The sequence below is a fragment of the Pan troglodytes genome, chromosome 4, assembly GCF_028858775.2.
Source record: "Pan troglodytes isolate AG18354 chromosome 4, NHGRI_mPanTro3-v2.0_pri, whole genome shotgun sequence".
Taxonomy (NCBI): Eukaryota; Metazoa; Chordata; class Mammalia; order Primates; family Hominidae; genus Pan; species Pan troglodytes.
In genome coordinates, this window is record NC_072402.2 from 17,846,360 (window position 1) to 17,968,255 (window position 121,896).

The following is a 121,896-nucleotide window of genomic DNA, read 5'->3' on the forward strand; positions in this document are numbered from 1 at the left end:
GTGAGTGTATAAACTTATCCCCGCTCCCGTCATGCACACCACCTTGGGATAGATTCATACACTCACTGACCATCTTACATATAGGCTGAATGAAGATATAATGTCAATTGCTATAATTAATGTTGACAAAACAGAAGGCCCAACGTGCTCGTGCTGTCTGTCATTTTGTGCACCTTCAGTGTGGACCTGCATCTCTTTGGGGAACACTCAAAAACTTTTTAACCTGACTTCTAAGACCTTTTGGAGCCTGGACTCCATCGACCCTTCCTGGTTGGATGGTTGAACAGCTCCTGTAGGACCCAAATTGGACAAAAGCAATTAGCAATTCAGTCCAAACGGATTGCTCACTGTCCTCCCTCTCAGCATGTCTTGTGTTTGCGTCTAAGAATTCTTTGGCCTGACTTTGCCTTGTGTAAGTAAAGTTCCGCCTTCCCAAGGAAACCCAGGGCAGATCTTCCCGCTCCACAAAGTCTTCCCCTGTAACCTCAAGGCAGCAACGAGCTCTTCTCTCTCTGAATCTGGAATTATTTTTTTTGGCAATTAGTCAAACTGCCTGGTGAATTGTGTTCTTTTTTTGTCCTTAAAAGTTAAACTTGTATTATTCTTATTCTCTTTTTACATGCTGGTGTCTTATCTCCCCAGCTAGACTGGTAATTCCTTGATGATGAACCTATGTTTTCTCTTTCTTTTTTAAAAAATTAACTTAAAAAATCAAGGTAATATGTATATGTAATTTAAAACGTTATCAGTACAAAAGAGCTTATAATGGAAAACACCATTCCCTACTCATTCTTTCCCATCTTTCTTTTTGCTTTCCTTAGGGGTATGGCCTTCCAATACTTAGTTGGTTTTCCTAGCAAGTTCCTCTATATTTTACTGCTCTTTTTCTAATTTTTGATTTGTCACATGTAGACATTGTTTACTGAATTTCTGTTATGCGATATAAGCATAGGGTGTTCTGATAGCTCTCCCTCTCATCTCCCCTTCCCTGCTTTTTCAGCCTTGCATTTTCCCAATATGTTGTAATTTGTTGTTAAATTACTAGTCAGGATTTACATTGTTATGACTATATAAATATGGTTTACCACTGAGCCAAGTAAGGTATATGAGCTGATTCCTTTTTACAAACTTTTGTTTTTCCTGAAGTTGCCACCTTTTCTCATGTGTTGTGTTGTCTCTGAAAGTGTAATTACTTCTTATTTCCAAGTGTCTTATCAGTATTAGTTTCCAAATTCTCAAATGCATCATAATCTTTTGGTTTAATTGATCTGACCTGGACCAGCTCTTGTCTGGATTGGCTGTGCTGTTGTTATGCTGGGACTTCCTTCTGATGCTCCCTTGTGTTGGACACCCTCCTTTTTGATTCTATGTCTCTCTTCTCCTTGGCTTTGACCCTCATTCTGACAGTCTTTAAAAGTCTGATTATGTCTATTCTATCCTTTCTTTGGATGGATAGATTGGTTGGGTATAAAATACTAGACTGGCCAGGTGCAATGGCTTATCCCTGTAATCCTAGCACTTTGGGAGACTGAAGTGGGCAGATTGTTTGAGTGTAAGAGTTTGAGACCAGCATGGGCAACATAGCAAAACCCCATCTCTACAAAAAGTACAAAATATTATCCAGGCATGGTGGTATGCTATGGTCCCAGCTACTCAGGAGGCTGAGGGGGGAGGATCACCTAAGCCTGGGAGAGTCGAGGCTGCAGTGAGCCATGATCATGCCACTGCTCTCCAGGCTGGGTGGCAGAGCAAGACCCTGTATCCAAAAAAAAAAAAATCTAGATTGAGAGCAATTTTCCTTTAGAATTTTGAAAGTCTTTATCTTTTTACATCTAGTACGGCCATTCTGATTCCTGATTCCATTTGTTTGTTTCCTCTCTGGAAGTCTTCTGCATCTTTTCTTTATCTCCAGGGTCCTGAGATTTCAAGATGGTGTGCTTTCTTATGATCTTTTTATCTATTCATTGGGCTTGGCACAGAGTGTGCCTTTTTAATTCAGAGACTTGTGATCCTCAGTTCTGGGAAAAGTTTGCTACAATCTCTTTGATAATTTCTTCTCTTCTGTTCTTTTTCTGGAATTTCAGAAATGTTGGACCTCTTGTTTTGAATCTCTGCCTCTTCTTTTCACTCCTGTTTTCTATTTCTTGATATTTCCATTTTCCTTTCTAGCATTTCTTCCATATTATATTCTAATCCTCTACTGAAATTTATATCTTGGTTATCACATTGTTAATTTACAAGGAATTTCTCTTGCTTTCTGAACTTGTTTCATGTTTTCCTGTTCTTATTTTATGAGGATACTTTCTTCTTTAATAGCTCTGAGGGTATTGATATTATGTATATATATCTCCAGTTCCTGTATCGTTTATTTCCTTTGGAGTCCTTCCCGCCAGACTTCTCTAGCTCAGGTTACAAGTTTTCCTTTCTTTTTTTTTTTTTTTGAGATGGAGTTTCACTCTTGTTGCCCAGGCTGGAGTGCAATGGTGCAATCTTGGCTCACTGCAACCTCCACCTCTTGGGTTCAAGCCATTTTCCTGCCTCAGCCTTATAGGCGCCTGCCACCATGCCCGGCTAATTTTGTGTGTGTGTGTGTGTGTGTGTGTGTGTGTGTGTGTGTGTGTGTGTGTTTAGTAGAGACGGGGTTTTGCCATATTGGTCAGGTTGGTTTCGAACTCCTGACCTCAAGTGGTCCACCTGCCTTGGCCTCCCAAAGTACTAGGATTACAGGCGTGAGTCCCCGCACCCAACTGCAAGTTTTCTTAAATACCTGGCAATCCTTGGCTGTCCTTTTATAATTAAGACTAAAATACATAAAAGCAATTTGCAAGTTTGGGTAGAGCTTGTGAAAAAGTGGGTTTCCCAGTAGGTGCAAAACTCATTTTGGCTAGAGAGCCAGCTGGCCTCTTCATTAGGGAACCTGGTCTCCAGAGAAGCCTCCAGTATCCTATTGGTGGGTATTTTCCTGGTTACAGACTTCTGGGATCAGATTGTGGAAAATGGAATAGGCACGCTCGCATCAATTGGCTGACTAAGGTTAATTTCCCCATTTTCAGGTCTGCGCCTCAATCTCCCTCCTCTGTGCTTATCAGTAACAAACAAATGGACTGGCGCCACTTGGAGTCAGTTTCTCCAGACATGTTTCCAGACAAGGGTGGGAGTCAGGGAGCTTGGAGGTGCTTGCCTCTTGAACGATTTGGAGGGAACCCCTGCCTCTAAGTCCTGGGCCTTGGAGGATTTCTGTAGGTGGCAGGCTTTCAGACCCTCCAGTGAAAGAATTACAGTGTAAACTGCTTTCTTCTTCACTCAAGGGCCCAAATGAAGGAATATTGCTGTGAATTATCTGAATGGGTGGAGTCTGTGGTGCTTGATCTGGGTGGAAAGAATCGGTGGGAACTGCAGCTCAGAATCGACATCACTCAGGACGTTTTTGTTAACATGCAAATATTCAAAACTGTATGAAAAGCACTAAGTTGACATCAATTTGAAAGTACATTTGCATTCTTTGGGACCTTAGAATGCATCTGCATTCTTGACATTCAGCTATGTCAAGGAGATATCAAAATAATTCTAATTTGGCACCAAATAGGCCTGGCTCTGTTACCCTTCCCTAGCACAGATAGGGGAGTGTGCATTTGCCTTTCCTAGGTGCCAAGAACTCACTATCATAAGTGGAAGAAGACAATCATTCAATATAATTGAATCAAAATTTAAGAGTATCTTAGGTTGAGTAATTTCTTCTTACTGGTTGTATTGAGCAGTCAAAGAAATGTGTGCCTTCTGAACTATAAAACGCCACGAAGGCAGAGTTGCAGTGCCAGGGAAATTACTGCTAGTGGCCCGAGAAATATTCTGGAGCACATGCGTCCCATGAATTGGCACTTTGTCCTCTGCACTTCTCACTGCTTTCCATGGAGAGGATATCGTAACCTCTTTATTGGACTCTAAATCTCATTTTAAACCTCTGAATTATGCCAACACCTTGTAAGGGAAATTAGATAGTTCTACATGGGCTTTTATCCTCAATATGGCAGGTAAATTGAATGAATGAATAGTGATCAAGGATATTAATAACTTAATATGTATTCGTTGCTTAAGATATACCACACATGGGGCTAAGGATTTTACAGATTCGAGCTCACTTATTCTCACAGCCACCATATATTGTATCAGTTAACTTGGACTAAGTAATGCCTCAGTTAAAAAATAGTCCCCAGATCTCAGAGGCTCACAGCCATTCATGTTTACTTCTCGCCCACATGCTGTGTCTGTCATGGGGCTGTGTCATGGAAGCAAGTGCAGTACGTGGGTGGAGACTGGTAGTCTCGAGGCAAAAGGAAAGGAGCAATGGCAAGCCAGGAGCTAGTTCTTGAACTTCTGTTCAGATGTGAAACACATCATATCTCCCCGCAATTCAATGGCCAAAGCAAGTCACAGGGTCCCTCCTGACCTCAATGGGCCAGGGAGGTTTTATCCTACTACTTGGAAGGGCATCTCAAATCCCATGGCCAGGTGCGACATCAGTGGATGGGGAAAGCACAGTCCTCCACCAGGGAGGGGCAACAAATGTTTTGGGTAATACAACCCCCCACAGATAGATACTGCTATTCTCCCACTCTACTGGTGAGGAAAATGAAGCAGGGTAAGGATGGCGTCCAATTCTCAAACTCTATAAAGGAAGCAATTGATTTGAACACCTAAAAGACTGTATAGATTTTATCTAATTCAAATGCAAGCAAAGCAAAACAGAACAAAAATACAGTGTCAGGGACATAATCACACAGAAGCATCAGAATCAAACCCTATATATCACTTTTTTTTTTGAGTCAGAGTCTAGCTCTGTCATCCAGGCTGCGGTGCAGTGGTGCAGTCTCAGCTCACTGCAACCTCCGCCTCCTGGGTTCAAGTGATTCTCATGCCTCAGCCTCCCGAGTAGCTGGGATTATAGGCGCCCACGACCACACCCAGCTGATTTTTGTATTTTTAGTAGAGATGGGGTTTCACCATATTGGCCAGTCTGGTCTTGAACTCCTGACCTCAGGTGATCCATCCGCCTCAGCCTTTGAAAGTGCTGAGCCACTTTGGGAGCCCGGCATATAGGCGTGAGCCACCACCCCCCGGCCTATATGCCAATTTTAAAAAAAGAACAAAAATTAATTTTCACCTGAATTTTCAATATCCCAGGGTATAGTTAGGGGAAAAATATTAAGAAATTCTCTATAAGGAAAAACACCAAGAGATTTCTTTTCAAAAGAGCCAATCTAAGGCTGGGTGCGGTGGCTCACGCCTGTAATCCCAGCACTTTGGGAGGCTGAGGCTGGCGGATTGGTTGAGGTCAGGAGACCTGCCTGGACAACATGGTGAAACCCTGTCTCTACCAAAAATTACAAAAGTTAGCCAGGCGTGGTGGCGCATGCCTGTAGTCTCAGCTACTCAGGAGGCTGAGGCAGGAGAGTCACTTGAACTCTGGGAGGCGGAGGTTGCAGTGAGCCGAGATCGCGCCACTGCACTCCAGCCTGGCAACAGAGTGAGACCGTGTCTAAAAAAACAAAAACAAAACAAAAAAAAAAACAAAAAGCAAAACAAAAACAGCCAATGGAATCTTATCTGACTTATAAAAATGAAATTCAGATTCTAAAATCAAGAGTCCAGACACCTTAGGTGATCTCAGAGAAGATCCTGTTTCATATGGGGGATTCTCTAGTGTTTTACATTTCTCATGTGACTTTGAAATTTGCCAAATGTAAGAAATAGCTGAGAGGCAGTAAGTATTGTTATTTTCAGGGGAAATCATTTCTACGAGAAAATAGGAACCCGGAATGAAAAGCTCGTGGAGTTTGGCAGGAAGAACAACCAAGAGGAAGGTGAAGATGCTGAGCTGGAACCCGGATAACTATGTCTGTGAAAGCAAGTTGGATTTACAGACTTCCCAGAAACTATGATCCTACCCTACATCCTTCTGCGGTCCCACGAGAATACTTAAGAGCTTTAAATGCTGTCAAACTGGAAAGAGTATTTGCAAAACCACTCCTTTTTCCCTGAATGGTCACTGAGACGGAGTCAATTGCTTGGCAAAGCATCCAAGGAGCCTGGCTCCTGTCCTTTCTGGGCCATGTGATGGAGAGGTTAGAATTTGGAACCTGACTCAACGGAAATGTGTCCGTACAATACAAGCACATGAAGGCTTTGTACGAGGAATATGTCCTCACTTTTGTGGGACTTTTCTTATTTTTTAATTTTTTTTATTTTTATTTTTTGAGGTGGAGTCTCGCTCTGTCGCCCAGGCTGGAGTGCAGTGGCGCGATCTCCACTCACTGCAAGCTCCGCCTCCTGGGTTCACGCCATTCTCCTGCCTCACCATCCCGAGTAGCTGGGACTACAGGCGCCCGCCACCACGCCCGGCTAATTTTTTGTATTTTTAGCACAGATGGGGTTTAACCGTGTTAGCCAGGATGGTCTCGATCTTCTGAGCTCGTGATCTGCCTGCCTCCGCCTCCCAAAGTGCTGGGATTACAGGCGTGAGCCACCGCGCCCGGCTGGGAGTTCTTTTTTTTCACTGTTGGTGATGACAGGACTGTGAAGCAGTGGGAATTGGAGGGATCAGGCTATGGAGAAGGGGAAGACCTTTTGCATATGGTATTAGGAAGGTGGCGGACAGTGGGATTGATCATCACTGGAAAGAAGCTGTTTTTGCCACATGTGGACAGCAAGTAAACATTTGGGATGAACAAAGAACTAATCCTGGCCGGGCGCAGTGGCTCACACCTGTAATCCCAGCACTTTAGGAGACCAAGGCGGGTGGATCACAAGGTCAAGAGATCAAGACCATCCTGGCCAACTTGGTGAAACCCCGTCTCTACTAAAAATACAAAAATGAGCTGGGCGTGGTGGCACGCGCCTGTAGTCCCAGATACTCGGGAGGCTGAGGCAGGAGAATCGCTTGAACCCAGGAGGCAGAGGTTTCAGTGAGCCGAGATTGCGCCACTGCAATCCAGCCTGGCGGCAGAGCGAGATTCCATCTAGAAAAAAAAAAAAAATTCACTTAAAAGTCATACTGGGCTTATTACTTATTACACAGTAGAAATTAGCCAAGCAAGCGATACTGTGTTTTTTTGAACAAGCCTGCCACCTTGTGGTTATTTGGAAAACCAGACTGGCAAAACCAGGGCTCTGCAGTGCCTTTGCTTCCACACATACTTATTGAGTGTCTAATGTCACAGTCACCACGCCCTGTTCTAGGCTCTGAGCTTACAGCAGTGAATGAAATGGACTAGGAGCCACACTATTCTGGAGTTTATGTCTCATAGCATAAGAACATGTGTATCTAAGTTAGTATTTGGAAACGTATCCCACCTTCATCAACCTCTTAACCTAATAGCCTACCTACATGGGAGCCCCTCTTCCCTATCATTCTTCATCCTGTAGGTAGGCAAAATACCCCTGTTCCTATAAAGCCCATCCCTTCCCTGTTTCTATTCCCTGCACCCAAACACACCTTGCCTTTTCAGGGACTCAAGGACTCAAGGACTTTGCATCTGTATCTGGCTCCTCTTCCTCCAACATTCAGCTCCCTGGCCCTTGTATACCCATCAGCATATACACACGCTCTCAAAGCCTTCATTACAAAACCTTTCCCTTAATCCAAAATTCTCTCTAGCTAATGCTGCATTTCTCTGCTTCCTGTCACAATCAATAAAACTTCTGGAAAGTTTCCTCTGTGTTCACTGTCTCCATTCCCCTCCACTCACCTTAGCCCAGGGCGTCTGTTATCACCACTCCCCTGGAACCTGTCCAGCCGGTGCCACACACCACTGCCATCCCCAAAGCACCCCTGGGTCCTCACCCCACTCTATCCCTCAGCACTGAACACAGCAGACTGCTGCCCTTGCCTCCCTCCAGCAAGCCTTTGTGGCTCTCAACTAGCGGCACCCTGTACCCACTACCATCCTCTCCTCATGATCGCAGGGCTGGCTCTCATGGTTCAGCTCTCCTCCTCCTACACACCTTCCACAAGCGTTCATTAGAAAGCGGCCCCTCCTGAGAGGAAGCACTATCTGGAGTGACCTTATTCTTTTTACCCCGTATGCCTGCAAGCCCTGCGTCTGCCCTGTTTGTTGCTGAATTCCCAGCACTCAGGAATCGTTTCCAGTGTTTAGTAGGTGACCCAAATTATGTTTAGTTTGCATATGTTTAAAATTCATGTTGCCATAGTGGCCACCCCATCCCATCCTGGTGTAGGGGTAATCTGGTATTTCAAAAACAGAAGCAGAAAGGCGTTGAACTGACTGGAGCAGCATCTTTGGCACTGAGAAGATCCTTTAACCTCAATGTGTCTTAGATTTTCAATTTATAACATGAAGAAATTGGACTACAGTGCAGATGACAATGACATATCAGCTTTGGGGTGAGATCAGATTAACTGGCAGTAGAATCTGGGGCATAGTATTACGAAAAACTTTTTAGCCACAGAAAGAATGCTTTGATTGATTGATATTGATTGGTTATCAATACCTACCCCGAATGTGGGAGGGGACTTGGCTGTGTATTTTTGGACATGGTTTCTTTCAGTTCTAAATTTTAAAGAGTGTTTTAAAAAGCTTTTCAAAACATCGTTGTTTCAACTGAATTTAATTTAATTTAATTTTTTTTGAGATGGAATCTCGCTCTGTCACCCAGGCTTCAGTGCAGTGGTGCGATCTCTGCTCACTGCAACTTCTGCCCCTGGATTCCAGTGATTCTCCTGCCTCAGCCTCTCAAGTAGCTGGGACTACAAGTATGCACTACCACGCCTGGCTAATTTTTGTATTTTTAGTACAGACAGGGTATCACCATGTTGATCAGGCTGGTCTCGATCTCCTGATCTCAGGTGATCTGCCCGCCTCGGTCTCCCAAAGTGCTGAGATTACAGGCATGAGCCACTGTGCCCAGCCTCAGTTGAATTTTAGAATTGAACTAGACAAACTTTTGAAGGGTTCTCAACATGTAGTGATATAATAAAAATGAAATTCAGACTCAGAATTATTAAACTGCAGTCTTCAGGAATTAATCTAAGATAACTGAAAATACATCTGCATCTATTCATTTAGCCAGGATTCATCTGCTATCCTATATCATGAGGTAAAAGTATTATATTGTAGAATGTTAAAAAATGTCCCATTCAGAAAAATGTCGTGCACTAAACCTGGCATTTATTCTGCTTCCTATTTCATTTCCTTTTATCTCTATGCCTTTTAGTTGACTGACATTACTTGCTTTCTTTCCCCCATTTTGCTTCTCTACAAGGAGATAATTCCAGATTACATTGGCAGATATTTCAAGCTATATTTCAATTACTAGGATATTGTGAAATTCATGAGATTAAAATAAAATAAACCTCAGAAGGGAGTATAAGCCTCTCCTAATGGAAATCGGGATTAAATTCAAATGTCATCACCTTATGTCATAAATGTTTTGAGTGGATGAAAAAAACAATGAAATGTATTTAAATACATGAAAGAATGTACAGAGTTAACCTTAGTGAAAAGAAAAAATAATGATTTGAGAATGTGGAAATATTCACATGAAATTCTGTATATGACATGTTAAAAAATTAGAGAACTCTTTTTTCTCCATTTATTTGTTGCTCCCAGATGATTTCCTAAGGTAGATAAGATAATACATATTAAAGCAATTTGAGTTATTTGAAAGGAACCTTCAAACTCACGTTATGATAGCTTAGGAGTGATTTTAGCAGAAGCAAATTATTAATGATACAGATCAGGAATGGGCAAACTGCTTCCCTTGTGTCAAGAGTGACCTGCTAGGTGTTATGTAAATAAAGTTTTATTGGAACATAGCCATGTCCATTTGTTGACACACTGTCTGTGGCTGCATCCTGATACAGTGGCAGTGGTGGGTAGTGTCAACAGAAATCTCATGGCTTTCAAAGCAAAATATATTCACTATTTGACCCTTTATGAAAAATTTTGCTGACTTCTGCTCTAGATTATCAGCATCTCTATCAGACTCTGTATTTCTGAAGGCATGGACTCTGTGCTTAAACTTAGTTTTCAACTGTTCTTAAAAAAATATGTTGGCCGGGTGCCGTGGCTCATGCCTGTAATCCCAGCACTTTGGGAGCCCAAGGCAGGAGGATCACCTGAGGAGTTTGAGACCAGCCTGGGCAACACAGTGAAACCCCGCCTCTACTAAAATACAAAAAATTAGCTGGGCGTGGTAGCAGACGCCTGTAATCCTAGCTACTCGGGAGGCTGAGGCAGGAGAATTGCTGGAACCCGGGAGGCAGAAGTTGCAGTGAGCCGAGATCCATCACTGCACTCCAGCCTGGGCGACAGAGCAAGACTCCGTCTGAAAAAAAAAAAAGTTAGGGTCGGGCGTGGTGGCGACTCACACCTGTAATCCCAGCACTTTGGGAGGCCAAGGCGGGTGGATCACCTGAGGTCAGGAGTTTGAGACCAGCCTGGCCAACATGGCGAAACCGTGTCTCTACTAAAAATGATTCCAGTTACTTGGGAGACTGAGGCATGAGACTCGATTGAACCTGGGAGGTGGAGGTTGCAGTGAGACAAGATCGAGCAACTGCACTCCAACCTGGGCAACAGAGAGAGACTCTGACCAAAAAAAAAAAGTCAGTACTTTTGAGATTATCAGTTAATGACAACATTAAGAAATATAATGACATGGCTGGGCCTGGTGGCTCACACCTGTAATCCCAGCACTTTGGGAAGCTGAGGTGAGTGGATCACCGGAGGTCAAGAGTTTGAGACCAGCCTGGCCAACACAGCGAAACCCCGTCTCTACTAAAAATACAAAAAAATCAGCCGGGCGTGGTGGTGGGCGCCTGTAATCCCAGCTGCTCCAGAGGCTGAGGCAGGAGGGTCGCTGAAACCCAGGAGGCGGAGACTGCAGTGAGCCAAGATTGCACCACTGCACTCCAGCCTGGGCAACAGAGTGAGGCTCTGTCCCCCGCCAACCCACCAAAAGAAAAAAAATATATAGTGACAAACACAAGTTTATGCAGTGGGTGGCATTTTTTATACCAGTAGTTACATATGTCCTTTAGGCTCATTCCACTTCCCCACCCTCAGGTGGGGTCTTCAGCATCCCCATCCAAGAAGGAGCTCGGGAGGCTGAGGCAGGAGAATTGCTACAACCTGGGAGGTGGAGGTTGCAGTGAGCTGAGATCACGCCACTGCACTCCAGCCTGGGCTACAGAGCGAGACTCTGTCTCAAAAAAAAAAAAAAAAAAAAAAAAAAAGTCAGGGCCCGGCGTGGTGGCTCATACCTGTAATCCCAGCACTTTGGGAGGCCAAGGCGGGTGGATCACCTGAGGTCAGGTGCAGGTGTCAGGTCCCTGGTCTTCCAGTTCGGATCTCCTCCCGGTGTTCCCCAGGAGCCACTTAGGGTGCTTCTGTGTGGATCCAGGGGGTTGCTGAGGAACAACTGCCCTCCTCCTGGCGCAGGTTGCCTCTTCCTTTCTCTGTGCTTCCTGCCTCTTGCGCTTCCCCCCAGCAATTTGCAGGCCCTTGAACAGGTTTTTTAAATAGGATTTTTAATTTTATTATTGATCAATTTTTAAAATTGAAAAGTAAAATTATATATATTTATGATGTATACAACATGATGTTTTGATAGATGTATACAGAAAATGTGAAATGGCTACATCAAACTATTTAACATAGGCATGGCCTCATATAGTGACTACAGTTAGTAACAATATATTGCATACTTGAAAATTGCTAAGAGAATAGATTTTAAGTCTTCTCATCCTTCAGAAGATTTGAAACAGCTACTAACAAGACGTGGGGTGTCCATTGTTAGAGTCCCACCGTGCCCTTCCAGGCAGAAATGGTGGCCATAATGCTGTGGTTCATGCCTGTAATTCCAGCACTTTAGGAGGCTGATGGGGGTGGATCACCTGAGGTCAGGGGTTTGTGACCAGTCTGGCCAACATGGCGAAACCCTGTCTCTACTGAAAATACAAAAATTAGCCAGGCATAGTGATGCCTGTAGTCCCAGCTACTTGGGAGGCTGAGGCAGAAGAATTGCTTGAACGCAGGAGGTGGAGGTTGCAGTGAGCCAAGATCGCACCACTGCACTCCAGCCTGGGTGACAGAGAGAGAGAGAGAGACTCTGTCTCAAAAAAAAAAAAAAAAAAAAAAAGAAAGAAAGAAAGAAAGAAAAATGGTGGCCAAATATAAACCAAGGTCTTAAACTCAGAAGCTGGAGGAGGAAGAGGAGGAGGCCCTTAAAATACAAATATTTCTTATTGTTTTTCTGCCAACACAATACTTGAAAAGTCAATTTTTGTTCTTCAGTATTTGTTTAAAGTTCAACCCAAAATGTCTGGCATTTAGTGAAAGAAATCTGGGTGGAGGGGGGCAAGAACTCCCTAATATCTGTCCAAAATCCCCCAGGAGACTGGGGTCCCCAGGTTGAAAAGCTCGGCTTGAGACGCAAGAAGGGAGGCAGAATGAGAAACTGAGATGTGTATGTTTTGAAGAGACCTTCCTTCCCCAGTGGAAATCCTGACACCGACCAAGGACAAGCTTCCAGCTCCTTCCCTCCACCCTCCACCCCATGGAGGGAGAATCTCACTGTCAACTCCAGCACAAAGTTGCCTGTCTGGACAACATTATTTTTACCTTCTTAGAAAAATGCTTTAGAAGAATTATATGATGGTCTCTGCCCTTTGGAGGTTGATATATTTATTAGTTCATTTTCACACTGCTATAAAGAACTTCCCTGAGACTGGGTAATTTATAAAAAGAGGTTTAATTGACTCACAGTACGGCATGGCTGGGGAGGCCTCAGGAAACGTATTATCATGATGGAAGGGGAAGCAGGCACATCTTCCATGGCAGCAGTGGAGAGAGAGAGAGCAAGAGAGGAACTGCCAAACACTTATAAAACCATCAGATCGCATGAGAACTCACTCACTATCACAAGAACAGCATGGGGGAAACCGCCCCATGATTCAGTCACCTCCCACCATGTCCCTCCCTCAACACCTGGGGATTACAATTCGAGATGACATTTCGATGAGGACACAAAGCCAAACCGCATCAATATAATATGTGGCCTGACGAGAAAATTTATTTATCTCTAGTAAAAATATACATGAAAAAATTGACTTTAAGAAATTTAGGCTGGGTATGGTGGCTCACGCCTGTAATCCCAGCATTTTGGGAGGCGGAGGCAGGTGGATCACCTGAGGTCAGGAGTTCGAGACCAGCCTGACCAACGTGGTGAAACCCCATCTCTACTAAAAATACAAAAAATTAGCCAGGTGTGGTGGTAGACGCCTATAATCCCAGCTACTTGGGAGGCTGAGGCAGGAGAATGGCGTGAACCCAGGAGATGGAGGTTGCAGTGAGCTGAGATCGCGCCACTGCACTCCAGCCTGGCGACAGAGAGAGACTTTGTCTCAAAAAAAAAAAAAAAAAAAAAAAAAAAAGTTGTAATGGTCAGGCATGGTGGCTCAAGCCTGCAATCTCAGCACCTTGGGAGGCTGAGGCAGGGGGGTTGCTTGAAGCCAGGAGTTTGAGACCATCCTGTGCAATAAAGTGAGACCCCATTTCTACCAAAAAAAAAAAAAAAAAGTTTTAGGATGCCTTGGTGTTGAGGCTCTTGGTTGCACTGAATTTGTTTAATTTTATTGAAGAGCAAAAGTCATAAAAATCAGCATAGCCCTGATTCAGCAGCAATGCTGTGTCATAGAAGATCATTCAGAGATACTGAGAAGAACACAAAAAACAATGTCATATGAAAAACAGAACTTTGTATTAGTGTTATGGGCTCATCAATACAAAAAGGTTAATGTATGAACGGAGAAGGTAGGGGCTAACTATAGGCTAAAACGTTCTTTTCCTGTAAGCGCTAGTCATTTGATCAATGACCTCAACATGAATAAAGCTAGAGAGGAGTTTCCTTTGCACTAGAAGTGAACTGGAGACCTGCACCAGGAGTGGAGTATCTTTCTATTTGCTCTGAGGTCAGAATGAGTGGAAATAATGCAACGAAGTCAAAGGAGAAGTGCTAGGGTTTTGGCCCCATTCTTGACTCACATGGCGTCACTCGTTGTAAGATGAAGAAGCAGAAAGACGCAGAAAGCAGATGTATGGTGTTAAAAAGAGTCCAGGGGGGCCGGGCTTGGTGGCTCACGCCCGTAATCCTAGCACTTTGAGAGGCCGAGGCAGGCGGATCACCTGAGGTCAGGAGTTTGAGACCAGCCTGGCCAATATAATGAAACCCAGTCTCTACTAAAAACACAAATATTAGCCGGGTGTGGTGAGTGCCTGTAATCCTAGCTACTCAGGAGGCTGAGGCAGGAGAATTGTTTAACCAGGGAGGCGGAGGTTGCGGTGAGCCAAGATAGTGCCATTGCACTCCAGCCTGAGTTACAGAGTGAGACTCCATCTCAAAACAAAACAAGACAAAACAAACAAACAAACAAACAAACACGAAGCCCAAAAAACAGCCCAGGGAAAGTTGATAAGAAGGCAGGGATTTCTTAGCCCTGAACAGGAATCCTGAGCAACTCCTAAAATTGTATATTCTGATTACCAAAGTAACAAATGGTCATTGCAAAAACATTTGTTCAACATAAAATGTTATAACATGGAATTAAAGCTAAGCTGTCCTCTATCCCACCTCTGAAATGACACCAGTGCCCAGCGAGATCCACTCTTAGCAGTCTGGGGTATTTTCCCATGTTTTTGTTTATAACATCAATGGGACAGTCTCTACATACTGTTCAGCAACTTGCTAGAGGCATCTAAGAAGTTGTTTTTGACAACTTCCCTTGTGTTTGATTTTGATAAAACTAATACCTTAATTACCATGAAATTGCTTTTCTTTTTCTGTCCAAGTTTTTCCAGGAACACTGAGGCTTCAAGACGGTGACCATGATTTCCTTGTCGCATCAAGTACCTTGCTACGTCATGTGTTCATCTGCCACATTTTCATACATGCCCTTCCGTTTCCCTTAAAACTACTGACACAGTAGTTGGGTTTTGCTTGTTTGTTCAAACCCGGCTCTCTTATTTCTTATCATTTACTTTCTTCCTGTGGAAAGAAATCATTCTGACACTGAGTTGAACTTATCTGAGTAGGAGATTCCTAGGCTTGAAATGCAAGAGGGTTATGGTATCTGTTTGGGAGTCTTAGGGAGTTTATCAAAAGAGCAGAGTTAGGTAGACACTGGAATTTGGTCCGTATTTGCACTTTAGAGAAGTAGGCAAAGCAGCATCCCTTAATTTATTTACTTATAGTAAAAATGTGCATCGTTTGCATTCTGGTTAGCAACTTGCTTTTGCACTTACCAATTTATTTCAGGCACCATTCCTTGCACTGAAGTTAAAGTAGAAATATTCTAATTATGGTAAGGGCTGATCTGAGAGTAGAAGCAGGTGGTGCTGAGGAGTGGACGCAGCACACACTATTTAACACTAGGACCTCTACAGTCTCCATTATTCAAAGGTGGAGCCATGTGATTAATTGTTCTACAACATTCTTTATGCCATTGTAAGGTAACTTGTTCTCTGACTGGTTTAACGGGTGACAATGGGGGAAGGGTAGCCAAGGAATCGAGGACTGTTTTCCCAAGACTGAGCTTGCTATGCCATAATCCCCTCCCTGGTGTCTGTAGGAACAGGTAGGCACTGCATGGAAATAGCCCTCGCTGCTTAGGAGGCTATCACCTTTTTACCATTGGTTTGTTACAGGAAAGGGTCCCAATCCAGACCCCAAGGGAGGGTTCTTGGATCTCATGCAAGAAAGAATTCAGGGTGAGTCCATATAGCACATTGAAAGCAAGTTTATTAAAGTAAAGAAATAAAGATGAGTACTCCGTAGGCAGAGCAGCGGCATGGGCTGCTTGGCTGAGGATACTTATAGTTATTTTTTGATCATATTTTAAACAAGAGGTGGATTATTCATGACTTTTCTGGGAAAAATGTGGGCAAGTCCCAGAACTGAGGATTTTTCCCCTTTTTTGACCATATAGGGTAACTTCCTGATGTTGCCATGGCATTTGTAAACGGTCATGGCACTGGTGGGAGCAATGAGGACAATCAGAGGTCACTTTCGTTGTCATCTTGGTTTTGGTGGGCTTTGGCCAGCTCCTGTACCACAACCTGTTTTATCAGCAAGGTCTCCAAGACCTTGCTGTATCTTATCTTCTGACTTGGAATGCTTAGTCTCCTGGGAACGCAGCCCAGTGGGTCTCAGCCTTACTTTACCCAGCCCCTATTCAAGATAGAGTTGCAACGGTTTAAATGCCTCTGACAATTTTATGTATTTTCTTAATAGAAAATGCTGGGCCAGGCGCGGTGGCTCACACCTGTAATCCCAGCACTTTGGGAGGCCGAGGCGGGCGGATCACAAGGTCAGGAGGTCGAGACCATCCTGGCTAACACGGTGAAACCCCATCTCTACTTAAAAAAAAAAAAAAATTAGCTGGGTATGGTAGCACGCACCTGTAGTCCCAGCTACTTGGGAGGCTGAGGCATGAGAATCTCTTGAACCTGGGAGGTTGCAGTGAGCCAAGATCGCACCACTGCGCTCCAGCCTTGGCAACAGAGTGAGACTCTGTCTCCAAAAAAAAAAAAAAAAAGAAAATGCCGGTGACTAGAAATGTACTTTGGGACTGAAAGGATAGGTGGAGGAATTACAGTCTATGAAAGGGAGAAGGGGGTTGGGAATGAGAGCTATTCAGGTAGACAGGCTTGTTTTTATCTGCCTCTCATCTTGGGCAAATGTTCCTAATGTAGCACCAAGGCCAGGCTGTCCCCTCCATTTCAAGTCCGATGCTTCGTTGTAAACAAATGTTTGCTCAGGTTTCCCAGCTATCCTTTTACAGTACATGAAGAGGAAATTAAATAGGGAAGCAAGGTTAAGTCATTTTCTTCCAGTTACTCGGTGTGCAGTAACAGGGAATGCAATTCAAAATCATTGCTTTTAATCTTTGACATACCTCTTGAAACTATTGCCTCAATTTGTGTTATAGTGGAGAATGGTGGTTAATGAAGGGCTTAGCGCACATTGTGCATTGCAGGCCCTTGTTAAAATTTCTCCATTAAATTTTGTGCCTCCAAGCCTTTTGCCCTGCTGAAGATACCTTAAGCCACAGGAAGAGGCAGCTTCCCTCTGCAGCATGCACTCTTAGAAAAAAAAAAAAAAAAAAGATCAGGTATTTTCCAACTGGGCAGCAACTTGATGCTCATTTAAACCTGGGTTTCTCAACCTTGCCATTATTGACATTTTGGGCCAGAATGACTGTCGTGGGGTTGTCCTGTGTGCATTGTGGGATAGCAGCATCCCTGGCTTCTACCCACTGGATGCCAGTAACACTTTTTCCTCCTCACCCTTTCACCTACCGTAGTGAAAACCAAAAATACCTCCAGATATTGCCAATTGTCCTCTGGATGGCAAAATAGCCGCTGATTGGGAACCACTGATTTAAACAAAGGAAGTCCTTTCACTTGGCTGTGTGAAAGGTGAGATTGTAATAATGGGTAGGGTTGGGGTAGGAAGGAAGACAGACGAATATATAGATTTCAATATTTTCTTTTGGTTAAAAAATTATAAATATATTTAAGAGAAAAAAAGCCGTACACTTTCATCTGTAATACTGTCTGGCCTTTTGCTTGCAATTTGCAGATAAGATTTTGTAAACAAATTGCAGCAAGTTGGTCCTCCACCGAAAACTTACCAGTAGAGCTGAATTTACTTTCAAATTCTCTAAATGGGTTTCTGAGGGTTTGGATTAATGCAGTGGCCTTGAACAGGAACTATCCAGAAAGATGTCAAGCAAAGGTGGCTAGAGTCACACTCGGGTGACACTACTGTCACCATGCTTCTGCTTCATTCTTGTTCTACATCTTTTATTTGAGATTTTAATCCTCTTTTTACTATTTAAGAGGAAAGGATGGGGAACTGAGAAAGACGCTAGGCCTTGGTGGGTGATGTGGGAGGTGGGGAGAGGGAAGATAAGAGTGAGGTTTTGAGGCTTGATGAGATCTGTATAATTATCTATTGTAGGTGTCTTAGTTGACACAATAGATATGATTTGAAAAGCTGAACGCACATGGAAATTTTTGTAAACTGACTAGTAATTTAAGTGACAATGAGACCATTATATTGCAAGCAAAGACAAATCTTTTAGAAAAAAATTAGTAATCATTGAATAATTTATCTTTTGGATAATGATTTTCATAATGCAGGTTATGCTTCCCTGGAGCAAGTTATGCAGGCAATTAAAAATGACAATGGAATTCAGTTTATAACCAATGAAATCCAGCTTTGTTTGTCAAAAACAAATGCATTCATTCCATTTGGAGAGTAAAACAGTGTTTTTTTCATGAGCATAATGGTGAAAGCTAATTAAATTTATCATAAATTACACCCTTAATATTTGTTCTCAAGATCATTAGTCTATAATCTAAACAGACACATTCACAATAGTTAATGTTAACAGTTTTCTAAAATTCAGAACTTTAAAGGTTTATTCATTTATTCCCTAAGCATCAGTTTAAAAAAATGTTTTAAAGAGCATACACATTAAAAATGTATGATATTAGATGAACAACTAAAAATTAGACTAAAAACATCGCCAAATTGGATTTTATATAGTAATATTGTTACATTGAGAGGTAACATTTTGGCAACCATTTGCTGCAAACCTACAAATTCTGTAAAAGCTTCTAAAGATTAATAGCACTATCAGTCAGTTGCATCATTATCTCATTGAAAATGAATTCTCACCCTCCTTTAAAAAAATTAAAAAAAATGTTTTAAGAGAACAACTAAATCTGATGGAAGACAAAATTAAGGAGACCTGCAGTTCTCCTTGTTGGTGTAAGCTTTTGCCTCCGGTTTCCATGGTAACCCATGATCTGTATTCCAATCACACCTTTGAAAGGTTTGTTTTCTCCATCATGAAAATTTAGCTGGAAGCACTGAAGGTACTGAACATTAATTTTTATGCTGTCTTTTTTTTTTGGAAAAATTGGAAAAAGAGAATAGAGAGGGAAGATAATACCCACAGGCTTAGACTGCAAATACAATGAGGAAATGTATTTGCTAATTTTTAGATGATTTACATGCCTGGAAGATCACAAGGATAAAAACCCTGAATGCTAAATGAACAAGTACGCAGCTCCTCTAACAAACTCAGGAAATGTCTTGAGCAGAACATTGCAAATATTCATCTAATTCGATAGGGTAAAAACCTAGAGACTTGCTCATAGAGGTTGAAAGAAAACGTAGCTCAGTGGTTTTCAGCCTGGAGTGATTTTGCCTCCCAGGAGACATTTGGCGATATCTGGGGACATTTTTGGTTGTCACAACTGGTGCTGGTGGTGTGTGTGGAGGGTGGTACTGGCTGCTAGTAGAGGCCAGCAATGAATGCCAGACATCCTACAGTGCATAGGACAGCCTTCCACAACAAAGAAATATCTGGCTCCAAAAGGAGGTGGGAAAACCTGCATCCTCCATTTAGCTTTATAGATGGTGTACTGGTGTGAGGGAAATAAATATTCAAAAGAATAAAATGCTTTGGAGGCAACCTCATTTGTAATTTGCTTCCCTGGTATTTTACTACACTAACTTTTTATTTCACTTTAAATGGCAGAAAGAGAAACAGGAAAAAACAAACAGTTCCCGCTTTTTTCTTACCTTTGGTTTAAATTTGAACATTTCCAGCTGGCATGCATTAATCTAATTTGGTGCTGCCTCCTATGACCTGTAAATGTGTACAGTAGGGTCGTCAAGTGTTTCCACTGCAAAATCGCTAGTGCAGTTGAGTAAATATTGCCACTTTGCTTAATTCAAATATGTAAGTTAAAGTTACGATAAGTTAATTTTCCTGTTAAGTGAAAATGCACTTACCTTTACCCAGTTGAATACAGATGTACTTGCCTTTGACGTCTGCCTCCCTAAGTATGGTTACAGTTTGTCACTCCGGTTCTGGAGGGCCACCTTGTCCCTGAATTCGCGCCCAGGTCATGAGGGCAGAACCATCCTGAGGACAACCTGCAACTCCATCGATTTTTTCTTGGCTGGGACTCAGGCGAGCATGAAAGCGATCCAAACACAGCCAGAGGGCGCCAAAATGCCGCAAATAAAAGTTCCAAAGGCGTCAACTGGCGTTTGCGGGAAGGTAAAATTGGCTTTTGTGTAATCAAAGAGCTACCGTTGTCAACGATGTCACGTTACGTTATTTTTGTATGTCCCTCTTGCCAACAGGTAAGCAAAGTGAACGCATCTTCCTACCCCGGTGGCTATTCTGTGTCCCGGTGCTAAACCAAGTGTCCGCCCCCCAGGGCACCGGACAAGCCGCGGTTGGCCCTAGCTTTGACTCGAGCGCTCGCGAGTAGCAGCGTGCGGGTTGCCTCGGCCAACCCTGTCTTCTCAATATTGGTGGCCTCCATTAAAGCACAGACATCAAAAACATCGACGGCCCCTTTCCCCTCTTCTTTTCCCTCCTTCCTCTCCCAAGTTCCGAGAGCATCCTCCGAGGGGCGACGTCTCTCGCCCGACCAGCTGGACCTCGGCGACCGCGCCTCCCCCGAAGCTGCAGCCTTCGGGGCTCAGCCCCGCGGGTGCGGGTGCAGGTGCGGAGCCGCCCAAGGTGCGCAGCCGCCCAAGGTGCGCAACTCGTTTGCAGCGGCGCAGCCCAGACGCGCCTGCAGCTGGGGCTCACCCCAACCTCGCTGCCCGCCGAGGTAGCGGAATCGTAGTCGACGTCGGGAGCGGGCTGGACTGGGGTCTGAGAAGGGTAGCTGGTGCCAGGGGGTGTCATTCATCACCTCGAGACAGCTCCCTAAGTCTGAGCGACAGCCCGAGCCCTTCTTATCCAACGGTTCCAAATAAATGAGGGGGAGAGAGAGAGACAGAGAGAGAGAGTGAGAGAGAGAGAGAGAGAGAGAGAAGCCCACGGACAGCCCAGGCGGCGCGGCGGGGGAAGGGGGACGCAGGAATGGAGGAGAGGAGAGGGGAGGCGGAGGGGGGATCTGAATAGAGGGCATTTAGGAAACGTTGGCGGGGCACAGAGTTGGGAGGTGGGGGGAAGGGAGGAACCAGGATGGAGGATAGGAGAGAAATGGGGGTGACTGTGCTGGAGGGGAGGGGAGGTGGGGGCCTAGAGCTGGGGGGAGTCAAGGGGAGGCGGGCGTGTCCAGGCTAGAGGGGAGAGGGGAGGGTCTGCGCCGGAGGGAGGGGAGGGGAGCAGAGGGAGTGCAGGGGGTGGGGAGCACGGAGCTGGAGGGGGTGGAGAGGAGACGGGCGGGGCGCCGGGCTGGAGGGAGGGGAGAGAGGCGGGCGGGGAGCGCGGGAGGAGGGAGGCTGGGCGGGCGGACGCGCGGGGGGAGGGCACTGGGCAGGAAGGGGAGGGGGAGCGAGCGCGAGAAATGCAGAGGCTGCAGCGGCGGCGGCGGCGGCAGTAGCGGCAGCGGCGACGACGGCGGCGGCAGCGCTCCAACTGGCTCCTCGCTCCGGGCTCCGCCGTCGAGCCGGGAGAGAGCCTCCGCCAGCGGCCAGGCACCAGCCAGACGACGCCAGCGACCCCGGCCTCTTGGCGGCACCGCGCTAACCCAGGGGCTGCACAGGCACCCAGAGCCGGTAAGGAGGCGCGCCCGGTGGCCCCGCGCCGCCGCGGACCCGGGGGCCTCCGTCCCCCACCGCGCCGCGCCCCGCCCCGCAGCCCCCAGGCTCTCCCTTCGTGCAGCGGGCAGCGGGGATGTGGGCCCGGATTGGACGGCAAGGGCCTGGGGTCCCTCTGTGAGGGCTCCGTCGCACTTCGGGGATCCCGGGTGATGGGGGGCCCAGAAGTGGGAGGCTTCAGCCGCTCGCATGGTGGAGGGGTGAGGGGGGCGGCGAGGTTGGTAAACGGAGCTGGGGGGAGGGGGCTGTCGGGGAGAGGAGCTGCGGGTGACGGGAGGAATTGCCGAATGCGAAACCCCCTCAGTGCGTTGAGTCCCGGGGAGACGGTTCTGTGGGCTGAAGGGAGCGCTTCCGTCATTGGAGCCCTTACCAGCCTGGGAGAAAGCGCTCGGGGCGAGGGGCGCAGCAGCCAAAGATGGAGGGTGGGGGTGGGGTGGGGCGGGAGTCCGGGGAGAAAGAAGATGGGGAATCTGGCCCGATCAGAAGGAAGTGGGTGGCTTTTTGCTTTGGCAAACGGGTTTTCTCGACCCATGGGACTCCTGGATCTTGGTTCTGGGGCCAAGGAATACGAGGTTCACACGGCGACGTGCACTCAGAAGCACCTCCCGAGCAGATCGGAGCCCCAGCCTCGTCCGTGGCGGAATTGCCTTCCCACGAACCCGTGGGCTGCCTCGGAGCAGTTTGTTTTTTCGAGCCTTTGGTTCCAAGAATGCGCCAGGCGCCTCCGCCCTGGGTCCCGGCCCCGGCCCGGGCCCGGGGGGTGTGGGCTTGAACCTGACAGCGCGCGGCCCTAACTGGGCTCAGCCCCGCTGGGTGCGTAGGGTTGGGGTTGAGCAGCTTTTGCCCAAAGCGCTAAAGCTGAAACCCGGCGCCCGGTTCCTGCTCCCGCCGCCCCCGTCTCCCCTCCATTTCCAGAAAAATAAAAATTGCGGAATCCTGGATCCGATCGCACGCACAATGCGCGGCTGCAAACCGCATTCTTTTCATGAATATTCATCGAACGCTTGGCCAGGCTCCTTATCTGCGTCCCCAGAGACATTTCCGCCTTGAAACGAACTCGGTGGACAGCCCTTGCCCATGTAATTCTCACTCTGCTGAAATTAGCACAGCGCACATGGGTGCATTTTTTAGTACCTTGTACAGGGTTGACAACACCTCTGTCTCCCCCGCGGCCACTCGCACTGTGGGGCGGGCTAAAACCCAACACTAGCATCGAAATGGCCTTCTGCTATAGGGTTGTGGACCGACCCCCCACCCCCACCTCCCGGGATTACAGCCCGGGCCAACAGACCCCCAGTATACTGCAGGCAAAATGAATGAATCGGGACTGTAATTACCTATTCCTTTGTCTTGGCCTCGCGCATGCGCCGGAGAGCAGGGTGTGGAGGGCCCGGCAGCCCCATCCCATCTCCATCATCCAGCCACCCACTCCCCTCCCGAGCCGAGGAACAAAGGCGTTTGCCCTAAATGTTGCGGGAAACCCTTGGACACCAGTGACAGTTTTTCCCGCCTGTGTGTGTGTTTCTTCTTTTCCAGGCTGTCTCTCATCTTTTGCTTTCTTGCTGATTTCAGTTGACCAAAATTAAGATTTGCCTTGATGAGGATGAAGGCAAATTGTGGATTAAATATTTTGTACCCGCACACTGTTATTTTCCTTTCTAGTTCTGTTCATTGTTCTTTTTCCTGTAACATATCTTACTGCAGTGAGGGTGGCTTTCTTAATTTGCATCAATTAACCGTTTGACAGATCTTTTTTGGTCATTTGATTAAGGGAAGGTGGCCTCAAAACTGTCAGTGGGCGTTGCCTCCAGTGACACCACCTGGGGAAAATTAAGACATCTTGGCGTTTATTCGAACAAGATGGCCTACAAAAACCGGAGAGAAGAAAATGATTACCTTGTCGGGATCCTAACCCTTTCTGTTTTCTCTGGACTCCGAACTCATTGTTTCATTAAGGATTCCAAAAGGCGAACGGCGTCCAGATGGAAATCTACTGATGGGGGGAGAAAGAAGGCAGTCGTTGGGGTGAAGCTGGTCGATTAGGTTCGCAATGATTCCTTTTTCCCCATTACCTAACAGAAGCCATGATATACCTTTGATGGCTGATTTTCTTTCAGATGATCTATTTTCCAGGTTATGGCCATTTAGATTTATTTTCAGGTAGTTTGTTTTTACCACACAAAAAGGGACTTATTGTGTATATCAAATAGGAGCCAAATATGATATTTTTTGCAGTGGTAGGTTATGTTTAATAGGGTTTTATGCTTAAGTACTGTCAGTACATCCTGGTGGAATAACGCGTGGCAGCAATGGAAATCATCTCTTTTGTCCTTTTTGATGAGAACTTGATATTGACTACGTTTAATATATCAGGGCCCATCTACTGGCTACGGTGGCTGTCTAGCTGTCTTCTAGGTGGCATGGATTGTACCCTCTGTACTCCTTAGTATTGAGTAGGTTATTATGATTTAGAGAGCTACGTTTTTTCTTTTTTCTTTTCCTTTAGGTTGTGTTTTTGGCGAGGGGTATGTTGGAATATAGAACAAATTCAATAGCAAATATATACCAGCATGTCCCCAATTCAGTAAATCTTAGGTTTTTGAGTGAGATAATATTTAAATCGATTTTTAAAAATTATTACAGAATTAAAAAATTTCTATCAGTTCGCTTATTCTTTTAGCCAGCTAGCTTTTTTGCCAAGCTTTAGCAGGTAGAGAAATTGAGCCTTTTGATAAAAAGCACCAACAATGACAGTGGCATTTCTGTTCTTTAACTGGTACTCAGTCTGCCATTGTGACGTGTAGAAGAGAACCTTATCTCCCCACATCACCCTAGTTTAAAGGTCCAATGGGAGAGCCCTAAACATTTAGGCTGTCTATCCTTGGAGGCCTCTTCATAATCCTGGATTTACTAGGATCCATAATCCTCCTGGATCTTATGGTGCAAGAGGTGATGCGTTCTGTTTTTTAATTTCACAATTAAGAGCAATTTGAAGCCATTTTCATTTCATGGTCAAGCGGAGTATGACATCAGAGAGAAACTTTCATTTGGGGGAGATTTGATCACTCTAAAATGGATGTCTGTGTTATTTACGGTAGTTTTGTAAAAATTGCAAAATCCACATCCATTTTTAAAAACAAGGTGTCATGTATATACACATGCACACATACACATACTTGTTTATACACACTCTAAAATCTTATGAATAACTTGAAATCAAACTGGTTGGTATAGAATATTATTTTATAGTGCTTTGATACTGGTCTTTGGAACATAATCAATTTCCGTCTTTCTAAATATGTGTTTGAAAGGGAAAGCCTAGCAAGTCTGTTAATAAGCTCACTTCCCATTTATCCCAGTGTACCTGGAGCATTAAGCTAAGACGTTCATCCACAGGCTTAAAAACTTACATCAAGCACTACTGAACTTTACAAGCTGGAATAAACAATGCCTACTAAATAAAAGATTTATAAAATTGTTCTGTCTTATTTTTGTGATCTCTTGTAAATGTTTTTTTTTTTTTTTTTTTTTTTTAAATATCCAAAGAAGACCTGTGAACTATTATTTGTCAGAAGCAATTGCCCTTGGTATCTGATTCTGTTGAAAGAAATGCTTTGATTTGTCCAGACCTTCATCTTAATGTAGTTTGTACCTACTTATTTCACATCTTCTTTCTCTTCTTAATGATGGTCTTAGCTGGTACCCTGGAAACCAGGTAACTGTTGGGGAAAAACACTGAGTAGATATATAGACAACTTGAATATTCTCTGAAAATGGGCATGGAATCTTTATTGTTATATCAAATTTTCTCTAATTATGTCTAATCCTTTAAATTTATTGTATCTCTTAAGACATTAGATAAGCCAGTGAACATGAGCTTTTTTCTTTGGCTTAATTATAGTGGACAACTATTAGGAAGGAACTGTGAGGTTGCAAATGGAATATTTTGAAAGATAAAGTACTCTTTATGTGTTTTGGGGTAATGTTTTTGGAGTGGTTTCTCAGGAAATCGTGTAAAGACACTGGATTTGAAGACTCTAATAATTCCTATTTTGGAGTTGTAATAAGAACTACATATGATATCTAAAAATGACTAAGTGTGGAATGGCTGGCTCTGAAGGGCTCCTCAACCTCTCAGTCTCAATTAGTGATATCAATTACACTGAAAGTGTTTTCAACAACTGAAAGTGTCAATCAACACTTTCAGTGTAATTGACATCACTAATTTCAGTATATTCAGCTGTATTTTTGTTCCAGCTTGATTAATGAAGCCCGGGGGACCCCAGGAGTATTAAGTTAGAAGTAGGATGTCTCAATCCTAAAGGGGACCAAATATCATGGTTCCTATTTTCTGTCCTTGTGTTTGTAGATATTTGAAATTCTGTATTATATGAGAATTAGACTGAAAGTGGATTTCATGATATCAAGATGGCCACCTTCCTTGAATTCCCCAGGTCTGCTTATACTTATACTTATGTAACTTAAGAAGTGGCATTTAAGTTCTCTTGAGAAAATACAAGGGTAGTCTTGAAACCACAGCAGTGCCCAGCCTGCCAAAGGAAGGCTTTTGTGAAACGCCTTTCCAGCCACAGCCTTTGAGGCAGACGTCTAGGTAAGTGTCACATGAGAACAGATGTCTGGTAAATGCTCTCAAGAGTAAAAATCAACCATACAGAGTCCATTTCTCACCAGAATATAGTTCAATTGTAATTTTGAGGAGCCACAAGCCTAAGAAGGAAGCAGTGTGATTAAAACAGCATTCTCCTTTTCCCTCTAGAAGTCAGAAATGGGATGAAATGGGAGGCAGAGAGAATGAAATAGTGTGTTTTTCTTCTGCACCCTAAGGATTTAAATAACATAAAAAATTATTTCTTAATGTTTTACAGACTTTCCATACTCAGTACATTTTTGAACAAAAACAGGGAAAGCTGAGATTTTTTGACTCAACAAGGCCGTCAGTGCTGAGAGGTGGTGATTGAGCAGGCTTGGAAGTCTAGGAATACATTCCTGAAAGCTTTAGAGATTTAGATATAGAAACCATCTGCAAGCACCACAGGGGCCCAGGGCATAAGGAAACACTTCAGGATAATATAGGAAAATGGTGTGCAGTGGAGAAAGCAAAGCATTTACACAATATTTTCCCCTTATCACTTAAGCATTTTATAAACTCTTTTTTTTTTGGTTCGTTTTGAAGGAGGCAGGACTGGACTTCATTGGTTTGTGTTTTGAACTTCTGTTTGAAGTAGATATTTGAGCAATTTGTACGTTCTGTAGGGAGTATAATATTTAGAAAGCATGATTTGGAGGGTTAGGCATGGTGGGGATGGACTTTGGAGCCACAGCACCGGGTTCGAATCTTCTCTCAGCCATTTACTGGTTGTATGATCTTTGGTAAATTGCTTACCTTCTCTGTGCCTCAATTTTATTTAGAAAATGGGAATTGTGATACACGGTTACTGTAAGTATTAAACAAAATTGTCATGCACTTAGGACAATGCCTCCTTATATTCAGTGCATCTTTTTAAAGGAGTATGAATATCAGTTTTCTTTACTGCATCCTTCATCTATAGCTATTCATATGTTTGTTTCAAAGAGACCATTATTGCAAGACAGGCTAATGGTGGTGCCTTGCTCAGTAGGTAGAATATAGAAGTCTGTGGTTTAGAAAAGTCCTCCAGGTGTGGTTAAGAATACCCTAAATACGTCAGTAGTTCATGTGGACTAAGTTTCAAAAGTGTGTAGGTTAATACAACCCAGCCTCCATACTGAATTTGTACTTTTTTTAATTGAAGGAAAAAAATGAAAGTCCTTGGAACTTCAGAGACAGGATTACTGCTTTGATATGTTGAGACCTGGACTCACCCTGATTAGCTGTATGACCTTGGGTATAGATGTAACTCATTCAGATTCCTGAAAATCCTTAGCTTTGTTGTGTCTTGAATCAGATGTATCATTAGCATTTGAAAGCAGTCTAAGTCATTAGTACTAAGGTTGATAAGCCAACTTAGGTATTTTACATTCCATATTATTCCCACTACCTCCACCCCGCCCCTGCCAAACAGGCATCACATGCCCACCGCCTCCATACCTGGAGTAAAACTGAAAGTTGTATTATGTAGGAATGTAAAGATGTTGTGATCTATTGACAAATCTTTGGAAGGAATTATCCCCGTGGGGACCTTAGAAATCAGGAACTCTGAACAACAAAACAAAAAAGTCTTTGGAATTTCAGATATTTGGGGTGGATCAATTCTGGAACTGGTCTTAACATTTCAGACATTTACTTCAGGGATATGCCCAAGGATTTGCTTTTGTCCTTCTGGACACTTTGTTGTTGAGCAAAGGTGAATTCACTCTCATTTTGGGTAAATTGTTGTTTAACAGCTTCCTTAAATAGGTTTTTGTATCTTACGGATTCTGGAGGGAAGTCATATATTTTACTCTGTCAGGTGTTCACTGTAAGGAAGGCGATTTTAGATATAGTGGTTATGTCTTTTAAAAAGTTTCCTAGGATTTCAATCCATGTAGATGGAGCTACACGGTACTTCTCCTAAGCCTTGGCCATTTTATCTTAGGTAATATGGACTCTTCAGGGGGGGGGAAAAAAGGGGAAGGGGGGCTCTTGAATAAAATGGGTAACCTTTTCACATATTGACATCTTCAGTGTTAATTTAGAGAGAGCGATACTAACTTCCTCAATGAAAAATTACTTATGGAAGAGATCCAGTGTATACTTCTAATATTTCATCAGTATTATGTTAAATTGCTTGTAGATTAGAGGTGCTTCTTGTCATAGTGAACGGAGGCTAATACCTTAAGTCATTCCTTTCTAGTATGATGATTGTGGTTGCTCTTACTAAGGACTATAAATGTAGATTTGGTTGATACCTTCACGTTTCTCCTTGGACATTGCAGATGGAAGTCATAACCCCAAATGTCTTACTTATCTGCAATTTTGCTCTGAGATATGGACCAGGTTCTAGTAGACCCTCTGCCACTGTGTAGTTAGTGTTGCCTGATTAGAAATAAACCAAGTCCTGCCTAAATTTGTCAATCTGTTTTGTTCCGCGTCCACGCAGGATCCATTTACAGAAAGCCAGTGGCTGCTTTTAACCACTATCGAAACCTCAGTCCTTTGTAAGTACTTTCCTTGGAGCAGAAGGTTTAAAAGCTCATGACTAAACACTCATTTTGGAACTCAAAAGAATCTTAGAGAAGTTAGTGGGTTGCTCAGAGTCCCACGAGCTGCTTATGGGCTGCGTGGAAACCCAGGTTATTTCCCCATAAAGCCTCACTCCTGCTGCCCCTCTCTTCTGAGAGAGAAGCAGAGAATGTCTGATTGAGTCACTCTTACTCACTGTCTGCAACGTAAAAATTTTTTTTCTACCATTTTTTTTTTGTACCCTAGAACCATTAAAAAAAAAAAACCAGTCTGGATCCTATATCCGTCTCATGATCTCCCCCAGAGGAGACCTCTTCAGCCTTTTAATGCACCACACATGCCCCAGGGGGACGGTGCAGTCACTACCTGCTGCCACTTAATCCACAGGCCATCTTCCCCTCAACTTACCCTTCTCTGCTTCTTACATTATGTGCACGTGGTTTCCTTTATATGCCAAAAAGTATATGGCATGCACTAAAATAACTTTCTTCATAAAACTAAACTTTAGTTTTTCTAAAATTTAAGTTAAATCCTTGTTTTTCTCCCAAAATGCACAGTGGTTGGGGGCTGGGGAGCTGGCGATGGTGGGTATGTGTTTGAAAAGAACGCCAGCTGGCTTTAGACTTATTTGGGGGCTATAGAGCAAGCGGAGCAGTCAGGCATCCCACCCACCCCTGAAATGCTCGGGGCCCTCTTGGCAGATCCAGTGTGCACGTTGTCGTGGCAGGTGGTGGATGGGGAGCTTTTATGCCGATTTCTAGCGTTATCTGGCTTATTGGTTTGAGAGCTGCATACAACGGGATGTTTAATCTTTTTTATTTAAAATTACCATTTATAGTATTTGGGGTGATTTAGAGGACTTAAAAAATCTGTTAGATTCTGAAGTAGTCCTTAAAATATGGAACATAAGTGCTTAAGATGCTAAAACACTTTCTAAAGCATACTATTGGGATGTTTGAAACTGATGTTAGTAAATGTAAACTGTGTGCATTTGTGTTTGGATAATCTGTGATAAGTTTAGTTTTTGATGAGACACAATTTTAATTTCACATTTAAAATAACATATTGAGGTCAATAAGAACAGCTTTGAATTTACATTTTCCAGAGAAACCCACAATTAATAGGTAACTTTTATTTTCATAATGCTTTTAATTATTACACTTACGTAGATTCAGAAATGGATATATTCCTAAAATAAACCAAAATTAAAACTTCTTTGTCTTTTTAAAGAAAAGCTGTGGTTCTATTAGAGAAAAATACTTCTTTTTTAAGTTTATGAAGAAATAGATGTTAGATAAAAACTTTTCCTGGTTGAGCTTTCTAAATTACAAATTTCCTGAATTGCTTGGCAAAGTGACTTTGAAAAGACCCACTTCATTTTTCCTTTGACAGTCTATTCAAAACACCATTGCCACGTAGACTAATACAATAACCAAGGTAAATAGTAACAAGATCTAATGGGGGAAATAGTGTATCAAAAGGGGGAAAACAGTATCCACTGACAGAGAGAACTAGCTGTTTCTTAAAGAGACAGAGAAGAAAGGTTTCCTCGGAGTTGTTGGGTCTTCATAGGATGCTCTCCTATCCTTCTCTGAGCTTGCCTTGGAAACTGTAGAGGCTGTAGGAATATTTGCTGTCTTTAACCCTTACTAATGTTCTCAGCTATTTCATTAGAGGATCACAGTGTCTGTATTTGCCTTAGGTGTAAGATGATTGGAGAAAAGGAAAATGTAGAGAAATCAGATTGACTTTAGATGGACAGGCAGAGAGTTCTGGAGTGACTTCCCACTCCTTAATTCTGCAATGCACCCAGAAGGCAGGGTGAGGTTAGGTGATCACCTGGGTATTTACTATAGCCATTATTACTGTGATTAGATAAAGTGTCCTGGAATCTTCTCTGAATAACTCATTTTACTTTTTTTTTTCTTTTTTCGTTTCGCTCTGTCGCCCAGGCTGGAGTGCAGTGGCGCAATCTCAGCTCACTGCAACCTCAGCCTCCTGGGTTCAAGCGATTCTCCTGCCTCAGCCTCCCGAGTAGCTGGGATTACTGGCACCCGCCACCATGCTCAGCTAATTTTTTCGTATTTTTAGTAGAGACGAGGTTTCACCATGTTGGTCAGGCTGGTCTTGAACTCCTGACTTCGTGATCCACCTGCCTTGGCCTCCCAAAGTGCTAGGATTACAGGTGTGAGCCACCGCACCCGTCCTTTTTTCTTTTTAGACAGTCTCACTCTGTCACCCAGGCTGGAGTGCAGTGGCACAATTTCTGCTCACCACAACCTCTGCCTTCTGGGTTCAAGCAATTCTCGTGCCTCAGCTTCCCTAGTAGCTGGGACTACAGGTGTACGCCACCAAGCTTGGCTAATTTATATATATATATATATAATATTTTTTTTTGACAGAGTCTCGCCGTGTCGCCCAGGCTGGAGTGCAGTGGCACGATCTCGGCTCACTGCAACCTCCGCCTCCTAGGTTCAAGCAATTCTTTTGCCCCAGCCTCCAAAGTAGCTGGGCCTACAGGTGCCGCCACTATGCCCGGCTAATTTTTTTGTATTATTTAGTAGAGACGGGGTTTCACTATATTGGCCAGGCTGGTCACAAACTCCTAACCTCAAGTGATCTGCTCTCCTTGGCCTCCCAAAGTGCTGGGATTACAGGTGTGAGCCACCATGCCCGGCCAATAACTCATTTTTCTAAGGAAGAAAGAATCTCGATTAACAATTGGTGATGACAGTGCCTCCCAAGGCTTCTCATAATCACCCAACCTCAGGTAAACAGGGTGAATGCCACCCTATTGACAGGAGGTTTATTGTGGCACTGGGTTTTGCTCAGTAGCCCTGGTGATCTGTTGTTGAGAACCCAAGCTCATATTTCCCAAGGCTCACCCAACTGGACTTTAGAAACCTGGTTCCAGAATTTTCAAATGTTTGGTTTTCAGGCAAATAGTAACAAGTGTTTGTACCAATGTTCTCCAGAAGGTTGTTAAGACAAGATTGATAATGCTTCCCAGGTATGTGTTCTTTTTCTGACTCACAGCTGCATGTTACTAGTTTTCCTCATCTGACCCAATGATTGACTGATGGAAAGTCTCATTGAAGGTTTGGTTATCCTTTCATTGGTAGAAGAGACAAAAACAGGACAGAAGTGGCTTATTCCATTCACCTCTACTTTTCTATTGTAACTGGATTTATTTCTGCCATCCAGACAGAGAGCCTGGGCTTTGATTTCATGCGTACCAAAGTTTTCTGGGTGGACAGGTACAGGGGGTCATCGTAAGAGAACTCAACTGACCACAATGCAGAGAGAGGTAACTATCCAATGGATTGGTAACATGGTTCCACTACGGTAAGAACTGTAGTGTTAAATGAAATGAATTCTTAATGGGAAAGGAGTCCTATGAATATTTCTAAGTTGTTATGTTTAACTTAACTAACTCTTAAATGCAGGGAATTTAACTAAAAAGTGAATTTAACAAAGAAGTGAATTTAAAAGCCAACAAGCTTCATATCTCTCCACCTCACCCCAAACCCGTGTTAATTAGCCCTTCTTGCTTAAATCAAATCGCCTTGTTGAAATTTAATGCTGTGACTAGCAATGTATTCTTTGACCATATCCTTGTTTCCAGCAACAAATACTGCCACGTTAAGGGGAGGAGGAAGTGATGGATAGAGGGACCAGTTGGCAGATTGGGACACACGTACAAACACTATTCCTTTAACTTGCTTTCTTTAGACCTGTAGTTCCTACCTGTGAGTCTCATTTCTGTATTGATCCGCATTGGCTAAGCACACGACTAAAGCGGGATTCTTTGTCTTTTCCTCAGTGAGCTAGCCAGGAATCTCAGAAAAAGGGCAAAGAAGTCCAGAATGATGTAATGCTGCAAAAAATGTTACTGCTGTTTCTAAGGGGAGTGGAAGAAACCCAAGCCAGTTTTGAGTTGAGTGTGCTTCCTGTTGGAAGGGGGTGAGAATTCAGAGATGTATACCTATTTAAAAAAAACAAAACTCTTAGGATATCACACAGCGTGGCAAACCAGCAAGCCCTGACCTGTTAGCAGTTGTTTGCATAGTTTACCAGGTAGAGAAAGCATCCACAGATAGAACCAAATGTTTTTTTTTTTTTTTTTTTTTTGAGACGGAGTCTCGCTCTGTCGCCCAGGCTGGAGTGCAGTGGCGTGATCTCGGCTCACTGCAAGCTCCGCCTCCCGGGTTCACGCCATTCTCCTGCCTCAGCCTCCCGAGTAGCTGGGACTACAGGCGCCCGCCACCACGCCCGGCTAATTTTTTGTATTTTTAGTAGAGACGGGGTTTCACCGTGTTAGCCAGGATGGTCTCGATCAGAACCAAATGTTTGAGGACACTAACATGCACTGTGGTTAGTGTGAGGTTTAATTGGCTGGGGACACATTTCCACTTAAATCTGATTCTGATAACACATTTAACTACTTCCCTAGCTAATTACACAGTTCCAGGCTTGAGAGAGGAAAAGGCACCTGTGAGCAGTGGCATGTCTTGTTAAATAAGGTTTGAAAACCCTTCCGAAAAGGAAGAAATGGCTGTACTTGGGGACGTTTGAGCATAGTAATTGTGCAGCCTTGCTCCTGGCTGAGGGGAGGGGAAAGAAAGCCCTTCGTTTCTGCTCCAAGAAGTGTTCAAATTCCCCTTATGTGGGCAGAATTTTTGGTAAGTACAATACAGGAAGCAAAACTGCATTGTTCTAGGTCAGCAGTCAATGACCTCTTGTTTCTGAGCCCCTCTGTTCCCTCCTCACTTTGTGTTCAGGGGACGAAAGCACAGAGCAGAAGGGGAAGGGAAGTCTGGGAGAGGCTGGGAAGATGCACCCGCATTAACACAAATTGGGGAGGCACCAATGCTCTCCTCCTGTGTCTACTCAGGCTGCCATAACAAAATAACAGATGGGATAACTTAACGAAAATATATTTTTTCATAGTTCTGCAGGCTGAAAGTCCAAGATCAACATGTTGGTAGGATTGGGTTTTTTTTTTTTTTTTTTTTTTGATGGAGTCTTGCTCTGTCACCCAGGCTGGAGTGCAGTGGCACTATCTTGGCTCACTGCAACCTCTGCCTCCCGGGTTCAAGCAGTTCTCTGCCTCAGCCTCCCAAGTAGCTGGGATTATAGGCATGTGTCACCACGCCCAGCTATTTTTTTTGTATTTTTAGTAGAGATAGGGTTTCACCATCTTGGCCAGGCTGGTCTTGAACTCCAAAGTGCTGGGATTACAGGCGTGAGCCACCGCACCTGGCCCAGACTTGAGTTTTCTAAATTAGTGGAATGATCCTGGGGAAGCTCATTTTAAAATCTCCTACCCAGAGTGGCAATGGTAGAGAGCCCTTCTTGTTCTGGACAGAAGAGTTGACCAGATGCCTAGGCCACTTTAAAATCGTATTCTAGCATCTGTGCTTTCTTTTAGGGACTCATTAGACAGACTCTTAACGGTGGAACAGATTTTACTGGATAGAGACTTGGGGTTGAAGACAGAAGGCAAGGGCTTGAATAGAAGCAAGTGCAGGAAGAGTGGTGGGGGTTTTGACAGAAAGTTTATGAATCAGTGGGACACCGAGGAAAGGGAAGTGTGTGTCGGGAATCATGGAAATCCTCCATGACTATAGAAACCAAGGCTAATGAATTTTGGGGACTTTCCAAGCAGTAAAACAAGTAGTGATACTTACAGGGATTCTTTTGAGGGGCATTCTCAACAAGTGTGGATGTGGGTAAGTCTACACTTAACCCTTTTGAGAGGGTCCTTTTTATTATTATTTTATTTTATTTTTTGAGACAGGGGCTCACTCTGTGATGCAGGCTGCAGTGGTGTGATCTCAGCTCACTGCAACCTCCGCCTCCTGAGTTCAAGTGATTCTCCTGCCTCAGCCTCCCAAGTAGCTGGCATTACAGGTGTGTGCCACCATGCCTGGCTAATTTTTGTCTTTTGTTTTAGGGGAGATGGGGTTTTGTCATGTTGGCCAGGCTGGTCTCCAACTCCTGACCTCAAATGATCCACCCGCCTTGGCCTCCCAAAGTGCTGGGATTACAGGCCACTGTGCCCAGCCCAAGAGGGTCTTTTTAAAACAGTTTACGACTTTTAGGCGTACCCTGTCAAGTAATTCAGTTATTGCTTTCCTGGCTCAAATTTAAGGTCACATTACGTTAACTCTGGCAATACAAATATTGCCTCATGAATCCCCAGTGAAATTGAGAATAACAATTTAATTTTACTACACTAGATAAACAAACCACTGGTCTTAAAAATAATTGAAACGATGCTGTTTAATGTCTTTTATAACAACTTTCACTGAATTGTTTTCTACATAAAACATAGGATGTAAGTTATTGTAGAATTTAAAATTTTTAACTTTTAAAATTTATGCAGTGTCTATTTTCAACGCAATGTCAGTGAGGACCTTTAGCACTCACTTTCCTGGTAGATAGCACCTTCTTCCAATCATGCCAGAAAACTAGGCTTGTCTCCTGGAATTCCCCATATGGCCTCCTTCCTGGGTAGTGAAACTCACATATGTCCATTTCCCTCTACTTGAAGCCATTAATCTAGTGGAAGCTTCTATCCTCTCCTGGATCACTGCCCTAATACTCTCCTAAATCCAAGCATGACATTCCTCTGCTTAAGATTTTAGACCTAACTCTCCATTAAACCTGGAATAAAACACCAGCTCTCAGCATGTTCACCTTCTATTTTCGTCTCTTACCTCCGTTCCTACACACTCTCTCACCCACCCTCTTCAGCCATACCAACAGGCTCCCAGGTCTCCCAGGGCTCCGAGCTCATGCCTACTGCTTTTTCTGCCTGGAATATTCTTTTCCCCACTGTTGAAGTTACTCCTAGTTCAGATCTCAGCTTAAATGTCACTCTTGCAAAGATGTTCCCACACCTCCTGGCACTGGGCATTTTTGTCCCTGCATTTGCCAGAATTGATGAGATTATGTAATGTCTCTGCTCCTCTAGATTAAAACATCCAGGAGGCAGGGATGTGTCTGTTTTGTGGACCCATAACAGTGCCCTATAACAATTTCTGATCCATACCAAGCACCCCATGTCTGTTCAGTGTTGAAGGTTGTCTACAGTACATTATGTTCATGGAGAGCACGTGTCTTCTGAACATCGCCTTTGGCAGCTGAGATGACTTCCATAAATGGGCCAAAATTTCACCTCATCAGTTGTGCTTACTATGAAGATGAATAGCTGATGAACTCCAATTACAGTAATTATTCTGTTTCCAGGCAATAACCTTAGCAGTAATTGTTCTAAAGCCCTGAGACATTACAAGTAATGAGTACTGATGGCTCATGCATCTGAGCGTCCTCCCAAGGTAGAGTCTGAAATGAAAAATGAAGCTGTGTATTATTTGAGGGAGACAAATAGTATTACATTGTGGGAACCTTTCAGAAACACAACACGATGAGTGAAAGCTGAGGATGATTGTGGTTACACTCCTCGCCTGTCCTTCCAGGTTATTGAATGCTTTTGGTCTGCTTTGGATCAATCATTATTGAATAACTTAACTGAATGCATTTTAGTAACAGCCTTTGTGAAGCTGCGAACATCAGGCCCCTAGAAAAGCAGGTGGCTTGAAATCTTTACACATTAGTCAATTATAAACCTAATGAAGTAAAAACGAATTTAGCTCTAATTCTGTGCTGTGACTACTTACTCTGCATCGTGAGTTCTACGAGGTTAGGACCTTGCTTTGTTCATCTTTGGATGTCAGTTTCTAGCACCTAACCGAACCTGTGGTCCAGTAAAGGGCTGGATACGTGGAAGGGCATGTTTCATGGTCATGTGACATCATGCTGTGCAAATAAGGCACATTTCAGAATGCTGTCCTTTTCTTTACTTTCACATCTAGGAACCAGCTTGTAATGAACCTTTGGCAAATATCACCGTGGATTTTTCTTTTTCTTTTTTTTTGGAGGAGGAGGTGGGGCACAACTAAGACATCATTTGTGATTTACTCCCCCTCCTCTTCCATGTCACATACCTCTTAGATGGTCAACATTCACCTTCTGCTGTCTCATTTCTGAGACACGAGACAGCCATCGGCCTTAGTTTTAACTAGGATTATTAGAAATATTTCTGTGTCCATCTTGAGATCTCTCATCAGATCAATGTCTAGTTTTCTTTTGCTGATTCTTATTGATGGAATTCTTATTAAATAAAAAAGTTTGTAGCTTTTCACAATGGTATGAAATTGATTTCTAAAGTAATCTGTAGTTAAATAATAATGCAAGATTCCAGTAAGCATGTCTAGTTCTAGCAATACGATTTACTCATTCCAAAACATTTCTGGATGTTGATCCTTTATTTGCAAAATTTTTATTTTCATAGGCTTCTGGTTTGAATATTAAAACTATAGTTGTAGTTGAGGTGATGGTAGGCGTCTTTATTGTCTATACCTGTGAGCTGGGTTGAAATATAAGATATTCTCATACCATCTCTATAATCTATGCCATAAACACTTGGCACTTTATTAAATCAATACTTGGTCTGAAGATTGTCTCATTTTAAATGAATTCAGCTCAGGAATTGGCCAGTGGCATCCTCTTCAGCTGAAACTCCTGTATCTCCTTCCCCTTCTTCGTGTTCCTCCCCTAACATACAGCTGATACTCCCTGGGTAAGATCTGAAGGAGCTGGCTGTGGGTCATCTAGTCCAGAAGGCCATGTCAGTGTTATTTAAGTCAGGTAGTAGAATGGGAAGGGCAGTTTGCAATTAATTTTTTATCTTAATGTTTCGAGTCTCTAGTGCACCATACTGCCTCCTGGTTTCTCACAGACCTACTGTATGTTTTGTTTGGAAGCCTTGGCTCATCTTGTGGGTTGTGTACTTAGCTGGAATGACATGGTATCGATGGTTGAGCAGCAATTTATGACACAGATGAGTAACTAGGTGACTGATACGCCTTTTGATGTGTGTTTCCAAGTAGATGATATTTTCTTTTCTTTGTTTTTTTTTTTTTTCAACATTCTGATATGATTTGCTAGTGATGGTGATGGTGTCATTTTGGTTTCAAAACTGGAAAATACAGGCCGGGCGCAGTGGCTCACGCCTGTAATGCCAGCACTTTGGGAGCCCGAGGCGGACAGATTGCCTGAGTTCAGGAGTTCTATACCAGCCTGGCTAACATGGTGAAACCCCGTCTCTACTAAAAATACAAAAAAGTTAGCTGGGCGTGGTGGCACACGCCTGTTGTCTCAGCTACTGGGGAGGCTGAGGCAGGAGAATTGCTTCAACTAAGGAGGTGGAGGTTGTAGTGAGTTGGGATCGCGCCACTGCACTCCAGCCTGCACGACAGAGTGAGACTCAGTCTCAAAAACAAACAAACAAACAAACAAAACAAACAAAAAACAATACTGGAAAATACAAACAAGCCCAAGGAGTGATTGGTAGATGTTTAGAGTCTACCATTTCTCAACTTCAGGAAATGTCTGTGTGTGTCTCAGTCTTCTGCTATTGTAGGCACACATCATACTTCAACTGTAAGAAGATTATTCTATTCCTGCTCTATAAATATGTTATTGGATTGGATGAGCAAGATATACACTTACACATTTGAAGCCGTAAGTAAAAAAAAAAAATTATATAGTTAAAAGGTACAAATAATTGCTTTTGTGATGAATTTGTTCTTTAAATGAAACATCAGTGGCATTTGTTCATGTAGTTCTCAGATAAAACTTCCTAAAAGTGGTTCAAGTGATTTCAAAATGCCAAGAATATGTTGCAAACTTGTTTTTTTTGTATACAAATGAACAACTGACATGAGGTTTTTCTACCTTGTGAATGTGACGTGGGAACATACAAACCACATTAAAATATTGCAGAATTGATGTTTGTTTATTGATGGAGTTGGGAGACGCATCTCCTTTAAGTAGCTTACAGTGGGTGAAGGCAAACAAGGAAATCAGTAATTACAGCGAAGCAAATGTTGGTCCGTAGATACATGGGGTAGAGATATAAACAGCAGATAGTCATTAAGTTTACTACTCCGATCAATTATATTCTTTTTCTTCAATCTGTCCCTAGATCCACCTCTTTTGCCTGACTAAGCCATGTGAGATATTCCAGTTCAATTGGCTATTATTTAAAGAGTTTTATGTGAATATCACTGTAGAGAATATGGAAGAATTCAGCATCGATTACATTTAGTTCAAAGGTCTTAATCACTAGATAGAAAAGAGATTTACACATCTTAAATTTCCATTAAAAAGCAGGTATTTGGGGATTAGAAACTGAAGGAAAAGATTTCCAAGAGTAGCTGGTTCTTAAAACACAGTAAGAATATGCTTTAGCTCTTGAACACAGTGTTTGTAGTTACTGTCAGACTCCTTGGGGAAGTGTCTTCTGCTGGGGCTCTCACCTGACAGGCTAACTGCATTAAGATGGGCCACTCAGCTTGAGAAACAGGAAGAATTGCTGTTGCTCCCGTCTGCTATTTATGTTTTTCTTTTTCTTTTTTTTTTGAGACTGAGTCTCACTCTGTCACCCAGGCTGGAGTGCAGCGGTGCGATCTTGGCTCACTGAAAGCTTCATCTCCCAGGTTCACGCCATTCTCCTGCCTCAGCCTCCCGAGTAGCTGGGATTACAGGCGCCCGCCACCAGGCCGGGCTAATTTTTTTTTGTATTTTTAGTAGAGACGGGGTTTCACCGTGTTAGCCAGGATGGTCTCGATCTCATGACCTCATGATCAGCCCACCTCGGCCTCCCAAAGTGCTGGGATTACAGGCGTGAGCCACCGCGCCCGGCCTGCTCTTTATGTTTTTTCATATGAATTACATTTCCTTACATCCCTATTCAGATGTCGACGTTACTTTAGCTCAAAAGTGCTCCTTTCTCTTGACTCCTGAGTTGCAAATAGCTTACCAAGGTAGCTGGGACTCTTGACCATGATGTTTTTTAAAATGAAATCTGTCAACAAATGAAAGGCAGGATTGGTAACTAGTATTTTATCATTCCTCCAGCCTTCATCCTCCAGCTTGATTTATACTAACCACCATCTGAAATTGATGATTGTTTCCCATGACCCCACAGGGAGATTCCTTGGATGTAGGAACTCTGCCTGATTTTTGTTTTCCTAGACCTTCAGACACTACTTGGCCCAGAGTAATTGCTCTTTATGAATCACTGCTTTAGTCCAAGCTTGTCCAGTTCTCTGCCCAGGACTGCTTTGAATGTGGCCCAACACCAGTTTGCAAACTTTCTTAAAACATGAGACTTTTTTTTTTCTTTTTTAGCTCATTAGCTATTGTTAGCGTGTTTTATGTGTGGCCCAAGACAATTCTTCTTCCAGTGTGGCCCAGGGAAGCCAAAAGATTGGACACCCCCACCCTTGCGTTTAGTCTTTAAGACTATTCTACCTTGGGGGAGAAAAGCAAAAATGATTTCTTATTACATGTATTTAAACCAGTGTTTACATTTGTAGGGATCTTGGGCAGGTTATCCAGAGAGCGAATTTCTTTTCTTTTCTTTTTTTTGGGATGGAGTTTCGCTCTTGTTGCCCAGGCTGGAGTGTAATGGCGTGATCTCGGCTCACTGAGACCTCTGCCTCCCGGGTTCAAGCAATTCTCCTGCCTCAGCCTCTGGAGTAGCTGGAATTACAGGCACCTGCCACCATGCCTGGCTAATTTTTTGTATTTTTAGTAGAGACGGGGTTTCGCCTTGTTGGTTAGGCTGGTCTCAAACTCCTGACCTTAGGTGATCCGCCTGCCTCTGCCTCCCAAAGTGCTGGGATTACAGCCGTGAGCCACTGCGCTCGGCCGAGAGCTAGTTTCCTGATTGATAAAATGTTCACTCTCTGTTGATATCCTCTCCTGTGTAGTTAGATGGCTACTGAATATATCCTGAGAGCAGGTCCTAAGAGTTTATTTTTCATGTTATTGTTGGAAAAAAAAACCCAGAAATATTTTAATAATAGGAATTAAAGATATGAAGACCCTGATATCTGAAAGCTGAGTGGTTCAAATATGATGAGCAATGCACTCTTAACTAGACCCATATCTTAAGGGAAAAAAATGTTTTTAGTAGTTTTCTTGGTATCTTCTAATCTTCAGAAAAAAATTCTTACTAGGCAGTCGATGTAAATAAATCACAATTCTATATATTTAAAAAGCTGCTTCTGCTACTGTGTCATTCCTCTGGAATTTTCAAAAGCTGAGGTTTTTCTGTATACTTTGAAAGCTAATGAAACCTACCAGCCCACCGGGTAGTAAACAACCAAGAATTTTTTTTTTTTTTTTTTTTTTTTATACTTTAAGTTTTAGGGTACATGTGCACATTGTGCAGGTTAGTTACATATGTATACATGTGCCATGCTGGTGCGCTGCACCCACTAACTCGTCATCTAGCATTAGGTATATCTCCCAATGCTATCCCTCCCCCCTCCCCCCACCCCACCACAGTCCCCAGAGTGTGATATTCCCCTTCCTGTGTCCATGTGATCTCATTGTTCAATTCCCACCTATGAGTGAGAATATGCGGTGTTTGGTTTTTTGTTCTTGCGATAGTTTACTGAGAATGATGGTTTCCAATTTCATCCATGTCCCTACAAAGGACATGAACTCATCATTTTTTATGGCTGCATAGTATTCCATGGTGTATATGTGCCACATTTTCTTGAAGGACATGAACAGACACTTCTCAAAAGAAGACATTTATGCAGCCAAAAAATACATGAAAAAATGCTCATCATCACTGGCCATCAGAGAAATGCAAATCAAAACCACTATGAGATATCATCTCACACCAGTTAGAATGGCAATCATTAAAAAGTCAGGAAACAACAGGTGCTGGAGAGGATGTGGAGAAATAGGAACACTCTTACACTGTTGGTGGGACTGTAAACTAGTTCAACCATTGTGGAAGTCAGTGTGGCGATTCCTCAGGGATTTAGAACTAGAAATACCATTTGACCCAGCCATCCCATTACTGGGTATATACAACCAAGAATTCTTGATGGAGGTATTGTAAAGAAAGGTGATAAGGCGGCTGGGCATGGTGGCTCACGCCTGTAATTGCAGCACTTTGGGAGGTCGAGGTGGGCGGATCATGAGGTTAGGAGATCCAGACCATCCTGGCTAACACGTGAAAACCTGTCTCTACTAAAAATACAAAAAATTAGCCGGGCGTGGTGGCGGGCGCCTGTAGTCCCAGCTACTCGGGAGGCTGAGGCAGGAGAATGGCGTGAACCCGGGAGGCGGAGCTTGCAGTGAGCCGAGATCGCGCCACTGCACTCCAGCCTGGGCGACAGAGCGAGACTCCGTCTCAAAACAAAACAAAACAAAAAAAAGAAAGAAAGGTGATAAGGCTATCTAATGAAGGACCCAAAGAACTCTCACTGAGCTCACCCAGAATGCTTTTCTGGATTAAAGCGCAGACTGAGAACCTGTTCTTAACATTAGTGACTTTGGTATGGCTCATTTTGAAGAAAGAAAATTGCCTAAATCTATAGTTGAGCTTGCACACATTACAGGTCTCTGGAAATAAGATGCTTAAACAGGTTCTATAATCTGGTTCTTGCTAGGTGAGTGTCCCCTGACATTGCTTTTTTTTTTTTTTTTTTTTCCGTGATGGAGTCTCGCTCTGCCACTCAGGCTGTAGTGCAGTGGCTCACTGCAACCTCCACCTCTTGGGTTCAAGTGAATCTCCTGCCTCCGCCTCCCGAGTAGCTGGGACTACAGGCATGCACCACCATGCCTGGCTAATTTTTGAATTTTTAGTAGAGACTGTGTTTCACCATGTTGGCCAGGCTTGTCTTGAATTCCTCACCTCAAGTGATCCACCCACCTCGGCCTCCCAAAGTGCTGGGATTACAGGCATGAGCCACTGTGTCCGGCCCCCTGACATTGCTTTCTAAAGTAAGATTACCTGTAGTTCTCAGTGTTCGCCAAGCATGTATGAAACACAACGTATGTTAAGAGGCTGTTTAATTACATAAATGCTTATTTGGGGGATTCTTGTTCTCAGTGGCCTTCTCTCTTTTGGATGGATATACACAGTTTGATTGGCACTCCTATTGACACTTTATTTGGTTTGTGACTTGTTTGTCTCGGTGCCTTTCTATTAATATATTTTTTCTGTTTAAACCACCCTCTTTTTTTCAGTACAGCACTGGACATTTTCTTTGAAATCTTCCAGATTCATTTGGTTGTCTTCCTCATCTCAGCTGTCTTATGCAGGAAAAGTGGTCACTGTTCAGTCAATTCATTCTACGTAGCTGGCTGAGTTTTTTTTTATTGAAACCAAAATAAAACTTCAAAGAAACAGAAGAAGCTGAGTCTCCCTCCCCTCCCTTTCAACTAACACCTACTGATGTTTATCTTGGAAATAATTTGACGTCTATTTGATGAAACCTATAGTTAAGTGTTAATGGAGACTAACGTCAAGCTTCAGAACAGTGAGGAGAAACCTTTAGTATTGTGTGTCTAGCATTTGATGCAAGTGCTCTGTGGAAACCATGGAAGCTGGGATAAAAATGCTCGCCTGATCCCCAAATAGTCTCATCTGAATGTACTGAGGCATCACCGCATTCATTCCAAATCTGAACCTGACCTACTTTTCCCCTTCATCTCCTGCCATCTCTTCCCTAGTTTGTCATCTTCTTTTCCAGCACCACGAATGGTTCATGCTTTCTGATAAATATCTGATGTATGGCATCAATTATATGACTATTTAAACATGACTCATAGTGAACTGTATTTAAATATCGATATGACTCCATGCGTTTTCAAAGAATGTGTGGAATGTTCTTTTTGAGTGTCAGTTATTAATCACCTGTTTTCTGTTCAACTTTGGTTATCTTCAGTAAATTTTCATATCTTTCCCTTCATGAGGACTTCCCAGCTGTCTGATCAACGGGTAGGAAAGGACAGTTGGTTCAGTGCTTGCTCATGTTAGCCCTGTAAGAAGTCAGCTCAGTTTAGTTCATCCAATAGTTGGGGAATAAAACCACACAATTCCCTTCCTTACTTGATATCAATCAACACTTGACTAAATCTTACATTCTGTCTTCAGCTGTTTTTTTTTCTTTTTTGAGACGGAGTCTCGCTCTGTCACCCAGGCTGGAGTGCAGTGGCACGATCTCAGCTCACTGCAACCTCTGCCTCCCGGGTTCAAGTGATTCTCCTGCCTCAGCCTCCTGAGTAGCTGGGACTACAGGTGCCCGCCACCATATCCGGCTAATTTTTTGTATTTTCAGTAGAGACGGGGTTTCACTGTGTTAGCCAGGATGGTCTCGATCTCCTGACCTCGTGATCCGCCCGCCTCAGCCTCCCAAAGTGCGGGGATTACAGGTGTGGGCCACTGCACCCGGCCCAGCTCTTTCGTAAAGAAAGCCTTGGCAAATGTGGAAATTCTGCCTATTCACTACGGTAAATAATTCTTGAGGTCACTAAACTCAGTATCTAAATAAAACAGATCAATGTGTTAGTACATGGAACAGAAGGCCATATTTTTGGTGATAACCGTTGACCCCACACTCACCCTGGGGTCTTGGTGTCAATGTCAGAATGTGTTTAAATACCCTAGGCTGTCAATCTTGTAATACAACTTTGGTTATCTTTGTTCTAGAGCCTTGCAAAGTAAAGCTGATCCTAGTTAGGACCCAGTTAGGAATTTGGATATATGTGTTGTATTTGCAATGTGATACTGCCCTTCATTTGAAAACACAGGCTTAAATTAGTGAAGTAGAACTCTTTTAGTCCAGATTACCCCCAAAATCTGTGAATTTGTACTAATTCAAAATCCTCTTTGCTGGTAACCGTTGTAATGAGGTCTTTGGAAATTTTATCCTGGTAGCATGGAGGTGTTGCTTCTTTTCATTTGTCTAGTTTTGTAGTCAGAACTGTTTATAAAGATGTAATTTTAAAGTGACCCTATGCTATGGTTTGAATATATGTGTTCCACCAAAATTCCTACGTTGGAACCTAATGCCCAGTGTGGTGGTATTAAGTAAGAGCTGGGGCCTTTTGGGAAATGTCGAGGTCATGATTATTCCACCTTCACTAATGGGATTAGTGCTCTTATAAAACATGTTGGGAAAAAATAAAAATAAAGATAAATAAATAAATAAATAACAGGTTGGGAGCCCAGGAGTTTGAAGCTGGGGTGAGCCGTGATCATGCCACTGCACTCCATCCTGGGCAACAGAGTGAGGCTCTGGCCAGGCGTGGTGGCTCACGCCTGTAATCCCAGCACTTTGGGAGGCCGATGTAGGCAGATCACCTGAGGTCAGAAGTTTGAAACCAGCCTGGCCAACATGGTGAAATCCTGTCTCTATTGAAAAATACAAAAATTAGCTGGGCGTGGTGGCGGGCACCTGTGATTGCAGCTCCTCAGGAGGCTGAGGCAGGAGAATCACTTGAATCTGGGAGGCAGAGGTTGAAGTGAGCTGAGATTGCGCCATTGCACTTCAGCCTGGGTGACAGAGTGAGACTCCTCTCAATAAAATAAAGTAAAATAATAAAATAAAAAACAGAATGAGGTTCTGACTCTTTAAAAAAAGAGAAATAATGTGCCTACTTCATCAGCACATATACTAAAATTGGAACCATATAGAGATGAACATGGCTGCAATGCAAGAATGACAGTGCAAATTTGTGAAGCATTCCGTATATTTTGGAAAATAAAAAATAAAAAAGGTTGAAGGGAGTGCCCCAGTCCCCTTTTGTCTTTGATCTTGGACTTCCCAACCTACAGAACTGTGAGAAGTAAGTATTGATTCTTTATAAATTACCCAATCTAAGGTATTTTGTTAGGGCACCTACTAAACAAAAAGACAAAACTGTTGTGATTTTGATCTTAAGTTGGAAACATAAAACCATCGTTACAGAGAAGGGAAAACTAGGCAAAGATTTATTTTTGCAATGGCATTTAAAAATATTTAATAATTTCTTTTAATTATAACATTACAAAATAACACCTTGTAGTCTGGTGAGCACAGGCTTGCCTAGTGCTTAGCATGTGCCAGGCAGGCCACATTCTAAGCTTTACACAGATTGACATTTTACTTTTTTTTTTTTCTCTTGAGGCCGAGTTTTGCTCTGTTGCCCAGGCTGGAGTGCAGTGATGTGATCTCGCCTCACTGCAACTCCCGCCTCTCAGATTCAAGCGATTCTTGTGCCTCAGCCTCCTGAGTAGCTGGGATTATAGACATGTACCACCAGTCCCGGCTAATTTTTGTGTTTTTAGTAGAGATGGGGTTTCGCCATGTTGGCCAGGATGGTCTTGAACTCCAGGCCTCAAGTGATCTGCCTGCCTCAGCCTCCCAAAGTGTTGCGATTACAGGAGTGAACCACTGCGCCTGGCCCAAAGATTGACATTTTAAAATACAGCAGCTAGATGGGGTGGATTCTATTATTATCCCACTGTACAAATGAAGAAACTGTGGCACAGAGAAATAAATAATAGGTTACGTAGCCAGTGTGACCCAGAACATCTTAGTTCATGTTGCATGTCTCTCATTTGCTGGAAGCATATCAGTCAACAAGAAAATTATTGTTTTGCTTCCAGTTTGAGTAATGTTCCTGTGACTTCTTTAAGTGCTGTATATTTGCTGCATTTGCTGGGAGTGAACGAGGCCCTGAAGCTTTCATAGATCTGTGCAGGAACTGGAGTGAGCCAGTGTGTGCCACCATGGGTGTCCCTCGATGTTCTCTCCTGTCCCTTCAACTGTGCTCTGCAGGAAGGAGTCAGACCTGTGGGGACAGTTCACAGGAACAAAACAGAAGCTCCAACCAAGAGCTGCAGGATTTAAGGACAAGGCTGCAAAACAAGTACGTGGAGCTGGCACGCAAACTCAGGGCTTTCTGAAACACAAACTTCAGCATTTAATTAAACGGGGGAAGGAAGGAACTCTCAACCGAGATACTGAACTGCACTGTGTCTCTACAAAATGCGAGTGTCCCACATTTTAAGGGTGAATGGATATCTCTAAAAGAAAACACCTCTCTCATTCACGTCTATTCTGTATGCTTTCTTGATTGGCTGAGAAAGGGGTGAAATCATGCTCTCCTTTCATTCCCCTCCTTCGACTAGGAAGGCGTTCTTTGATGCACCATTAATAGTTTTAGCAATTACTCTCAACCATGGTGAATGTGTAACTCCTGTTTTCATTTAAATTTGATCAACGACTCAGTTGTTATTAAAATGCAAGAAATAGTAGAAGTTTTTGTATATATATACCTGTGATGAGTGCGGGTGAGAATGGTCCTGTGGTTTTATTTCTCTTTTTTGTTCGACTTTATTTTTTAGATCAGTTTCATGTTCACACGAAATTGAGTGGAAGGTACGGAGGTTTCCCATATAAGTCTTGCGCCGCTCCCCCACCCATGCATAGTTTCCCTCATTACCCCAGCAGAATACGTCTGTCACAATTGATAAACTTGCATTGACACATCATTGTCACCCAAAGTCCTTTGTTTACATTAGGGTTCCCTCTTGGTGTTGTACCTTCTGTGAGTTTGGACAAATTTATAATGACACGTATCTCCAATTAGAGTAGCATAATTTTATCTCTTTATAAATGCTCAAGTCAGGGCTTCTTATTTTAATTAAAGGGGGATTAAATGATCGTAAGTGCATTTGTTACATCATTGTGCTTATTAATAATCTGTTTAAAGTATCTGTAATGCTTTGTGTTATAACTTTAAACAACAGAAAATGATGTTATTTGTAACGGTACATCCTTGCTCTGCGTGCTAATGTCCTTGAGGAGTCGAAGTAAGTCTAGGAAAAAAAAAGTCAACTCAGTTTAAAAAAAAAAGGTAATCGTAAGCATTGTTTTTTTCCTTCTAAAAGGATTTCTTTGTGTTTGCGGGCAGGGAGGACATGTCTTGAAATAAGTGAACATGTGCTTGTAAAATGTTTTTTAAGTGCTCTCGTCCCTGTAAGTCTGTGCCTTTCTGAAAATCTGGGTATGAAACCAGATCATGTGTGTAAAGGGAAAGGGAACATTCTGGAACACCTGTAGTCTGTTGCCCCCAGCAGGTTGACATGCTAACATGCTAGGTGACAAAAGGGCATCATGATAAAGCCACTGAGACTTAAATTCTTGCTTTTTTTTTTTTTTTTTAAGAGGGAGTCTCATTCTGTCGCCCAGGCTGGAGTGCAGGGCCGCGATCTTGACTCACTGCAACCTCCACTTCCTGGGTTCAAGCAATTCTCGTGCCTCAGCCTCCTGAGTAGCTGGGACTATAGGCGTGGTGCGTACCACCACGTCCAGCTGATTTTTGTATTTTTAGTAGAGACAGGGTTTCGCCACGTTGGCCAGGCTAGTCTCGAAGTCTTGACCTCAGGTGATTTGCCTGCCTTGGCCTCCCAAAGTGCTGGGGTTACAGGCATGAGCCCCCACGCCCGGCTCCCTCCAACCTTCTTAACTTCAGTTTCCGGTGTCTAACTTGACACTATTGATGTCTGCCTCTTGCTATGAATTAGCAGAAGGTGAGGATTGGCCAGGCACAGAGTAATGCCTCCATAAGGGTTGGCCGTTCCTGCCATTCTCCTGCCTGTTCTAATCTAGATCTCTGTTTCCTTTATAGCATTCACAACACATGGTCATTATTTTATTTGTGAATTTGTCTTACTTGTTTTTGGATTGTGTCTTACCATATGATCTTGTTGTTGGCGAACTTGTCTTATTTATGTGTGACTCTCACCATTTCCCTTCCTAGTCTGTCATGGAAGCTCTATGCCTCCAGACCCTGGGTCTGTCTCCCTAACACCCTGCACCTTGGTTCTCACCAAATGCTTGTCCACTGCCAGCAGAAAACAAAACACTGCTGTGTCCCTGCAAAGCACTGCAGCTCTTGCCAGAATGTTCATCGTGTGTGACTTTTCAAGTGCAATAAGTCCCGGGTACTATGTGAAATTGGATAAAGATAATTTTTTTGCAAATATATCCTTACATTGTAAACTATCAGCTAGGGTTGAAGTTTTCTAATTGATATTTTAGGTTCTTAAATATTGGAAGATAACTTTTAATTTGATGAGATTCTATACATGAACATATTTCCAATGTATACCTTCTTGATAAGATTATACGCATTGTACATTCTCGGAATCTGGAGGACACAATAATTAAGTGAAAGGTGGCTTTAACACCATGTGTGCTTTTTCAGACAAGTAAATTAGTCCATGCCAGTGTAATGGGATCTGCTTATAACTGATCTACTTTAACATCAGACTTGATTCTCTATGGTGTCACTTTTTGTTTGATTTGTTTTGTGTATTTAGGTAACAATGATATCAAACCTCAAACATAAAACATAATAGTGTTTTCCAGTATCAGGAAAACAGATTCCTTAAGGATCCCTAATGCATGAGTGTCTAGGGGCCTAGGTTCTAGTTAGTAAACTCCACTAAGCTGAGGATCTGAGACTGGGCACGGCCAGAGGAATCCTGGGAGTCATCGTTTACAACTCTGCACTTTAGGGGTGAGGGAGCTCGTGACAGAGGGTCTGGGTGTGACCCACAAGCACACTGCCATTGTTTACATCGTCAGACTTAAGAGTTCTGTTTTGGCCTTCGTGGGACTTGATAGGGGGGAAGGCATTGAATATATATTTGTGTTTATGTATATCAAAGATACTATAATTGTAGTGTATATATATATTTTTTTTTGAGATGGAGTCTCGCTCTGTTGCCAGGCTGTAGTGCGGTGGTGCGATCTTGGCTAACTGCAACCTCCGCCTCCTGGGTTCAAGCGGTTCTCCTGCCTCAGCCTCCTGAGTAGCTGGGACTACAGATGTGCGCCACCATGCCCAGCTAATTTTGTATTTTTAGTAGAGATGGGGTTTCACCATGTTGGCCAGGCTGGTCTCATGATCCACCCGCCTCGGCCTCCCAAAGTGCTGGGATTACAGGCGTGAGCCACCATGCCCAGCCGATACTATAATTATAGTTTTAAAAAATGTACTTAAACATCAGTGTTGAGCCGGGTGCAGTGGCTCACGCCTGTAATCCCAGCACTTTGGGAGGCCGAGGTGGGTAGATCTTGAGGTCAGGAGTTCAAGACCAGCCTGACCAATATGATGAAACCCCGTCTCTACTAAAAATACAAAAATTAGCTGGGTGTGGTGGTGTGCATCTGTAATCCCAGCTACTCAGGAGGCTGAGGCAGGAGAATTGCTTGCAGCTGGGAGATGGAGGTTGCAGTGAGCTGAGCTCACACCATTACACTCTAGCCTGGGCAACAGAGTGAAAGTGAGACTCCGTCTCAAAAAAAAAAAAAAATCAGTGTTGAAATGGGATATTTTTTTCCCTGTAGTGGCTGTCAAATAATTCATATTTAAAATTATTTTTGCTTTCTCCCATTTTGAAGATGGAGTTTTATGTTATAATTGTTGATATTACAACAGACATCTTACAAATGCTAAATCTAAATGCCAAATATATGATATTATTGTATTCAGGAGACCAAATCTATCAATACCACTTTGTGGTTAATTTATTTTTAAAAATAAACACTCTTACCTCAGCAATTTAATATGAGATTAATGATAATAAATTTTATAGGCCTTTAAAAATTAGTAGGCTCTGTATAGAAAGTTACTTTTTTTTTTCTCTAGGCAGAAAATCTCAGCTTTTACTGTTTGGCTCACTTTTTTAAAAAACAAAAACTTACAGAGAAAAATTGCTGGAGTGGCTGAAGGAAAAATGGAGAAAGGGATAAAAGAAAGATGGAAGAAGAAATTGAGATCACAGTGAATAAATACATTGCTCAGGATAACTCAGGGGTTAGCAGAAGCCCTAGGATTCAGAACCAAGTCTGTATAATGCCTGAGCTTGTGTGCTGGCTTTCATGGAGTCAAAATGTAAAACTAGGGGACAGTAGGGCATTACTACTAATAAGTCGAATAATACCAATGCGTGGATAGAGAAAAAAAAATCAAGAGAATTCCAGGAAAAAGAAAAAAACACCACGGTTAGATGTTTTCTAGAATTTTCTATAATTATTGGAGAAGGCTTCTCTGGGGTATTTGGAGGAGTTCTTTCAGCCAGAAACAATAGCCACAACTTGTCCCAGCTGTGGGATGGGCTTGGCCTCTTTAAAGGACAGTTGAGACTCTCTTGACAAGAACCCAACACTGTAAAATAAAAGACCTGGCCGGGCGTGGAGGCTCACGCCTGTAATCCCAGCACTTTGAGAGGCCAAGGCGGGTGGATCATAAGGTCAGGAGTTCGAGGCCTGCCTGGCCAACATGGTGAAACCCTGTCTCTACTAAAGATTAAAAAAAAAAAAAAAATTAGCTGGGAGTGGTGGTGCGCACCTGTCATCCCAGCTACTTGGGATGCTGAGGCAGGAGAATCGCTTGAACCTGGGAGGCGGAGGTTGCGGTGAGCCGAGATGGCACCATTGCACTCCATCCTGGGTGACAGGGTGAGACTGCGTCTCAATAAATAAATAAAAGACCTTTGGAAAGGTGGAGGCTCTAGACTGCAGGAGATGTGGCCGCCCCGAAAACTGGCTGAACTTTGTTAAATACAACTCATGATTAGAGGAATGAATAGTGCTGTGTTTTAACTTTGTAAAATACAACTCATGATTAGAGGAATGAATAATGTCAACTCACATCTCTGTGACTAGATGCAGGCTTCTTAGGATATTTGTAACTTGAAGAAATCTGGAAGGACCTCATTCTCTAATTGCCCATTTTCCCAATTTGCTTTACAAATCCTTCTGTGGAAAGTCTTTTTGAAAATAGCATTTTTGCTCCCGCTTAGCCTCTGGGGTTCTGAACGCTTTGGCAGTGACCATTGAGAATCACCCTGCCTTCCATCAGTTACCTTGTATCACCTTATAAAAGTCATTTGGCCGTTGCAGTGGCTCACACCTGTAATCCCAGCACTTTGTGAGGCTGAGGCCAGCGGATTGCCTGAGTACAGAAGTTGAAGACCAGTCTGGGTAACATGGCGAAACCCTGTGTCTACAAAAAATACAAAAAATAGCTGGGCATGGTGGTGCACCTGTAGTCCCAGCTACTCCGGAAGCTGAGGTGGGAGGATTGCTTGTGTCAAGGAGGCAGAGGCTGCAGTGAGCCGAGATTGCGTTGTTGCACTCCAGCCTGGGCGACAGAGCCAGACCCTGTCTCTAAATAAATAAATAAATAAGTAGATAGATAAATGCCATTTGGATTTCTGAAAGCAAGGTTTGTCTTTTAAATATCAGTTGGATTTCTGAATGTTGGATTCTTAAAGTTCTGAACATGTAAAGTATAGGCCACTGGATCTCAGAGCTTTTTATCCAGGTGCCCAGAGGCTGAGAAAATGCCCCATAGGTTCTATAAAGGACATGGATCCTGATTTCATATAGGTCAACAACTATGTTACTGTGTTTTTATCTGGTTTAGAGGATGGGAAACCCATCAGTGTTATTATGCCTTCATTCAATTACGGAAGAAATCGGTTGAGTACCAGACTGCCCAATGAATGTAGTTTCTGTATATTTTCAGGCTTTTAGACCGATCTGAAGTTGTGCCTCTGACCACGAATGCTGCTTCTTCAAAAGGTGCCAGTGGCTGGGGGTCAACTTTGATGTGGCCTATAAAGTTCCTGGCCCAGCACTTAGGCCTGCCTTTCAGGACATAACCTCTCAGCTGGATTTAAGAAATAGCATCTCTTTCAGTGTGAGGCAGCGGCAGGAATGAAGTGTGTTTGTATCCGTGTGCTGGTGCTTCGTATGTACATTTTTGTTGCGTCTTTAACTTCTATCAGTAGACTTTATGTTATGAGTATCAGAGGATAAATGTACTGCAGAGGATGAGAAAATATTTAGCGTTTTTGTGGTCTCTCTTCAGCAGTGCCTCCCTCTTTCCTGGAAAAGGGCATTGGTGACCAGAGAAATTGTGATTCTGTTTGCATCCTAGGCCACCATGGAGTTGTCTTATGTGTAGACTGGCCATAGCCCAGGGTCATCCCTCCCCTCTCTGTCTTGTTCTCAGTTGCTTATCATCATTTCCTTTCAAACACTTGAATATTCCAGATCTGGGATAGTGGGCAGATGGTTTCATGCTATTCAATATTCTAGTAAATATCTTTTCAATGGTTACCTGTAGTCAGTCACATTGTCAGAATTCTCACTTCAGCTATACATGTGACAATCCCTTGGCTCACACTTAAATTTAACCCAGTGCTTGTAAACTGTGGAAATTAAAGGACCTAGTTGATACCTAATGTCCGTTATCTGGAGTAGCCTCTGTCGGTAGCTGGATGCCTTCATTTGATGTGAAAACAATTATGCCATAGTTGAAAATAAAAGAATGTTTTTCAGCATGTGCTGTTGCTGTGTGCTGGATAAGACTTTTGTAATTAAAAATTTCCCCTGAATGTCAATACATATATGGTATTCATTTTATAGTGGACTATGCTGTGTTACTTTAGAGAGGCTACTGCTGCAGAACCATCAGAAAATATCTGTTTCAGCCCCAATTGGACATGACTCTCGGGTATGCTGTTGTTTAATAATCATTACATTAGACGGTTCAATGTTTATCCAAAGATTGGACATTCTCATTGCATACATTTGAGGGTTAATAAAAACAAGCTCAGGCACTTTGGTATTCTTTTAAACTCTGAATGATGTCCCCTGTAGAATGTGAATGATTTCCAGCCCAAACTATAGCACCATGTCCTAAAACACACATATTTATGGGTGCCTACAAGATGGCACAGAATGAATCAACACCATAATCTCTTAAAAAATATGTACCACACTGCAATTGTGCTTGTTGATAATTTAAAAAGCACGTTTACATGTGGTGCGCCTATTCTAGGTCTCCTTGATTTCCTTCTTCCCTTTGTACCACCACTCCATGGGCTGTAGCATCCTTTAAGTATGGAGGCCCTGCTCCATGTCATAGTAACCATCAACACACACTCCCATCCCTAATTAATTGTAGTTTGCAAAATTATATATGTGTTGCATTGTAGAGGCTCATTGGCATAAGTATTCCTGTAGACAAACACTTATTAAAATCTAGAGGTCTTCTTTTTTGTATTTTGGTGGCACTATTTTATTTTCTGAGATCTCCAACTTTTACACTTTCATGGCCCTTGTGAGCTCAGACCCCCTTATTCTGTGCCTGCAGAGCCCAACACAGGAACCGTCCCTGTTGTTGGCCTTGCATTGATGGTGGGCCTGTCCTGTGTGGGGTGCAGTAAATGTGAGTCTTCCTGCAGCCTTCTTGCTTCCATCCAGAAGCAAATTTGGTCAAAACAAGAAGCCATCTGCTCCTCTCTTGGGGATGCCTGTAGCAGCAAGTCAGGATTTTTATCTCCTTGGATTGCAACATTCAGGGCCTTCTGCGTGGTAGATCCCTACTGAGCTTTGGGGCCAGCAAAAGTCTAGATGGGTATGATTAACTGGTGAGGAATTTCAGAAGCCAGATGCAGTTACTGCTCCAACCATGAGGCTTTTCCAGTCACATTGAGTCAATGCTAAGGCATTTTCCTGGCATACACTTTTTTTAACCCTTCCTAAAATCACAAAACCAAAGGGTTTTAACCCTTTGAGTTTGAGATCTCAGAAAATAAAATAGTGCCACCAAAATACAAAAAAGAAGACCTCTAGATTTTAATAAGTGATCACAACCTTTTTACCTTTTTTAAACTTCAATTTAGGCTCTATTTTTTTTCTATAAATGATTCTTTTGTCTGTAGTAACGTTTATCTGTCTTTGCATCTTCCGACTTTATTAATTTTTCTTCAACCCACAGCTTGATCTAAGTCTTTTTCTTGACCATTTGTAAGGCTTCTCATTCTAATGTGTTTTAAGGATTTCCTTTTATTTTTACCTATTGCTGACACCCTTCTTGCTAGTGCTGTTTTGTCCACCTATACTGAGGTACACCATTGATTTTAATTTTTTTTTCTTCTTGTTTTTAAGACTGGAGTCTTGGTCTGTCCTCTAGGCTGGAGTGCAGTGATGTGATCTCAGCTCACTGTAACCTCCGCCTCTTGGATTCAAGCAATTCTCGTGCCTCAGCCTCTAAGTAGCTGGGGTTACAGACATGTGCCACCACACCCAGCTAATTTTTGTATTTTTTTTTTAGTAGAGATGAGATTTCACCATGTTGGCCAGTCTGGTCTCAAACTCCTGACCTCAAGTGATCCACCTGCCTTGGCCTCCCAAAGTGCTGGGATGATAGGCGTGAGCCACCGCGCCCGGCCCTGATTTTAATTTGAGGCATATTCCACTTGACTTTAAAAGGTCGCTTTGTTCTTTACAAAACTTTGCACTTCGTAAAAAGTGTGTTCTTTGATGAACTTGTCTATTCTTTTCTGAAATTTTCAGCATTAACTTTATGGTAACTATTAACAATCAGTCTAATTTTTTGTTACTATTTATTTTTTACAGCATCAATATATAATTTATGTGGAGAAGTCAATGAGCAGACTTGGCATTTTTAAGTGATTCTATACTCCAAATACTGGTCATTGAGAAAAGTGTTTGAGAGATGATCATAGGGGAAGGGGTCACATGAATATTGTATCATCAAATGTATTGAAATTTATTTTTATTTTTATTTTTATTTTAGTTTTTTGAGACGGAGTCTCGCTTTGTCGCCCAGGCTGGAGTGCAGTGGCCCGATCTCGGCTCACTGTAAGCTCCACCTCCCGGGTTCACGCCATTCTCCTGCCTCAGCCTCCCGAGTAGCTGGGACTACAGGTGCCCGCCACCATGCCCGGCTAATTTGTTGTATTTTTAGTAGAGATGGGGTTTCACTGCGTTAGCCAGGATGGTCTCGATCTACTGACCTCATGATCCGCCCGCCTCGGCCTCCCAAAGTGCTGGGATTACAGGCGTGAGCCACCGCGCCCGGCCGAAATATTTTAACCTGAATTTTTGGTGTTTGAAGAGTGGTTTTGAGCAATCTACACGCTGTTAGATTTAGATTTTGCTGCATAGAACAGAAAACCTCAAACTAAAATGGCTTACGTGAGAGAAAAGGTTAACTCTTCATATGTTAAATTCCAGAAATGGGTTCTAGGGCTGATCTGGTAGTTGAGGGGTGTGATCAAGTTCCCAGATTTCAGATATCCAAAATACCCTGATTTTATCATTACACATTGTATACAAGTATGAAAATATCACATGTACCCCCAAAATATATAATGTGATTGTATGTCAATACAAAACCATTAAATATCCCAAATACCCCGATTTTATCATTACACATTGTATACAAGTATCAAAATATCACATGTACCCCCAAAATACATAAAATGGTTATACATCAATACAAAACCATTAAACATCCCAAATACCCTGATTTTATTATTACACATTGTATACAAGTATCAACATATCACATGTACCCCTAAAATATATAAAATGATTTTACATCAATACAAAACCATTAAATATATGTTAAAAAGATTTCAGACTCATCTCTCAGCTCTTCCTTCCACAGTGTTGGTTTCTGTGGAAGGGTCCAAACAGCAGCTGGAGCTCCAACTGTCTTTGTCTAGCAGCAGGAGGAGGTAGGGAAGAACAAAAGCTTTCTCAGAAGGCCATACAGTATTTCAGCTCATATTTTGTTTTCTAGCACCTAGCAGTGGAGTTATGAACTATTTTAGTGGAACATATTTAGTGGAACATAAGCATTGGAAGCATTGGATGTGAGGGTAGCGGTGGTGGTGGTGAAAGTTGGTCCAGAAAGACTCCCACATTTCTGGCCGGGCAATGGGGTGGATGTGGTTCTAATCTCTTGGGAGGGAGCAGAGGAGAAAGAAGGTTCAGGTAGGTGAGAAAGGTAGTGATGAGCTCACTTGGGGAAATGTTGAGTTTGAAGGACATCCTGTTGGGTCAGTTGTAGACCACTATGTGCATGAGTCTGAAGCTCCAGAAATAATCTAGTGGGCTCTAGAGTGTAGACAAAGAATCCTCAGTATCCCAGAGGGCTTTCAAAACCCGTCAACTGGATGGGTCTCCCAGCAAGTGCACCAAGACGTAATTGATGAGTGCCAAGGATGACAGCCCCTTGAAGCTTTGGAGGAAGTCATGGACAGAGGGCAGAGGAGAGGAGCTTAGGTTGGGACTTGGAGATGAGAAAGCTAGGTCTAGGGAGAATTAAAGGGAAGCTGTGACTGGGGAGTAAGCTCATGATAAGAAACAGCTGTGTTTAGCTTCATTTTTGCCATTCGGCTATTATTTTTTGGTATTATGGAAACATCGCAAAGATGAACATTCTAACTTTAGAGATGGGCAGGCAGGATATAATCAGAAGGGCGCCACAAGACCATGTCATCTGCTCAAGAGGGAGCATTTAAGTCTTTATTGTCTTATTTAATTTTTATAAATCCCCTCTCATGTAAAGATATTATTATCCCTATTTTGTACTTGTGTAAAAACAGGCTCAGAGGTTAGGTGACTTGCTGTGTGCCATGCAGCAGAAAGGGATGGAACTCTTGCTTGACACCCAAGCACGTTTTTTGGAGATGTTCTCTGTGGATGTTATGCCTTGGCACCACACCTCCTGGGGAGTTTAACCTGAGTGTCCAGAGTTTTTGACCTGGTACGTGCTGTGTAGCAACCTGTCTCTTTGCTCTCAGGCAGCATACATAGAAGAAGGAATTAGAGTTAAGAAACAAAAAGACTATCTTGTTTCCCAATCTTAAAAAGTTCCCATGTGACATTGTTTTTCACTGATAATATTGTTGCAAACCAAAAAGTGCCTGATTAATCTTTGCAGTATCCTTTAGACCTGAATCACACTCTCATCTGATCATAGGAACTGAGTCACTAGTGAAGTACCTTCATCTGAGACTCTGGGCAGGGGTCAGTCAAGTTTTTCTTAAAGGGCCAGATAATAATAAATACTTTAGACTTTCCCAGCCATGCAGTTTCTGTTGCAGCTCCTCAACTCTGCTCTTGCAGTGTGAAAGCACTTGCTGATAATAGGTCAATGAATGGCCATGGCTGTGTTCCAATAAAACTTCAGGTAGCCCAGGATACTGACCTCTCCTCTAGAAGAAAAGACGAATTCTAGAATTTCTAGCTCATAATCTGGCAAGTAAAATCATCTGACAAAATCGTAAAATCGATTGGTTTTTTTTTCCATTATTTTCAAAGTTCAAAATATTTAGTTACTTTAAAAAGGACTTATCTCTGTAATGATTATTTATTTGTTTATTCGTATTTACTTTTTTAAGACAGGGTCTCACTCTGTCACTCAGGCTGGAGTGCAGTGGCGTGATAATGGCTCACTACAGCCTCACCCTCCTGGGCTCAAGCAATTCTCCCACCTTAGCCTTCCCAGTAGCTGGGACTACAGGCGTACGCCACCATGCCCAGCTAATTCTTTGTATTTTTTGCAGAGATGGGGGTCTCACTATGTTTCCCAGGCTGGTCTGGAACCCCTGGACTGAAGTGATCCTCCTACCTTGGCCTCCCAAAGTGCTGGGATTACAGGCATGAGCTACCATGTCTGGCTTATAATGATCTTTTACAAGTGTAATGATGGTTTTAGGAGAACAGATGCACAGTATGACATTAGATTCCCCACTTTCTTCTCTATTTTGTTTCTTTCTGTGTAGTCTTGCTGGAATTCTGATTAATCATGGTCCTTCCCAATCTCTCAGAATGACCCATATCTTTCAAAACTATTGTCTTAATCATGAAGACCCTCAGTTACCAAATTGAGAAGTTTATGTTGCTTTGACCACCATCTGTGTGCATCCCAATACCTGGGGTTACAGACTGGAATCTGTGATCAAGGGAGAGCGTGGATACTCGCTTTATTAACAAATTTACATGTGTTTTACTCACCAGTGATGAGAAGACCACCGACCCATTCAGGAGGCTTTATGGAACAGAGAAATCCTTCAGCATTAATTACTGTATCTAGTGTTTTTTTGTGTGTTATGCAAAAGATGTACGTAGCTATTTTGGAAAAGCATTATAAGTAGAACTTGCATGTTGATAGCTTTAGGATGTGTTCAGATTACAAATCTCCATGTGTACTATACTTGAGAGTTTTTGGTAATTTGAACTAGACTAGATCTTTAAGGGAAAAAATATATATATATTTTTTCTCAGAGAACAAACCAGGAAAACTTTAGCATCTTGAAGGTAAATTAGTGTTGATTATGACAAGTGAGAATAATTAATTTGCAAATAGTCATAAGCAGATTATCTTCTTTTTAGCAGTTAGTTCTCATTTATTTGTAATTGAAAAAACAAATATCTGCTAACATAATTGTAATTCATCTTTTGTGTTTATTTTTAAAGTGCCTGTTCTTTTCCAGACAACCTGCACTCATGCATGGCAGTGTTACAAGGGTGGGCTTGTAGACTGAGTTTGGGAAGTGCTATGAATCCATTAGGATCACCTATCACAATCAAGATTCAATAATTCCAAGTAAAGGAAGACGCTTTTGCCTGACTTAATGATGGCTCGGATTCTAGCGTAGTTTTTTTGGAAATGCAGTTCTGTCACTTTCACAGCTATGTTACCAATAAAATAAGTCTGTGTGAATAAGTAAAGGGAGGTAAGTTGATAAAAGCATTCAGTTTGCAACGGATCTGCAGTGTATCATGGTGCTCAATACAATTTTGGAATAATCACATTTATTTATCAGATTTTAATTGGAGAAGATTTGCAGATCCCACCTTTGAATCATTACAAAGTATGAATCCTGTCATCTAGAATACTGAAATTTAGTATGTACCATGCTTAGGACTGATCCGAAGACATTTTACGTTTGAATAAGAAAAAAGAGGCAAAGAGGCCCAATATAAAACCAGAGAGAATAAATCTTAAAGCACCATCTATGTTGGATATCCTTATTGCAAGAGATCCCACATTGGACAGACCATTTCAGTTGACACCAAAGGAAGTAAGAATTTTCTGAGACTGACGGGTATCTTGGTAAATGTTCCCTCTTTGCAGGTGGTCGTAGATAATTTCAATTCACCCTCTGCTTTCTTCTAACTGACGAAGGTGTAGCTTTGATATTTTCCCCTCTTCATGTTACATGATCATTTATTCTAACTGGCAACATTTTATTTATTTATTTATTTGGACCCATTGTTCCAAACATGTAAAAGATTTGGACCTGCAAATCTTTCTATGTTAGTATTTATTGTATTAGTGTTTGAGATACCTGGAATTTTAGAGATGAAGTGACTCAATCCATTTATTTTCTAGAAGAAATCTTAGAGATGTGAGGGACAGGTGTAGGTTCACAAGAGCTAGGACATGCTGTTCTAACAAAAATCCTCCTTCCCTTTGGTTCAATTTTTAATCTATTTTAGGTCCTCCCATTTCACATTAATGACATAGTAATCTACCCACTTAAAACTATAATAAGTTCACTAGGTTTTTTTTCCCCATTAAAGCAGACTCATGAGTCATAGTTTACTATTACTTTCCAAGCTTTTATTCTGTATTTTCCTTAACATCTGAGAATCATGTGGAATCTGTGGTACCTGTGCTAATCTGAAGCCACTATGTATTTTGAAACCTCTTGCCCCACGTTGGATGCCTGGTGTCGATCAGGAAGTGTTGCAACGTGTAACACATCACTCACCACTCTTGACAGTGTTACAGGGTAGGAAGTTGTGGGGGTGCAAGGCTGGCTGTGGACGTAAATAATAGAACATTCAGAATCATCACTGAGGCAGAGTTTTGCCAGCTTGTATAAATCAGGTAAATTTGCTCATATTAAATGCATCTCTTTCACTTCCACCTTCTGTTTCAAGTTGACAATGTTTGCATTTGACTCCTATTAAGACACTATGCCTTTCCTCAAACATATCTGTTGCAATTTCATGATTTCTTAAGACTAATGCTGTCACCAGTATATTTCATTTAGCAATGTCCTACACACCAGAGTAGGTTTCTAGACAGGGAACTCAAGACACTCACATGAAGGAGGCATGGGCTGAGTGTGTAGGGTAGAAACTTGGTCTTTGAATCAGAAGGAATTTGCACCCAGCTGAGGGAATCTTGAGGTGTCCTCTTGTTGACATCTGAGGTTTCACATGCTCTTCATTTGTCTGGTATCTGCATGACTTGCCTGCACCCCACTTTTTTGCAGCTTCCACCTTGGCCCATATCTCAGAGCACAAACAATTTGAAGAACATTCCAAGGTGAGTCCAGAAAACTACATTAGGAAAGATTTAGGAGCCTGCCTAGTTCTTTTCTACTCGAACTCTTGCGGAATAGATGGATTTTTCTGTTGTAGTTTATTTGTTAAAATTGTTTAAGGCCACACTGTCAGAATTTAGCCCACAGGCTAGCATTGGCTCTGCTACCTTTGACCCTTTTAAGAGTCATAGTTTTCCTATGATGTAGAATGGAAAGATCTATGGGCAGTCAGGGTCGACCTTTGGGTGCCCTGCTTCTAGTGCAGTGCCTGGATGTTTGTGTCATTTCTCAAATAAATAAGTGAATTTGAGTGCTCAATAGAATCTAGTTGTGTGTATGCATTATTACTGCACGTTTGTGCAAAAACTAAAAATTATAGACATAAAGGATACAATTCTAGTCATTTATATTACAAATGAAATAACCAACCCTGGGAGGTTAACAGTGGCTTGTTTAATGTCAGCAGCTAGTTTAGTGGCTGTAACGAGACTGAATCCCAAGTTGAACAGAAATCGTTTAAAAATTCAAGTTTTAAAAATCATGTACAATGAATGATATTGGCTGCTTTTCTAAGGAGAGTGATTCTCTAAGCCTATAGGAAAAAAATACTGGTGGCTGACTTGTGGCCTTAATTGCATGCTAAGGTTGAGGAAGGATCTCCAGTAATTCTTCGCTTTACTTTGTGTTTGAATATAGGATTTTATAGCTGTGGGTGGAAAAAAAAATATTTCTAGGGAAAAGGTTTACTGATAATTTAACTGAACCCCAAACAAGTGAACTGGGTGAAACAGAATATGGCACATGGTCCTTTATCACAACCTTTCTACCTAACCTAAAGCCAGTAAGATGGAAATAGTTTGGAAAAGACACTATCTGCTGAGGTTGCTTTAAATAGAGTCTCTCCTGGGACTTAGAACACATTTTGAGGCTCATTCTCCCTTTTGATGGTTTCTTGGAGACATTTTTCTGTATATACTGGATGCAGGCATTTGTATTCCTGGATGGCATTCATCTTTTACCAGTGTGAGGAGGCTGTTTTTATCATTGTGAGATTTATTAACATTTACTTGCTCTTAGAATCTACAGATTATATAACAGATATTGCAGGCTATAACCTAGAATTTAAATATTAAAAAGAGCGATTAAAAAACAAAACAAAAAAAGAAGAGTGATTCTTTTTGTTATAATTGAATCAATTCCTATTGTTTACCTGTGTTGAATACAGTAATTGGTCCCATCGATCTTTTACTTAATCTTGAAATTCAGAGTTACTCTCTATTCTACATGAATGGAGCTGGGAAATGGTTTTAGGTAAATGAAGGTAAAATGTACTGAATACCTACTGTGTGTAGTGAGCTGAACTATATCCTTTACTGCAAATATTCCATTTAATGCTAACAACCACCTCCCCTTCTATTTTCTTCTGTAGGCAAGGTTGAGTTCACTGAGGCCGACTCCCTGCCCCAGGTCACATAGCTGAACGTGGTCTCTCATCCCCTTGCCTATGTGCTTTTTTTCACAGAGTATATTGGATTGAGATCCAAAACTTATTGGCAAGCCATCAAAGTTCCGCTTGAACTAAAAGAGGAAAACCTGTTTTCTGAAATGTGAACTTTAATTACATAAAATGGAGGCTTCTGAAAACAGTATTGTCTCACAGGGCAGGCTATAAACCTTGAACAATGGAAGCTTCATGTTGTGTAAGAAAGGAGCTTACAGAGCCAAACAGCACCGTTCCTGTGTTTCCCCTGCCAGTGACAGGAGCATCTGGGGTAGCAAGGGGACTGCCCAGGGCCTGGTGTTGGCATCAGGGGTTCTCAAAATTGCTCACACTGCTCTTGCTTTTCCATACAGGCTGCTTATATCTTGCCTCCTCTGGCTAAACTGTGGTACTAACAAGACGGCAGTTGGCTGCTGGGGAAATTCTGATAGGGAGAGTAAGTCTGGGTCATTCTAATTTATTTGTGGCTCTGGTAGCAAAGAGAACTCAAAGGCAGTATATCTCTATCGCTGATGAGATTTCACTGGGGCCGACACCACCTGTTCTGTGCACACTCACTTCTCTGTTAGACCTGGCTAGGTTTTCTGCTGTGCTTGTTTTTAGCTTTGTAACCAGCAGTAATCACATTGGTCTTTGGGATTTTCATGTTTCAGGTTTTACAGATGATGCAAAAGCATTAGTTTTCAAAGTCACTGCAAATGCTATGTATATGTATTTCTCAAGATGCGGCCCCTGCACTACTTGTTTTGGTGTTACCTGGTCAACTTGGTAGAAAATAGGTTCTTGGGACTCATGCTGAGCCCACTAATTAATTATCTTGGGAAAGAGATAATACTCCCCCCACCGATATTTTTAACAAGCTTCTCAGATGATTCCTGTTTACATAAATTTCACTGCCAATATTAGACACGTTATACAGAAACATTGGCAAATAAGAGGTTGAAGTGACTTTGTTCTGAGTCACATCATGAGTAAGGGGCAGTTGGTATTGAATTCTAGTTTGTGTTTCATCCCCAAGTCTGGGGATGAAATGCATCGTCTCTGGAATTCCATGGGTGGGGACAAATACCCTCTGTTATGTTTTTAAATGTCACAGCCCTCTGGGATTCACACCTTGGGTGTTGCCTTGTGGCTCAGTGCCTGTTTTTTTAGGTAGCTAAAGGGCTCAAATTTGAAGAAGGCAAAAGTGTGGAGCAGAAAGTGAGCATGGACAATTTGGGGTGAAGCATTTGCTTGAGAAATCTGGGGAGGTACATTTGAATTTATAAGGAGGGACCAGATGACAAATGTCATTGAAAGTCACACTATGCTGTTTGAACTCAACATGGCAGTAGAATCTGGAAATGGCACAGTGCATATGTATTAGTCCATTTTCATGCTGCTGATAAAGATAAACCCGAGACTGGGCAATTTACAAAAGAAAGAGGTTTATTGGACTTATAGTTCCACATGGCTAGGGAGGCCTCACAATCATGGGGGAAGGTGAAAGGCAAGGATGAGCAAGTCATGTCTCACATGGATGGTGGCAGGCAAAAAGAGAACTTGTGCAGGGAAACTCCTGTTTTTAAAACCATCAACTCTCGTGAGACTCATTCACCGTCACAAAAACAGTGCAGGAAAGACCTGCCCCCATAATTTAATCACCTCCCATGGGGTTCCTCCCAGTACACACGGGAATTGTGGGAGTTACAATTCAAGATGAGATTTGGTTGGGGACACAGCCAAACCATATCAGCATAGTATTCATCTTTGGATTGAATACATTCTTTTATTAATTTAGCAAATATTTACCAAACCCCTGTTAGTGCTGAACATGACAAAGGAAAAAGCAAATTCTTTGTTTAGTATGTCAAGGACATACATAAAGGATTTTAGATGGTTTTCACTGAAAATCATTAAAATATGAAATAGCATTAGGACTGAAAATACTACATTTGCTGTTGGTGCCAAAAAAAATTGATACATGAAAATGTCAATATGTAAGAATTTTAGGTGGTCGTGAAAAGTGTGAACCAGCCTTTTATTTTTGGAGACAGGAACTACTGGAAATAAATTGCAGTTATTTCTGGAGTAGGCAGGCCTCCCCTCTTCTCCCTAATCACCAGCCTGTCTTTGTCAGGTGGCCACATTGATCGAGCCTGTCATGGCTCCAAGCCCATCATGGTCTGTCTAGTCCATGAAGAAGCAGCAGAAATATCTCAGCTGCTCTAAGTGTTTTCCTTGTGCCTTATTTTGAGCTCTGTTTGGAGAATTCTAAATTAGTTGTGGTGATATGATCTATTAATTTCCTGGTCTATGGAAGAGAGAAATGGTACAGAAATGATCTCTGCAGTTTGCATTTCCTGAGCGGGTTGTGGTTCACTTACTCCCTTTATTGACCAAAAGAGCAGGTGATTCACGTAAAATCATATGTTAGGCTGCAATGACTGGGGCTTTTGAAAGGACCACCCGTTAAGTGCAAATAAATAACAATGTGAACACACAGCAGACTCTAAAAAGCATATTAGACTATTGACGAGAATGAATAATGCATGTTTCCTGATAGTGTTTGCTACATGTGGCAGGATGTATTAAAAAAGAAGAAAAAACCTTCCGCATTAGTGTCTATACAGTCAACCTTTACATTCAAGGAGAAGCTTAACTATTATCTGCCACCTTTATAGAAGCATTATCAAGTCAGGGTTTTATGGTTAAATCTTGTAGAATCAATTAGGAGATTCACCTTTAAAAATTGGTCTCTACAATATGCACATAGTAACAAAAGAAAAAAAATCTTGACAATATCATTGTAGTGATTTCTGCATTCTGGTCTTTAATTATGTGCTGAGTCCTGGTGGCAGAGAGTTTGTGATCATGGATGGCGCCTGGAACTTGACCACATCTCATTTAATGCAATGGAAATTTCAGTTATAATTTAGTTTATTGATTTTTTTCTACTGCTAGTGAAAGGTAAGTTACATAACCCAACTTATAGTCATGGACTCTTTCATCTTACAGTTTATAATTTGAAAATTAGATGTTTCAGTCTGTAGTGAGTCTGTGATATTTATCAAGTACCCATTGTGCACTAACAACCATAAAGCAAAATCTTTGTTCTGAAGCCTCAGATTTATGTTGAATAAATATTGAAGAAACGCCCTAGGTCAAGATTCAAGTGAAGTCAGGCAAGCCTATTTTACTGCTAAAACTTTGAACACGATACAACAATATAAAAGGGTTAAGCAGGCCTGGCCTGGTGGTGGCTCACACCTGTAATCCCAGCACTTTGGGAGACCAGGGTGGGAGGATTGATTGCTTGAGCTCAGGAGTTAAAGACCAGCCTGGGAAATATAGTGAGACTCCCATCTCTAAAAATTTTTTAAAAATCTATTTTATAAATAAAATGTAAAAGACTTAAGCAATGATGATTTAGATAAACGACCAAAGATGGATGGTTTATCTAAAGACCAAGACCAGATTGCACAGTAAGGACACAATAAGAAGTTCTTAAGAATTAAGGTTCGTTTTTTTACATTTATGTAGGGAATACACATGTGGATGCTGACTGTGCATTTCCTTATCTCAGAAGCTCCTAAAACCATTTATAATGCAGCAAGCCTGTTTGCTTTACTTTTGCATACCGGTTGTTTCACACGATAAGACCTCTCCAGGTTTAGTGGTCACTGTGGCAGTTCTTCAGCATTTTAGTTGTTGAAATGTCTGTCCCTTTCCCAGTACTTAAGAAATCCTAAGTGTTGTAATACGAGAGTACTATGAAGGTAAATGACTGCAGAATGAAATACTGTAAGGTAAAGGACTATTTCAAAGACACATGATCTAACGTTTACTATGTGGAGATCTTGTGGAGCCATTACTCTGGAATAATTCAGATTTAACCATATTCATGTAAAAGAGAGCATGTTGAGTTGGAATAACCATCAGATTTGGAATTTATCTCATTGGCTTCTCTCCCCACCACCGTCTGCATAACAAAGTGTTCCACTTCAGCGAACATCTGGACTTACCTTTCTGAATCTCCCAGAACTTTGCGCTGTCAAGATTCCTCCCTCAACTTTCCACTTTAGTTTTGATTTTTATCCTTTGTCTCATCCTATCTTCCCATAGATATTTTCAGTTCTTGCAAATCCTTGTAAACAAATAAAAGTCTTGCCAAAATTGCATGTTTCTGCCGTTACCAACACTCTTTGGTATTGACCATTGTGGCTTTCTCTTCTGGCGCCTCATGTGCTCTGTGAGCCCTTTCAAAGAGGCAGGTGTCTTCACTCCTTTATCGAAGTGACTCTAGGGTCCGTTGTTGACAGCCCATCACCAGATCAATTTGCGCCATCTCTTCTTATCTTTCGTAACCTTTTTGTAGCAGCATATGCCTCCTCCAAGCTGCTTTGTACAATTTTCTCTTTTGATTTTTTGAGACATCATCTTTTCCTTTCTAACTCCTACACGAGCTGTTTTTCTGCTTTCTGTCATCTAAGTAGAGATATTTTCCCTATTAGGCAACATTATAGATTTAGAGGCCATCTTTTCTCACTCCAAGTATATGAGAGTCCTCTCCTTCCTCTGAAATATCAATAGGGTTTCCTAATAATCTCAGTTGGACATTTCCTCTTTGTTCCCTTTGACATAAACACTTTGCATTTACCCATCCTCATCTGTAGAAAGCTTATTTGTTCTTCAGGGCAACTTATCATAATGGCTAAGAAACCTTAACGTTAACCTGGTTGAGTGAGCCAGAGTGCCTGCATTCACCTCACACCTCCACAAATAACTGGTTGGTTGATCTTGGGCAAGTTATTTATCTCCTATGTGTCTTTGTTTCCTCACTAAAGTGGGGATAGTAATAATTCCTCCCTCGTAGAACTGATGAGATAGCTAATGAGTTGATATGTGTAAAGATAAGTATCAAAACAGTCTTATGCTGAGTGTATATGAATAAGTATTTTTTATATTTCTACTGTCTCAGACTCTACCTTCTCTATAAATCTTTCTGATCCTGATCTCAACTAATCTTCATCTCTTCTGGTGAAACAACTGCTTTTCCTTCTCTTGATAACGCTTGACTTACTCTCATTTATATTTTAATTGTCTTCATATGTCTTCTCCCTCTTGCTAGACTAGGCTCTTCACTCACTTATGTTCCCTGTCACGTCTTACACCTAAAGATATTTTCTCACTAAGATCAAATCTTTTTTTTTTTTTTTTTTTGAGAAGGAGTCTTGCTCTGGCGCCCAGGCTGGAGTGCAGTGGCACGATCTCGGCTCACTGCAAGCTCCGCCTCCCTGGTTCATGCCATTCTCCTGCCTCAGCCTCCCGAGTAACTGAGACTACAGGCACCCGCCACCACGCCCGGCTAATTTTTTATATTTTTTAGTAGAGATGGGGTTTCACCGTATTAGCCAGGATGGTCTCGATCTCCTGACCTCATGATCCGCCCGCCTTGGCCTCTCAAAGTGCTGGGATTACAGGCGTGAGCCACTGTGCCCAGCCCTGATCAAATCTATTTTTCTAGACTAATTCTGAACATCAGAAGTTCTTGAGATCACTCTGGATGTTGACTTCTACAAATTATATTGTGACAGAGTCTCATTGTGTATCTTTATGGGGTACAAAGTAGTATTACATTTTTTTCTTTTTAACATTTCTTTTCTTTCCTTTTCTAATAGAGACAGGGTCTCACTATTTTGCCCAGGCTGGTCTCAAACTCCTGGGCGCAAGTGATCCTCTTGCTTCGGCCTCCCAAAGTCCTGGGATTACAGGCATGAGCCACTGCACCCCAGCTGGTATTACAATTTTTGAATAAAATGTGGTAAGATAAAATTAAGGTAATGAACATTGCTCACCTCAGATGTTTATGCATTTTGGATTTTTGATGAGAGATCCCCGAAGACCCTGTGCCAGTGCATCTGTAGGACTAGACTGGGCTTCATGAAGAATAATGGAGGGGTTTCTTGTGATTAATCTTCTTTTGTATTAGGGACTTTCTGACTTTGTAGATCCAACTCATCTGAATCACCTCTTTGGGAAAATTTGGTTGTAGAAGTGTGAGTGTGTGCTAATCTGTGTATGTGTACTTTGTTCCCTCAAGTTTGTTGCATATCTTTATCATACTTTTTCACAGTGAGGAACATTTTCATTGTGACAAGGTAATACATTGTCTCGAATGTTTTCTCTAAATTTTTACTCATGATATTTCAAAGGTTTACCTAGAAACTTAGACATGGGTTGGCACCTCTTACGACAGTTTCCTCTCCCCAGAGGACATCTGCATCCTCTAAATGATGGGGATGTTATTAGAATTGCTAAATATGAGCCTTGGCTGAATCGGACACCGACAACAATAATTTCAACAATGGAAATTGCCACCAGGCACTGAAGACTTGACGAGTCACTGCGACAGAGCACATACTGGTTGGAATACTAAAAATACACATGGGCTGCATTACCTTTATTTCATTTTCCTCTTTTAGAATAAAAATTTTGACCTTTAAAAGAAAAGGGCCAGTCACTTGTTGAAAATAGAAATTGCTGGACATAAATATTTTAGATTTCTTTCTTCTGATAGTATTGAAAATACTTTGTATGTGTTTGTGCTTTTTTATTGTTTGTAAATTCTTTTCTTTATATAAAAAAGAATTTTTTCCCTCTTATTCCAACATTTGCTTCAGGTAGGTTTGACCAATAACTTGGATTCTTTCCACTTGCGTAATTATAAACCCAACTTGTTGGTGATGGATTTGCTTGTAGATGCAACTCAGTTGTAACTTTGTGTTACTTAAAAAAAATTGTTAGTGGATTGGCTGGTGTATAATTCTTGTTAACCTTTGCAGCTCTGAATTAGTAGATGATAGTTGCTTGTCCAAGGGTACACAGTTAATATGCTGCAGCCACACGTTGAACTTTGTCTTGAAACTTTGATTCATTCCCTGCATCTTTGTAAGAAGATATATTTTTTTCTGATTATAAGATGGAAACAGAATGAAAATGAGATGACTTCTTGTCTTGATTGCAATGATGAAGCTGCAATCAAACCAGAAATAACACTCCAGTCTCTGACACACATTGTTGCATATTTATGTTGGGTTTTGCTATAGACTTGGAGCCATCTTCTCCATTGTCATCTGTCTGATCTCATCCTTAATAACTTTATTCCGCTGGTTCTAGATGAAATGGTTAATAAATCCAAATTTGCATTTTCAAAGTAGAAACTTTATAGTGGATAGGGCCTTTGTATGATTCAAACTGCCCTATATAGGAAGTGCTTAGATATTATAATAATGCAGGGAAAGAAGATATAAATAGGAATGGCATGTAAAGTAGTGAACATAGTAACTTTCAAATCATATGGAGAAATTTGATATCATTTTCTTATTTTATGTGGCAGTTAATGTATGCCAGTGATTCTTATTACATTACAGAACCATGGTAGTGTTCATTGACAGAGCACCGTAAATGTAAAAATGTGTTAATGAAAAATCGAATTGGAGATATCATGGAGCACATGTGGTAATTATGGGAAGGACCCAGTGCATGTAACCCCCTTGGCTTGTGGGTGGATAACTCCTGGAAATTGTGCATTGTGCAAGGTTGCATTTTCTGAAGAAGGGCAATGGTATATTGGGGGCTTGCCATTTTTCATCCAAAAACCATTTCATGCAAAGACTCGAATAACATTAAATAATGGATGTAACCAACAAAGTGCTACTGAAATGAAGGTTCAACAGTCCACAAATGGTGAGCCTCTGCATATCAAACCTTCTAAAATTAAGTGTATAGGCTGAGATAAACATTAGCATTTCATTACCCATAATTTTGCTTGCCGCCAAAAATGCAGAAGGGCTCTTGAGAGCTATTTGGATGACCCTGGTCTCTGGAGGGCATCTTTTGGAAACCTGATGGCATGTCATCACTTAGACGTGCCACAAAGCACTGAAATCCTCTTAATGGTGGTAATAACACTATTGTTTTTCCTACTTGATACTCCTTTTGAGCCAACATTTCTCTCTTTCTTGCTCTCCTATATCCAAATAACCTGTTTAGTAAGTGTTTTATTTAAAGGACTAAAGAAAGGAAGTAATAAATGATAGTTCTCAGAAACCTCACATTTCATTGCAAAGCTATTAGAACAACTTCCAGCTCAAATGTTAATTAGATACCGTTCTGATATATAGGGTTGTGTCTTTAAATACTGCAGGAGTCTTGACCCAAACCCAAAGAATGCATAGGCAGCAGGGCTGATCCATGCATTTTCACTTGGTACCAGCAAAGGGATTTGAGAACCCTTAGTCACTGCAAGGGGCAGAAGTGTCTTCTATTAAGGACATAATAAGTCCTGCTGAAGACCAGGTCAGCTCAGTAACTCCAGTCGCCACAGCAGTTATTGGTCAAATTGGGTTCCTCTGGTAGCACCACAGAGCAAGGGACACTAACCCTTTGGGCTTCCCGATTCATTGCTGTCACTTTGGGGCAGAATGGAGGTATGATTTAAATCCTACAGTGCGGGATATTTTCACCCTGGTGTGTCTCTGACAGTGTCCTGCTATAGAAGTTTAAGGAACAGTATATGTGGCTTCAATTTCCATAAGTTAAAAATGCAGGAAAAAGATTATGTCTGGAGGAGTAGATTTTCAGAAAAAGCGGTTTTAAGGATGATGAAAAGAGAATTTATTCAAAATGAGAGGCGTTTTCTCTGTTCCTTCGCCACCTCTCCCTCCCTTGCTTGCTCTGTTCTGTCTCCCTCCCTCCTTATTTCATTCTCACTCTTGCTCTTGTTCATCTAAGAGTAATGAATCTTTGCCTTATTGTGTTTGAATTCACCATGGCCTCCTTGTTGATATTCCTAAAGTTGGCATTAAAAGCTATATCTGGGGCGGGGCATGGTGGCTCACGCCTGTAATCCCAGCACTTTGGGTGTCTGAGGCAAGCGAATCACCTGAGGTCAGGAGTTTGAGACCAGCTTGGCCAACATGGTGAAACCCCGTCTCTACTAAAATACTAAAAATACAAAAATTAGCCAGGTGTGGTGGTGCACAGGTAATCCCAGCTACTCAGGAGGCTGAGGCACGAGAATCACTTGAACCGAGAGGCGCAAGTTGCAGTGAGCCGAGATCGCGCCACTGCGCTCCAGCCTGAGCGACAGAGCAGCAAGATCCTGTCTCAAAAAAAAAAAAAAAAAAAATCTGACCTGGAACTCTTTCTCAGTGTAGGAACTCCAAACATAATCTTTCAAAATGTTGCCTGTGGATAGCTCTGTAAAAATGGTGATACACCCTGGTTTCGTTTTGTTAAGTGGTTGTATTGCGCTGGAAATTTGGGGCTGAGAACTTTTCCCACTTTATTTTTCTCAACGTTTCTACATAACACTAAACTGAATATCACATTAGTTTTCGAGAATTCTGATTAGCCCTTGTAAGATTGATTTAAACTATATTTGAAAGGATAATTTAAAGTATCTGTAGGCTGATACTACTTAGCATCGCATAAAAGGAAAAGATGGTTTGATTATTTTTAGGAAGCACGCTTGCTCAAAGAGATTGGGTCTTGCAAGGCAGGACCACCAGTGATTGGTAGATGACGCATCAAAAGTAGGTAAAGGGGAAACAACCGAGTGTCTTCCACAGCCAGGGCACTGTGAACTAGTTCTGCATGAGTGAAGCTGATGAAACCTGACTTTTCTGACAGTTTTGACGCTGAGATGTCTTCAGTGAGCCATTCCATCCTGACTCATTCCTTACAGAGTTTACACATTATTCTGAGAAGATTTTCTAAATATAATTGAAAACATTAAAAAACATTCTGTGCTTTAATATTTAGATGTCATTTTACAATTTTTGTTTGTATTTTTTTTGCTTCTTTTTTTTTTTTTTTTTTTTTTTTGAGACTAAGTCTTGCTCTGTCACCAGGCCCCAGGCTGGAGTGCGGTGGCACGATCTCATCCCACTGCAACCTCCGCCTCCCGGGTTCAAGCGATTCTCCTGCTTCAGCCTCCCAAATAGCTGGGACTATAGACGCACGCCACTGCACCTGGCTAATTTTTGTATTTTTAGTAGAGATGAGGTTTCACCATGTTGGCCAGGCTTGTCTTGAACTCTCAACCTTGTGATCCTCCTGCCTCAGCTTCCCAAAGTGCTGGGATTACAGGCGTGAGCCACCGCTCCCAGCCTTTTTTTTTGTTGTTGTTGTTTTTGCTTTTTAAAATTTTTTTTGTTTCTAATTTTCAGCAAGCTTCACATATTGAAATGACGTATGAAGACATCCAATCATAGTAATAGCAGCTGGCTGTCAATTTAATCTTCAGGGTGTAAGATGATATATTTTTATGACAGTGATTAGTAGATGTATTGAACTCTATTGATAATACCACTTGTTTTTTTATCTTGCATTGCATTTTATTTAGTGCCAGAAGCATTCATAAAATTATTTTTCCCCCTAGAAAGAGAATACACTTTAAGTATCGTTGTTTTACTGATTAGGAAATTTGAGATCCAGAGTGGGAGGTAACCACTGAGTCTCACAGCACTTTGTTGACAGTGGAGACCAACCTCTAGCACACCTATCATTTTTAGCAAACTTCATACTGAGTGCTAGGTGGCTTGTTTTTGACACAAGTCAAACAAATAAAATATTTCATAATTTATTTTTTTCTTATACGGCATTTTGCTATCTACTCTTCCACCTTTATTTTCTCAAACTGAAAGACTGAATTTTAATAAAGTAGGCTGTGCTAATGGAGTGGTGTAAGGTAAGAAAAAATGTAAGTGCGTATTAGGAAAGTTCTGGATGAGTTGGTCATGTCAGCAGCCAAATCATGGTTGTTTAGTGAAATTATTTGCTATTAAGTGTGTACAGAGGGGATCATATTATAGTTTGTAAGAATTGTGGTTTTTTAGTGAAATTCTTAGCTATTAAAATAGCGTGTACAGAGGGGATCTGGACCCAGTGTGTCCTGTGGATTCTGTGTACAAAATAAACACAGCAGATGATCTGAAGGGATAAGGAATATCTTCTGTGTTCCCTGACAGGCTTCCTGGAGAAAAAGGAACAAGCAACTGGAAAACTCGGTAGAGGAGATTGTCTCTATTACAGAGTGTCTTCATTATAACATCAGATTTCAAATTATTTCTCACCTTTACTCTCCCAAAGAAATTTTCATATTAAATTTAAGCTCTCAATAGTAAGAAGGAGTTTACTGGTTTTTTTTTTTGGGGGGGGTGGTTTGCTATTATAGCAATGCATAGGACCACATATTTTTCCTACAAATAGAAATTTCTGTAAAATAAGAAATACTTGTTAGCTCTAAGACTCAACAGAATTGTTTTAATTTGCTTTGGAGGAAGAATTAAAACCTATTTTTTAGGCTTATGTTCATTCTTTATTTTTATTTATTGATTTTTTAACGAGATCCTCTGAAGACACTAAAGTGTAGTTGTCTCTGAGGACAAAAACAAACGAACAAACAACAACAAAAAAACTTCACCTTACCTTGCCGACCTAGCTATGAAGTTGCTCTTTTATGGCCTTCCTAGGCATGAAGAAGTTAGAGAAACTTGTCTTTAAAAGTTTCATGAACGTTCATAAATGTACACTTTTATTTATTAGGGAACAAGATTTGCTGCCAATAAACGAAAGAAAGATTTGTGTCAGGACTGAGCGTGTAGTCTAAGCTAACATCAGATATAGGAAGTGAGACTCAGAAGGTGATAGGTATGTATTCCACGGATGCAAACACTTTTTGAGTTTCCTGGCAGGTGTAGGCAAAAAAGGACCAGGCTGGTGTGATGAATAATCACTTCCAACCCTCCCTCTGACCTTTTCAGGCCTCCCTCTGATTTGCCTGCTTTCCAGCCCAGGTTGCTCTGATCAACTCACAGTGCTCGAATAGCACACTCTCTTCTCTCTTCACCAAAAAGCAGAACTTTAACACACTTCTTCCAGAATAGCTGTTTCTAGCCAGGTGGGATTAATTGGATGGTGGCTTGGTTTTATAAGGTGGAAGGGAATAAAACTAGTCACAAGAGAGTTGTGGGGGATTTTAAAGATGTAAGTTAGTATCTCTATTAAGCTATTTGACATATGATAAAAGAACAATATTCTTCTGCGGGAAGTAGCAAAACAAAATGACATTTGACAATGTTAGCTCCTCTCATTAACATGGTGTGTTTAGCTTATTGGCCAAGATAAGCTGTAGACCAGGTTTTTACCCTTTACACGTGAAATTTTGAGGCATTAAATGAGTAAAAGAATTGGGATTCCTTTTCCATCTTGGTGATCAAAACACTTTTCTCTTGTTTCCTTGGACCAAGTGATGAAGAGGTGGTGAGGGGACAGCAAAAAATGGAATTACATTTCTTCTCTTTATTTTTATTTTTTGAGACAAGAGTTTTGCTCTTGTTGCCCAGGGTGGAGTGCAATTGTGCGATCTCGGCTCACCGCAACCTCCACTTCCCAGGTTCAAGCGATTCTCCTGCCTCAGCCTCCTGAGTAGCTGGGATTACAGGCACGCACCACCACATCCGGCTAATTTTGTGTTTTTAGTAGAGACGGGGTTTCTCCATGTTGATCAGGCTGGTCTTCAACTCTTGACCTTAGGTGATCCGCCTGCCTCGGCCTCCCAAAGTGCTAGGATTACAGGTGTGAGCCACCACACTCAGCCCCCTGTTCTCTTTCTCTGATCACTCCAATACTCGTTCTAATTGGGAGGAATGGATTTAACTAATCTGTGGTTTTTATCTCTGTGTAGAAACTGATTTCTTGGTAGAATGGACTGTTAATATATTTTAAAAGACTGAAAACCTCTTAGAATCTTAAGTATGTAAAATATTCAGATCGAAGAAGTAGAGATTTTACCTTTACAATATGGTGACAACAGATAACTGTAAAAACTTCTTTTTCACATAGAACCAGCAGAGGCATGCATGGAACACATATACCAAACATTTTTCTGATAACATTAAACATTTTTAAAAGATGTTAAATGTTCTTTTCATTGTGGTGCTTCAGATTCCTGATTCTAGAACTTGTGTGTGTGGAACCTGTGTTCTAACTATTCTGTTGGAATTTACCAGCAAAGAATTATCTAAGAATTTTCAAATTAAATGATGGGGGAAGGAACTAACATTTTTGCAGTCCCTGGAAATGTAAAATGTTGTACTCACATGGCCTCACATTAAATTCCCATTAAATTGACATTTAAAAAATTTTTTTTATTTTAAAGGAAACGGAAGGACGATGAGATTAAGTAACTTGCCCAAGGATTCTGGGTGGGTGTGCTGTGGAGGTGGGATTTTTATACTCTGCCATGACCCAATGTGCAAAGTCTCCTTGAAATTCAATTCTTGTCCAATATTTACCAGATTAAACTCAGTGAAATTCCTCTCTCTACTACTGTTTATGGTTATTTTCTATGCCAATATTAATCGGTAAGCCTGTCATTTTGGCCCTTGTGGCATCGAGTTTTCTTTAAAGGACAGCTTTTTTGTTTGCTTTTTGTTTTTTGTTTTGTTTTGTTTTGAAGCAGAGTCTCACTCTGCCCAGGCCATAGTGCAGTGGCTGATCTCGGCTCACTGCAACCTCCGCCTCCCAGGCTCAAGCCTCCCCAGTAGCTGGGATGATAGGTGTGCACCACCATGCCTGGCTAATTTTTGTAGTTTTTGTAGAGACGGGGTTTTGCCATGTTGGCCAGGTTGATCTTGAACTCCTGACCTCAAGTGATCCACCCACCTCGGCCTCCCAAAGTGCTGGGATTACAGGTGTGAGCCACCACACCCAGTCTTTAAAGGACAGCTCCAGAATTTGCTTTTTTCTGAGATGTCATAACAGAGGTCAGTTTTAGTGTTTGGTTAATACATAAACACATAGAGCTGAGGTCAGTGCCTTCAGCATTGGTCTGAATTTTGTTGCTGTGCCACAAAATTCTAGTGAATTTCCTAGTTGTGGAGAAATGCAGTCAGTCTCAGCCTTTTCAGTAGAGCTTTGGTTTAGTGACTTTTTTAGTTGAAGTGACTTTCAGCATGGATTGTCTATTGCTGTATTTTTTTTAACTGCTTTATTTTAATCTTAGATGTTCCGACTTCTAACTTTCTATACCAAATGATGTCTTTCAAAATTAGAAGTAACAGAAATGAATGAAATCGGCTGGGCATGGTGGCTCACGCCTGTAATCCCAGCATTTCGGGAGGCCGAAGTGGGCAGATCACCTGAGGTCAGGAGTTCAAGACCAGCCTGGCCAACATGGTGAAACCTCATCTGTGCTAAAAATACTAAAATTAGCTGGGCATGGTGGCAGGCTCCTGTAATCTCAGCTACTCGGGAGGCTGAGGCAGGAGAATTGCTTGAACCTGGGAGGCGGAGGTTGCAGTGAGCCGAGATTGTGCTGCTGTTGCACTCCAGCCTAGGTGACAGACTGAGACTGCATTTCAAGAAAAAAAAAAAAAAAAGAAAGAAAAGAAAAAGAATGAAATCATTAAACTGTATGCTCATTGCTTTCTCTTGGTAAAAAGCTTCTCTGGCAAATAGGAAGATGAAATGTTGAGAGGCAGAGGATACTCAAAATACTGAATTTCTTCCTTATTCCCTCAACACCTGAGTTCTGAACTACCCCAGGTGGCACCATCCTTGTAACCCAGGCGCATAACATTCCTGGGCTGAGAGCTTTGCCCCACTGCCGGCTTCTCAGTGGAGTTCCTTCTATCCCCTCTATGGTGCCTTCCTGCCTTACTGAATTTTGCTGGACTTGGCCTTTGCTCGTAGTACAGCTCCACGAACTCAGCTAGTAGGATTTCCTTATGGGTAAAAGAAGAATGTGAATGGCATACTACCCCACGGTGCTGTTGAGATTACATATTTTATGTAATATATTTATGAGTAGGATTGTGCTTGATACCTAGGAAACAGTTAATAGATGTTGTAGGCAAGGTCTTCACGCATATGGTCTTGGGAAATAATGAGACAATCCTGCTTTTCGAGGGTTCAGGTGGGTCCTATGAGCCTCCCTCTGATACCTCAATATAACCAGTAGAGGTAAATTAGCAAAATGCCAGGGGCGTTTGTTAACTTTGTTTGAAACACAAACTGGATTGAGACATATTTTCTTACTTATAACTTGATTATGTGTGTTCATTTTCAACCCAGAAACAAATCGCAGCTGGGCATAAAACAAAGAATAGAATGTGGCCTTAACTATGTGTCAGAAAAGCCAGTTTTAGTAACTCAGATTTTAGGTTTGTAACCCAACATGACTTTAAACCTCTGGGGATTGCTGTATAGAATTTCATGCTGTGGGTGTCAGAAAGCAGCACCCCACGTTATACTTACTGTACCCCCTATGTTTGCACTTTATCTTAGTGTCTGTAATTTCTAAGTTGGTGTATGGGTTTCTATTACTGGATTGAGAGAAGATCCTAAAGGCAGACCTGTTAGGTTTCCTGTTTCTTATTTAGCTCAACCTAAGGGACCCAATGTATTTTGAAATCTCAGAGCTGAAATTATATTTGGTATAGGCCATTCGTGTATACTGACTAGTTAAGAATTCAATGGAAGAGTTATAAACTATAATTTAAAATATTGATCCGGTTTATTTCTTTATATTTTCATGTACTGCTCTGTGATTGCTTATAGGATGAAAGTATATTTAATTGCATTTTTTGCCATGTATGTTTGTTTCTACTTTTGAGGGAGAAATAATCAAAAATTAAATCCAATGGAGCCTGTCTGAAGCAGGTTATGAGCAATTGCCACTCCCTTTTCTAGAAAAAAAGGACATGTAAGAGAATCTTAGGTAACATCATAAAGACCTTTCTTGAGAATATGAATAGTATTTTAGTCAAATTTCAGTTTATTGCTTTTCTCTTCCCCCAACTACTGAAGTCATTCCAGATTAGAATTAGCATATAGAATGGTGAGAAAACTTTTGACTGAAGAATTCGTTTTCTTCCACCAAAAACTCGACTTTTAATAAGATAAATATAGGTTATTTCACTGTCATGAATCTTGATTCCAAGGAAGTAATAAACAGCAAATCCTTCTTTTCTAAATAAGGGATGTATATATTTGCAAAGCTGGCAAAGGAGTGTGTACAGTTCTGCCAGTGGACCTGACCTGGGCAAAACCAGGTGGTTCCCCCCTGCTCTTTCTAACCTCCCTTGGGGTCCAGGGCGAGGCTGATGCCCTCTCCTGGGCTTTTCTCATTTATGGGACTAATGAGGATAGTATAATGTGATTTCTGCCATGCTTCATCCAGGAAAAGCAACCATTTTCTTTGCAAAAGCAACATTTCAGTGGATTTTCACTGATGTGTGGTGACAGAAAAATGGACTTGAAGGAAAAAAAACGCACCAAGAGTCTATTTAGCTCTGGCCATGGTTCTGGATGAAATTTATTATTTATCTGGTTTAATGCTTGGTTTTCAGAGGAGAGAATTTTAAGATTCAAATACAAATCAAGTTTCTTGTGCCAGAATGAAAGCGGCAGCCTTAAGACAGTTGTTAATGACCATTGAATGTGCATGTATAGCTTGAATTCTAACCAGGAAATTGATAATGAACAACAATTTTATGTTACTATAGAACTACTTTTTTTAAGCTGAAAATACCTTGAAATGAATTTATGTCAGACACAGCCAGCAAGAGACACTGGCTTTTTCATAACTGCCCCTGCTTGGTAAGAAGATAGACTGAATCCTGTTTACCTTACGTGTTTGAAGATGTGTTTGCTGATATAACACACACACATATGTAGCAGAGAGAGTTTGTAGTTTGAGATTATTTTCTAGAAATCTGTGATTTGTGCTTTATTACAGCTGTGCAGTTTCTCCAGAAAGCATTTTAAAATTGCAGCGCCTTTCTCTAGCTCTAACCTGGGTCTAAGATGGCTGCCCCTGCCGTGCTGCACACGCCTGTTCCACGCTTGGTGTTTGCATCAGACATGGGATTGCAGATGAAAAACAGATAGCGCTCCTCCTCTCCAGGGTTGACAAACTTTGCCTCTAATCACTGATTCTTTGATCTCAGCTTATTATTCCCTCAACTGGCTATGATTAGAAGCTCCACAACTGAGCTCCTTAATTTCTTTTCTTGACACATTGTTTTAAAAACTCATTTAAAATTATTGCAGAACTCACTTAATTGAGCTCCTTAATGTTTTTGATTCTTTTTTAAAATTTTTAACTTTTAATTGTGTAATAACAGTGTAATATAATAATTTAACTGATTACCCGGGCGTGGTGGGTACACCTGTGGGCCCAGCTGTGTGGGAGGCTGAGGCGGGAGGATGCCCTGAGCCCAGGAGGTGGAGGCTGCAGTGAGAAGAGATCTCACCACGGCATTCCAGCCTGGGTAACATAGCGAGACCCTGTCTCAAAAATAAATACATGAATAAATTGAATTTAACTGTGCCTAACTATAGTTTACCATGCCACCCCTTTGGGGTGTGCAGTGCAGCAGGCCCAGAACCCCTTGCTTTGCAAAATGCAGCTTTTTGTGGTCCCCACACTTGCCTAGTAACCGCCGTTTTGTTTTGTTTTGTGTTTGCTTCCAGAACTCCAAGATGGGAGGCAAGCTCAGCAAGAAGAAGAAGGGCTACAATGTGAACGACGAGAAAGCCAAGGAGAAAGACAAGAAGGCCGAGGGCGCGGCGACGGAAGAGGAGGGGACCCCGAAGGAGAGTGAGCCCCAGGCGGCCGCAGAGCCCGCCGAGGCCAAGGAGGGCAAGGAGAAGCCCGACCAGGACGCCGAGGGCAAGGCCGAGGAGAAGGAGGGCGAGAAGGACGCGGCGGCTGCCAAGGAGGAGGCCCCGAAGGCGGAGCCCGAGAAGACGGAGGGCGCGGCAGAGGCCAAGGCTGAGCCCCCGAAGGCGCCCGAGCAGGAGCAGGCGGCCCCCGGCCCCGCTGCGGGCGGCGAGGCCCCCAAAGCTGCTGAGGCCGCCGCGGCCCCGGCCGAGAGCGCGGCCCCTGCCGCCGGGGAGGAGCCCAGCAAGGAGGAAGGGGAACCCAAAAAGACTGAGGCGCCCGCAGCTCCTGCCGCCCAGGAGACCAAAAGTGACGGGGCCCCAGCTTCAGACTCAAAACCCGGCAGCTCGGAGGCTGCCCCCTCTTCCAAGGAGACCCCCGCAGCCACGGAAGCGCCTAGTTCCACACCCAAGGCCCAGGGCCCCGCAGCCTCCGCAGAAGAGCCCAAGCCGGTGGAGGCCCCGGCAGCTAATTCCGATCAAACCGTAGCCGTGAAAGAGTGACAAGGACAGCCTATAGGAAAAAATAATACCACTTAAAACAATCTCCTCTCTCTCTCTCTTTCTCTCTCTATCTCCTCTCTCTCTCTCTCTCCTCTCCTATCTCTCCTCTCTCTCTCTCCTATACTAACTTGTTTCAAATGGGAAGTAATGATATGTATTGCCCAAGGAAAAATAAAGGATGTTGTCCCATCAAGGGAGGGAGGGGGTGGGAGAATCCAAATAGTATTTTTGTGGGGAAATATCTAATATACCTTCAGTCAACTTTACCAAGAAGTCCTGGATTTCCAAGATCCGCGTCTGAAAGTGCAGTACATCGTTTGTACCTGAAACTGCCGCCACATGCACTCCTCCACCGCTGAGAGTTGAATAGCTTTTCTTCTGCAATGGGAGTTGGGAGTGATGCGTTTGATTCTGCCCACAGGGCCTGTGCCAAGGCAATCAGATCTTTATGAGAGCAGTATTTTCTGTGTTTTCTTTTTAATTTACAGCCTTTCTTATTTTGATATTTTTTTAATGTTGTGGATGAATGCCAGCTTTCAGACAGAGCCCACTTAGCTTGTCCACATGGATCTCAATGCCAATCCTCCATTCTTCCTCTCCAGATATTTTTGGGAGTGACAAACATTCTCTCATCCTACTTAGCCTACCTAGATTTCTCATGACGAGTTAATGCATGTCCGTGGTTGGGTGCACCTGTAGTTCTGTTTATTGGTCAGTGGAAATGAAAAAAAAAAAAAAAAAGTCTGCGTTCATTGCAGTTCCAGTTTCTCTTCCATTCTGTGTCACAGACACCAACACACCACTCATTGGAAAATGGAAAAAAAAAAACAAAAAAACAAAAAAATGTACAATGGATGCATTGAAATTATATGTAATTGTATAAATGGTGCAACAGTAATAAAGTTAAACAATTAAAAAGAAGTAATAAAGACTATTGGGTTTTTTGTTCTGTTTGTTTTACTTCTATAGTCCCCTTCAATAACTACTTTATCAGAGAACAGAGCACTGTATTGGCCATTTTTCTGAATATATTTGGATAGAAGTACAAAAATAGACCAGGGACGGTGGATCACGCCTGTAATCCCAGCACTTTTGGAGGCCAAGGCAGGTGGATGGCTTGAGCCCAAGAGTTGAGGACCAGCCTGAGTAAGATAGTGAGACCCCACCTCTATTTTTTTAAAAAAAATTGCCAACATTATTTGTTGAAAAAAATAGGGCAATGTCAGTAAACTATCTCAGAAGAAGTTAAACTGAAAACTTACTGCATCTATGCATATGCACCCTCTGAAAATGTAACTAATTAAGAAGAAGAGAGATTTTGAATAAAACACGTTAAAAGACAATAAATAGATTTGATCTTGAAGGCTGGGGAAAAAATGAATGACAGGATCTTATAGAAACCTGTGTTTGTAAATTGTGGCACCACTAATGGTTATTCTGTTCTATCCCATCCCCTATTTTTATTTTTATCATATTCATGGTAGAGCCAGGAAAGGCGACCTGAGAATTGTGCTATGAGACAGCAGTGATGTGGAAGCAAGCATGGAGCCGACCTTTATGGTGACCGGATTTTGGTCCTGATTTTGCCACTAGTGACTTGGATGGGTTTTAAGTCACTTCCAACCTTCCCAGACCTTCCTTGCTTTACTTACAAAAGGGTGTAGCCTTTATGATCTCTGAGGCAAGGTCCCATTTAATGGTTTGGGTACATACCCGGTGACAATTTAATGTCACGATGCATAGGTATGCACAGACTGATGGGATGTCTTTTCCATGTCTTGATTCTCCAAAACTCACAGAGTAATGAATAACAATTTCATAGTTTAGAAAACGCCGACATAGGAAATGTCCTGTGGAATGTGTGAAGGCCAGTGTAATGGAATTGATTCTCAAAGGGACATTAATGACACAATGGATTCAGACGAACCTGGTTCCATTCTTACGGGTTACACTACACATGGTTAAATAAAAAAGGGAAAAAAATCTTTGAGTATTTTGGGAGTAGCCTATAGTCTGTCTCTTACCTCATTGGGAAAGAAAAAGTGGTGAAAGTTGAGGATTATGTAAGTATTATACCCGTTGGGTTCAACTGGTATTTATGATCATTTTTTGGCACTTTGGGTTCTTGTTTCTATAGTGAGATAAATTTGAATTCTTAATGCTTGAATGCACAGCATACAAGAAATCTGTAAACACAGTAACCACCAGGCAACTGTTTTACATAAGGAAAAAGAAGGGGAATGTCCAGGTAATTACCCGTGTGTCCTCGCATATACAAAATAGCTTGGGGGCCAGTGATGGTGATGGAGTGGTAAAAGATTCAGTGAACCATGGAGGACATTTATATAGTTACTGATTAAATGCCATGCATTTATTGCAGAAAAATATGCTTGGTGGAAGTAATATTTTATATATTCACTGTCTTCTCCACTTCCCCTTCTTCTAATAAAAAAAATGCTAAGCTTTTTGGTAATTAGAACAATCAAATCAGCCTCCCAGATTAGCATTTATTACTACAAATTGCCATTTTTTGAATAAATGAAACTGAGACATTTTTCTGAATTTATTTGGAGTTGCAGAGTAGGAGAATTAAAATCTGAGCTATATATATTTATTTTTCTTTTTTATAACTCTATTAGGTGTTGAAGCAATTAAAAAGTGTTAGAAATATAGTCACCAAAATGTTTAAATCAGAATTTTAACCTAGCCATGGTTCATGACATTGAATTTTACCATACTGAAGAAAAAAACTTGAGCTGTAGTTTGAAGTTGTATATGCAGCAGAAAATGTAGTACGTGTGGGAGTAATTGGCTCAGCCAGGAAGGGAACAATGTTGGGCCATGTTAATTTGGATTAACCTAGATTGTTCTTGCCTCATGAATGATTTAAAATGAAGAGAAGGGACTGCACAGCCTGTGCTGAACAGGCAAGTCAGAACCATCGGGGAACTTACCGCATATTTGCTTCACTAACTTAGGCATGTCCCTCTCCTCTATGAAGAATGAAGTGTTCCATGGTCTAACGTTCATTTACTGGGTGCCTTTGTGCGTACTGCAAGGAGGAAACTATGAGGAATCCAGAGGAACTTGTACAGGGATGCCAGGTTTGTCCCTCCACTTTGAACATTCTTTTCCGTAGCTGATGCCGCCTCTGCATGATGGGAATGGACTCTGGTCCCCAAGAGCTGGCATGTGCCATGCATCCCAGGATGGCCCTTCCTGGTCTCAACCCTGAGAGAAGGCCATCTTCAGTCTGTTCCTGGCAATATGGAGACAGAGGCGATACTGGCACTCCCAGAATGTCATTCCCCAGTCTTGGAGAATCTTCTTTCTCTGTAGAATCAAGACGTAGGTCTAGTGGACAGTAAGGACTTGGTTGTCAACTACTTGCACTGACAAGACCTAGACATACTTTAGCTGGGTAACTTCTTTACCTAAGTTGGGTAAATCATTAGGTACCAGCATAGCCAAGAGTACTTACTGCATTGCTAACAGGAAGTTTGTTTTCATAAAGCATCCTGGGACTTTAATTTTCCTTGAATGACACATCATGGTATAACGAAACACAGTATCTTCACTGAAACAGGCACATACTAGTTAGTGTCCATGATCAGAGCTAACTATAGGACACCGATCTTAAGTGTTCTTTCATAGATAGGAGGCATATACATATCCAGCAAATTTCAGTCAGGTTTCATCTATGAAAAAAACTCATTTATGAAATTTCCTATTTTGGTGTTTTCCGGTTTCTTGTCTCAAGATTGATGGGATTAATCTCCATCCTTTTGATTTCTATTCTGCTATTTGGGAAGGTAACTGGAGTTATTTTGAGCTTTGTTTTAGCTAATTTGCATAATAATGAAAACTGGATGCTCAGGAGGTAATCTTAAAAATGTACCAAATGGCAGTACCACTAGTAGTTGTGAGATTAATCAGGTGAGCTTTTACATTTATCCTCATAAAAGGAGGCACAATTTGCTTGATTTGTAACTGACACTGATTTGGTTTACTAAGTAGTTAATATTTTAAATATTTAGCTCAGAGAGTGCTATTTGGCCAGAGTGTCATGTATTTTCTCAATGCTATCTCCTCACAGAAAAATTAAAAGGGCAATGTAGGGAGTTTTTCATGAAGCTATATTTCTTTGATTTTTTTATACATGCTATCTCTTACCATGATTCTGTATGCTTTCTACTGTTTCTTTTTGTTTGTTTGTTTTTAAATTTTTTTTTAGAGAGTCTCACTGTCACTCAGGCTAGAGTGAAGTGGTGCAATCATAGTTCACTGCAGCCTCAAACTCCTGGACTCAAGCGATCCTCTTGCCTTAGCATTCTGAGTGGCTAGGACTGCAAGCAAGCACCACCAGGCCCAGCTAATTTTTTTCTTTTTTTTTTTTGTAGAAACTGGGGTCTCACTATATTGTCCAGACTGGTCTCCAACTCCTGGGCTCAAGTGATCCTTCCCAAAGTGTTGTAATTATAGGCCTGAGCCACCATGCCCAGCCTCAACCTTTTTAAGGACAAAATTTATTAGTAGTATATAAAATCTCAAAGTCCAGGGAATCATGGATTTGGTACATTTCTCCAAGTTTCCTCGGTCTTCATTTTATTAAAAGCATTATTCATTCTGAAGCTATATGCTTCCATTCACATACATATTTAAGGAAATTCCTGAGGGAAATAACTTTGAAAAAGAACTACAATCATAAAAAAAATAGTGCAACTGTACACACTGAAATAAATGAACCAAGTAAAAATCTCATACCTATCTCCTTATCTCTTTTTATTATTTTTTAAATTTTTATTTATTTATTTAAGACGGAGTCTTAAACTCTTTCACCCAGGTTGGAGTGCAGTGGCAAAATCTGGGCACACTGCAACCTCCTCCCAGGCTCAAGTGATCCTCCAGTTACTCAGCCTCCTGAGTAACTGGGACTACAGGTGCATGCCAACACTCCCGTTTAATTTTGTGTATAATATTTTTGGTAGAGACAGGTTTTTGCCATGTTGCTCAGGCTGGTCTGAAAGTTTTAAGCTCAGGCGCTCTGCCCACCTTGGCCTCCCAAAGTGTTGGGATTACAGGCATGAGTCACCATGCCTGGCCCTATCTTTTTATCTCATGTGCACTTGATTTCCATTTTTTCCTAAGGTCCATATGTCACATTTATTTTTCATTTTGTTGTCTTTGAAGGTAATTTTATATTTTCCCTGAGTTTCCCTCTGGGTCCGGGAAAATTTGTCATTAATACCATTCATTTATAATTTAATGGCTTTGTATAATGTACCCATTCCTTTTATTGCAACTCCTTGAGGTCAATGTGTTAAAATGTTAAATGGAAAAATGATGGGTTAATAACTACTTATTTAGAATCATCTAGAGAACACATATACTTGCTTTGTTTTGTTTTGTTTTCATTTTTATTGCTTATATAGTCCAGGATTTAAGAGACTAAAATGGTCTCAATAAAAATGTTGTCTTGGGGAATTCTCACCTTAAATATAATTTTTACATATATTTCATGAATTCTGAATCAGAGTTTCAGATAATAAAAACAAAACATTGGTAGTCTTCAGGCTTCCCTGAATATCTGGGTATAGAAACTTATACCAAAGCTTAAAAATAAATATATTTTGGCCCAGATGCGGTGGCTCATGACTGTATCCCATGATTTTGGGAGGCCAAGGTGGGCAGATCACTTGAGGCCAGGAGTTCGAGACCAGCCTGGCCAATATGGCAAAACCCTGTCTCTACTAAAAATACAAAAATTAGCTGGCCATGGTGGTGCGCACATGTAATTCCAGCTACTGTGGAGGCTGAGGCAGGAGAATCACTTGAGATTCTTGGGGTGGAGGCTGCAGTGAGCTGAGATCGTGCCACTGCACTCCAGCCTGGGCAACGGGATGAGACTGTCTAAAAATAAAAATATACATACACACACACACAGACACGCACACACACACACACATACACATATATAAATCATTTAGAGAGCACTTTATATATATGTATAGTTTGTAAAACTTACATATATTTTTTGATTAAAAAAAATGATCTTACAGACTGAGTTCCAAACACTAGAGGCTTATTATTGGTGATCTCACTGTCTTTTGGCTTTTTAAGCTATGAATTTATTAAAGTAGAAAATATGTTTGAATAGGCAACAAAGATTCTTGCCTTGTAATTGAATGAATTAATCTTTAGTGTTGATTTGTTGTATTTAAAAGCCACACACCTGAAAGTCAGGCACATCACATAATTACTCAAAGAAAAACAGGCCCCTGTTTTACCTTGAGGAAGATTGGTTGACTTGTCACATGCTTTTGTTAACAAAAAAAGTGGGGAAAAAAAAATCCCCCCAGCCCTTCCTCTAAAAAGAAAGCAATCCTCTTAATGCAGGAGAAAGACTGCATTTCAGTTTTGAGTTTTGTCGTGAAAAGAGATGACACATGTAATTACAAGAGCCTTTTACACAGGTTGGGAGATTTGATTTGACAGTCGAACCCCATTAAAAGAAATGACTCTAAGGTCCTAAAGCAGCAGTGAACAATTTCCGTCCCACTCTGCCTCAGCACAGACATCTAAGAATAGACAAACTCTCAGCCGGAACCACCCACTGCGGGGCACCCAAGTCTGCCTAGTATGCAAATTCCCCAGAGGGTAGAGTTTTTCTTTTCTTTCTCTTTCTTTCTTTCTTTCTTTCTTTCTTTCTTTCTTTCTTTCTTTCTTTCTTTCTTTCTTTCTTTCTTTCTTTCTTCCTTTCTTTCAATTTTAAGAGCTGAAAATAATAGTTACCTTCTCTTTCAGGAGCTGAAATTGCCTTGACATTCAGAGCAAAACCTACCTTTACAAAATAAAACACACACACACACACTATAGTAGAAATGACAAAATCAAAATCAATTAAATAGAAGACAAGCCTAATTAGAATGAATCAGAAAGAGTTGCTTACATTTGGGCTGCTAATTAGAACTTCATAGTAACTTTTTTGTCTTTTGTTTATTTCCTCCCTTCCTTATTCTCTTTCCTCTACATTTTGTCTTTCCCATCAACTTCCCTACTTCCTCTTTTTTTGTTGTTGTTCAAGTACATAACTTCTATTGTGATAGTTTCACTCTTTACCTACTTCCTTCCTTCTTTCCTTCCTTCCTTCCTTCTTTCCTTCCTTCCTCTCTCCCTCCCTTCCTTCCATCCTTTCTTCCTCCCTTCCTTCCTCTCTCCTTCTTTTCCTTCCTTCCTTCCTTCCACTGACTGCACTCTGAGGCAAACGCTTACATTGGGCCAGAGCTATACACATTAAATGTATAGTTCTTACATTTTTAAGCCTGCCGGTTTTTCGGACTGCATAACCCTCATTCTTCATTTGTTCGGGAAGAACAAATATAATTTACTTGGAACTTTACTCATCTTACTCCTCCACTTCCCCCTGCCCCTCATTTATCTATAAGAATAATAAAGATTAAGAGAGACCATGTTCAGGAGTCAAGGTAATTTGAAATAGTCCTTGATGTACAGTGCTTATTAAAAGAGAATCTTGAAGATTCTACAACTACAGCTCTGTTTCAGAAAACAAGGCATCAGTTCCTAAATGTCATACAAATTGACTACATAAGAATTTTCTTGGATGTCTAAATAAAGAGATCCCAGCCCCTAAGCTGTGATCTTGATTCAGCAGTTTTTTTTTTTTTTTTTTTGAGAGAGAGAGTCTTGCTCTGTTGCCCAGGCTGGAGTGCAGTGGGGCAATCTTGGCTCACTACAACCTCCACCTCCTGGGTTCAAGCAATTCTCTGCTCAGCCTCCCAAGTAGCTGGGACTACAGGCATGTGCCACCACATCTGGCTAATTTTTGTATTTTTAGTAGAGATGAGGTTTCACCATGTTGGTCAGGCTGGTCTCGAACTCCTGGCCTCAGGTGATCCACCTGCCTCGTCCTCCCAAAGTGCTGTTAGAGGCATGAGCCACTGTGCCTGGCCTGATTCAGTAGTTCTTAAGGAAGGTAGAGGGGCAGGGCAAGAATTTCGTGAAGCTCCTCTTTGGGAATCTACTGGGATAGAGTGACTCACAAGATTTGAACAAAGAAGCTTGGACTAGAATCAGGGTTTGGTGGATCATTCTTTGATTTTAAGTTTACCTCATTAGAAAAAAAGATGGTAATAATAACAACAGAGTTGCTGTGAGGATTTTCAATAAGACCTGGAAGTAACTGCTTGTGATATACACTCAGTGAACCACAGCTATTCCAATGGAGGCTTCAGTTCCAAAAAAAAAAAAAAAAAAAAAAAAAAGCTGGGGTCATAAGCTCTGGCCTGTCTGTCTACTTCAATTGAGAAGGAATTTCTTAAGGTTTCCTTGGAAATAGAGTCACAACGACCACAGAATTGAGATCTGAATTGTCCTACAGAGAACAACCCCTCTTTGTAGGAGAAAAAGAAAACACAAATGTATGGCAATCTTTTTAGGGGAAAAGGGGGAGTCAAAATCCAAGATGGTTTTCCTGAGAATATTCAAATTAGATTATGGAGATAACAAGATGTGAACCAAGGAAAAAGAACGAATTGCCTTTATGCATGGGAGGTGAAGTAGCTGGAATCCCACCTTCATATCTTAGTTACCTCTGTAACCTGGGGACAGATTTCTTCTCAGAACCTCTGTGTGTTTACTCAAGAACTGGAGAGGCCGGACTCAGTGGCTCGCGCCTGTAATCCCAGCACTATGAGAGGCTGAGGTGGGCGGATCACTTGAGGTCAGGAGTTCGAGACCAGCCTGGCCAACATGGTGAAACCCCGTCTTTACTAAAAATACAAAAATTAGCTGGACGCGGTGGCATGAGCCTGTAATCCCAGTTATTCGGGAGGCTGAGGCAGGAGAATCGCTGAACCTGGGAGGCGGAGGTTGTAGTGAGCCGAGATCACGCCACTGCACTCCAGCCTGTGTGACAGAGTGAGACTCCATCTAATAAAAAAAAAAAAAAAAAAAAAAAAAAAAAAAAAGAACTGGAGAATATATCTGCCTTGGGGGCTGTGGAGAGGATAGAAGGCTGTGTTTAGCGCACAGCCTAGTACACGAGCATTTGTTAAATGGATGCGAGACCATGATGTTCATTTCCTTCTGAAACAAGAGAGCAATCATGAGTGAGGCAATCTCATCTTTTCCCTCACCATTTTTTATGAGCAATTTCTCTTAAAGGAAAATTCTGATGTTACGGATTAACTCTGGTTTAGTTTCTATTCATTCTGTATATATAACACTTTCCCATATGTCACCTCTCCTAGTGTGTTCGACATTGCTTCATTCATTCATTAACCAAATATTTATTAAGCTGCTGCTATCTTCCAGGCACTATATTCCCACAAATGCTAGGAATATGTTGAGCATAAAAACAGAGCTGGCCAGGCTCAGTGGCTCATGCCTGTAATCCCAGCATTTTGGGAGGCTAAAGTAGGAAGAGCCCTTAAGTCCAGGAGTTCAAGACCAGCTGGGGCAACACAGTGAGACCCCATCTCTATTTAAAACACAAAAAGCAAAAACAGCTCATGAGGGAGATGCAAATTAAAACCACGATGAGATATCACCTCTCACCTGTCAGCATGGCTATTATTAGAGAGACAAAAGATAACAAATGTTAATGAGAATGTGGAGGAAGGGAAATCTTGTACACTGCTTGTGGGAGTGTAAATTAATACAGCCATTATGGAAAATTGCATGGAGGTTTCTCAAAAAACTAAAAATAAAATTACCATATAATCCAGCAATCCCACTTCTGGGTAGTTACCCACAAAATTTGAAATCAGCGTGTTGAAGAGAAGTCTGTATGCCCATGTTCATTGTAGCACTCGTCACAATAGCCAAGATATGGAATCAACCTAAGGGTCCATCAATGGATGAATGAATGAATAAAGAAAATGTGGCAGGCCAGGTGCAGCGGCTCACGCCTATAATCCTAGCACTTTGGGCAGATTGCTTGAGCTCAGGAGTTTGAGACCAGCCTGGGCAATATGGCACAACCCCGTCTCTACAAAAAATGCAAAAAACTTAGCTGCATGTGGTGGTGCATGCCTGTGGTCCTAGCTACTTGGGGAGCTGAGGTGGGAGGATGACTTGAGCCCAGGAGGTGGAGGTTGCAGTGAACTGAGATCATGCCACTGCAGTGGAAAAAAAAAAGTGAGACCCTATCTCAAAAAAAAAAAAAAAAAAAAGGAAAGAAAAAGAAAATATGGCATATATATATATATATATAATGGAATACTAGTCAGCCTTATAAAAGGAAGAAGTTCCATCATTTGTGATGATATGGATGGAATTGGAGAACATTATGCTAAGTGGAATAAGCAAAATGCAGAAAGACAAACACCACGTGCTCTCACTTATATGTGAAAACTAAACTGATCTCAGAAGCAGAGAGTAGAACAATGGTGATCAGAGACTAGCTGGTGGGGGGAACAGGGAGATGATAATCAATGGATACAAAGCCTCACTTAGGCAGAAGGAATGAGTTTGATTTTTGTTTAGATCTATTGCATAGCATGGTGACTATCCCTAACAACTGAGTACTGCACATTTCCATTCGTTAAAAGAGTAAATCTCAGATGCTCTCATCACAAAAAAATAGGTCAAATATTGGAAGTGATGGATAAGTTAAGTCACTCATTAATAATTTCATATTATATTCAAAAATCATAACATTGTTTTGTACTCAGTAAATATATACAACTATAATTTGTCTATTAAAAGTCCCCAGAGCCCACAACTCTCACTTCAACTCTGGACTCCAAAACATCACTTGCCTCTTGGCCGCTGCCCTTGGACGACCCACAGGCATCTCAGAGGTAATATATCCTGACATGAACTTCTGATTTCCCCCAGACCTTGCTCCTTCATCCTTTCAGGGTTCATCTGAGGGTAAATTCATCCTCCAGATACTCACCCCAAGTCATCAACTCCACCCTCGGTTCAGCTTTTCTTATACTTGATAGTCCACGTGTCAGGAAATGTTGACTCTACATGTCCCCCATAACTGGGATCCAACCAGTCTTGCCACCCTGGCCCAGGCCAAATGAATCTCTTATTCTTTATTTTCCTGAGAAAGAGTCTCACTCTGTCGCCCAGGCTGCAGTGCAGTGGCGCCATCTCGGCTAACTGCAACCTCCGCCTCCTGGGTTCAAGCAATTCTCCTGCCTCAGCTTCTTGAGTACTTGGAATTACAGGTGTGTGCCACCACGCCCAGCTAATTTTTTTTTTTTTTAGAGTCTCACTCTGTTGCCCAGGCTGGAGTGCAGTGGCGCAGTCTCGGATCACTGCAACCTCTACCTCCCAGGTTCAAGCGATTCTCCTGCCTCAGCCTCCTGAGTAGCTGAGATTACAGGCGCATCACCATGCCCGGCTAATTTTTGTCTTTTTAGTAGAGATGAGGTTTCACCCTATTGGCCAGGCTGGTCTCGAACTCCTGACCTCGTGATCCTCCTGTCTCAGCCTCCCAAAGTGCTAGGATTACAGGCATGAGCCACTGCGCCAGGCCTTTTAAAGTTTTTAATGGAGATGGGGTTTCACCATGTTGGCCAGGCTGGTCTTGAACTCCTGACCTCAGGTGATTCACCCGCCTCGGCCTCTTAAATTGCTGGGATTACAAATGTGAGCCATGGGAATCTCTTATTCCGATTATTTGCAAGAGACTTCTCACCAACTTCTCTGCTCCTACCCTTGCTACTAAAATTCAACTCTTCTCATTAGAGCAGCCAGAAGTACCTTGCTAAGGTGTAAGTGGGATCATGTCACTCCTCAGCTCAAAACCTTCAATGGGCTCCCTGTCTTGCTCAGAGGGAGAGCCAAGGTCTCCACTAGATTAGACCTGGCAGAAGGAACAGTGACTCACTAGGTCCTACAGGCAGGACTGACTGCAAAAAGGGCTGGGCCTTGCTTAAACTCTTAAGAATTTCAAGAGAGCAAAGCATTCGATCCAGCACAGGACTCTGAGTGTGGGGTCCTTTGTGACTGTCCAGGTGGCACACCCATGAAGCTGGTCCTCCCTGCAAGATCTCCATGGGGTCTCCTTCCCATACCTCCCTCTGCTATCTCTGACTCCATCTTCTTCCTTTCTCTCTGCTTAACCAGACTGGCCAGCTGACAGGTCCTCTAAGAGGAAGTCAGGCACCTTGCCACTTTCTGGCCTTCGTGCTTGCTAGTCCCTCTGCCTGGAGCTTTTCCAAATTCCCTCCCTCCTCTCATGACTTTGCTCCAATGTCACATTCTCACGAGGCCATCCCTGATTATCCTATTTTAAATTGCAAGCCACTGCACACCCCTTCTCACACACACACCTTGCTCTCCTCCCCATTCCCTGATTATTTCCTTTATAGTGCTAGTCATCAAGATATGAGACCTTTTTCTTAAATAATTCGTTATTCGGTCTCCTTCCATAGACTATAAACTTCAGAGGACAGTGATTTTTGTCTTTTTCATTCAATGTTACTTCCAGTGCCTAGGATGGAGTAGATTGTCAATACATCTTATTTGAAGAGATGAGTAGGTCAGTGGCAGAGGATGTAACAATTAAACAAACAATCATCCAACAATACACAATTAAACCAGAATCATGTACTGAGAAGGAAGGTAACTGTATTAGTCTGTTTCCATGCTGCTAATAAAGATATAGCCAAGTCTGGGTAATTTAAACAGGAAAAAGTTTTAATGGACTTACGGTTCCACATGGCTGGGGAGGTCTCAAAATCATGGCAGAAGGCAAGGAGCAAGTCACATCTTACATGGATGGCAGCGAGTAAAAAGAGAGCTTGTGCAGGGAAACTGCTGTTTTTAAAACCATCAGATCTCATGAAACTTATTCACTATCACGAGAACAAAATCATGGGAAAGACTCGTCTTCGTGATTCAATTACCTCCCACCAGGTTCCTCCCATGACGTGGGAATTGTGGGTGTTACAATTCAAGATGAGATTTGGGTGGGAACACAGCCAAACCATATCAGTAACCTAGTTCCACAAAAGACATAACCCCAACCAGGAGCCAGCTGGGGAGGGGGAAAGGTGTCCAGGCAGAGGGAACAGCTGGACAAAGGGCCTGTGTGCTGAGGAAGCAAGGAACACTTGATGAGCTAAGAGAGGCCACAGTAGTGGGAATGCACAGACAAAAAAGCAAAGTTGGAAAAGATGAGTGTGGGCACCTGGCTGAGGTTCGAGCCAGCAGACCCTTGCAAGCCATGCGGAGGACACCGCCCTTCATCCTTGGGATGATTAGAAGTCACAGGAGGGCTGCAGACAGAAAGGGCATATGAGAGAAAAGAAAAGATTATTCTAGGTTCAGTGTAGAGAACAGATGGGGGTGGCCTCAGGGAGACTGGAGAGAAAGTTATTTGCAGACTGCTGGGTGACAGTTGCTTGGATGACAGAGGGGGCAGAAAAGATAGAGAAAACCAGGCTGTTGAGGCTTTTATTTAGGTGGTAAAAACCACAGAATTGGCTCATGCCTGTAATCCCAGCACTTTGGGAGGCTGAGACAGGTGGATCACCTGAGGTCAGGAGTTCAAGACCAGCCTGGCCAACATGGCAAAACCCCGTCTCTGTTAAAAATACAAAAATTAGCTGGGCATAGTGGCACGAACTTGTAATCCCAGCTATTTGGGAGGCTGAGGCAGGAGAATCGCTTGAACCTGGGAGGCGGAGGTGCAGTGAACCGAGATTGTGCCATTGCACTCCAGCCTGGGTGACAGAGCGAGACTCTGTCTCAAAAAAAAAGAGAAAAGACTGTTGCAAAGTGATGTCATCAGAGGCTTCAGTTAAGGCAAGGAGGTGGGAAGGATCCTCCAAAAAGAAGGTTGAGGGTAAAAAGGAGTTTGCACATGATGAGGCAGAGGTTTTGGAGGGTGGCGTGGCAGCATTCAGGAGGTAAGGGCAGAACTTGGCTGAATCTGGGGCAAGGAACCATATGAAACCTTATGGATTTGCTGGTGTTGCAGCATGAAATGTTTGTTCATGGTAGTTTACCCTGGTGTTGGCTGATAGTGATGGGAGATAAGGGACATGAAGATTCGATTTCCGCAATCCCGTGGGTGATGGCGGGCCCTGGGCCTAATGGCTAAAGGTCTCGAGTCACAAGACCTGGGGTGAGGTCCTTCTAAGCTTCTGGGTAGGGAGGTGAATTCCACCCCTGCACAACTCTGGGTCATAACTTCTTGGAGGTTGATGCTATCTTAATGAGCGCAAAGGAGGAAGCCCTGAATTTTCTCTAAGCTGTCCCCCACTTTGTCTCCGTCCACCTAGTAGGCTGGCCCTCAAACCAAGCATGAGTGGGCGGGCGTACTTTACACTCGGGTTAGGTACTCACTGTTCTGTCACCTCGAATCTCTTTGAAGACTTGCGTGGCTTTATGCTTCTTGACCCTCCCTCTCTCATGACTAGAAGATGCTAGCAGACCCCAGGCTTGAAGCTTGGCACTGAGACTCTGGGGCAAGTTACATGACCTCTTTGTGCTTTATCTTCCTTATCTGTAAACTGGGAGTAATAATCTGGCTCAATTCACAGCGTTGTCACCAGAATCAAATGACGTAAGTGGTCTAAAGCACAGTATCTAAAACCTAGTAAGAGATTAAAGAAAAAGTGCAGCCCCATCTCTTCCCACTTCCTAGTTTGTTCCCTTGACTCTAGCTGTACGGGACACTTTCCAACCCATCGTCCAATTCTCCTTGCTATGCTTTTGAACATGCCTGGAATTCCTTTCCTTCATGAGTCTCCTCTGCCTTCTCCACTTCACTACGGCTCACTGTGTGTCTATAAGTTTCTACCCATTCTACCCATTCCTGACTCAGGAGTGCTGACATGTAACTACTCCGGTGCTCCTCTGTCGCTCACTCCAGCTCCTTCCTAGCAACCATCAACTTACCAACATCGACTCTTGAGCACGAGGGTCTCCTCACTAGGCTGTGCGTGACTTGTGGGCAGGGACCCTCCTCATTCTCTTATCCCCAGTACCTTGAACATTGCCTCATGCTCAGCGTTTCAAAATATCTGTTGCGATGTAAATGACTTAAGTAACAGGACTGTCTTTTCTCTCCAGATCTATTTGTCTTTTACAAGGAGACGAAAACTTTAAGTAAAAATGACTTTTGGCCAGGCTTGATGGCTCATGCTTGTAATCCCAGCACTTTGGGAGACCGAGGTGGGAGGATTGCTTGAGTTCAGGAAATTTGAGATCAACCTGAGTAACATGGTGAGACCCCCGTCTCTACAAAAAATTAAAAAATTAGCCAGGCTTAGTGTCACATACCTGTAGTCCCAGCTCCTCAGGAGGCTGAGGCAGGAGAATCAATTGAGCCCAGGAGGTCAAGGCTGCAGTGAGTCGTGATCGTGCCATTGTACTTCAGCCTTGGTGACAGTGTAAGACCCTATCTCAAAAAAAAAAAAGAAAAAAAAGAAAATGACACTCAACTGTCCCATTTCAGGCAATGGTCGGGCAGAGGAGAAGGTATTTATCTGGGGAAGAATAGGGTGACTTGCTGAGAAGGGAGACTTATATTGGTGGGAGTCACCCTAGAATCACTAAAATTGTGTTATTTCTTATGAACACTTCTGACTCCCTCTCTTAATAAGGCCAATTTTGTATTTGGTAGCAACATAATGTGTTATCTTGTGTGAATATGTTTTAAAAATAAAATAATCTTATATTTTATAAACTTACACAGATTATTTTCTTTGTATTATAAATTGTATTATTGAGCTTGCTTATGTATAATAATGGGATTGTTTCTTTTTAGTAATTAAAAATTTGTATTCTTCATTTACACAACACATACAAAAAGATGCTACAAGAACGTTGTACTTTTTAAAAGACATTCCCATTGGTAGTGGCTTCATTTAAACTGGGAGTTTGATTTTAGGGAGACATTCTGGGCAGTTGTGCTATCTACCTAGCTTGATTGGTACTTTGTTATAAACTTGGGCTTCCAGGAAACATTTGCATCTGGCAGGGGTCTGTAATTCTCAGTGGGCTAGATTTGGTCTTGGCTGATTTTTTTGAGGCCACCATTTTGTTGGTTGGTTATTTATACCTGCCCAACCACCTCACTGCCCAACCAGTGAGTTCAGGTTCACTCACACAAAGTCCTTCTGACATTACAATCAGAATTCTTCCTGTAGATTTCCCCCATCATCTGATTCTCTGAAGCAGGTATAAATTCATACTTAGGAGAGATACCACACCAGCTATAAGCCACTCTCAAATGCAAGAGGAGGCCAAAAAGTATTGCTGTTGAATCAGACACAGCTTTGTTGTGTTGAGCCTAAAGATAGTTTTAATTTGAATTTTTCTTTTTTTTTTTTTCTTTTTTTGAGACAGAACCTCCCTTTGTTGCCCAGGCTGGAGTGCAGTGGTGCGCTCTCGGCTCACTGCAGCCTCTGTCCCGGGTCCAAGCGATTCTCCTGTCTCGGCTTCCCGAGTAGCTGGGACTACAGGCATGTGGCACCGCGCCTGGCTAATTTTTGTATTTTAGTAGAGACGGGATTTCACCAGTTGGCCAGGCTGGACTTGAACTCCTGACCTCAGGTGATCCATTTGCACCAGACTCCCAAAGTGCTGGGATTACAGGTGTGAGCCACTGTGCCTGGCCTCCTTTTTTGTCTTAGATAACGACTCCGTGTTGTTCCTTGAGATGGTTTCGGGTTTATGGGAAGAGTTAGAAGAGAGTCTTGTGTGGTGTTTGAGGACTCAGGAAGATCAGGGTTCTGGGGCGATAGTTTCTAGACACGATAGATGCCTGAAAACCAGCAGGGCCTGAAAGGAGCATACCCCTGGGGAACCAGCAACTCAAATGCAGAAACTGGTAACCCACGTGAGCACCCCATCAGCAGACAAGGTCAGAAATCAGAGATCTTTATGATTTGTGAGGCAGAACAGCCAACTACATGTGCATTTGATGTAAATGCTCAGTGCCTTCAACTTTTCCCCAGTGTATCTCTGCCTTCAGGCTTCTTCCCAGTCCTCCAGGGCTTTTCTTGAACATGTGGGCTGCCCATTGCTGCCTGCACCATTCCTCATTCCAGCTGTGTTTGTCATAATAGGTTTGCCAAATAAAAAATAATTTTTGGCTGGGTGCAGTGGTTCACACCTGTAATCCCAGTTCTTTGGGAAGCCGAGGTGGATCACCTGACATCAGGAGTTCGAGACCAGCCTGGCCAACAAGGCAAAATCCTGTCTCTACTAAAAATACAAAATGAGCTGTTCGTGGTGGCATGTGCCTATAATCCTAGCTACTCAGGAGGCTGAGGCAAGAGAATCACTTGAACCCAGGAGGCGGAGGTTGTAGTGAGGCGAGATTACACCACTGCACTCCAGCCTGGGCAACAGAGCAAGACTCTGTCTCAAAACAAAAAACAAAAAACAAAAAAAAAGATTTTTAATCTTTTTGAGATGGGAGGGCTGGAGGGTAGAGATAGGGATTAGTGGCTTAGTATATTTACCTTCATTTAACAACTGTATTTAAAGGGAACTGATGAGAACTATGATGGAGAGTTTTCTGCAATAGAAATAAATGTAATTTTCAAAAGTTCTTCATCATTACTGAGTACACTGAAGAGGCAAATGGACTAGTGTATAGCTCAGAGTATTTCTCCAACTTAATATGTATACAAATTACCTGCAGCTCTTGTTAAATTGCAGCTTCTGTAGGTTTGGATTAAGCTTTGCTTCTACAAAAGCTCCCAAGGAACATTCATGCTGCTGGTCCTTGATCCACACATTGAGTAGCAAGGTTTTAGGGGACTTCAAATTATTAATATTATTCTATGTAATTGGAAGTTACCTGCTTCTTAAAATATATGTCATAGGTATGTATCTAATTTCTTCCGGCCTGGTAATTAAAAATTATTTCTAGGGCTGGGTGCAGTGGCTCACGCTTGTAATCCCAGCACTTTGAGAGGCTGAGGCGGGTGGATCACTAGAGCCAGGAGTTCAAGACCAGCCTGGCCAACACAGTGAAATATAATTTCTACCAAAACATACAAAAGTAAGCTGGGAGTGGTGGTGCACGCCTGTAGCTCCAGCTAGTCAGGAGGCTGAGGCAGGAGAATCACTTGAACCTGGGAGGCAGAGGCTGCAGTGAGCCGAGATCGTGCCACTGCACTCCAGCCTGGGCGACAGAGTGAGATCCTGTCTCAAAAAAAAAAAAGTATTTCCAGGCTTTATACTTTGCTGTGTATATTTGAATAATGCTAGGCTTAAGTGGTGAAATGTTGAACGGATATTACTTCCCTCCAAAAAGAAAGCTAAATGACAGCTTTTGTATCTTTAGGTACTTTTAGAGTTGTTTTCTTTTTCCCAAAGAATGGTTGATAATTCCCTCTGTCTCCCTCTATTCACATAGGACTGAAATAGAAATAGGCTTAAATTAAGGCTGCACAACTTTTATTTGCTCCTAAGGGAGAACTTACAGAATGCTGGGGTATGCACGAATCTTCATCACTTTGAAAAGAGTTATATTTTCAAAGAGAATAAATTCTAATATAATCCCTGCCCTTGAAGAATAACCCAGATTCAGAGCAGAACCCACTGATTTAGATATAGAAGTTTGGATTACTGGACCTCACAAGGATGTGGCTCCATGTAAGAATGGGAAGATGGAACTGTCACTGTCCATTGCACAGACAGCCCCTGCTCAGTTCTCATCCTGTGAATCCTGCTGTATCTGCCTCTGGGAGCACTTCGTTCTCACGTAAAGATTCATCTTTGCCCCCAGGATAGAGGATCATTCTTGATCTCAGAGAGTTTGAGGACCTAGGAAGCCCTAGTTCAACATTGAAGTTAATAATGGCATGGTGGGCCGGGTGCGGTGGCTCACGCCTGTAATCCCAGTACTTTGGGAGGCCGAGGTGGGTGGTTTGCTTGAGCTCATAGTTTGAGACTGGCCTGGGCAACATGGCAAAACCCCATCTCCACAAAAAATGCACTGGGCATGGTGGTGTATGCCTGTAGTACCAGTTACTCGGGGGGCTGAGGCAGGAGAATCACTTGAACCTCGGAGGCGGAGGTTGCAGTGAGCCGAGATCATGCCACTACACTCCAGCCTGGGCAATACAGTGAGACCCTTTCTTAAAAAAAAATTATGAGACTGTGGCCTTAGTCCTGAGGCACAGTCCACCCTTACACCCCACTTAGGGTAGGAGGATCAGAATCATATTCCAGAACATAAGCTCTCCTAAACCATGCTCCTCCAAAATGCAGGCCTCACTGAGATCTTCTCAGTCTTCTAGATTAGGAAGCTTCAACCCGTTGCCAGTGACAGAAGCCCAGCCAGCAGCCTACACAGGTTTCCCAAATTCTCTGCAGAGGCTGCCCCTGTGGAGGAATCTCTGAATTTCCCCTCTTCCTGGATCTCCTGTCCCCTTTACCTGTATAGATGATTCTGTAATTGTTATTCCATTTTTTTTTCTTTTTTTCTTTTTGAGACGGAGTCTCGCTCTGTAGCCCAGGCTGGAGTGCAACCTCTCGGCTCACTGCAACCTCTGCTTCCCGGGTTCACACCATTCTCCTGCCTCAGCCTCCTGCAGAGTCTTGCTCTGTCGCCCAGGCTGGAGTGCAGTGGCATGATCTCTGCTCAGTGCAACCTCTGCCTCCTGGGTTCAAGCAATTCTCCAGCCTCAGCCTCCCGAGTAGCTGGGACTGCAGACATGCACCACCATGCCTGGCTAATTTTTTGTATTTTAGTAGAGACGGGGTTTTACCATGTTGGCCAGGATGGTCTCGACTTCCTGACCTTGTGATCCGCCCTCCTCAGCCTCCCAAACTACTGGGATTACAGGCATGAGCCACTGTACCTGGCCTGTTATTCCATCTTACACATCCTAAAATTGGGGCCATTTGTTTGGACTGGAAGAAATTTGCCAAATTCTCTGAAAAAAGGGTTTCACTGCCAGACTTGGCTCTGTCCTTGAGCTGGCAGGAGTCAGGGTGCTCTGAGATGCCCCCTTTTTAAGGTGCAGTTCTGTTTTGGAGCTCAACTCTCCCAGTCTGATCTTCCCACTGTAATGTGTCTGACTCTGCCTGACAACATCCTGAGATGAGCCACGGGTGCGGGGGAGCAGATGTTCCTTGATGCTTCTGGTGTTCAGTGATGCTGTCACTCATTAGAAGAACTGTGTCCTAAAATTTTGAGATGAAGATGTTATTGAAAGTTTTGGGAGACTGGGCACGGTGGCTGAGCTTGTCTTCTTCACACACCATTAAACATCTCCAGAAATGATCATAGAGTACCTGTGTTTGACCATAGGCTATGTTAACTCTCTGTGAGGAAAAAAGGATTCTTTTGTGAAATACAGATATAGTCATGCAACTATCATTGGGCATTCACAGTTCATTTTACAAAAATATTTTTGGCATTTTAGATACTTTTTAGTTCCTTAAAGAAAAAGTTATGACCATTCCCATAACTCTCAGGTGGGAATCCTTCTTCTGTCAACAGTATGAAGAGGAGGTGATTAAAACATCATCTTTCATTTGATGATGCTTTACGTCTCGTTATCCTGGTGCCCTTTTCTGTGGAATAATTGGGATGGGAGAAATCAATTTGAAGGCAAATTTACAATACACTGTGAACATGTGACAATCCCTACAAGTTTTCTGGTGGTGAAATTTTAGGCAGTGTAATTGTTGGATGAGAGAGATCTTTTTGGGAAGTGAACATCCTCCAGCCCCACTGCAAAGATGATTGTCTTTTTTGCCAGATGGTAAGGCTTGTCCTAAATACCTACTCCTTGGGCTGATATCCCAGAGGAGATAAACTGACCTGAATATAAAATATAAAGCCTTTAAGAAAAGGCCAGAAGTGTTCTTAGGAAAATGACCTGAGATGGTTAATTTTATGTGTCAACTGGAATGGGCTAAGGGAGGCCCGGATATCTGGTAGAACATTATTTCTGGGTGTGTCTGTGGTGGTGTTTCTGGAAGAGGTTAGCATGTGAATTGGTGAACTGAGCAAAGAAGATGGCCCTCCCCAATGTGAGTGGGCATCATCCAATCCATTGAGGAACTGGATAGAGCAAAAAGGCAGAGACGAAGGATGAGTTTGCTTCTGTTTGGGCTATACATCCATCTTCTCTTGCCTTTGGATTTTGGGTCTTCTGGTTCTTAGGCATTTGGACTTGGACTGAATTATGCCACTGGCTTTCTTGGTTCTCCAACTTGCAGACAATGGATCATGGGACTTCTTGGCCAATTTCTAGAATAAATCTCTCTCTCGTTCTCTGTGTTTTTGTATCTATATGTAAATAGAGTCATGCATCACTTAATGGTGGAGATACATTGTCAGAATTGCATTTTTAGGGAATTTTGTTGTTGTGTGAGTATATATATACATATATATTTATATTTTTACTTGGAAAACCGGATGTCTCAGCACCATTACTGAATATCAGTCAATTCCCCTACTTGATTTGCAATGCCAATATCAAGTGCCAAATATCAGATTTCTATATGTGCTTTATTACAATCTGATGAGACCACCATTGTATATGCAGTTAATTATTGTATGTGCACAGTTAACTGGAACATTGTTATGCAGTGCATGACTGTATATATATATGTCCTATCGTGTGTGTGTATATATATACATTATGTGTGTATATATAATGTATGTCCTATTGTGTGTGTGTGTATATATATATATACACAAACAATAGGATCTATCCATCTATTATCTATCAATCATCTATCCTATATATGTTTATATATCTTCTATTGGTTCTGTTTCTTTCATACTGACCAATATAATTCCATATGTCATATATTAACATTTTAATTCCTTACAAAAAGCCCCATCACCAGATTAAAAAGTAATGATTTGTTTCTGTTGCTCATGGGTACCAGGTAAGCAGATGGCATAGTGGTTGATAACAGACTCAGAGGGTTCACTCACTGGGTTTGAAGTCCAGGTCTGAGTCTATCCAGGGATAAATCCTAAGTCACTTACTTTCAGACCCACCTGTAAAATGGGAATGCTAACAATACCTACCTCACGGGGTTCTTGTGAGGATAAATGGGGTTAATCGTGCCAGGCCCTTGGAAAGTGCTGCTCATATTTTTATTTTTATTTATTTTTTCACTCCATGGAAGTCTCAATCTGAAATGGATATTTGGTAGCATCCAAATGTTTTTACGCTGCTGTTTTCTTTTTTCTTTCTATTTTATTTTATTTTATTTCGAGACAGAGTCTCGCTGTGTTACCCAGGCTGAAGTGCAATGGTGCGATCTTGGCTCACTGCAACCTCCACTTCCTGGGTTCAAGCAATTCTCCTGCCTCAGCCTCCTGAGTAGCTGGGATTACAGTCGCGTGCCACCACACCCAGGTAATTTTTGTATTTTTAGTAGAGATGGGATTTTGCCATGTTGGTCAGGCTGGTCTTGAACTCCTGACCTGAAGTTATCCGCCCACCTCGGCCTCCCAAAGTGTTGTGATTACAGGCGTGAGCCACTGCGCCTGGCGTATGCTGCTGTTTTCTAATGTCCTGACTTTCTGTGGATTTATGGCTGTACATAAATATGTCTCAGTTTAAATCTGGCTTAAAACCTTTCTTTTTCTTGATTGGGTAGCCATTTCATTGAAAAGTAATTTTTATCTTCTCTGATTTACTTCAAAGGGGAAAGCCATGAGTTCTGGGCATACATGTGCCCAGTACGCACTCAGCAAGCAGCTGAGAACGTGAGTGCGACGGTGGGTATGCCTTCTGACTTAATAATCCTTTGGATGTTTACATTCTAATGCATTCATTATCTGTGTTCAAGATGGCTTATGCTTCCAGAATAAGATGCTACCAAATCACTGTCTTGAAGAATGCTTTTGGTCTTCATACATTACATTCACTATTCTCACAGGCAAAAGTCATAATTTAGAAAAAAAGGCTACCGTATGTGTTGGAAATATGGGCTGGAGTTCCATGCCTTGTTTGTCTAGTTAATCAGACCTCTGAAAGGTCAACCTTCCTAGAGAAGTACTAATATGGTTTGGGAGGGGCTATTATTGATAGATAATGGGTTCAGGTAAGGGCATGGCTGATACGTCCATATTTATTAGAGATAGAAAGTGGAAAGAGAAATTGGAAGGAGACATTGCTGATTCAGACACACACACTTTAGGTTAAGTTTATATGTGGACAAACAAGTGACAACGAGTGGAAAGCATATGTACGTTTGCATGTGCATGGATGTGCATATAAGTATTAATAGGTAGAAAGCAAATGAACATACTGGAGATGTAGACAATTAACATGAGACGGCAGCAATCCTATCAAGGAACTGATAGTGCAGGGCAGGAAGACAGATGCAGCTGCTGTCACTCTCTTCCCTCCCTTTCTGAGCTGGCCGTCTAAGAAGTATTGCCGTGCTGAGAGGAGTTTGGGGAAGAACCAGTTTACATTTTTCCCATAAAAAAAGAGTAGAAGTAAGGATGGAAATAGGATTGAATCTCCTAAGTTGTTTTTATTATAAATTCACCTAGCCCTTAAAGAAAATGTATTTGTTATCTTGAATTATTCATAAATTGGGGAAGCATCTTTCATAAGTAGATATTTGGAGTTAAAATTGTAAACACTTATGAACTGAAGCATTTTGGTAGCCAAAGCCATGCACATTTCCAACAGTAAAAATTTGTTTTTTAGGCCGGGCACAGTGGCTCATGCCTGTAATCTCGGCACTCTGGGAGGCCGAGGCAGGTTGATCACTTGAGGTCAGGAGTTCGAGACTAGCCTGGCCAACATGGTGAAACCCGATCTTTACCAAAAATACAAAAATTAGCCAGGCGTGGTGGCACATCATGGCAGTAGTCCCAGCTACTTGGGAGGCTGAGGCAGGAGAATCGCTAGAACCCGGGAGGCGGAGGTTGCAGTGAGCTGAGATCACACTACTGCACTCCGGCCAGGGTGACAAGAGCGAAACTCCGTCTCAAAAAAAAAAATTGCTTTTTGTTTTCAAAAATACAAAAAAAAATATTTTTTAATGATCAGTGCTGTAGGGTAAGTATATTTTTTGAAGACCAAGAGCACCCTTCGTGGAGGCACTGGGTACCATGTAGTTTCCTTCTTACCTGGGAATGGAGGTTGGGGATAGGGACTAGGTTGATGGAAACTCATGAGATGTGAACCCAGGAACAAGTCAAAGAAAACAAGGTGCAACAAACAAAGAAAATCTCTGCCACGGAGCCTAGATGCTGCTCTCCAGGAGTTCCTAGACCCTCCTTAGACAAATGTCTGTAAGTAAGGGAGTGGTTGAGAAAGACAGCCAGCTTATCGCACAGTAATGGTTGTCATGCAGAGAGGAGACAGGACGGAGTCTGAGTCCATCAAGCACAGGCAAGGGGTGCCACAGGTCTCAGGAACTCTTGAAAACATCCTTGCGCTGAGGTGCACAGTAAAATATCTGACATGCATAAAAATGACTGAATCACAAAGAGAAGCTTAAATTATGCTCAAGGTCATTCACAGGTCAATGTCTTTTCATTTCGCCCACCAGACACTCATTGTTCTCCTTGGTCATGCTGCTATGAGTGCCTTCCTCCTCTTCCTTTGATCATCCTTGAGTCCCCAGAGCAGTCTTTGACATTAAGCAGAACCTTCTGGTGCCACATCAAATGGTAACATCACGGTGCTATGCACAGTGTATACAAGCACAGAACTCTCAGCCATGACTCTGCCTTCATCCCCAGGTCTCCTTCATTGCTAGCTCTGATTCGCCCTCACACTCCCTCACTAGGGGTGGGGGTGTGGAGACTTCAGGTGCCTGCCGGAGCCAGGTAGGGCTGTGTGGGGACTGGGGCAAAGTGCTCTAGGCCAGTTGTGGCTCACTTCCCATGCTGCCTGTTGTAAGTGAATGCAGGACCGGAGTCTCCAGACCTCTTCCCCAAAAGAAGCCCCCAATTTGAATTTTTATGTGAAATATCTATTTTTTTTTTTTTGAGACAGAGTCTTGCTTTGTCACCCAGGCTGGAGTGCAGTGACAGGATCTTGGCTCACTGCAACCTCCACCTCCTGGGTTCAAGTGATTCTCCTGTCTCAGGCTCCCAAGTAGCTGGAATTATAGGCACCTGCCACCATACCAGGCTAATTTTTTGGATTTTTAGTACAGATGGAGTTTCACCATGTTGGCCAGGATGGTCTCGAACTCCTGACCTTGAGTGATCCGCCTGCCTCCACCTTCCAAAGTGGTGGATTACAGGTTTGAGCCACTGCGAAGGCATGAAACTTCTAAATTTTTATACGTATGTTAATGTAATACTTAAAAATATATGGGCCAAATGTGACACTCTGTAGGACCAATCTAGCCCATAGGTTTGAGTCTGTCATATCAGCCTTATCTATCTTAAAAATTCATCCCATTTCTGAGTCTCTCCCATCCCTGACCTGTATCCAATCAAGTATGTATTAAGGACAAAGACGTGTATTAAGACATGACTTCAAGCTCGATTACAATAATAATATTATATAATCACATATTATAATATATAATAGAATAGTAATATAATCTATAATATAATGATAATATACCATAATAATAGAACCCTGGACAGCAATATATTTCTCAAAAGGATGATATAATCTTTAGTTATAAATGACATATTAGGGAAAAGAAAGTTTATACACAACTTATTTTTAAAAAGTTGAATTCGTAATGAACAAAATAAAGCTCTAGTTAGTATTCTTCAGTGGTTGGAAATCTCTCTAAACTGTTAAGACGTAGCTGGGGGCACATTTGGGATGGAAGAAAGAGAATTCTGATCAAGTAAAATGTAACTACTATCATGAGCACAGCAAACATGCATTTTAATCAAACCATGGAAGTAGGGAAGTCAGAATCGATTATATTAATCATCAGAAATATTTTATCAGCAATTTTGTTTGGTCTATCAAGTTTCTTTTTCAAAGAGAGTGATTTATTTTTAAAAATTGTATATATTTATGGTGTACAACATGATTTAGTACATCAACAGTTTCTATTGGTAAAAATCAATGTATCAGTCTCATAGTCCTTTGTGAAGTTCCTGGCTCCAAAAAACACAGAAGAGTCCCATGGCCATCCTGGTTACTAATAACTTCCTTTTATCCCCTTTGATGTATACCTCAAGAACCCCAAATTTAGCCTTGGGTAGCCCCAAATTCTCAGGCTAAGATTGTTTTGGGATCCTTTAACAGCTTTGAGTGGACGTTGTGGCATGAGCTTTATGCCAATCTAGTCTAACTGTACAGACTGGGAGAGGGTGGAGGAACTCAAAATAGCCTTATTCCTAGATGTCAACCCTAGGCTACCCTGATGACTGTCCCCACCTTGAGTCACTGCGTGGCACCTGCGTGTGCCATCCCAGGAGGCCCTTGCTCACTGCTGTCACACTTTCTTGACTTGTCCTTGGATCCTTCTCAGCTTTGGGTCATCACTTCTTCACCAGCCTTGCAACTCTGGGTATTTCAAATAATTCACTATAGGCCTGAGGCAAATTTGCCATGCTCTTAGCTGAGCAGCCAGTTGTCACCTTGAGTCACAGGCTTGAGGTCACCATTGGTACTGCCACTTAAAAACTGAGATCTATGCTTCTGCTCCGGCCCCATGTTTTCTGCATAGACTTGTGTACACTTGCTGTTCTCTGCTGCATCTCAAAACCCTGAATTTTTTGTCTGTAGCGGGGCTGAGAAGTCTTGTTTTCTTATCATTACCCTATGGTACCTACCTGGAGTAAACTGCTGCATGTAGAACTTCTGTGTGGAGGGCCTCTCATTCTGAGACAGAGTCCAGACTTGCAGAGAGCTGCTCCAAAAGCAATACTGAGTGATTTTCACAGCCTTGTAGCTTGGCTGGGGGGAGGGTGGAGCAGAAGAGCCGCTGCCGATTCCAGTTCAGCTTACGGGAGGCAATCCTCCTGTTCTCCCCTGGGAATCTTGGGTGGATACTGTGCAGGCTGTTATGCATCACACTTATTTTACCCTTAACAGTATAGCCTGGAGATCGTGCCATATGAGGGCATGTCAAACTGTCTCATATTTTTAGAGACTACGTATTATGATTTATTTAGCAATTTCCTTATTGAGAAATGCCCAAACTTTTGATCACAGACACTGTTACATCAAATGTGCCTGCACACAGGCTATTTCACCCATGTGCCAATAAATCTTTCTCAGAAACTTTCAGTTGACACAAATTAGTAAAATGCAGAAAGAAAGATGCTGTACTACTCGTAGCAGAAAGGCCATGGGACCAGGAATCAGAAGACCTGGGTTCAAGTCTCAGCTCTACTAATTTGTGAGATTTGGACTAAACAACTTGTCTGAAGCTCAATTTCCTCATAAGTAAAGTGGAAATAAAATCCCTTGCTTTGCTTTACTTATGAGGGTTTTATAACCGTTAGATCTCCAAACACCCCCCCTCGCTCCCTCCTCTCCTCTTTCGCTTCCTTCCTCCCTCCTTTCTTTCTCACCCAGTGTTCTTTCTACTCTTCCAAAACTTTAGGAAAATTCAATTTTTCATCTTCCAGAACCTACTCAGTAGCATACTCCGAAGGAGCTCTGCTCCCTTTTTGGTGTCTCTGGTGTGGGATGGGCCCACGTGCTGTCACTGTAGCTCTTATCCGTTTTCAGTAGGCCCAGAGGGACTAGACTGCCTTGAGATGGGTCTAATATGCTCACCTGAGAATGGTTGAAGGGGTGAGTTGGTGTCTGAAAACATTTCAGCAGGCAACATTCTTTGCTCCAGAAATTCTAGCAGATCCTCTTGCACTTGAAAGAAATGTGATTATTTTTATTTCAAGGGCAATCGTTGGAACTCTAATGAGCAATTTTCATACCACTGAAAAACTAATATAGGACATAATGACTCTGAGTTTGCATGTCATGGGGACAGGACTTGGGAAAAACTTTCAGTGTTTCTAAATTGGGGTGGCCCAAATCTCCCTGGTCCTCTCCATTTCACTTACACTGGTGGGAGAGAGTCACTTCAACTAAGGATTCGAAAGGAATGAAGCCCTCTTTGTGCAAAACTGTCAGTTGGGAGATCATTACGTTTCTTTTTTCTTTTTTGAGACAGAGTATTGCTCGGTCACCCAGGCTGGAGTGCAGTGCAATCTTGGCTCACTGCATCCTTCGCCTCCCAGGTTCAAGCAATTCTCCTGCCTCAGCCTCCAGAGTAGCTGGGACTACAGCCGTGCACCACCGCACCCGGCTAATTTTTATATTTTTAGTAAAGATGGGGTTTTACCATGTTGGCCAGGCTGGTTTCAAACTCCTGACCTCAAGTGTTCTGCCTCCCTTGGCCTCCCAAAGTGCTGGGATTACAGGCGTGAGCCAGCACTCCCAGCCTGGTAATTACTTTTCACAGGACAGCCCTCATCCTGCTTTATTTATTTCATGATTAACCCCTTAAAGATTTGACTTAACAAAGACAGAGCAGTTTTAGAAATTATTATGGAACTAGGTGCTTTGCTAGCCAGTACAGTTATATAAATGGATAAGATGCACTGTAGTTCCCCTTAATCAGCAGAGGATATGTTCCAAGACCCCCAGTGGGTGCCTGAAAGCAGGGATACTACCAAACTCTATGTATACTATGTTTTTGCAATCTGATAACCGAGCTGGCTAAGTGAGGAACCGGTGGGTAGCATAGACAGCTTGAAAACATAGGACAAAGGGATGAGTCATGTCCCTGGTGGGACAGAGTGGAACGGCGTGAGATTTTACACTACACAGAACGGTGTGCATGAAAATTCCAGCATAAAGACAGAAACATAACTGGAATTTCATGCACACCGTTCTGAGTGTAATTTTGTTCCACTGTGTGGAAGTTTGTTTCATACACACCATTCTCAGTGGAATTATTATTTATGTCTGGAATTTTCCATGTAATATTTTTGGATTGTTTTTGACTGTGAGTAACAGCAGAAAGTAAAAATATGGGTAAGGGGGTACTATTGTAGTTTCTTTCCAGAAACAATTTATTGTTCAGTGGAGAAGAAAGACAGACAGACAGATAATTTGTTGTTGTTTTTTCCCCAGAACAAATCCACTCAATATTCACAATAAAGCATTAAAATACTCTCGGTAGTCTGGGCAATACTGGTAACTACTTGTTCCTAGAGTTTTCAAGTTCTAGAAAGGAGAATATATCAAACCTTGCTGCTTAGCAGCTAACATGAATTGTGCAAATAATCATTTCCATATTCATTCAGCATCAGAATATGAATTACCAGGCACCAGAGATACAAATCCTTGCCCTTAAACACCTTCTAATGGCAAGGTGGAAATTGTAGCATCACAGACTCGTGTGAAAGACTGCATGCTTGTCTGTATGGTAGAGTGTCCTGTGTCAAGATCAACAAGGCTGCAAGGTTGGGAAATATTTTTCTTGTAAAGAAATGTTGCTTATAATGGTATTTGTTTTGCTTAAAGTTTGACCTAAGCCGTGACGATAACTCAGTTGGGTCACTCAGCTTTGAGATAACAAAGATCTCTGTGTTTATCTTTTACCATTGGGGAAAATTTTCTAAAAGGTTTCATCTGTCTGGAAAATGATACAGTGAGAAGGTAGAGCTATACACTGAGTAAAAACAGAGCTTGAAAGTTTTTGACAGGTGGAGAGCCCTAATTATACATACTTGAATAAGGATCTTATTTATTATAAAGAGGAATGTTTTGTTTGTTTAAGGAAGACAACATGTCTTTCTTAAAACTGTCACTTCAGTGAGAGTATTAGATTGGCATTTGGTAGGAACAAGAAGTAGCAGAGTTAATTCGGTTGTCACAATTCTCTCTCACCAACATAATTAATATTGTAATAAATGAAAAACCCTTTCGTGGAATTTTTTAAAAAGGCATAATTAACGTTAGAAAGCTAACAACATCAACCTTAGTTGTGACTAAGTAGCGACTTATACAACTCATAACCATTTTGACTGAATTGACAATGATAACATAAATAAATACAAGCTAAATCTTGCAACTTTTGTTGAGGTACATAGGTTCAGGAAAAATAACCTCCATATAATGAGGAAGTAGAATGATGCCTGGAGTTTGTGCTCTTTGAAGTCACAAAAGAAGTCACAGCAAGATTAGGAATATCTCAAGATCTCCTAAACTCCAGCTCAGTGCATCCCCCATATTCACATACTTCGTATGATCGCCAAGTGATTATTTGAGCAGCTATTTGGCTCTAGATAGAAATGGAATTTTTATTGTCACAATTCATTTAAATGGTGTTGACTTTGGGTGGCGAACAAGCTGGGATCAGACCAGCTTGATAGTGTGCTTCAGGCAATGATGTCAGCAGTTGCGTGTTAAACAAATAAATTAGAGATTCCTTTAATGCCAAGTTACACAATCAGAAAGACAACAATCTGTTTCCATTTGCTTTTTACAACGTTTGTGTAACTTCAGGGCAAAACTTAGAGCAAGTCCACTGGCAAACCCGGGAGGCGGGGGCTAGTGATTATTTTCTAACATGGCAGATAAATGCGACAAACGCTCCGACGTCCGACCGTAAGTTCCTGAGCCTGGCAGTGGAATGCTCCCTACCCACAGGCCATACTCCTGGTGCGCCTGACTTCTCAGCTGTTCAGGGCTGTTTCCTGGGCAGGCTGCAGTCTGCCCTGGCCTTTTTCTGGAGTGCTGAGCAGCCATGCCTGCAGGCCCCATTACAGCACACAGCCAATTGGCCCAGGTAGGGCTGCCTCACTCCCCAGCAAGGGGGCCCAGTTGGAGCTCGAGGAGATGCTGGTCCCCAGGAAGATGTCCATCAGCCCCCTGGAGAGCTGGCTTACAGCCTGCTGCCTCCTGCCCAGACTGGATGCCCAGACCCCAGGGACTGCGGCTCCAGCCCAATTCTATGAGTGTCTCCCTAGCCAGATGGGGGAAGGGGCCAAGCAGGAGGATGAGAAGGCCTGGGATACAACTCAGATGCAGAGCAAAAACGTGCTGAAGACCCGCCAGCAGAAGATGAACCACCACAAGCACCGGAAGCTGTGAGGCCGCTGTTCCTGCGGCGGGCGCCTGAAACGGAAGCCGATCAAGCTCAAGAGAGACCCGAGGAGTATCTGGGTGAAGGCGGGTCCGAAGGAAACCCCTGGAGGCTGGCAGACCCCCAAGATCTACCTGAGGGGCAGATGAGTCTGGTACCTCCCTTCCCGCCCCGTTGCTGCTGGTGATCCATGGTAATAAGTGCTCAGAGGACTCAGCTGTTAAAATAAATAAATAAATAAAAATAAAAAAATAAAAAAAAAGAGAGAAATGCTGAGAAAAACTTCCAGCCTATTTCTTCAACCTCCAGGAAGTGTGTGAGGTGAACAGTTGGTTGTAGGGCGAAGGCTGTAAGAATCTTCATTCAAGGGACCAGTCCGCACTGACACCTGCCTCCAGATTGCAACAATTCTCTATGAAGTGTGCATTCAGCTGTATGCTATTTAGTGCTGTGTTAATTATTATTGTTGGTAATAACAACTGTCGTCTATTGAGGGGCTTTTTTTTTTTAACTTTTATTTTAGATTTGGGGGTACAAGTGATGTTCCACAGGTAAACAAGTGTCACAGGATTTGTTGTACAGATTATTTCATCACCCAGGTATTAAGCCCAGTACCCAATAGTTACCTTTTCTGCTCCTCTCGCTCCTCCCACCCTTCACACTCAAGTAGACCCCAATATCTGTCGCTTCCTTCTTTGTGTTCATGAGTTCTTATCATTTAGCTCCCACTTATAAGTGAGAACATGTGGTATTTGGTTTCCTGTTCCTCCATTAGTTTGCTAAGGATAATGGCCTCTAGCTCCATCCATGTTTCCACAAAAGACATGATCTCATTCCTTTTAATGGCTGCGTAGTATTCCGTGGTGTATATGTACCACATTTTCTTTATCCAGTCTATCACTGATGGGCATTTAGGTTGATTCCATGTCTTTGCTATTGTGAATAGTGCTGCAATGAACATTCGCGTGCATGTGTCTTTATAGCAGAATTATTTATATTCCTCTGGGTATATGCCCAGTAATGGGATTCCTGGGTCGAATGACAGTTCTGCTTTTAGCTCTTTGAGGAATCACCATACTGCTTATGTGCCAGGCACTCATTTAGGGGCTTAAATATATTTGATTCTTCACCACTGTGGGGTCATCTAAAACATCTTTTAAAATTTCAAATATGACTTATAAACAGATCCAGAAATGGATTAAGGAGGGGGAGTAAAAAGAATAAACTTGAAAACAAGTACTCAGATAAATACCTGTACATGACTTTTCATAGAAGCATTATTCACAATAGCCAAAAGGTGAAAACAGCCTAATGTTCATCAATGGATGAATTAATAAGCAAACTTTGGTATATCTATGCAACTGAATATTATTTAGCAGTAAAGAAAAGAAGTACTGATACATGCTACAACATGGATGAACTTGGAAAACATCATTCTGAGTGAAAAAAATGCAACACGAAAGGTCTCATATTGCATGCTTTTCTTTATTACCAGTGGGTACCTGGTTTTCTTTTGGGGCAATGAAAATATTTTAGAACTAGAGAGAGGGGGTAGTTGAACAACACTGCAAATGTACCAAATGCCACTTAATTGCACACTTTAAAATTAATTGTATGTTATATGAATTTTACCTCAATAATAATAACAGGCTGGGTGTGGTGGCTCACACTTGTAATCCCAGCACTTTAGGAGGCCGAGGCCAGTGAGTCATGAGGTCAGGAGTTAGAGAACAGCTTGGCCAACATAGTGAAACTTTTAGTCTCTACTAAAAATACAAAAAAATTAGCTGGGCATAGTGGCGGGCACCTGTAATCCCAGGTACTCGAAAGGCTGAGGCAGGAGAATCGCTTGAACCCAGGAGGCGGAGGTCACAGTGAGCCGAGATCTTGCCGCTGCACTCCAGCCCGGATGACAGAGTGAGATTCCATCTCAAACAAACAAACAAAAAACAAAACAAGAAGAAAGAATAAACCTAGAATAAAAGTCTCTCTCTCTCTCTCTCCCTCCCCCTGTCTCTCTTTCTCTTTCTTTCTTTCTTTCTTTCTTTCTTTCTTTCTTTCTTTCTTTCTTTCTTTCTTTCTTTCCTTTTTTCTTTCTTTCTCTCTTTCTTTTCTTGACAGGGTTTCACTCTGTCCCCCAGGCTAGAGTGTAGTGGTGCAATCTTGGCTCACTGTAGCCTCAGCTTTCTGGGCTCAAGTGATCCTCCTACATCAGCCTCCTTAGTAGTTGACACTACAGGCTAATTTTTATTTGTTTGTTTTGTAGAGACAGAGTTTTGCCATGTTGCCCAGGCTGGTCTGAAACTCCTGGGCTCAAGTGATCCTCCCACTTTGGCCTCCAAAATGCTAGGATTACAGACATGAGCCACTGCACCTGTCCTAGAAATTTTATTATTTTTATTCACTGCTATGCCTTAAACAATGCCCTACACAGGGCAGGTGTGCAGTACATATTTGGTGAATAAATGTATGGATGAACATCAGTATTGAGTCTTAGTTTTCTTCAACATCAGGCATCATGGGTACTATATTAGCCAGGATTCTCCAATGAAACAGAACATATAAATATAAAGAGATTTATTATAAGGTATTGGCTCATGTGACTATAGGGGCTGAGAAGACCTAAGGTCTACTGTCTGCAAGCTGGAGACCGAGGAAATCCAGAGGTGTAGTTAAAAGGCCTCAGGACCAGGAGCACTGCAAGCAGATCCGTGCCCTAGCTCAACCAGGAAGGAAGAGAGGGAATCCAATCTTCCTCCACCCTTTGATTCTATTCAGGTCATCAGTGGACTGAATGATGCTCAGCACAATGGGGAGGATTATCTGCTTTACTCAGCCCACCAATGTAAATGATAATCTCTTCAGGAAACATCCTCACAGATGCGCCAGAAATAATGTTCAATCAGCTATCTGGGCATCCCATGGACAAGCCAAATTGACTCATAAAATTAACCATTAACCATCACAGATACCATAAAGGCATAGAATTTTCTAAAGAAAAGGAATTTTTTTTTTTTTTTTGAGATGGAGTCTTGCTTTGTTGCCCAGGCTGGAGTGCAATGGCACAATCTTGGCTCACTGCAAGCTCCACCTCCCGGGTTCAAGTGATTCCCCTGCCTCAGCTTCCCGAGTAGCTGGGATTACAGGCGCCCACCACCACACCCAGCTAATTTTTGTATTTTTAGTAGAGACGGGGTTTCACCAGTTTGGCCAGGCTGGTCTCAAACTCCTGACCTCAGGTGATCCACCCACCTCGGCCTCCTAAAGTGTTGGGATTACAGGCGTGAGCCACTGTGCCCGGCCAGGAGGTACTTTTTAATCTTTCACTGCCAACTGGAAATGGAGGATGCCGTTTAGATAGTTTTGGAATGAAACTAAAGACAATCTAGTTGGCAAGATGAGACAGGTAAACAAAGTTAAATGATAATGCAGGAGAATAATATGATGTTATAGTGGAAGAAACAACCATCTGGGAATCATTAGATTTCATTTTTGATTCTGACTATTTTACTCAGGAGAGGATTTCAATCTCTGTGGGCCTCAATTTTCTCATTGGTAAATTTAGAAGGTGAGACCAGATGGCTTCTCTGACCCATTCTATACTTTACTTGTTATGCACATTTGTTTGGCAAAGGACACGAACTCTATGAATTTAAATGAATAGAAAATCCTCCTAGGTCAGGTCAGTTAATTCTTCCTCCACCCTGATCATGTGACAGGTCAAAAGAAGAAGAAAGCTGAGAAAATCTCTTCTAAACATGAAATTCTGTTGCTTAGTATAATTTTGTGAAATGTGGGCGAGAGTGAATCCTAAGATATATCCCAAGCTTTTTGAGGAAACGATTCTTATTTAGGAAAGTGGTGAGTATGTGAAATTTGACTTACTCTTGTAAATTTTTTTTGAAATGGAGTCTCGCTCTGTCACCCAGGTTGGAGTGCAGTGGCATGATCTCGGCTCACTGCAACCTCTATCTCCTGGGTTCAAGTGACTCTCCTGCCTCAGCCTCCTGAATAGCTGGGATTAAAGGCATGTGCCACCATGCCCAGCTAATTTTTGTATTTTTAGTAGAGATGAGGTTTCACCATGTTGCCCATGCTGGTCTCGAACTCCTGACCGCAAATGATATGCGCACCTCGGCCTTCCAAAGTGCTGGGATTATAGGCGTGAGCCACTTCGCCTAGCCTGATGCAAACTTTTGAAGAAACTAAATACTGTATTCAAAAAAAATTATAAAGGCTACTAGGATCGTAAGTGCATCGTTAAGCCTACACATCAGTGAAAGTGTATCCAGAATTGGTGGGTTCTTGGTCTCACTGACTTCAAGAATGAAGCCGCGGACACTCGCGGTGAGTGTTACAGCTCTTAAGGCAGCACTTCTGGAGTTGTTCGTTCCTCCTGGTGTGCTCGTGGTCTCGCTGGCTTTAGGAGAAAAGCTGTAGATCTTCGCGGTGAGTGTTACAGCTCATAAAAGCAGTGTGGACCCAAAGAGTAAGCAGTAGCAAGATTTACTGCAAAGAGTGAAAGAACAAAGTTACCACAGTGTGGAAGGGGACCCGAGCGGGTTGCCACTGCTGGCTCAGGGAGCCTGCTTTTATTCTCTTATCTGGCCCCACCCACATCCTGCTGATTGGTAGAGCCCAGTGGCCTGTTTTGATAGGGCGCTGATTGGTGCCTTTACAATCCCTGAGCTAGATACAAAGGTTCTCCACGTCCCCATCAGATTAGTTAGATACAGAGTATGGACACACAGGTTCTCCAAGGCCCCACCAGAGCAGCTAGATACAGAGTGTCGATTGGTGCACTCACAAACCTTGAGCTAGATACAGAGTGCCGACTGGTGTATTTACAATCCCTGAGCTAGACATAAAGGTTCTCCAAGGCCCCACCAAACTCAGGAGCCCAGCTGGCTTCACCCAGTGGATCCTGCACCGGGGCTGCAGGTGGAGCTGCCTGCCAGTCCTGCGCCATGCGCTCACACTCCTCAGCCCTTGGGTGGTCGATGGGACTGGGCGCCGTGGAGCAGGGGCTGGTGCTCGTCGGGGAGGCTCGGGCTGCATAGGAGCCCACGGAGGCGGGGGAAGGCTCAGGCATGGCGGGCTGCAGTCCTGAGGCCTGCCCCGCGGGAAGGCAGCTAAGGCCCGTTGAGAAATCGAGCACAGTGCCTGTGGGCCGGCACTGCTGGGGGACCCAGTACACCCTCCGCAGCCGCTGGCCCGGGTGCCAAGTCCCTCACTGCCTGGGGCCCACAGGACCGGCCGGCTGCTCAGAGTGCGGGGCCCGCTAACCCCACGCCCACCCGGAACTCCAGCTGGCCCGCAAGCGCTGCACGCAGCCCCGGTTCCCGCTCGCGCCTCTCCCTCCACACCTCCCTGCAAGCTGAGGGAGCCGGTTCTGGCCTTGGCCAGCCCAGAAAGGGGCTCCCACAGTGCAGCGGTGGGCTGAAGGGCTCCTCGAGTGCCACCAAAGTGGGAGTCCAGGCAGAGGAGGCGCTAAGAGAGAGCAAGGGCTGTGAGGACTGCCAGCACGCTGTCACCTCTCAAAAGGTCTAATTGCAATGATTTCTCCAATTGGAGTTCTAAAGAATATTTGTTTCTAAAGATGAGTAAGGCATTTGCAAACTCTACATGAACACAAACACAGAATTAAAGTCCAAGCAAGAACTCTGCTCCTCTTTGCCTGGGGTGTTTGAAATGAAACAACAGCAACATCTTACTAACAAAGATCAAGGTTCAACTGGCTTCTTAAAGAAGCTGGTGGCGTTCAAGACACTTGACGTGTTTGCTGAAGTCTTTGGAATGCGATGGTAGGATTTGGCAGGTCTGTTTATTTGCAGTGTTAGTATAGAAGCCAAAAAGGGAGCTACAATAGAGTAAAGCAAAACATGATAATCTTGCAAAGAAAAAATCAAATGGAGCAGCACTATGAAGACTCTTATGAAAGGCAGAATAAAAATCTATTTAATGATTTTCCCTGAGCACTGTGAAAAAGAAATAACCTTGCCAAAGTAAAATAATTTAAATTCAATTCAACAAACATTTATTGAGTATATACTGCAGGACACATACTATTTTCCAGTGAAAACAAAAATGGGGTTGACTTTTTAAAAAAAGTGTAAAAGTTACCATATAAATGTGACCAATATATGAGTAATTTCTCCCTTTTAGTTTTTTCTCCTTTTGGGGAATATTTCTGCCTTATTCTCATAGAGAATGTAATTTTCCCCCCACTTTCTGTATTCTTTTGAAATGTGCATGATTATTTTTCTCCATACTTACTTTTTCTTGTGTTGTTTAATAATATTTAAAATTATATGTACTCTTTATATATAAAAATATGATTTACGATTATATACATATATATCTATATTCTTCTTTTCCCTCTCTCCTTGGTAATAATATTTACTCCCTACTTCCTCCCATCCCTACCTAGAGGAACTGTGGGTGAATATTGGGTAGTATTCTTCACTTGGATCAAATAAGCAGAATGAGAGTGAGAACTGGGTTATAATCTTTGCAACTATTATTCTGTTGTGCAAATTAAATTCTCTAGGCCTTATTTTTTTTTTCTATAAAATTTACAGGGTGTAAAATGTGAAAAAGTAACCTTCTAGATTCATTACTGGAACTCTTGGTTGAGTTTGTAATTCAGAGATGTCAGGAAGAATGATGGCATATGACACAGATGGCTGATTGGTGGTAGTCTATTAAGCTGGCCCTATATTAGCATATATGGAATGTTTATTCAGTTGCTGGGTGGACATGCAAGATATAGCTGCTGAGGCTGGGCCGGGTGGTTTGTGCCTGTAATCTCAGCACTCTGGAAGGCCGAGGTGGGCGGATCACCTGAGGTCAGGAATTTGACCAGCCTGGCCAACATGGCGAAACCTGGTCTCCACTAAAAATACAAAAAATTAGCTGGGCAGGGTGGCACATGCTTGTAATCCCAGTTACTTGGGAGGCTGAGACAGGAGAATTGCTTGAACCTGGGAGGTGGTTACAGTGAGCCGAGATCATGCCATTGCACTCCAACTTGGGCAACAACAGCAAAACTCCATCTCAAAAACAAAGAAAACAAAACAACGGACTTCCTTTTTTGTAAATTGCCCAGTCTTGGGTATGTCTTTTTTTTTTTTTTTTTTTTTTTTTGAGACAGAGTCTGGCTCTGTCGCCAGGCTGGAGTGCAGTGGTGCCATCTTGGCTCACTGCAACCTCCATCTCCTGGGTTCAAGCAATTCTCCTGCCTCAGCCTCCCGAGTAGCTGGGACTACAGGTGCCCGCCACCACACCCAGCTAATTTTTGTATTTTTAGTAGAAAGGGGGTTTCACCACATTGGCCAGGATGGTCTTGATCTCTTGACCTTGTGATCTGCCCGCCTTGGCTTCCCAAAGTGCTGGGATTACAGGCGTGAGCCACCGTGGCCGACTCTCAGCAGGGCAAAAAGGGACTAACACAGAGATCCTGCCTCCAAAAAAAAAAAGATATAACTGCTAAATTGTAAAAGGGATCTTGAATTAATAATAAGTCTGAGATAGCTTAAGATAAAATATTTAACTGGAAAGTATTTTTATATCTTATGAAGTACTAAGGCATTAAGGATGCCTGCCTGCTAGGTTGAATATTCCCCAACAATCAACTGATGAATTGGATTAATCCAGAAGACTCCAGCACATCTATTGGGAGATGGTCAGAGAGGTTGCCTGCTACTAGCAATTGAATTGGAGATCAAATTACACTTGTAAGGACAGGATTAGTATTCTGTGTTCTATCATCGATGTGACTTCTGAAACGAAACTGTCGCAAACAACATTGAAAGATCCTAGAATAGTAGAGAGTGTCACCTGGATGACACCAAACACAAATCAAGACCACTTAGAATATAAGAAACTGGAAGAAAAAAAAAAAAAGAAAACCCGAAACAAAAACCCCCAAACATAACATCCTTAATTGAGATCATGTTTGTTCTAATCATGCTCATTTGAGAAGCCTGTAAATGAAAAGACAAGAGACTTCCTACTAAACAGCTGTTGTGGTTGAATTAAGGAGCTAAGTGGTGACAAGCAACACTCAATTGCCATATGAGAGCAATACACAGATTGGGGTAAAACAGCCAGAATTAGGGTGGTTCCTTAGGAAGGGTGTCAGATTACCTCTGAGTAAAACCAATTCCCAGGAGAATTTTAAATCTGTTTATGTGGAAAACCTGGTTACTTAAGTAGTCTATACCTACCAGCACCAGCTCTTTTAGTAGATGAAGTATCTTCAACTAAAGAATTATTTTACTCATTATTTACCTAAACAAGTCTTACCCAGATGGAGGAAAAATTAATTTACTTCACCTCGAATTTTACTACTCTGAGATTGATGATGGGTGCCCCATCTAAAGATCCATTTGGCTAAATGCTCATGTGTGTCTGTGCAAAAGGCACTATAAATAGGGTTTTTCATATTTCTGTGTCAAAGAGAATCAACTATGAAGGAAGAGTTACTTATTTATGTTTATACAAGGCAAGCTGTTTTTAATGAAATCTCTCTTGGGGATCATGAAACAGCTCTATGTGGCCCAAACAAATGATTATTGCTGACTCATCCTGGCCAACGTGGGCCCTTTTTTTTTTTTCTCTCTGTCGTCCAGGCTGGAGTACAGTGGCACAATCTTGGCTCACTGCAACCTCCACCTCCTGAGTTTAAGTGATTTTCCTGCCTCAGCCTCCCGAGTAGCTGAACTACAGGCATGCGCCACCATACCTGACTAATTTTTGTATTTTCAGTAGAGCCGGCATTTCACCATGTTGGCCAGGCTCGTCTTGAACTCCTGGCCTCAAGTGATCCTCCCACCTTGGCCTCCCAAAGTGCTGAAATTACAGGCGTGAGTCTCCACGCCCGGCCGTGAGCACTTCTTTCCTCCCTTCTCCGTCTTGTTGCTTTGTCTCTAAACCATAGTTCTCCATTTGTGTTCTTGGTAGCATGAGTATCACCTGGGAACTTGGAAGAAATGCATATGGTTAGGCTCATCCCAGACCTGTGGGATCAGGAACGCTGGGGCGGAACCCAAGGATTTGTGTTTGCTCTCATCCTGTACATGACTGATGCATGCTCAAGTCTGAGAATCAATGCTTTAAATCAGGGGTCTGCAAACTACGGCTTATGGGCCAAGTCAGCTTCTTGACTGATATGGTACAGCTGGTGAGCAAGAAATGATTTTTATATTTTTAAACGTTAAAAAAGGGGGAATAGTATTTCATGAGAGATGAAAATTATATAAAGTTTAAGTTTTAGTGTTTGTCCATAAATACAGTTTGATTGGAACATAGTTCCACCCTTTCACTTATAGCTTTGCACTACAACAGCAAACTGGGGTCGTTGCAACAGAGACCATATGGCCCAAAGGCCTAAAATACTTATTATCTGCCCCTTTACAGAAAGAGTTTGCTGACCCCGCTTGAAATCCTTTGTTCCTTCATCCTCCTCCTCTGTCTCCACGCCCACCCCCCCACACTCATTCCCATCTGAGGCCAGGACTCAGTCTGTGTCATTCGTTGTCACTGATAGTCTCCCATCTTCTTGGAACTCAGGGTCAAAGAGATTGTTGACCTTCACTTTAGCATCGTGTGCAGGGAAGCAAAGCAGCCTCGATTTTCATATGCAAACTGGATTTACTGGTGTCTGTCCAGAGGGAACATTACCCCGTGTAGTTTGCATTCACATTTTTGCTTCAGGTTTGAGGGCATGTATTTTCTTAGCATTTGATTATGGATCTGTTTTTAGAGGAACATGCTGTGGGGCAAAGGCCGGCCTGTTACTGTTTGTTCTGTCTAGAATGCTTTGGCATGCACACGGTAGATTATTGCAAATTGTTGAAATGAATATTTGTGGTTTAGGAACTCGTTAGTTGTCATTCTAGATGAGGTTATGTGTCTGTCAACTTCGGGTTCTCACTTCCTGAAAAAGATCCTCTCCTAATGTTTCATGAATTAAAGGCTCATACACACACTGCAAACTGAAGCAAGAAGTATGAACGCAATTGTACTGCCTGTGGCAAGACAAGATGCTTCTGCCCTGCAACCATCAGCTTCTTTCTGGGACAGTATGCTTATTTGCTTAATGCTAGCATAACCACCACTGAAACTGTGATCTGTGTTAAAATTAATCTTTTAAATCACTTAATAATGTGCTGCAGGAGCGGCCAATTGTACATGGACTACTTAAGTGAACTACTTTTAACATGAAGAGGAATATTTCATTTTGATTTTAATTTCACATTAATTTAA

At 42.2% G+C, this 121,896-nt stretch overlaps 1 protein-coding gene, 1 non-coding gene and 1 pseudogene across 2 annotated transcripts; all 3 read left to right on the forward strand.

Moving 5' to 3' along the window:
- Positions 1 to 21,393: 21,393 nt before the first annotated feature.
- BASP1 (brain abundant membrane attached signal protein 1) lies at positions 21,394 to 81,584 on the forward strand. The gene is made up of 2 exons (XM_016952979.4): positions 21,394 to 21,618; positions 79,963 to 81,584. Exon 2 carries the CDS (start codon positions 79,972 to 79,974, stop codon positions 80,653 to 80,655), a length of 684 nt encoding a protein of 227 aa, XP_016808468.1. The 5' UTR covers positions 21,394 to 21,618; positions 79,963 to 79,971; the 3' UTR covers positions 80,656 to 81,584.
- LOC112209315 (U6 spliceosomal RNA) lies at positions 45,358 to 45,462 on the forward strand. The gene has a single exon (XR_002944058.1). It is a non-coding gene; the product is annotated as a U6 spliceosomal RNA (small nuclear RNA).
- Positions 81,585 to 97,407: 15,823 nt separating the features above from the next.
- LOC100614061 (small ribosomal subunit protein mS38-like) lies at positions 97,408 to 111,776 on the forward strand (annotated as a pseudogene).
- The last annotated feature ends 10,120 nt before the right edge of the window (positions 111,777 to 121,896 follow it).

Excerpts from the sequence above, each read along its gene's own strand:
- BASP1 (XM_016952979.4), top strand. The coding sequence starts at position 79,972 with ATGGGAGGCAAGCTCAGCAAGAAGAAGAAGGGCTACAATGTGAACGAC.